General features: G+C 45.4%; 1 protein-coding gene across 1 annotated transcript; it reads right to left on the reverse strand.

The window, feature by feature from the left end:
* Window positions 1–22,325: 22,325 nt before the first annotated feature.
* LOC115096917 (annexin A1-like) lies at window positions 22,326–100,059 on the reverse strand. Its single transcript, XM_029612211.1, has 13 exons — window positions 99,899–100,059; window positions 87,951–88,032; window positions 85,857–85,947; window positions 68,157–68,251; window positions 66,112–66,225; window positions 60,040–60,130; window positions 50,543–50,622; window positions 46,692–46,748; window positions 41,967–42,060; window positions 34,623–34,718; window positions 29,572–29,630; window positions 24,136–24,258; window positions 22,326–22,477 (listed from the first exon to the last, which is right to left on the reverse strand). Exons 2-13 carry the CDS (start codon window positions 88,008–88,010, stop codon window positions 22,418–22,420), a joined length of 1,020 nt encoding a protein of 339 aa, XP_029468071.1. The 5' UTR covers window positions 88,011–88,032; window positions 99,899–100,059; the 3' UTR covers window positions 22,326–22,417.
* Between the last annotated feature and the right edge of the window lie 44,120 nt (window positions 100,060–144,179).

Genomic DNA, 144,179 nt, shown 5'->3' on the forward strand with positions numbered 1-144,179 from the left:
TCACCCACACACCATTCACTAGCTGGGACATGGGGGAAGTCAGGAGTGAGGGTCAGGCAGCTCCCCCCTGTCTGTGAAGCCAGCCTCTCACTAGTAATGCAGGGAGGGAGCTGTCTCAGACTTCACCATCCTCCCCCCCCCCCCTCACCCACACACCATTCACTAGCTGGGACATGGGGGAAGTCAGGAGTGAGGGTCAGGCAGCTCCCCCCTGTCTGCGAAGCCAGCCTCTCACTAGTAATGCAGGGAGGGAGCTGTCTCAGACTTCACCATCCTCCCCCCCCCCCTCACCCACACACCATTCACTAGCTGGGACATGGGGGAAGTCAGGAGTGAGGGTCAGGCAGCTCCCCCCTGTCTGTGAAGCCAGCCTCTCACTAGTAATGCAGGGAGGGAGCTGTCTCAGACTTCACCATCCTCCCCCCCCCCCCCTCACCCACACACCATTCACTAGCTGGGACATGGGGGAAGTCAGGAGTGAGGGTCAGGCAGCTCCCCCCTGTCTGTGAAGCCAGCCTCTCACTAGTAATGCAGGGAGGGAGCTGTCTCAGACTGGTATCAGGGTTAGGGCACTGTGTGCAGGAAGATCACAACACTCCTGGTATTAATAGGGATAGGGCACTGTAAGAGATGACTGTAGTAGATTGAATAAAGATCTGATGTTTCTGCTCTCCTCACACCAAACAAAAACAACACACAAGCAGAGAAGCCCTTCTTACAAAGCTGAGCTAGTGAGTTAAGTAGGAGGAAAAGTAAACATACTGGTGCCAGTGTGGCTACTTAAAAAATACACTTACCAACAATCAATTACATATATTTGAACTGTGTACAGTTCCAGCCAGGACCACCTTTCTAAAATGCACAGTGATTGGCAAATTCAACATGCACTAGCATTTCAGGTGCCTGCTAACAAAAATAATAAACAAACAAGTTCTAGTCACGTGAGTGCTGATCATTACATTACTTTTTTTGTCAAGCTTCCAACTGTTTCCATTTCACATCCCCCCAACCATATTGGTAACATCAATAGATAAGAGCACAGCCAGCCAATAGGAATACATACATACATATTCATTCCTAAGTGACCTTTACTGACCTGGGAAGTGTGAACACTTTGTTTCATTTTCTGTTGGTGTTCGTTAGTTTCCAGTTCCATTTCCCATCCCCCCAACCATCACCTCAGTGGTAACCTTGGTAATATCAATAGATAAGAGGGCAGCCAGCCAATAGGAACACATATTCATTCCTAACTGACCTTCAGTGACCTGGAAAGTGTTTATTTGTATCATTTTCAGTTAGTGCGCACTAAATCGAGTTAGTGCGCACTAACGGGGAGTTAGTGCGCACTAACTCGAGTTAGTGCGCACTAACACGATTTAACGATTTTTAACGATAAATCGTTAGAATTTGTATTGTATCGTGTTCTATAATGATTTAAGACGATATAAACATTATCGGACGATAATTTTAATCGTTGAAAAACGATTCACATCCCTAATGCTCTCTCTCACTCTCACACATGTTATCTCTCATATATACTCCTTTCCTTCCCTCTCATTCTTACATGCATGCTCTCTGTTTTGCACTCCCTCGCTCTCTCTCCTACTCTGTCCCCCTCCTACTCACACACATGCTCTCTCTTTCATGCATAGGGCTGCCAACTGGCTCCAGATTTTCAGAACAGGTTGATCTAATCCTGGTTTTTACCCCATTGCATGCTGGAACTTATTCTGATTTCCCTATTGCATTTCCTAAGAAAAACAAGGCTATAAGTATCTGCATGCAGGGGAGTAAAACCAGGACTGAATCAAACATGTCCTGAAAATCTGGAGCCAGTTGGCAATCCTACTCATGCACACCCTCCCCCTCCTACTCATATACATACTCTCTTATGCACGCCCTCCTATTCACATACATTCTCTCCCTCATGTGCCATCACCTCTCTCTCCTACATACATATACAGGCACTCTCTCACACACTCCCTCCCTCTCTCATACACACACACACACACACACACACACACACACACGCGCACACACACTCATACCTCCTCACTCATGCACATACTCACACCAGGGACTCTAGTCTCCACCACCTTCCTTTCTTCTGTTGCCAGCTGGATACATTTTATTTCTTCATCTACCACACTCTCTCTCCCCCTCCTTCTTTATTTTGGCCCCACCGGGTCCCTCCCTCCCTCTCTTCCACCACTGCTGCTATGTGCTCCTGGTAATGCTAGGCCTAATTCTGCCTTCCCTTCCCTAATTACCCAACTCTTTCCCTTTCCTTACCCTCCCACTCTCAACCTCCCACACATCTAATGTTCTTCCTCTTCCTACTGACAAATTAGGATACTGCAACTCTAGGTTGTCTTTCTGTTAGGGTGAGGAGAGAGCTCCACTGGCTGGCACACAGATCTCCTTTATGTTCTCTCCCTCCACTCACTCTTCATATTCCCTCCATCATATTCCCTCCCTTTCCAACTTTCCTCTCTCATTCTGTCCCTTCCTTTCATTTAGGCCCTCATATTCCATCCCTTCTCCCTTCTTTTTCCTTCCTCATTAACTCCACTCTTCTACATTCTCTCACCCCTCTCATTCACTCCCTTCATCTCGCTTCCTTCCTTTCTCTCTCATCCAGGCCCCTCCCTTCCTCCTTATCTGGGTCTTCTTTCACTGGTGGGGTTGGCCTGCTGCTTTTCTTTCATTGATGGAGCCTGGCCTTCCACCCTGTGGCTCTTCTCTGGGCTGGGCCCGATGCTTTTCTTTCTCTGGTAGAGCCTGGCTTCCCCAACAGTGGCTCTTCTTTGGAGAAGCCCTGATGTCTTCTTTCACTAGCGGTGCTTGACCTCCCCACCAGTGCTGAGCGTCGCTGGTGTGGGATGCACAATTTCTGTTGGTAGGAGGTGGGAACCCCACCAGTATGCCCTTAAATCACATCTCACTTCCTGCCTGAGGATTCTTGTTGGTCAAGGAAATGAAGTGATTGCTGCAGGGGTATTTTGGGGAGGAGGGGCATTTGCTGGTGTGAGTGAAGGTATTTTCTGTCATCACGGGGAGGGAGGGCAGTACCACAGCATATTGGTGATACTGCAAAAAAGAGAAAAAAAGCAAAAATGCAGGACCATATATGCACATGACTGCAGCAGCAGGGTAGAGGGCTGAATTAGAGAAGCAGAGGACATGGATCTATGGCTTCAACTGCAGGAGAAGCAATAGAAATGAGTGGAGAGTCTTGGGGGAGACTCCAGCTCTGTGGAATAGCTGCTGTTGGGCCGGGTGTTGATCACAGTGGCTCCTTGAACATGGGGGCTGCTGCAGTCAACATAAGACATGTGACTGTCCTGACCAGTCCACCGGGACATGCCTGAAGCCCCGATAGGCCAATCTGCCCCTGCACCCACCCATTCTTGCTGGGAAGGTGAAGGGCTGCTGCAACTGGATTAAGCTGGGGGAATGGATAGAGGAGGGAGCAGGGAGAGTAAGGGGACATAAGGCCTTCATTTTCATCACAACATTTATGGAGACTGAGGGTTTATCCAGGCATGCATGTCATTGTAACCTACTGTTTGCTTATCTGTTAAGTTCCAATAATGTTGACACAATTCACTTATGCATATGTATGGCTAGGGCAGCAACACACATGCTCTTATGGCAGCGTGAGGCCTCCTGTGCACCACTGAAGTGAGCAAGATGCATAATTTTAAATATTGGTGTTGCGCCCATTGGTCGGAGATGGCTGCGCCCTCTCTGTCTCACCTCTTTTCTTTCTCTTCCCTCTCCTCTGGCCAAAATGGCCGCCTCCGCCTCTCTCCGCCAACCTCTCCAGTGTCCCCAGACTGGCATGAGCGATTGCGTTTGCCATTCTTACACCAAGGACACTTAGGGCATACACGTGCCACCCTCTCTTTTGAATACATCTTGGCGGGAACCTCGAGGGCGTCCCCGCCGCATGATGTCACTACTTCTGGGTACTTAGCCTCCAATCTCCAATCCAGCTACGAGTTAACAAGGATTGTGCTTTAGCTAATTTTGACTTCCTTCAGAGACACCCGCTATGAGTTCTCGCTCCTACAAACCCTCCGGGGTTACGCTGGCTACACTAGGGCATTCTACGTACCCACTCCTCGGGGGCCTTATTCGCTCCTACCTACCCTCCGGGGTTTTGCTGTTTCAGCAAGGATGCTCAAGGCACCCGCTCCTCAGGGGTATTGCTTCACTCCTATCTACTCTCCAGGTTTCCCAGCTCATCAGGCTCCTAGGTACCTGCTCTCCGGGGCCTTGCACTCACCTGCCTTCCTCCTGGATTAACCTGCATCTATCGAGGATATCTTGGTTCCGGCGTTCCAGGCCTTGCATCATCTCTACCTCAGATCTGCGAAAAATGCCTTAACACATGCAATAAGCACCATAATGCATGGTGCGATGCAAATTTTTAAAAAGGGAGGGATTGGGGAGGAGTTGGGGGTAGGAATTCCGTAAAAGTGGACTGGCTTTGCAAAGCCATAACACACGATATCACATAGTTTTAACGTTGAAAGTAACTACACCTTTTTCAATTGTGTTAAGCTGTGTGATGTCATGCAATATGCCCATAACACAATTTATAATTTTTTTGCAAATTCCCTTTTGTGCATTTTTAGGCTGGGAAGGGCCTGAGAGGAGGTGGGGGAGAGAGAGATAGAGAGCCTCTGGGGGTGGTACCATAGGAAGCAGCTATTTATGCTACTATAGAAGGCCCACATAATAACTTGAGGTGAGGTTTAGGTAGTAGTGTAGGGGATAGGGGCCACTTTTACATGCAGAGTGAGACGTACGAACAGAACAGTGCACTCTTGTGAAGATTTGATGTCATTCGGAGTGAGGAAACTCACAGAAAGATGAGATTTGTACAATATTCTCTCAACCTAGCTTGTTGAGAGAACATTGTACAAATGTTATCATATTCCATAACTTGGGTGATTAGATACTTTTGTGCTCTTTACTATGAACCACACTCTACACTTTGGGGGTTTAGACACCTTTGTATAACTAAGCTGAGATTGTAAATAGACCAGTAAGGCCTGTAAGAAGTAAATCAGAGATATGGCTGGTAAGTAGAGCAATAGCAGCAAGATCCTCTAAGGTGGTACATCCAGGGCATAGCAGGTAGGCAGAGCAGTATCAGAAAAACACTTAAGGTGGTACATCTAGGCATGTTAGGTAGGCATGTGGCAACAAGACCTTTAAGGTACTCTCAGTCATCTTGTCATTCACATAGAAATTCTGGAAACCCCAGTAGATTTATTTTCAAAAAGACCATCTTTTCTATCAACTCTGGCACCAGCTTCAAGTGATGAGGGTTCATAATGTGCCCTGTCATTGAGAAGACATGTTCACTGGGCATGCTGGTTGGTGGGTAGAAAAGATAGCACTGAGGAATCTTGGCTAAGTCTGGCTATATTGCGGATCTGTGTGCCCAATAAGCCAGTGCATCTTTGTCCAAGTCCTTGATGGGTTCTGCAAGACAGCGTGTCATATAAATCTGTGCTGGTGATTCTTTTTTGGTATGGGTCAAGGAACTCTCTTGCCAGCTGCTTTAGTTATGGCCTGTGTCAGGAGAAATGGTTCTTTGTGACCATAGCATAATGAGGTGAGGGAAGAAGTAGTAGCTTACAGGGTGCTGCTTATGCTTGCTTTATGATCTGGCATGGCCACTTTCTCTGTGCCACATCCCCACTCTGGCTCCAGTGGTGATCCGGGTAACTATAGACCAATGAGCCTGACTTCAGTGCTGGGAAAAATAGTGGAAACTATTCTCAAGATCAAAATCGTAGAGCATATAGAAAGACATGGTTTAATGGAGCACAGTCAACATGGATTTACCCAAGGGAAGTCTTGCCTAACAAATCTGCTTCATTTTTTTGAAGGGGTTAATAAACATGTGGATAAAGGTGAACCAGTAGATGTAGTGTATTTGGATTTTCAGAAGGCCTTTGACAAAGTCCCTAATGAGAGGCTTCTACGAAAACTAAAAAGTCATGGGATAGGAGATGATGTCCTTTCGTGGATTACAAACTGGTTAAAAGACAGGAAACAGAGAGTAGGATTAAATGGTCAATATTCTCAGTGGAAAAGGGTAAATAGTGGAGTGCCTCAGGGATCTGTACTTGGACCGGTGCTTTTCAATATATATATAAATGATCTGGAAAGGAATACGACGAGTGAGGTTATCAAATTTAGGAATGATACAAAATTATTCAGAGTAGTTAAATCACAAGCAGATTGTGATACATTACAGGAGGACCTTGCAAGACAGGGCATCCAAATGGCAGATGAAATGTAATATGGACAAGTGCAAGGTGTTGCATATAGGAAAAAATAACTCTTGCTGTAGTTACATGATGTTAGGTTCCATATTAGGAGCTACCACCCAGGAAAATGTTCTAGGCATCATAGTGGATAATACTTTAAAATCGTCAGCTCAGTGTGCTGGAGCAGTCAAAAAAGCAAACAGAATGTTAGGAATTATTAGGAAGGGAATGGTTAATAAAACGGAAAATATCATAATGCCTCTATATCACTCCATGGTGAGACCGCACCTTGAATTCTATGTACAATTTTGGTTACCACATCTCAAAAATGATATAGTTGTGATGCAGAAGGTACAGAAAAGGGCAACCAAAACGATAAAGGTGATGGAACAGCTCCAACTATGAGGAAAGGCTGAAGAGGTTATGGCTGTTCAGCTTGGACAAGAGAAGGCTGAGGGGGTTATGATAGAGGTCTTTACGATCATGAGAACGAGTAGATGTGAATCGGTTATTTACACTTTCGAATAATAGAAGGACTAGGGGGCATTCCATGAAGTTAGCAAGTAGCACATTTAAGACTAATCGGAGAAAATTCTTTTTCACTCAATGCACAATAAAGCTCTGGAATTTGTTGCCAGAGGATGTGGTTAGTGCAGTTAGTGTAGCTGGGTTCAAAAAAGGTTTGGATAAGTTCTTGGAGGAGAAGTCCATTAACTGCTATTAATCAAGTTTACTTACGGACGGATTTTAAAAGCCCTGCTCGCGTAAATCTGCCTGGATTTACGCGAGCAGGGCCTTGCGCGCCGGCGCGCCTATTTTCCATAGGCCGCCGGCACGCGCAGAGCCCTGGGACGCGCGTAGGTCCCGGGGTTTTTGGAAGGGGGCGTGTCGGGGGTGTGTCGAGGGGGGCGGGACCCGATGGCGCGGCATTTCGGGGGCGGGGCGCAGCGTTTCGGGGGCGGGATCCGGGGCATGGTTTCGGCCCGCGGCATTTCAGGGGGCGTGGCCGCGCCTTCCGGAACCGCCCCCGGGTCGAGTCTCGGCGTGCCAGCAGCGCGCTGGCGTGTGTGGATTTAATGTCTCCCTCCGGGAGGCGTAAATCCGTGGATAAAGGTAGGGGGGGGTTTAGATAGGGCCGGGGGGGGTAGGTTAGGTAGGGGAAGGGAGGGGAAGGTGAGGCGAGGGCGAAAGAAAGTTCCCTCCGAGGCCGCTCCGATTTCGGAGCGGCCTCGGAGGGAACGGTGACAGGCTGCGCGCGCCGATCCAGGATTTTAGAAGATACGCGCGTATCTTATAAAATCCAGCATACTTTTGTTTGCGCCTGGTGCGCAAACAAAAGTATGCGAACGCGCTTTTTAAAAAAATCTACCCCTGTGCGCGCTGCCCCAAATTTTATAACATGCGCGCACCGGCGCATGCATGTTATAAAATTGGCGCGGCCGTGTGCACACGCCGGGTAGCACGCACACATGGACGCATGTGCGAATTTTTTAAAATCTGCTCTGCCCCATATGTATTGGCTCACCTTTTTTATATGTTTATTCGCACCTTTTTTAATGCATGGAATACATCTGGCCTGGGCTTCCAAAATGATGTTGTTAAACAATGTCCATGCTTAATGTAAACTTAACCTTTCCAGCTTCTTCTTTCAATTTTTGCTAATCATTTTCCTCATTTTATTATAGTCTCCCTTATAAAAGTTAAATGCTATCACAGTAGATTTCCTTAGTGTTCTCCCTCTGGTTAATAAGTCAAATTTAATCATGTTAGTGCTTGTAAAGCCCAGATTCTAATAAGGGTCTTTGAGTGAAGTCTAGGCAGTAAAACACTGGCACACCTTACTTCACCAATATCAGGTGGTATCTGTTAAGGAAGTGGAAGAGTTAGAGAAAGAAGTGAACTTGGAAAGAATTGTTTTTATTTGACTTGCCTAGGACAGGGCTGGTGGAACCATGGGGTAGCCAAGGGTACTGCCGAGCTACAATACATGTTCACAGTGGGGTAGATTTTCAAAGGGTTATGCACGTAGGTTACGCGCGTAACCCCCGAAAACCTACCCCAAAACCCCCCTGCGCACGCTGAACCTATCTTGCATAGGCTGCTGGCGCGCGCAAAGCCCCGAGACGCGCTTAAGTCCCGGGGCTTTCCTGGGGGGGGGGGGGCATGTTGGGGGCGTGTCGTGGCCTGCGCATCGTCAGGGGTGTTCCGGGGGCATGGCCGTGGCCTCCGGACCAGGCCCCGGACCGGATCATGGCGCGCTGGTGGCCGGCCCGGCACGCGCAAGTTACGCCTGCCTTGGGCAGGCGTAACTTGTGCAACAAAGGTGTGTGTGGGGGGGGGGGCTTTAGATAGGGCCGGGGGGGGGGGGGGTTAGGTATGGGAAGGGAGGGGAAGGTGCAGGGGGATGGAAGGAAAGTTCCCTCCGAGGCCGCTCTGATTTCGGAGCGGCCTCGGAGGGAACAGAGGCAGGCTACACGGCTCAGCGCATGCAGGCTGCCGATTTTGGGCAGCCTGCATGCGCCAACCCCTGATTTTAACGGCTACGCGTGTATCTATTGAAATCTGGCGTACTTTTATAAAATCTGCCCCAGTATGTACGGTCATATAATCTATTCTGACATGAGGAAGGAAGTAATAGTTTTTGAAAGCTAATCAAGAAATGTATTATGTTAATCTGTTCAAAAGCTATCACCTTATTTTTTTGTTAACCTTTATTTCAGTTGTACAATTTATAAAACCCAAGATGACATTCTGGGAACTGGACACTAGATGGCAGTAAAAAACAAACTTTCAGGTATCAACGCACAATGCATGCAATGAGCAGCCAAGAAACACAGCCAAAAAAATTACTGATAAAGAATACATTGATAAAGAAAAACAGACATCCAAAAGGAGAACAATACTCTACCCCATAGACTGCAAAAAAAATTATCGCAACTGTTCTTTCAAAAATAATCCCAACTGTTCTACACTCTCCTCTTTCCTGCTAATCTGGACAATTTATAATGAGACATGGACTTGGATTTATTTGAAAAAAGGAACCCCCATCCCTTTCCCTTTCCAACATAGTAGCCTAATATTCATGTCCATCTCCACCCCTCTCTTCAAAACAGCAGTTGGTATCAAAACTTTTAAAATAAGAGACCTGAGTACACCCCCAACTAGTCTCCAGGCATCAAAGAAATTTCTCCATTGCTGTTTTATATTAACCCAGATTGCTTCAAGATGGAGCCACTTCTTCTCATATCACAACTTCCGTTAGTGCGCACTAACAGAAAATGATACAAATTGACACTTTCCAGGTCAGTGAAGGTCAGTTAGGAATGAATATGTATTCCTATTGGCTGGCTGTGCTCTTATCTATTGATGTTACCAAGGTTCCCACTGAGGTAATGGTTGGGGGGATGTGAAATGGAAACAGTTGGAAGCTTGACAAAAAAAGTAATGTGATGATCATCACTCATGAGACTAGAACTTGTTTGTTTATTATTTTTGATAGCAGGCACGTGAAATGCTAGTGCATGTTTGTTGAATTTGCCAATCACTGTGCATTTTAGAAAGGTGGTCCTGGCTGGAACTACACAGTTCAAATATATGTGGTAATTGATTGTTGGTAAGTGTATTTTTTAAGTAGCCACACTGGCCACCAGTATGTTTACTTTTCCTCCTACTTAACTCACTAGCTCAGCTTTATAAGAAGGGCTTCTCTGCTTGTGTGTTGCTTTTGTTTGGTGTGAGGATAGCAGAAACATCAGATCTTTATTCAATCTACTACAGTCATCTATTATATTAACCTACTCAATTTTTTTTAAATGGTTTATTATATCACTGAATTAATAATTAATTATTATTAGGTGGTGGTGAATGTCTGACTGGGCTACTAGCCTAGTGTAACTGGTGAGGCTAGTGGCATTTTAGCAGAATTATAATTTATTTTTATTAGTACTGCAGCATTAATATATTCAAGCCTAGGTAGGCAGGCAGTGCACCACTCCAGCAGTCACATCATTGCTTCCTGTGCATTGCATTATGTGTGCACAGGTCTCCTTTACTGCACACACTGACTCCAGCTGTGGAAAAGGCAGGTCTCCTTTACTGCACACACTGACTCCAGCTGTGGAAAAGGCAGGTCTTAATAGGGATAGGGCACTGTGTGCAGGAAGATCACAACACCCCTGGTATCAGGGTTAGGGCACTGTGTGCAGGAAGATCACAACACTCCTGGTATTAATAGTGATAGGGCGCTGTGTGCAGGAAGATCACAACACCCCTGGTGTCAGGGTTAGGGCACTGTGTGCAGGAAGATCACAACACTCCTGGTATTAATAGGGTTAGGCACTGTGTGCAGGAAGATCACAACACTCCTGGTATTAATAGGGATAGGGCACTGTGTACATGAAGATCACAACACCCCTGGTGCCAGGGTTAGGGCACTGTGTGCAGGAAGATCACAACACCCCTGGTATCAGGGTTAGGGCACTGTGTGCAGGAAGATCACAACACTCCTGGTATTAATAGGGATAGGGCACTGTGTGCAGGAAGATCACAACACTCCTGGTGTCAGGGTTAGGGCACTGTGTGCAGGAAGATCACACCACTCCTGGTATTAATAGGGATAGGGCACTGTGTGCAGGAAGATCACAACACTCTTGGTATTAATAGGGATAGGGCACTGTGTGCAGGAAGATCACAACACCCCTGGTATCAGGGTTAGGGCACCGTGTGCAGGAAGATCACAACACTCCTGGTGTCAGGGTTAGGGCACTGTGTGCAGGAAGATCACACCACTCCTGGTATTAATAGGGATAGGGCACTGTGTGCAGGAAGATCACAACACTCCTGGTAATAATAGGGATAGGGCACTGTGTGCAGGAAGATCACAACACCCCTAGTGTCAGGGTTAGGGCACTGTGTGCAGGAATATCACAACACTCCTGGCATTAATAGGGATAGGGCACTGTGTGCAGGAAGATCACAACACTCCTGGTATTAATAGGAATAGGGCACTGTGTGCAGGAAGATCACAACACCCCTGGTGTCAGGGTTAGGGCACTGTGTGCAGGAAGATCACAACACCCCTGGTATCAGGGTTAGGGCACTGTGTGCAGGAAGATCACAACACTCCTGGTATTAATAGGGATAGGGCACTGTGTGCAGGAAGATCACAACACCCCTGGTATCAGGGTTAGGGCACTGTGTGCAGGAAGATCACAACACCCCTGGTATCAGGGTTAGGGCACAAGTTCTAGTCACATTGACTGATCACATTACTTGTTTTGTCAAGCTACCAACTGTTTCCATTTCCCATCCCCCATATACTGTCAGTGGGAACCTTGGTAACATGAATAAATAAGAGGGCAGCCAATAGGAATACATATTCATTCCTAAACTGACCTTAACTGACCTGAAAAGTGTCAAATTGTATCATTTTCAGTTAGTGCGCACTAATCGGAAAAAACGATTTTTAACGATTTTTTAACTAAAAAATCGTGCCAAACATGATTTTCTTCTCCTGCCAGACGATTTCAATCGTTAAGACGATAGGGCACACGATTCACATCCCTAGTAGTTACACGATGTTAGGTTCCATATTAGGAGCTACCACCCAGGAAAAACATCTAGGCATCATAGTGGATAATACTTTAAAATCGTCGGCTCAGTGTGCTGCGGCAGTCAAAAAAGCAAATAGAATGTTAGGAATTTTTAGGAAGGGAATGGTTAATAGAATGGAAAATGTCATAATGCCTCTGTATCGCTCCATGGTGAGACCGCACCTTGAATACTGTGTACAATTCTGGTCACCGCATCTCAAAAAAGATATAGTTGTGATGGAGAAGGTACAGAGAAGGGCTACCGACATGATAAAGGGGATGGAACAGCTCCCCTATGAGGAAAGGCTGAAGAGGTTAGGGCTGTTCAGCTTGGAGAAGAGACAGCTGAGGGGGATATGATAGAGGTCTTTAATAGGGATGTGAATCGTGTCCTCGATCGTCTTAACGATCGATTTCGGCTGGGAGGGGGAGGGAATCATATTGTTGCCGTTTGGGGGGGTAAAATATCGTGAAAAATCGTGAAAAATCGAAAAATCGAAAAATCGCAAAACCGGCACATTAAAACCCCCTAAAACCCACCCCCGACCCTTTAAATTAAATCCCCCACCCTCCCGAACCCCCCCCAAATGACTTAAATAACCTGCGGGTCCAGCGGCGGTCCGGAACGGCAGCGGTCCAGAACGGGCTCCTGCTCCTGAATCTTGTTGTCTTCAGCCGGCGCCATTTTCCAAAATGGCGCCGAAAAATGGCGGCGGCCATAGACGAACACGATTGGATGGCAGGAGGTCCTTCCGGACCCCCGCTGGACTTTTGGCAAGTCTCGTGGGGGTCAGGAGGCCCCCCACAAGCTGGCCAAAAGTTCCTGGATGTCCAGCGGGGGTCAGGGAGCGATTTCCCTCCGTGAATCGTTTTCGTACGGAAAATGGCGCCGGCAGGAGATCGACTGCAGGAGGTCGTTCAGCGAGGGTTCCGGCGCCTCGCTGAACAACCTCCTGCAGTCGATCTCCTGCCGGCGCCATTTTCCGTACAAAAACGATTCGCGGCGGGAAATCGCTCCCTGACCCCCGCTGGACCTCCAGGAACTTTTGGCCAGCTTGTGGGGGGCCTCCTGACCCCCACGAGACTTGCCAAAAGTCCAGCGGGGGTCCGGAAGGACCTCCTGCCATCCAATCGTGTTCGTCTATGGCCGCCGCCATTTTTCGGCGCCATTTTGGAAAATGGCGCCGGCTGAAGACAACAAGATTCAGGAGCAGGAGCCCGTTCCGGACCGCTGCCGTTCCGGACCGCCGCTGGACCCGCAGGTTATTTAAGTCATTTGGGGGGGGGTTCGGGAGGGTGGGGGATTTAATTTAAAGGGTCGGGGGTGGGTTTTAGGGGGTTTTAGTGTGCCGGCTCACGATTCTAATGATTTATAACGATAAATCGTTAGAATCTCTATTGTATTGTGTTCCATAACGGTTTAAGACGATATTAAAATTATCGGACGATAATTTTAATCGTCCTAAAACGATTCACATCCCTAGTCTTTAAGATCATGAGAGGTCTTGAACAAGTAGATGTGACTCGGTTATTTACACTTTCGAATAATAGAAGGACTAGGGGGCATTCCATGAAGTTAGCAAGTAGCACATTTAAGACTAATCGGAGAAAATTCTATTTCACTCAATGCACAATAAAGCTCTGGAATTTGTTGCCAGAGGGTGTGGTTAGTGCAGTTAGTGTACCTGGGTTCAAAAAAGGTTTGGATAGGTTCTTGGAGAAGTCCATTAACTGCTATTAATCAAGTTTACGTAGGGAATAGCCACTGCTATTAATTGCATCGGTAGCATGGGATCTTCTTAGTGTTTGGGTAATTGCCAGGTTCTTGTGGCCTGGTTTTGGCCTCTGTTGGAAAAAGGATGCTGGGCTTGATGGACCCTTGGTCTGACCCAGCATGGCAATTTCTTATGTTCTTATGTTCTTATAATGTAATATCAGGACATGCTAGGGAGGTAAAACTCCTGGATGGAATAAATGACTGCTTCATAGAGCAAATGGTTCAGCAACCAATGAGAGAAGAAGCTATTTTAGATTTAATTTTTAATGAAAAGCAGGATCTGGTGCAAGAAATAATGGTGGTGGGGCTATTTACCATAGTTATAACACGAACAGAATGCCTGGGGGTGGGGTGGGAGGGATTGAAGTGTTGAACTCCGATGAAGAAAAGCCGCCACAGGACCGTGGCGGCGAAGAGGAAAGCCGACCCCAACTGAGGCCACACGGGAGCCCATCCCCATGGTGGCAAAGAGGAAACCTGACCCCGACGAAGCAAGGCCGCCACAGCCCATGGCGGCGAAGAGGAAACCCGACCCCGACCGAGGCCACCACAGGAGCCCATTCCCGTGGTGGCGCAAAAAGAAGGTCCGCCAGAGTAAAGCCACGGCGGAACAGGAGCCCATCCCTGCAGTGAAGAAAGAATACGTTTTTGGTGGGAGCGTGTGTGTCTGTGTGTGAATGGGTGCCAGGGTGAGAGCTTGTGTGTTTGGGTGTGAATGGAAGCATGGGTGAGAGCTTGTGGGTGTGAATGGATACCTGGGTGAGAGCTGGTGTGTGTGTGTGCCAGGGTGAGAGCTGGTGTGAATGGGTGCTTGGGTGAGAGCTTGTGTGTGTGGGTGTGAATGGAAGCCTGGGTGAGAGCTGGTGTGAATGGGTGCTTGGGTGAGAGCTTGTGTGAATGGATACTTGGGTGAGAACTTGTGTGTGTGTGGGTGTGAATGGAAGCCTGGGTGAGAGTTGGTGTGAATGGGTGCGAGAGCATTTGTGTGTGATCGAGAGCTTGTATATAAGAGACCATGAGTGTGATTGAGAGAGAGACTGGACAGGAAGATGACTGGTGTGAGAGAGACCGAGACTGGTCGTGGGGTCTAATTGGGGGTGTGTGTGTGAGTGACTGGTTGTGGGCGCTAAGGAAGAGGACTGTGAGGACAGAGCTTCAGCACCCCTTGCTGCTTCTGGTGAGTGCTATTGGCCTGAAAGGGAAAGGAGAAGGAGAGTTGCTGGAGAAGGTAACTAAAGGTGGCTTTTTAATTTGTTTTTCTTGATTGACTGCCATTTTATTGGGTATTATGCGATATCTGCTGTTTTGAAATATTTTATTGATATTTGGACATGTTTTAATAATTTTTATGAGTTTTTATTGTTGGATATTATTCTGTTCAGCAGCTATTTTGTAACATTTTTAGTATAGCTTTACAATTATTTCTGTGTGGGGCTCTATAGCAGCTTGGCTTATTCTGTTTTCCCAATAGGAAATGTATTAATGTTTAGGGCCTGGTTTAATAGTTGTATTTCTTAGCTAGGATTGTCACTTTATTCATTCATTCATTCATGCATTTATTTATTTATTTATTTATTTATTGGGTGTTTTTTACCAACATTTGTAGGTACATCTGTTTTAGTGTGCTCCATAATACGGTGTAACTTTGTGCAGGTTAGTTTGTGTGTATTATTGCAAATCCTGAGAGTCTGTTAGGTGCTATATTTCTCTTTCCATTTCTCCAGGTTTGCACTGCATGCAGAGTAGCTTTTTTGGTTTTCCATTCCAGTTTCTGTCTCCAGATTTATAATTTTTGTTTTTTCTGTACTTGGTGAAGGGTGTGTGAGACCGAGGTGAGATATTTAACTAGCATGTAGGCATTTGTATCAATCTTATTTGTTATGTTTTCTCAATGTTATGTTTTTTCAATTTTGTAAAGCAAGTTGTATGTACTTAGTTAGTTAATCTGTTACACTGTATCATGACATTATAAGGCTTGCCTTTGACATCATGTTGTATGTAAACCGTTGTGATATGTCAAATCGAATGTCAGTATAGAAAAATAAATAAATAAATAAAATAAATAAATAGGATATGCATTAGTGGTAAATTACTGTCTTTTCATAAGGAAGGCTATTTTGCCTGGTAGTAAAAGAAGTTTGTTTTGCTTTTACTGGGATGTCATCAGGACCAGAATATCTTTTTTGCATGGCGAGTTGTAATGCCCTAGATCTGCTCTGCACTCATTGCTGGGGGTTGAGGGGATTCCTGTGGATGCAGAGTGCATATTTACATTTAGCCCCATGATGGTCACATGTTCAGTGTGTCCCGCATGTGAGAACCATCTGTCAGGTGTGTCCCAGCCAAAAAAAGGTTGAGAACCACTGCCCTAGGGGACTCTGCACACCTATGTCAATTTCCACAGAAAGGTCATGAACTGGTGTCTGCTGCTCCACTAACCTTTACAGCATCATATAGCTGGAATTCCACCGGGTGCCAATGTCTTGAATGAGACGCTTGTGAGGCATCCTCAAATCAGACTGCTTTTTACGGAGAACCTGCCCTGCCTTCACACTTCTGTGGAAGTGCGCTGCTATGTTCCTACACTTGTGTATTAACGTATGTAGGTATTCATTCTCTTGGTGTTTGGACTCCAACCCCAGAGCTGACTTCACTACCAGGTGCAGAGTGTGTGCAAAACATCGGATGTTCTGAAAGACCCCGTCAGATATTGCCTTTACCATGTTTGCACCATTGTCTGTGACAAAAAACCCTGCATGAAGATTGAGATTCCTGTCTCTCTGGTGTAGCTGCCAGTCTGCCAGCATCTGTTTGATACATGCTAGAATATTGGCTGAAGTATGGGCCTCATACATCAGGTGGATGTGCAGTAAAGCCCTTCTCCACTCTGATACTTGTCCACTAATAGAGCTGCTGCCTGCCCCTGCCTCAGTCAGGTCCCACCAGTGTGCTGTCAAGGAGAGGTAAGAGTGTGAAGCATTCATGGCAATCCAGATATTGCAGGTGAAATGCAAAGTCCCCTGTGCCTTAGCTAGCAGTGCTTGGATGCAATTTCAACACTGGTTGTACAGGCTGGGGATGACATCTCTGCTAAATGTGGTTCTGGAGGGGACTTTGTAATTTGGAGCTAAGACCTTCAGCAAACGCTTGAAACCTATTCTCCACTATCTGCAAGGGCTGGTCATCAAGGGCAATCATTTCCCCGATGCTCCTGGTTACAACTTTTGAGGCTGCCTGCCTCTTTCCCCGGGATAGCATTACCGAACATCACCCCATTTCCTCCATGGTGGGTTGTCACTTCTCACACATGGCAGGGGTTTGCTGGCCTGCTACCTGACTGCTAGAAGGGGATGAAGGCGTTGGATGACTGTTGCATCTGTCGTTCTTCAACGGCTTCGCCCCGCTTGCCTCACCTTATTCTCGGCTCCTCCCACTTACCTGGGTAAGATGGCTACCGCAGCGTCTACAAGCTGACCACTCTGGCATCCCCAGAATGGCTATGGTGCAGCCTCCCACCATTGTTCCTCCCAGGTACCTACTAGAGTGTGTGCGCACATGCAACCCACCATGCTGACGTCACACCATCCGGGTATATTAGCATCACTAGTTTGCTAGCTCTAACGTGTTAGCAGGGACTTGACTCCGGACTCGCATCCGTTCCTTTCTATGCTACTCTGCCACTTCCGTGCTGCCGCAGGAAGCTCTCTCTGCCCTTTGGGGTAATCACTAACCTGGGTAACCGCTCCTCGGGAACCCTCTGCTTTATTACAGGTGCCTTACAGGGAACAGGTACTTGCTCCTCGAGGGCCTGCTCTCCCTGTCTCAGTGCCTGTACCTTCTACAACATACTGGTGGAATTGTATATCTATAGCTAACACCGAGTGAGTACCCTAACTTCTCAGTCTATCTCATCCACAGTATCTCCTTGCTGGGAAACTGCTGCGTAACCTCCTGACGTCATCTAGGAGAGAAGGGCTCCCTCTGCCGAGGTCCCTGAGACTGCAACTACGGACTGCCTCACTACTGCCATCTGGTGGCTCTCTTCAAGCTGTCTAATAAAGAACTATCTGTGTCTCTGTGTAGTAAGAGTCTAGCCAAGTGCTGTGGCTCCTCACAGGGCTTCTCCCCGAGGGCGTGGTCATCTCCACAGCACGCAAGGATCCACCAAACACACATGATCATAACAGATTGCTAACTCCATGGAGCCGGCTCAGCTCACTGCATTGCAGGCCATTCCAGACCTGGCCCAGCGAATCTCCGAACAGCAGACTGCGCTGGAAGGACTCACCACTGCCTTTAATCTACTACACACACAGATGAACTTGCCTTCCACCTCAGGTAAAGAAGCTAAATCGTCAGAGGTGACGGTCAAGACCACTGTGCTTCTAGCAACTCCTACCCACTTCTTGGGTGAAGTTTGGAGATGCAGAGACTTCATTAATCAGTGCTGCATGCACTTTGCATTACAACCTGGCCACTTCCCCACAGCCTATGCCAAGACTACCTATATCCTGTCGTATCTAAACGGACGAGCCTTGTCTTGGGCTTCTCCGCTGTGGGAGCGCGAGGATCCGATTCTTCATGATATTGAAGGATTTCTTAAACTGTTTGTCAGTCTTCGATGACCCTGCCCAGTATACCATAGCAGGATGTTCTCTGGTTCACCTGAAGCAAGGGAACAAAACCCTAGCTGACTTCGCTATCGAATTCAAAACACTGGTGTCTGAATTATCCTGGGACCCGAGATCCTGAAGACCCTCTTTTTTGAAGGACTGAACTCCCGTCTGAAGGATGAACTCACCGCTCATGAGATGCCAGAGACCTTGGCTGAATTAGTGAAATTGGCAACAAGGATCGATCGCCAACTTCGCAATAAGGTTCAAGAGACCAAGGCTCCCAGGAGACCCTTTCTGGGTGAAGTTCGGGTCAAGCCTACACCCAGGCCTGTTCCTTCGGTCCCAGCAGCCGGCAAAAAGGAACCTATGCAACTAGGCCACAGTCACCTGTCTTCAAAAGAGAGAAGAAAGCAGAAGAAATTAGGACTGTGAATGTACTGTAGACAAGCTGGTCATGCTGTCCAAGCTTGCCCAATATGTCCTGGAAACTGGCAGACCTAAGTCCTGCGGGAGGACTCTTCTTTAGGGATGTGAATCGTGTGCCCGATCGTCTTAACGATCGGGTTCGGCTAGAGGGAGAAAAAAATCTGATCGGTGGTGATGTAAATCGGAATCGGTTCTGATTCACATCGTTAATTTTTTTTAGTGAGGCCCGACCCTTTAAAATTGACCCCTTACCTTCCCCCACCCTCCCAAACCCCCCCAAAACATTTTACGAGTACCTGGCGGTCCAGTGGGGGCATGGGGAACGATCTCCCGCTCTCGGGCCATCGGTGCCATTTTGGCTGCCACTCAAAAATGGCGCCGATGGCCCGATAAAAAAAAAAACCCACCCGACCCTTTAAAAATGACCCCTTAGCTTCCCCCCACCCTCCCGAGCCCCCCAAAACATTTTAAAATTACCTGGTGGTCTAGTGGTGGCCCCGGGACCAATCTCCCATTCTCGGGCCGTCGGCTACCACTCATAAAGATGGCGCCGATGGCCCTTTGCCCTTACCATGTGACAGGGTATCCGTGCCATTGGCCAGCCCCTGTCACATGGTAGGAGCACTGGATGGCCGGCGCCATCATTAAAGATGGCAGTGGCCATTTTTACGATGGCGGCGGCCATCTTTACGATGGTGGCGCCCATCTTTACGATGGAGGTGGCCATCTTTAAAGATGGCGCTGGCCAGCCAGTGCTCCTACCATGTGACAGGGGCCGGCTAATGGCATGGATACCCTGTCACATGGTAAGGGCAAAGGGCCATCGCCGCCATCTTTATGAGTGGCAGCCGACGGCCCGAGAACGGGAGATCGCTCCCGGGACCACCACTAGACCACCAGGTAATTTTAAAATGTTTTGGGGGGCTCGGGAGGGTGGGGGAAGCTAAGGGGTCATTTTTAAAGGGTCAGGTGGGTTGTTTTTTTTATCGGGCCATCGGCGCCATTTTTGAGTAGCAGCCACAATGGCGCCGATGGCCCGAGAGCAGGAGATCGGTCTCCGCGCCCCCACTGGACCACCAGATACTCGTAAAAAGTTTTGAGGGGGTTCGGGAGGGTGGGGGAAGGTAAGGGATTAGTTTTATAGGGTTGGGGTGGGTTTAGGGGTTGTTTTGGTGTGCCGGTTTTCCCGCCCTCCCCCAATTTATGATTTTTCACGATAAATCGGGGGGATTTCTATTGTATCGCGACTCGACGATTTAAAAAATATCTGACGATTTTTTTAAATTGTCAAAAAACAATTCACATCCCTACTCTTCTTAGGTCTCACCACTCCTTCTCCTCTGCTCTCTCTTCCTGTATCCTTGATCTCCGGACCCTTAGAGTATCAGACCCTTGCCCTTGTGGACTCCGGGGCAGGAGGCAATTTTATTCTACAACGTTTATTGAAGCACTTACGGATTCCCACTTCCAATTTGAAGTCTCCAATACTTCTTTCGTCCATCCATGGAGAGCCCTTACTGGGTGATGTTACATTACTCACTGAACCAGTGCGTCTACTGTACTCTACAACTGAGACTGCTCTGTGTGCACAAAAAATGAAACTGCAGATAAAACACTAGGAGTCTGAGAAAGCTCAAATCTTACAGTGATGCTGCTTGTTGTTTGAAAATACCAACTCCCAGGCAGCCACTGGAACTCTCACACTATCTCCCATCCATGCCACACAAACCCTGCCTGCAACCTACCCCAGGGGGGTAAGATCAACAGCAAAATGCCATTGCTGACAGCTTATCTCAGTGGGAGAGACAGAAAGACAGTCTGAGTTCAATAAAAAAAAAAAGTGCAGTAAAAAAAAGCCTGGCTGCCTGGCAGGCACAGCAGCAAAAAAGAACAAATATCTTTTTAGCAATGGAAAATTAATTGTAGCAAACTAGCAAAGTAGCAATAGCAATTGAATAAAGATTTGAGACACTCGGAGAGAGCTCAAAGAGCAACAACCTTCTCAACTAGAAGCCAAGAAGAAAGTGCACTGCATGCTATGTTTGCTTAAGGTAGAAATACAGCAGGAACTGCATCTCAGAGCACTGAGAGCAGCGATTGGCTGAATTAGGAAAATGCTTTGCTCTGATACGTTGTCATTCTGGTCTCCTTGTCAACCTGACTGACCCACTGTATGACAGGGCTATGAGGTCACTTATGACTCACAGGAAAGGGCTGGTTGTTGCTACGGATACTCCCACATGGCCTTCTCCTATTTCAAAAGGCTGCTATGAAAGCATTGTGAACCAAACGAATGAAACTAATATGATATGTTTCATTCATGGGGGATCGCCATGCATTTCGCAGATCCCCCAAATCAAACAAATAGGGACCTATTCATTGCGGATGACACATTCGTTGAAAACGAATGCACATCCCTAGTAGAGTCTGTCCTCAAAATTTTCACAGAGGTACGATTGCCTAAGTATAAAGGAATCATGTGTGGCTCCCAGATGCCATGAAACGCACAACAGTTTGCTGAGGCCCAGTACAGCTTGGGACCTTTCCGTGACTGGATCCAGATCCCATCAGATTTCTTCATTTAATTCCAGGATAGCCTGGGAGCTAACAACATAATCCTCTGGCATGCCCAGCAATGAGGCTTGTGGAGGAAAGCTGTGCTCCCTGTATCTCCTTTGCCATGCCCGCCTGCGTGCCAAGTGCTGCCATGGGCCATGACCCTCTCCCAGCAGGGCCAGTGACTCGGGCCCCAATGCAGAGACTTCCCTAGGAGGGATTAGAACTTCCCTTGCCTGTTCTTGTGGTTGCTGTTGTTGCTATTGTTGATGTTGTCTGCAACAAGCATCCTGAAGCAGCCAGTATCCCCCAACCAGTAAACTTGCCACAAACATAATAGCTTTAGGCAGACAGGCCAGGTAATAAAAGGTATTTTTATTGGCCTGGGAGGGCGTGGTAGGTGTATCTGATATAAGACCTCATTTTACCACGTGGGATAATAGCCACGATCTGTGATAACCACGGTCACGCAATAAATTTTTTTCCCCTCTAATGCAAAAAAAAAAGATGTAGTTATTTCTGATGCTAAATCCCGTGTTAGTATGCAGAATGCAGTAGGAGCCCCTAATTTGCATTTACTCCTCTCACTTGCATACTCAAAAATAAAATTTATATGCTAACTTGTGTTGCGATATTTATCTCGCTCGCAACGCACTTTAGACCCCATTTAACACGCATTAGGGCTCTAACGCATTTTGATAAATGACCCTGTCAGCTTGATAATATTTAGGGAACTGTTTACTCTGTTGTACTGTGATTATAAAATAAAATTCTTTTGATCTTAAAATGCACTGCAGTTCTTTTACGAATGACTGAAGGGAAGTGCTTGAGTTTAGATAAAGAATGCTCTCAAACAACCCCTATTGCATGGAAACTGTAATAGTGTAGCAAAGAACAGCGAATCAGTGGCAGTGTTAGTTCTGACCTGACCAGACCACCACCTGCCTCCCCTAATTGTCTCTGGTGAAACAACTTGGCACTGATGCTCTCAAACTGTGAATCGGTTCTGCATTATTTGCTTTCTGACACTCTAATTTTTTAGTGATTAACCTTGCTTATATGGGACTTAAGAGATAAACGTGTTTTTATTTCAAACAGCCAAAGCAAATACATTTTCAAAATGTTGAAGCTGTGCATGCTTAAAGAATGTGAAGAATCCTAATTGTCAGGACCGCACAGAGCCAGGAGGATGGTCTCATAATCTCCTTTAGTTTCATCCTGCAAAGTAAAGGACAGAACAGGGAAATGAATGTGATTTGAAACTGTTAGGACTAACTAAAGCACACTTTTCCAGTCAGTGCTAATATTACATTTTTCACAGAATTGTTTTTCTTACATTACTGAAAAAATGTCTTTCTTTAGAAGCTATTTAATGTCTCTCTCTGAGATCCATATAAAAAAAAACCCCAGCATGCCTTTCACTTCACCCAGATATTCAGTGGAACTTATTAGGGATGTGCAGAGGGACGCCATACGTTGCATTCGTGATTCGGATTCGTCGGGGTGCAAATACGTTGCAACCCCCCACCCTCCTGACCCCCCCAAGACTTACCAAAACTCCCTGGTGGTCCAGCGGAGGGTTCGGAAGACATCCCCTGCACTCACACCCTCGGTGCCGATTTCATCATGGCGCCGATAGCCTTTGTCACAGGGGCTACCGGTGCCATTGGTCAGCCCCTGTCACATGGCCATCGGCGCCATCTTGTGCTTCTACCATGTGACAGGGGCTGACCAATGGCACCGGTAGCCCCTATGACATAGTATGGGCAAAGGCTATCGGCGCCATTTTGAGTATTGGCATCGGACAGCCGGAGTGCAGGAGGTCGCTCCGGGACCCCCGTTGGACCCCCCAGGGACTTTTGGCCAGCTTGGGGGGGGCCTCCTGACCCCCACAAGACTTGCCAAAAGTCCAGCGGGGGTCCGGGAGTGGCCTCCTGCACGCCGGCCGCCCAATGCCAGTACTCAAAATGGCGCCAATCGCCTTTGCCCTCACTATGTCACAGGTACCGACGGTCGGCCCCTGTGACATAGTGAGGGCAAAGGCGATCGACGCCATTTTGAATACTGTGTGGAGGAATACTGCACGTATCTTATAAAATCCAGCGTACTTTTGTTCGCGCCTGGTGCACGAACAAAAGTACGCCCGTGCGTACATTTATAAAATCTACCCCAAAGAGAGCATGTTATTTGTGGATTTGCGAGAGAGATAGATGGGTAATATGTGTTATGTTTTGGTTTTGACAGTGATCTTTTGGGAGACAGATGACAGTTTTGGGAGACAGTTTGGGACAGTTTTGGGAGACATGACAGTTCTCTTCCACCTGAATATAAGTTACAGAATCCAAACGAAGGAATAATATTGTGTATAGCAAGCAGTCAGTTAAAAATAGGAGAGACTTGAATTTTCAGCTCTTGTTGATTTTTAATAAATTATTGTATGGGAGATGACAAATTATAATTCCCCTGGTGAAGCATGATTAAGGTGAAACAAGGTTTCCTTGTATATCATCGATTCTTTATAATGTAGGCACATTTATCTGGTGGGATATATGTGATAGGAGTGATTTTACATGGAAGTCTTGTAAAATGTGATATTCATGGTGTTTTAAAAGTGGCTTTAATGGGTGATAATAAACATGCAAATCGAGTATATAATAAACATGCAAATGGATATGAATATTCATTATATAATATGATTTGATCCTTTATGATTTAGTTATCAAAACTGAAACCAGCCAGCTAAGCTGAAAGTCTTAAACCCCTACTTAGGAAAATAGAGTGAATTCATGAGCAATTACACAAAATTAATAATTAACTACAAGGGAGTGATCTTCTTTCGAAGGGCAGTTAATGTTAAACTACAAAGAAGGACATACCAGAATAGCCTGGCGGAGGGATTTGCCATACAGCTTCTTGTATTGAGCCTTAATATCATTCATGTCAATCTCGGCACGAGAAACCATAGTTCTGATCAATGCTTTATCATGAGTCCCAGAACCCTGTTGGAAATAAAGCAAATTACTCTGAGCAAAGTTTTGAAAGTGAGTAATAGTTTTACTTTCAAATTGTTATAATGGAAATTCTTTAAGCAATGCCTCTGCTGTTCTGCTTCACCCGTGCAAAGAGCCGCTTCTTTCCCCGATGGTATCAGGAGCTACATCATGTAAAGCAGTGCAAGATATTTTATTTATTTAAACATTCATGTGCTTTAGACCTCAACCGGCGCCCCACACCACTAATCATTTACAAGCAGAATGAATCCCTGTCCCAAACAGCTTGCAGTCTCATTGGATACCTGAAGCAAGAGGAGACTATGAGACTGGTCCAGGGATACAGACAGGGCTGATGCAAGGGTCTGTAGCGCCCTAGGTGAACCAAGGTAACACCACCCCCACCACACCCCCACAAAGCCACCCTGAGTTGAATGTGCCCTCTGACAATGATAAATATCTAGAGTTATGGCAACCCTCTTACAGTGTTCTCTCTCTATCTCTCTCTCTCTCTCTCTCCCCCCCCCCCAACCCTAGCGCGTGCTCTGTGACTGCTGTTGCCCCTTTGTCCACATTTTGAAAATGGCGCCCTCGTGTACCCCAGCAGCTTGCCACCCTAGGAGATCATCTAGTCCCGCCTAATGGTCGCAGACTGTGAGAATGGGAGAAACAGACCTCGAACTCAAATCTTTTGGATCCCTGGATATTGTTCTAGGGGGGACAGTTTCCAAGCAGACGCACATAGCTGTAAGGTCCACAGGTAATTTCATCTTAGCAATTTTTACCAGGTTTCAAAGGGCAAGGACACGATTACTTTCCCCTTACAAAACTGCCTAGGGACAAAAGTACCCTCACAGATTTGCGCCTTCTTTATTCTGCTGATATTTTTCCCCCATTGAAACTATTGCATGATTTTGCCTCTCCTGACCTTAGCCCTGCCTCTGAGCCCACCTACTTTTTCCAGGGGTAAAATTAGGTATGTTGTTGATTCCCGCATATACATTTACCGGGGCAATGTTCAGGCAGCCTATTTACCCCGGGAAATCGTAATTTACCCAGTTCAATGGCTTCTGAAAATTGCTCTTCCAATGACTGAGCCACTCCCCCTCATTTTCTGTTATATTGTGTGTCTTGTCATTTACAATATCATAGCCAATGGGGTCCAGTTAAATCTACTGTGCATTCAAATGTGCCAAACCATCAAAACACCCACAAGCAAACCATCTTTGCCATAGTGAAGCACCTACACAAAGACCAAAATGCCCTGATCCTGGCATTAAATTTCCTGCATTAAAAAGCATGCATTAAAATGTCTCCCTCCTAACGCAGCTCTTGTGCTGCCTTGCCATAGCTAATAGTTTTGTTTACAAGTGATTTACATGCGCTTCAATGAGTATACGACAAGTTTTTTTCAGTTCAAAAAACCCATATTGCATAGAAGAGTTATATAGCACCAAAAACCCCGCACTAAAACCAGAGTAAAAATCTGCAGTAGGCTCAGCATGGCTTATTACATCGGCCCCATAGAGATACTGGATATGGTCCATAGCAGTATTTCCAGGCCCTGCTCTGGACCATACTGGAGGCACACCTGGCCAGTCTGGTTTTTATGATGCTCATAATGGGTATACATGAGAGATTTGCATACACTGGAGACTCGATGTGTTTGGGTCAGTCTCATGCATGTTCACAAGGTAGTCCTGAGGGCCTGATTAGCTGGGTGTGCCTGCAGATAACACTGGTCCAGAAAAAGGCAACCAGAATGGTGTGGTGTTTGTATCATAAGCCCTATAAGATGAGACTAAAGGAACTTAATATGATACAGACCTTTAAATACCAGAAAGGTATTAATGCACAGAAAGCCAAGCTTTTTCACGGAAAGGAAACTGTAGACCTAAGGTTCACAGTATTAAACGTCAGGGGGATAGACTCAGGAGCAATGTCTGGAGATATTTTTGCACGAAGAGAGTGGTGGATGCCTGGAATGTCCTCCCGGAGGAGGTGAAGTTGATAGGGACAGTGGCAAAAATAAAAGAAAGCAAGAGAACAGTAATAAAGACACAGGGCAACCTTCACTGAGTGACAGTTGCAGCCCATGACAGCAGTGATATGGCTGCATTGTGTTTCTTGGATAGCATGGGGCAGCCTGCACGGAGCAGCAGTTGCAATCTTAAAGAGGACACAGCATGATCGGAGGTTAGGCTTCATGTGGGGATTTTATCTACTTTGGGTAAATGTACATAAAATTGCAACTGGACAGACTGGATGGGCCTTTTTTGGTCTTTATCTGCCATCATTTACTATGTTACAATGTAAATTTTTTTACATTATTTTGTGTTCTTTGTAGTTGTGGTCCATTTTACTGGGACAACATAAACATAAACCAAAGTTGATGTAGTCCATGAACATTAGTGAGCAGATATATTTATGGTTCTTATGTGATCCATGTGATCTCAAAAGCTCATGTAGTACAGCAATACCATATTTTTGGATTATGCTGGTCCAATAGGAGATATCAAAAACCACATATAATCCCATTTTCTCTTGAACCAATACAGCTCTTTAGGACACAACACTGTCAAGATCTTGAAAATGGGTTGCTTTGAAACTTTAAGGAGTTTCAGGGCAGCAGCTTAAAGAATTTCAAAAAAGCTATTGAGAAGATAAAATATTTTGATCAGTGAGGTAGGTGGAATACTACTACTACTCATCATGTGTAATACTGAAGCTGCTTGCTATGTGCACTTTGTCAAAAGGATAGGGAATTAGTTTTATTTAAAAATGTCTGAAAAGTTGTTAAATGTACTTTGGGAAAATGCCACTCTTGTTTGGCATGCATACCTCCTGCGTTATTCACTTTACATTTGTTTAGTTTTCATTTTTTAATGTAAAACCTGTTTTGAGATCAAACTGAGCAGTTGCACATAGTGGGGCAGATTTTAAAAGCTCTACGTGCGTAAATCCAGAAGGATTTACACGCGTATGAGGGGTTACGTGCACCAGGCTTATTTTCAAAAGGCCCGGCGGCACGCGTAAAGCCCCGGGACGCGTGATATCCCGTGGCTTGAAAAAAATGGGTGGTCCAGGGGCAGGGCGGGGGTGTGGCCAGAGAGCTCTCCATGACTGCTGGGCTGGAGGATCATGCGCCGGCAGTCGGCTGGCGCGTGCAAGTTATGCCTGCCTCTGGCAGGCATAACTTGTGAAATAAAGGTACAGGGAAGGATTCGGGCTGGGGGCGGGACAGGTAGGGGAGGGGAGGGGAATGTGGGGGGGAAAGGAAAGTTCCCTCCGAGGCCGCTCTGATTTTGGAGCGGCCTCGGAGGGAACTGGGAAAGCCAGCTGGTCTCCCCGAGGGCTCGGTGCGCGCAAGGTGCACTATGTGCACCCCCTTGCGTGTGACGACCCCTGATTTTATAACGTGTGCGGCTGCGCGCGCATGTTATAAAATCGGGCGAACATTTGTGCGCACCAGGTAGCGTGCACAAATGTAGGACGCGCGCATAACTTTTAAAATCTGCCCCAGTATGTGCTCATACAGAGCCCAGTTTTATATCATAGTATTTAGAGTGACAAGCGGAATAATGCGTGTAAGTCTGCTTTGAAAATTAACAGGTATGTGCAAACTACTCCACGGCATACAGGTGCACATATATGCCTGCTTGGAAGCAAGTATACAGTAAATGTTCATATGTCTATTTAAATACATGCATTCAGTTTTAGAAAGTACTTGTGTAAAAGGTTTCTCTGCCCTAATTCCACCCACAGGAATGCCTCTTTCAAGTTTGCGTGAAATTGCTTCTGCATGTGCCTTTACAAATACAACCGCTGGGGTCATTTCAAAGAGCCTATATATCCATGCAAAATGGCATTTTCTGCACATATATGCTTTTGGAAATTCGCAGTATACAACTGTACATTACACATATTCAAAATGGGCCTGATTTTAAAAAGTATTTACTCAAGTAAATGCACTTTACGTGAGTAAGCGGGCTTTTGAAAATTGCTACAATACATGCCATTGAGTTGTCATAGGATTTGCTCGCGTAAGTGCACTTTACTTGAGTAAATGTCTTTTGAAAATTGTTACAATAGTAGTTACATTTACACGCTTAAGTGCTTTTGAAAATTCACCTGATACTTTATTGTCTGGATCATGTTTTTTACAGAAATTGAGAATGCTAAGAAACAGAAACAAAGGTTATGTCAGGGGAATCAGTGGAGGTTTGAAGAATAGATTAGACCAACATTGACTGGGACAGAGAGACAGAACAGATGGCATGTTGTCTCTTCAAGCCCTATCTTCCTATAACTCCTTGATCTGTTTGTTATCTCATATCAGGATCAGAAGGTGCACATTCATTTTACATTCTCTTTATTCCATGCTTGGGGGAAGAGTAGTCACAGCTGACGTGTTCCATCTTGTACAAAGAGGTACAAAGCCTGTGAAAGCTGTGATGCTGACATGATATTGCAATTACTTCATGTAATTTAACACCTCTTATTTATGTTATTCAGATCCCACGCAACAGGCACCCAGTTTCTGGCATAGGACAGTGGTGGGTGGCCTTCTTCTCTACTGCAAGGAGGGAGGGATTGTGGAGGTCCCAGTGGCTGGAGGAGAAATCAGTTGAGCTCCTCAGCCCAGGAGGACAGCTGCAGTAGCTGGAACCACTTCCTATTGTTGCTATTTTGCAGGCTCCTTTCATGATATGTGTCCGTGAATGGCATGAAGTGTGATATCATGTGCTGTCAGTTCTTGTTGTGTGTAATCGTGGGACAGCATGGCTGTTGCCTCTGTGTGTAAGTGCGGTCGAGTTGTCGCTTGTTCACACAGCATGTCCATTGCTGTGCTGTCCATGTTGCATACTTGTAATGTGAGGTTGCCATAGCTCCTGTGTGTAAGGCTCCTGTGTTTTACCATTGGATTCATGTTTTCCTTGCTTTCTCTCTTTCTGCAAATATTCCCGTCCTTCACTCCACCACCATCATAACTGACCCTACATTTAAAAATCCCATCTCAAAATCGACAGCTTCTACAGTCATTGACTTGAAACCTCAGAACATGGCTCCCTTTACTTTCTCAACGTTGCTACCATCCTGCACACTTTTCTTTTCTGCCTCCGTTGTCTGTTCCTACTAAAGTTCATCTGGATTGTGAAGGCAATGTCTCAAAGCCATTTACCCGAGAAAAAGAAAGAGCTTAGCGGCATAAATCGGCCATCTGAAAACTGCTCTCCCTCAAAGCGCCTAAAAGTGGGCACATTTTAGAGAAAGAGTTTCCCCGCACAACACATAAATACGTTTAGACCCGTAGTACTATACCTTCATTGCCAAGTAGAGCTTTTCAGCAAAGTAAGCTGGTTTGCTTACTGCACATTTCACTGCAAAAGAAAAAGTTAGGAGTTATATGACATAATCTGGAAAAGACATTTTAAAACTTTCCTACTCCTGTAGATTTATGAGGCAAAATCATAATGGGGGCAATTATAAAATGAAACAGGGGGCATGCTGTCCCACGGGACTACAGGCACATTTTCAAAGGGAAACCCCACATGGACTTTCCCTTTGAAAATTGGTACCACAGCCAAAGCAGGTGCACATGTATACACAGAAAATATGCATGGTGCTTTGAAACTGAAAACCCTGTGTGCACTCTATCTCCCCTGACCTAACCCCATTCCCTTCTGACACAGGTAAAAACACTTTTACTCAGAATAAGCTTAGTAGGCAGTTTTCAGCAGGGCTTTTTATGTGTAAAAAGAATACAACTTGCTAGCGTAAAACCCCAAGTCAAGTGTGTAAGTTGGTATCCTTTAAAATTTGCGCACCGAAAGGTGAAGTTTAAAAGCTCAATGCATGCATCAATTAGGGGATGTGAACATAAGAAGAACATAAGATCATGTCATACTGGGTCAGACCAAGGGTCCATCAAGCCCAGCATCCTGTTTCCAACAGTGGCCAATCCAGGTCATAAGAACCTGGCAAGTACCCAAAAACTGTTTATTCCATGTTACTGTTGCTAGTAATAGCAGTGGCTATTTTCTAAGACAACTTAATTAATAGCAGGTAATGGACTTCTCCTCCAAGAACTTATCCAATCTTTTTTTAAACACAGCTAACCTAACTGCACTAACCACATCCTCTGGCAACAAATTCCAGAGTTTAATTGTGCGTTGAGTAAAAAATAACTTTCTCCGATTAGTTTTAAATGTGCCACATGCTAACTTCATGGAGTGCCCCCTAGTCTTTCTATTATCCGAAAGAGTAAATAACCGATTCACATCTACCCATTCTAGACCTCTCATGATTTTAAACACCTCTATCATATCCCCCCTCAGCGGTCTCTTCTCCAAGCTGAACAGGCCTAACCTCTTTAGTCTTTCCTCATAGGGGAGCTGTTCCATTCCCTTTATCATTTTGGTTGCCCTTCTCTGTACCTTCTCCATCTCAATTATATATTTTTTGAAATGCGGTGACCAGAATTGTACACAGTATTCAAGGTGTGGTCTCACCATGGAGTGATACTGATGCATTATTTGGGCAAACATGCGCCAGATGGGTTTTTAAAGCCACCCGGATACACCTGGACATGTCGCTACACACACAACTGAAAAGTTTCCAGCAAGGGCCAAGACATAGGCTTGGTCTCGGCGGGACATGGGCATTCTGGAATTTCAACATGAAATTTACGCATAAATACTTACACCGGTGCGCGCCGGAGTCTCCTGCTGCATAACTTTACTTCTGCTATACATGATGTGTAACTTATAAAGCAAAAAGATCTAGGCACCTCTGCAGGGTTTTAAAAGTCAGGTCTAATAGGGAGAAAGGGAGGCTATTAACCTAGGGGTATTTGGAAGACCTATCCCTTCATTGGGTGAACTGAGAAAACTGGCAATGGCGTCAGCGTGTGTTCCTTTTAGAATCCCCCCACTTATGTGGTAGAAGTGGCATTTGTGCACACAGGCGCATGCCCACTTAAAATTGAGTGCACATGTGCGCGTGATCATACGCCTTTATGTTATATAATAGTTGAGTCCCTGGGTGCGCCAATAAACACGTGCACATGTATGCCCTCGTGCCGCTTGGAAAATTGCCATCAAAATTCAAATTGTCAGTCTTCCGATTCCTCCACCAGTTCACCCAGCCTTTCTCCAGTTCATCGGGGCCCTCCTAGTTTTTCAACTTCAGCTCTCCCACATTCACCCAGACCTTTCACCCTAGCAATAAATGACAACAGAGCCATCTGATCTTAATTGCACCAGATAATTAGCAATGCAAAATTGCATGAGTAAGTTACCACACATGCTCAGGTAAGTCTCATAAAATAGCAATTTGTGCACGCATCTCTTGGCCCACCCTGAAACTCCCCTAGAGCACTCCTTTTTTATGCATTTAAATGTATGCACAAAAGCAAAAAATACACATGTATACTCAATATTTATAAAATAACATTTATGCAAGTACAAGCTATTTACACACATATGCTAATTTTTACATGCATACCTCTTTGAAAATGCAACGCTATATATTTATTTATTATAATTTAATGCATACCTTTTTCATTGGTAGTTCAAGGCGAGTAAAATTCAGGGATAGTATTTTTTCTTTTCCTGGAGGACTTATAATCTAAGGGGGGTCATTTACTAAAGGTCTTCTCCCATTCTATGTCTATGGCTAAAATGCTTAGTAAAATAATAGGGCCCTAGATTTGTACCTGAGGCAATGGATGGTGGATTGAAGCATCAGCAGAAGATGAACTCCAGCTTCCCTGGTTCTCAGCCTGCTGCTATTACTACTGGCAACTCATTGGTTAATTTCCATAAGGACACCTCAAGCCATACTTTCAAAATTTCTCAAATATCCATTTTTTTCCTAATTGATATAATGATATGTAGATGTAACGTGTTTTGTTTTGTGAATAATTTTGTGAGAAATCATCACTTTTTCCTTGTTCATAATAACTTCCATAATAGGATTTGCTGACAGATCTATTGTGTGAACTGCCATAGTGAAATCTGGCCACAAGAAAGCAAAAAGTGGTGAATTTGAGTGAAAACAGTGCAAACTGAATGGATCGCTGATAATATGATATGGCTGCAGCTAGGCTGGTGGGGAGCCCATAGCATGTGAAGTGTCACTATCCTCAGGTGCACAGCATGTGCAACGTTTGAAAGCTGGACAGGCAGCGAATTCCAGGCAATGTGATATTCTGCTTCTACATTGTATCACTGAATGGGAGAGAGACAAGTTGCATGTTAATGAGGGAGGAGGAATAGCCTAGTGGTTAGAGCAGTGGGCTACAAACCAGGAAACCAGCATTCAAATCCCACTGTCACTTCTTGTGACCTTGGGCAAGTCACTTTACTCTCCATTGTAAGCCTTCTGGGGATAGGAAAATACCTATAGTACCTGAATGTAAACCAATGTGATATGTCAAATCAAATGTCAGTATATAAAAATAAATAAATGTTAAGTCTTCAGCTTTGATGGCCAGTATTGGCCTATGCACCACACTAAAATTATGATGGCATGCTAAATGAGTGACTCATGCCCTTTTAATGGACCAAGGCCTCATTGCACTAAAGAGAACGTCTTCAGTCATCAAGTATCAAGGTGCAGATGCAGGATAACCTGAGGGGCAAGGCTTCCATAGCATTGCTTCCCCAACGGCGCTACACTGCTGTAGCATGAAACTCTGGAGTATTTGGAAAATTGAAATTTAGCTGGCGAGAGTGTGATCACACTAGAGATTGAGTAATTGATGTTTTGTAATTGAATGGTTGTATGCAATTGAATTGTATGTATTGACCTATGCTGCGGCCATATGCATCCAATAAAAGTCTTCTTTCCAAACATTGGTGTAGCAGAGTTGTCTCTTACGAATGCTGTAGGAGAAGCTGGGAATGGGAAGGGGATGAGAGTGATGGTAAATATGGGGCAGGCCAGAGGAGGCAGTCATCCACACCTGAGTCAGTTGTGGAGCCTTAAAGTGAATGAGTCAATTACAATTATTTTTACATTGAAAATTAACAGTATGAAAGCTGAGTTACAGATAGATTAGCTGGTTTCTGAAAACCCACTCATAAACGATACCCAAGCACAGAGCTCATCTCACTGAATAAATGAACAATCAAAGATTCAGTCAATCAAATTTATAGGCAGTCATCTGTGGATGAGCCATTGAGAAGTATGTGTTCCCACGTGAAAAGTTAAAGCTTTATGTTCTTTTAAGCTACATATTGGATGATCCAGTTTTTGAAATGCCTATACTTTGAAGCCCTTCCTCTATGGTTTGATAGTTTTCAAAGCCATTTGTCTAGGTAAATTGGCTCATCTGAAATTTGCTCTCCTTGGCCCGGCTAAAAGAAGTCATGGGCCTTCCCAATACATGTGCCTTTAGATGGATCACAAGGAGACGTTCCTGAGGGCATGTTTTGTTCAGGGAAGGATAACAGCGTGCACAGATCAGAATTTTACATCCACGTGTCTTTTGCCTCCATTCTGAAGCAAAAGCAAACAAGCAAAAATAAATAAATAAATAAACAAAACTGGTGCAATTATATGTAGGTACTTTTAACTTGCATGCCTTGTAGGCAGTTTTCAAAGGGGACTCTATGCTGACAGTCGTACCCTGAGAAGGATTGCAAGTCAGGCCACAGAACTGGTTCTCTAATCACTATTGTATCAAATGGGTCTAATAAAACGGTTAAATCTCATGCTCATGCACACACTCACAATTTTTCTATTTCTTATATTATCAGGCTATTTAGATTAAAACTAGAGCAAGAGAGGGTAGGCATATAAACCTTATCGGTCTTTGAAAAGATATAGAGTTATGTATCCCATAATCCCCACTATGGCACTGTTGATGACAAATGAGCCCCACAGGAAATCACAAAGTACAGCCTAGATAGTGCTGAAACTTTATTTATTGGACAGGAAGAAAGTATTTCTATAGCCAATCCATGCTCTTTATATTGCGTCAGGTACTATATTTGAAAACCTTTTAAAGGGAGAATTGCTGACTGTTGAAATAGGAAACATATTGGTAGGGAGACATTAGAGAAAACATTTCTTCCCAAATAAAACAGAGAATTCTCCCCCTTAAGCAAGAGCTGCAACTCTGCACTTCCACTGGCAAATATGGTTTTGCTCATTTCCATCTCTTTCTATTGCTGAGTCTTTCAGCTTTCTCAATCAAGATTCTGTCATCTTCACCATACAAAATCAAACTAAGCAGACATAACCAAAACTCTCCCAGTTTTTTGAGATATAACAATAGCTAACCTAGTTTTTTCTTTATATTTTTTGACATACTGATTTTTTGAAAGTAGAAGCACAGTTTTTCTTGGATAGAGAGCGTTACATACCGATGGATATCAGGCAATTTTCAATGTCACCCTTCAGTTCCAGATCCAGTGCCTTATTCAGATCGTGCTTGCTGTACTTGCCATACATCTGGAAAACTAGACAAATATCAGGGTATTACTACAATAAAATTTGCCAAACTTAGGGTAACCAATGATATAAATTTGGAGACAACCTATACTAATTAAACTCCTCCATTTTTCTTTATGGTTGGATGGTTCTGCACCACAGGCTAATCTTTGATATTCTATTCCTTTAAGTAAATGTGTGGAGCTATTTGACCTCTAGAGGGGATATAGCCCTTTGTGTTGTGTGCATGTAGATATAGATATAGATATAGATGTAAGTCTGAATTACTGAGTGAGAAGGAGGTCTCTTAAGAATCAAAACAGGATTCCAAAGGAGAAGGAGCCATCCTGGGTTCTGGAAATATCCCTGCTGGTTCCGACAGTCCAGCAATGTCCCTTTCTTGGATACTGCTGTAACTGATAATTACTCCTAGGTATAGAAGCCTATTCTCTTATCACAAGCCCTAGGGGAACGTATGGATACAGTTATCTACAAGACCAGTTTCCTGCCAGGAAGAATCCTATGCTGATGGACTCAGGAGTTCATCATTAGCAAGGTGAGGCAGTTGCTTCAGGCAGTAAACGTTTTGGGTGGCAAAAACTACCTCTAAAATATCCTTGCAGAAATCGCCTCCCTTCCTACCAAACAAAAGTCCCAACACAACACAAGAAAAAAGAGTCCCAATTGGCCGTGCAATCTACTGATGTGCCCGTGGAGATACCACTCCCACCAGCAGGAAGATAAAGTTCTTGTGTCAGCCCCACCAGAGAGGACAAGAGCTATTGGGGGAGTTTGCACCCCACTCAGAAAGGCAGCAACTGATAGTGAAGCTGGGTCTTGCCACCAAAAGAAGACCCAGCCGGCCCCAGTGGGGAGGACAGGCTCCAACTGCTGAAAAAGAGCTGGAGCCCACCAAGTAAGGAAAAGGGAAGAGGGGCAAGTGAATACTGGAGATTGAGCAAGATGAAAGGGTGGTAAAACCATGGGGTGAGTGGAGAACAGGGGCTGTCAGAGGGAAGGTGAAGATTGTAATGAGAGGTGAGTGGCTGAAATGGAAGGGAGTTAATGGAGAAGGAGAAGGAGGAGGAGGGTAAGGGAAAGGGTGGAATGAAGAGTGAGTGGAGGGGATAGAATGGGAGGGATTGTGAGTAAGAATGAGGCAGGGAGGATATGAAAGAGAACATCTGGGTGAGTTGGAGGGGGATGGAGGGAGGAGCGTGTGTGAGTAGGAGGAGGAGAGGAGAATGTTTTTGTGTCCCATTCCATCCCACTTCATCCCAACCCCCAAGTCCATCTTAATCTATGAGGTTAATTTTAAGACCTGCATGCAGGCACACATGTGCGTGTGTTTGCCGGTGCTTGTACATGGCCACGGCAATTTTATAACATATGCAGGTATATGCGCATGTACCAATATGTGTTATAAAACTGATTATATGCGCGTATATGTGGGCATGATTTTATACTGATGAGCACAAATGCTGCCTCGCGCGTGTAACACCTACGCAATAGCCCTTTTTCCCAGTTCGCCCTAGTAAAAGAGAGGACTTCCTAATCCACCTAACTAACTTACTTCCCCTTTACCCGATTACCCCTGACTCTTTTTTGTTACTTGACTTATACACCGTCCATAGCAGAAGTAAAGTTAGGCAGTAGGGGATCCCAGCATGTGCTTGAGCACATAACTACTTACGTGCTAGATTCATGCTACAGATCCAGTCCAGCCATTGCCCACCCAGACCACACACACACCCCACCCCTTTTTTGGCAAAAAGATTTTTGTACACATAACGGCAGATATGTGTGTGGCCGCGGGCCTTTTAAAATTCATGCAGCACATCTTCCAGTTTTGGACGTACAAGGCTTTTAAACTTGACCACTATAGGTGCGTGGAAATCAAAAGTTCCTAGGTATGGAGAGCTGGAAAAAAAAATTCCTTATTAGTTTTAATAATAGTGTGTTATTTATTGTGTCTGCTGTTCTGCAATATTTTATTAGTTTGGGAAATATTTAAACATTTTTATATGATTTTTTAAATTATTTGATGTTCTATTTATCACCTGTTTTAAAATATGTATTCTTTTTATTAGCATGGTTTTACTATTATGATTAATGTTTTATATTTCTTGATTTTGTTTGATATGAAGAATGATATTTCTGTTTTTCTACTGTCACACTGCATACAGGGTCTGACTTGTGGTTTCCAGTTCAGTTTTTGTCTGTATGTTTGCATTTCTACTTTATGATCTCTTTGGTATTTGGTGAGGGTCCATCTGTAGTCTTCATGTGTGACTGATCTGAAGTATTCTGCTAGCTTGCAGTTTCTGTGTATGGGTCTATAGCAGAATGACTTGTTCTGTTTTCCTAATAGAAGGAGCATTAGTGCTTTAAGGCCTGATGTAATATTTGCACTGTTGCCTTAATGCCTTTTCATAGGTAGGGAGACTGAGTGCTATTTTGGCATGGGAGGTTTACTATATTTAATTGTAGTTCGGTTTACTCATGAATTTCTGTGGGCGAAGCAAAGTGTTACATTAACCTAATATCATATGGCTTCCAATTCTTTTTTGCAGGGTTTTCTAGTTGGTACTTCAGCAATATATGTAAATATAATTAACATGTTGTAAGTGATATTTTTACCTCAGAAGACTGTACTTAGTAGGAAATACCAACTGCTTCATAGGCAAGAGGTAATGGGAAATTGGACTCAGACAGCAACCAACAAGGGCCTTGACTCTGACAATTTGGGAAACTAAGTACGAGGGTGACTTGTATGGTGCAGCAGATGCTACCATTATGGGGGAGACCTGTATGGCATGGCTTATGCTACTATAAGCTTGCTGAGCAGAATGGATGGACCGTTTGCTCCTTTTCTGCTGTCATTTGTATATTTCTATGGGGTAGATTTAAAAATCCACATGCAGGGTGGGGGGGGGGATGAATTTTAGTAAAGTATGCGGGAGATGCAATCGGGCCTCCCCCCAGTTTCCTCCCAGTCTGCTCCTTGATTGGAGTGGACTAGGAAGGAACTTTCCTATCCCTAACCCTACCCTTCCTATCTCTTCCCATCTCCTCCCCGACCCCTAACCTTCCCTAATTATCCCCATTTTTTTGTTTTTTTACTTACTGCTCAATCAACCCACAACCTGAGGGCTCAACCTAAGGGGAATGGGGCTGGGAAAGCTGAAGCCATAGACCAGTCTTGTACCAACCCGGTCCCTTCAGCTGTCGGGGAGGACCTACAGGGCCTTCTCTTTAGGTTGAGTCAAACTCCCCACAGCAACAAAGACCCACAATCTTTACACCCAGGTAGTGGTTTTGAGAAAGAAGAGTTATTCTGGAGATGGTCTGGAAAAAGAGAATTTAATTTCCACTTTGGGGAGGCAGTAAGATAGTCACAGAGGGGGAAAGTGTTTTTATTTCCTTTTTTTTTTTGTCCTGCAAGAAATCTTCATTCCCTTATTCCCTCTTTTTATATTTCTTGATAAATAAGTGCACACTATTTACTGACATAATATGAAAATGTTGTGGGTTTTCAGGGGTACCAGGAATTCATTTCATTTGAAACAAGCCAAACTAAAAATGGGCTTTTTTGGTGTGGATTCCCATTCAGTTCAAATGAATGCACATCCATATTAACTACCTCACTGAGTTTTTCTTATATAAACTCTTAAGAAGCCTCATTCCTTGCATCTGTACTCTGTCTTTCCTCAGTTATTTCCAACTATAATCCACCTACTTTATTTTTTTCCCAATCATGACCTCCCTTCTAACTTAAAGCCTCTTATTTGTTTATTGTCAATGTGTCTTGTCTTTCTTAAGTAGACTATAAGCTCCAAGGAGTAGGAGCTCTTTCTTATGTGTTCTCTGTAATTCACTACATACATCTGGAATGCGCTGTACAAATGATGATATGCTAAAATCCCTTGCCTACACTTAACAATTTTAATATGTTTGAAAACATTTAAGCGCTGTGATGGAGCCATGGATGGGCATGGGTGTGCAATGGCCCATCCACTTTGAATTCCAGCCTTCCTAATCAGAGCTACCCAACACTGGAAGACCTGCAGAATGGCCACAGTGGACCTCATCCCACTGCACCATAAAGGGCTACTGTAGACCATATCCTATGGTGGCTGAAGAGGCCCGTACCATGGCCACTATGGATCCCATCTTGCAGCAGAAAAGAAGAGACAATATGTTTGTGTATATGTGTGTGTGTGTGTGTGTGTGTGTGTGTGTAAGAGAGATTGAGAGCCATCAGTGTGTGTTTATGAGCCTGACAGAGAACCTATGGGGTAGATTTTAAAACCCTGCATGCATAAATCCTCCCGGATTTACGCGCGCAGGGCACTCGCGCACCGGCGCGCCTATTTTGCATAGGCTGCCGGGGCGTAAGTCCCGGGGCTTCGTAAAAGAGGTGGGAGGGGGCGTGCCTGGGGCATGTCCGGAGGCAGGGGGCAGTCCAGGGGCATGGTGACGGTTCGGGGGCGGGCCGGGAGGGCGGTCCCGAGTCCCCCAGCACTGCGGCCTGTGCCGGGGGATGCCAGGGCGGCGCACGCAAGTTACGCCTGCTTCAAGCAGGCGTAACTTGCCCAACAAAGGTAGGGGGGATTTAGGTAGGACTGGGAGGTGGGGTAGATAGGGGAAGGGAGGGGAAGGTGGGGGGACGTGGAAGGAAAGTTCCCTCCGAGGCCGCTCCGATTTCGGAGCGGCCTCGGAGGGAATGGAGGCAGGCTGCGCAGCTCGGCGCACACAGGCTGCTGATTTTGCGCAGCCTTGCGCGCGCCGACCCTGGATTTTATAAGATGCGCGCGGCTACGCGTGAATCTTATAAAATCTGGTGTACTTTTGTTCGCACCGGTGGCGTGAACATTGTACGCGCGCATGTATGTTTTGAAGATCTACCTCTATGTGTGTATGTGTGTGTGTGTGTGTATATGTGAGCTCGAGAGAAGTGAGATCCTGTGTGTGTATGCATGAGCATGCAAAATTCTATGTGTATGTGTGTGTAAGAGAGAGCCTGTGAAAGCCTCTATGTGAGTGTGTATGAGGGAGTCTGTGAGGAAAGTCTATAAGAGTTAGAGCTTGAGTGTGTGTGAGCTTGTGTTGTGTGTGGGGGGAATCTGAGAGAGTGAGAGCATTTGTAAATGTATATGTATGTGGAGGCTAGCCTGAGGAATTGAGATTTGCAGGCTCCCCCAACAGTGTGTGTGTGTGTGTGTGTGTGTATAAGAGAGAGTGAGAGTGAGAACTTGTATGTGTGTAAAACAGAACCTGTGAGAGAAAACATGAAGTTGTATGTTTGTGAGAGAACCTATGAGAGAATGCATGTGTGTGTGAGAGGAAGGGAAGATGAGAGGAGAAAAGAAGAAACGGAAAGATAAAAAAGATACTCTGAAAAAGGAATTAGGAAAATATCAACAAGGGGAAAATGGTAAAAAGAGACCAGGACCTACCAATTAGAAAAATAAAAAGATCAGACAGCAAAGATTTAAAAAAGAAAAATATTGAATTTTTATCGAATGGAATATGCCATCTTTGGGAACGAGCATTTCTTATATTTTTTGTATTTTGCTCTGTTCAGAGTCTTGGTTCTCAAGTTTTCTATTTCACTTTTGTCAAGCATTTCTGTTTCTAATTTTAGTCCCTTATTCTCTATTAGATAAGGGTCTGTGTTAGTGCTGGTTATAAAATCCCCTCAGTTACACAGCTGAAACCCAACTTATGCTGCTGAGTGTGCATAAGCTTTAAATTAGGAGAACATATAAGTACACCTGGACTATTTTATATCATGTGCGCATATGTGTGTGCATGTTATAAAATGACTGTGTATCTGGGCATGTGCAGACCTTCATGTGTCTATGAGCACCCGCATGTCCATTTGAAAGCTACCAAGGATAACTTTCAAACAACTTTCCAACAACTATGCGTGGAGGTATATACCCGCATGTATGGCTGTGCATAGTTTTACCATAGTATTTTATAACCCACACATATCACATACACACGTTTTATAACATAGGCATATTTTTACCCCTCACCATATGTGCAAATGTATGCTTACGCGAGAATGCATCCAGTGTATTGAAACCACATATATCAATGCAGTGACATGAATATGTTTCCTACCTATTTTAAAAATATATAGATACATATTTTACTTGTAAAAAAAATTAGGACTTACATAAGTCCCAATTTAAGCACATAAGTCAGCCAATTATAAAACATGCGCGCATTAAGGAACTTAACTATTTTACCAATTAATCTACCAGCTAACCCACTCATAGAGTCCTTCTTGGATCTTCAGCCTGAACTCCCCCCAGTTCATCCAGACCTCTCACCCTACCAATGCTACACAATAATCACTGTTTATTATCACTTACCCCAGATAATTAGCAAGTATAAAAATGTGTAAGTTGCCAAATGTAGGTAAGTGTCTTTTAAAATAGCTACTCGTGCACATAAGTATTGACCCCACCCTAGAACGCACCTAGAACACTCTGTTTTAATGTGCAAAACTTTCCACACGAAAGTGAAAATATGTGCTTATTTGCAACTTTTATAAAATATGGAATTCATAAGTAGAGGCTATTTATATGCGTATATGCTAACTTTTACACACGCAAGATTTTGAAAACTCATCTTTATGGCATTATTTACCAATGAGAATATAATTAGTAGGGTTCAGACCTGTATACCTAGTGCTCATTCAAGATAACCTTAGCTTCAACCAAAAAATCAGTTCTGGCTACATCACTGTTTGAGCATTCCTGGCTGATAGGAACCAATATGGGGACAGGGGAGAAGGTAAAATGGACAGAAAATCAGTTCATCAGAAATTGAACACCTATGCTTTTGGAAGGCACAAACCAAAGAGTAATCTAGTAATGCAAGACTAACCAGAGGCAAATAGGGAAGGAAGTGGGGTAAGCAGCTAAAATTCTCCAGTTATACAATAAGGTAAAAATCAGTATCATTAGAGAGCTCGGAACTTCACTTATATATTGTGAAATGGCAGTCAGTTTTCTGCTGCTATATCATTTCTCTTGTCTCCATTGCCAGTATTGTACAGTCTGCACTATGGTGCACTGGTAATGGCAAACACTGAAAATTATTTTGGTTGCATGTCCTCTTTTCCAGCTTTGATGATTTGGGGGTCATGGCCATTTATTTGCTGCAGTATGTCAAGTAACTTAATTCCCAAAAAAACTTATACCAAATTGGTTTTAGTTCCTCTGTAAGAAAAATCTTTTAAAATATCAGCTTTTGCCTACCCTTTCGAAGGTGTGGGAAGCTTCTTGTTGTAAGGATGTCAGTGAATGTAGCAACATCTGTTCCTTTTCTCTTCTCTCCAGCTTCATACAAAGCCTGTTTTAGGCACAAGAATAAAGTAATGTGATTTCCATGTTAACTCATTTAAATTATTTAGGAATAAAGGTCAACAAATAATTTGTAGGTGATACTTTTTGTTTGAACTAACCTATTTTGTTAATTTATGTATCTGATTTCTATTCTGCCTTTCAGGCATTTCAAAGCACGCACAGGGGGTCCAATTTTATAAGATTGAGTGTGGCAATGCAATCGGGCCTCCCCGAGTTCCAATTAAGGAGCAGACCGGGAGGGAATTTCCCTACTCCCCTACCCATACTCCCTCCCTCTTCCCCTCTCCTCTCCTCTCCTCCCCACCCCTAAACCCTTTCTCCTACCTTTCCTTTTCATTTATTTTGTTGCTTACTGCTACGCATGCTTCCTTGGCACAGTGGCAAATGGCCACTGTACTGGCCACCTCCAGCCCCACCCCTCTCCACCCCCGGACCGCCCCTCCTCGCCTTCCAGACCGCCCCTTTCTCTGGGCCCAGCACTTCTGCGCGTAATGGGGGTTACGCGCGGGGCGGGCCCTTTTGAAAATGCATGCGGTACATGCAAGGCCCTATCACATGCGTAACCCCCGTTTTTATGCGCGTGGCCAATTTAAAATTTGGCCGATACTGCGTTAATCCAATAAAATGTTATCACCTACAACTTACTTGTTGACCTATATTTCTAGGCATGAATCTCTTTAAAAAATATATTTTAATAAAATTACCTTAAAAGTACAAAAAGTAAATCATTAAATACAGCAATGATGTGTTTGCAACATGAATGCCGGTATATAAAAATTTTAAATAAATAAATAAATAAATAAATAATCCAATGCAGCAAAATATTATTGTCAGACCATTTAATACAATTTTAATGAAGTGTTACGAAAAACAACCAATCAAAAGCAAGAAAAATGAAATAAAAAAAAAAAGAAAACTACAAAACAAAATTTAAAAAAACCCATACATGCAGCAAGGTAGTTCTTAAATGTTATCATAATGAATCATTGCAGTCAGTCTTAGTATTAAGATTCATGAAGCATCCCCCATGAAATATAAATTGATTTTTCATAGAGATGTGAATCGTGTGCCCGATTGTCTTAACGATCGGGTTCGGCTGGAGGGAGAAAAAAATCTGATCGCTGGAGATGTGAATCGGAATCGGTTCCGATTCAAATCGTTAATTTTCTTTTAGTGAGGCCCGACCCTTTAAAATTGACCCCTTACCTTCCCCCAGCCCCCCAACCCCCCCCCCCCAAAAACCTTTTATGAGTACCTGGTGGTTCAGTGGGGGCGCGGGGACTAATCTCCCGCTCTCGGGCCATCGGCGCCATTTTGACTGCCACTCAAAAATGGCGCCGATGGCCCGATTAAAAAAAAACCCACCCGACCCTTTAAAGATGACCCCTTAGCTTCTCCCACCCTCCCTATCCCCCCAAAACATTTTAAAATTACCTGGTGATCTAGTGGTGGTCCCGGGAGCGATCTCCCATTCTTGGGCCGTCGGCTGCCACTCATAAAGATGGCGCCGATGGCCCTTTGCCCTTACCATGTGACAGGGTATCCATGCCATTGGCCAGCCCCTGTCACATGGTAGGAGCACTGGATGGCCGGCGCCATCTTTATGATGGCGGCAGCAATCTTTAAAGATGGCGCCGGCCAGCCAGTGCTTTGCCAGGGGCCATCGGCGCCCTTTTGTTTTGGCTCTGATGGCCCTTTGTTCTTACCATGTGACAGGGTATCTGTGCCATTGGCTGGCCCCTGTCACATGGTAGGAGCACTGGATGGCCGGCGCCATCTTTAAAGATGGCGCCGGCCATCTTTATGATGGCGATGGCCATCTTTAAAGATGGCTCCGGCCAGCCAGTGCTCCTACCATGTGACAAGGGCCAGCCAATGCCACGGATACATTGTCACATGGTAAGGGCAAAGGGCCATCGGTGCCATCTTTATGATTGGCATTCCGACGGCACGAGTGCAGGAGATCGCTCCCGGACCCCCGCTGGACCCCCAGGGACTTTTGGCCAGCTTGGGGGGGCCTCCTGACCCCCACAAGACTTGCAGGCGATCGGCGCCATTTTGAGTATTGGCAGGACGGCGATTTTGAGTCTGTCACATGGTAGGAGCACTGAATGGCCCGTGCCATTTGTAAAGATGGCCCCGGCCATCCAGTGCTCCCTGGGGGTTATTTTTGTGTGCCGTTTTTCCCACCCTCCCCCAAAACGATAAGAGAAACCCCACAAACAATATCGTGGGGTTTTCCTATCGTTTTGGGGGAGCCCCCGATTTCTGACAATTTTGAAAATATCGTATGATATTTTCAATCGTCTGAAGCCCGATTCACATTCCTACTATTTTAGCCAAAAAAACATCCTTCAAAAATTGGAAGAAGGATCCATCTGAAGAAAATAGGATAAAACATAAGCATTGTCAAGTTAAGTATAAAACATTGATAAGACAGGCGAAGAGAGAAATTGAAATGAAGTTGACCATAGAGGCAAAAACTCATAATAAAAACCTTTTTAAATATATCCGAAGCAGAGGATGTGGTTAGTGCCATTAGGGTAGCTGGGTTCAAAAAAGGTTTGGATAAGTTCTTGGAGGAGAAGTCCATTAACTGCTATTAACCAAGTTTACTCAGGGAATAGCCACTGATATTAATTGCATCAATAGCATGGGATCATATTGGTATTTAGATAATTGCCAGGTTCTTGTGGCCTGGTTTGGCCTCTGTTGGAAACAGTTTGCTGGGCTTGATGGACCCTTGGTCTGACCCAGCAAGAAAATTTCTTATATTCTTATAAAATACTGATTACATGAGTACAGGATGCTTATATGCATATATACAAAACTGTATATGCGTAACTGAAAATTCACCCCATATGTGCAAGTATACTGGGGATTTTACTCTCAGTCCCCAATGCAGCACCCAGCTATTTTTAATGTGCTTTTCGTCATGGCACCCACACTTCCTTCCCACCCTGGACAATTACATCCCATTACCAACCTGTTTCCCTATTGAAATTTAAATTTCCTAAGGAAATGCCCACAGGTCCCCACTGTCGGGAAGCAAGGTTAAACGGGAAGCAGAAGCCAGCAGGAACTTCACCAATACTAGCCCAAGTTCCCCGAGGTTGAGCCCTTGGGTGCCGGGGCCAGCTGGTCTTAAGTGGGCCTCTGCGTGGATGATCCTGCAGGTACAGCCAGATGAGGAAAGTGGCAATCTCATAGTCTGGTCCGGTCTAGAGGTCAGAGGCAGGTGGCAATCTTGTATTTAGGACCGGTCCAAAAGTCAGAGGCAGGCGGCAATCTCATAGTCAGATCCGGTCCAGACGTCAAGAGCCTAGGTCAGACCGAAGGGCGAGAAGTAGGAACGGGAGCTGGAACATGTACTGAAACTCAGGAGCAGGAACATAAACTGGAATGGATACTGGAACTCAGGAGCAGGAACAGCAACACAAGAACAACGCCAGCAACAAGCGAGGAGACCTGTTGCCAAGGCAAGCTTGCCTTAAATACCCAGAGCAGTTGATGTCATCACTAGGGGCCGTGGGAGCATTTCCGGCGCAGGCCCTTTAAATTTCAGCCAGTGGCATGCATGCGTGCCTCAGGGTAAGGGGGGGGGAGGAAGATGGAGGCAGTTGCTGCGGCTGCAGGAGAGAGAGAGAGGAAGCACGGGTTAGCAGGGGGAAAACCCCTACCGTGCCTGGAGACCCGGGAGGATCGGCAGTGGCATGACCATGATGGTGGCTGCCAGCTGCCACCAAAGAGAGAGGGGCTGAGGTTGGAGCCCGGCATCAGAGGGTACAACTGTGTTACAATGTTTTATACAAAACTAGAACTTAATAGTGTTGCATACCGCTATGCAGGATAAACATAATTTCATCGGGATACATATGGTGAATGATTAAAGCAAATCATACAAGCTCAATAGGTAAGGTAAGCAATATGAGGATGGGAACATGTTTTATTGGAGATAACAGAGGAGGTGATAGGATTTGTGGTGGCCAGTGGAATGCACCCTGAGGAAGTCCCTTGAGTAGAGGGAGGGATCTCAATGTATTGAAGGGGGTCATACCCTCCAGAGAATAGGACATCTGGAGATAAGAAAGTAAAAGCAAGTTGAGCTGTTGGGGGTGAGGGTGTGTGTGTGTGAGAAGAAAGAGGCATTTGTTGAGCACAAGGTATTGGAAGTTGTGTAATAGGAAAAGAGGGCTGAGAAGCAGAGGAGGAAAAAATAAGGCATGATCCTGAAAAATCAAAGGGAAAGCTTTTGTTTAATACAGAAACAGGAGGGGAGACATGTATGGATGCAGAGTTGGAGAAACTTAAGACATGTAAGAAGGCCTTGGGATGTACAGCATGCATTAGTAAAGATATTCTTCTCAGAATGATTAGCTTTGCTCTGATTTTGCATCCATCCACTAATATTGCATAATCTTGCACTCTTGACAGAAGGGCTTGAACCAGCTTCTTACATGTGGTTGAGACAGTGAGGCTGGGCTTGGTGTAAGTGGACTGAGAAGGGAATTAGCTTTATCCTTTCAACTAACTCAAAGGCATGGGAATTGGGATCCAAGATGCTGGGGTAAACAAAAGCTGGCTGCAGTGTCCACAAAATATTTACCGTTTCCTTACCCTTGCATCTCTATCAGCAAGCTCTTCATTCACAGAAGGATCTTCAGACCGTTCACCCTAAATGGACATCTTTCATTAAATAGTAATTCATTTTCTAAATTAATTTGAAATTTTCCTAAATTATACATGAAGGTTTGAAAGCAACGTATGAGTTAAAAATGGTTTATGGTTTATTGTTTGTATATACCGTCACATCGGCATGGCCTTCACAACGGTTCACATTTAGTAACATAAAGAAAATACAAAAGATTTATCAAATATAGTGGCATCTAAAATCTGTTAAAAAGTACATAAAATTATATTTTAGATGCTAAAACAATAAATAAATCTTGAAAGCCGAGATACATAACAGTCTACATGTTATAGCATAACATACCTAGCAACGGATAAAATAATAAAACTCATAAACAACTTAAAAATACCTAACAACATATAATAATAAACATTTTAAAACAATTTTGGCTAAAAATTAAATAGAGACTAAAAACTAAAAGAAGACGATAAGCACAGGAGCTCAAGTAGCTGCAAATAGAAATGGATGTTAGAGAGGGAAAAGAACGCATAGCTGGGTTGCTAAAAGTTATTCTTCATTGATTTTTACATTAAAAACCAAAATATCAACCTATGTCATGAAAGAAAGAGGAAAACAAAAAATCTGAGATGTTAGGGGAATATTAATATTATTTTGTCCCAGCAGTTTCCTCCTGCATCCTAGGCTTCCAGCTCAATTGAAACCAGTCTCCTTTGGTCTAAACATCATGAGCCTTCGCTGGCAAGTGGCAACTACCCAGGGATTTCCCCCCTATTTTCCATGCCCCTTCTAACTCATTTAGCAGCAGTCCTTGACCACAGAGCCACACATCAAGGCTCCCTTCTGAACCCCAGAATCGTGGTCTCCAAGTCTGGTCACTAGGTATTGCTATAATACAGGGGTCGGGAACCCATGGCTCGCGAGCCAGATATGGCTCTTTTGAGGGCTGCATCTGGCTCGCAGACAAGTGTCGCCATACTTCGCGGTTCCCCGCTGACCCAGCTGCTCCCCGGTCCTCCGCCGCCCGGGCTTAAAATGCTGTCAGCCCGGGCGGAACGCGGCAGGACAGCTGGAGTCAGCGGCACCGGCGTGCTCTCTTCTCCTCCCCCCCCGCGGCCCGGAAGAGGAAGTGGAAAGCATCGGGTGCCTGCGCGGGAAGAAGAGACCACACTAGCGTGGTCTCTTCTTCCGCGCAGGCACCCGATGCTCACCACTTCCTCTTCCGGGCCGCGGGGGGGGGGGGGAGGAGAAGAGAGCACGCCGACTGGAGTCATCCGGGTGCCTGCGCGGGAGTCATCAGGTGTCAGCCGGGTGCCAGCGCTGGAGTCATCGCGCAGGCACCCGATGCTCTCCACTTCCTCTTCCGGGCCGCGGGAAGAAGAGAGCACGCCGGTGCTCTCTTCTTCCCGCGGCCCGGAAGAGGAAGTGGAGAGCATCGGGTGCCTGCGCGGGAAGAAGACTGCAGCGCGGCTCGGAGGAAAATGAAAATCTTCAACCGCGGCCGATGGGACTCCGCCTTCGCCTCCGCGAGGGCTGAAAATGAAGGAGGTTAGCGTTGGGAGGTGGCTGCTGCTGCCGCGAGTTCCCGGGGGGAGAGTGAATGAGCGAGCAAGCATGTGTGTTTGAGATCCTGTGTGTGTGAGTGAGAGATTGCATGTATGTGAATGATTGAGAGCCTGTATATGTGAAAGAGAGTATGTCTGTGATTGAGATCCTGCCGGTGAGAGAGAGAGCATGAATGTAAGTTTACCGTTGGGAACCTGTATGTGTAAGTTTGTAATTGAAAACCTGTTTGTTTGAAAGAGTATGTGTGTATGATTGAGATCCTTTGTGTGTGAGAGAGATCATGTGTATGTATGATTAAGAGCCTGTGTGTATAAGTAAGAGAGAGATCATGTGTGTCTGTGTCTGATTGACAGCTGGTTTAGGTGATGGAGCATGTGAGTATGTGATTGAGAGCCTGTGTTTAAATGAGAGAGAGAGAGCATGTGTGTCTGTGTGTGATTGAGAGCTGATTTAGGTGAGGGAGCATGTGAGTATGTGATTGAGAGCCTGTGTGTAAATGAGAGAAAGAGAGGACATGTTTGTAAGCATGTGAATGAGAGTCTGTGTGTGAGAGAAAAAGACAGCATGTATTTATGTGATTGAAAGCCTGTGTGTGTGTAAGCGTGAAAAGATAGACAGCATGTGTGTAAATGTGTAATTAAGAGCCTATATAAGTGAGAGAGAAAAAACATTTGTATATGTGAGTGACTGAGAGCATGTGTGTATAGGTGTGTCATTGAGAGCCAGTGTGAGAGAGAGCGCTGGTATGTGACTGAGAGAGGAGAAAGTTCCAAGCAAACCACCCCACCTCCTGCTAATTCAGAACAATCTCAGGACACCTGGATATCAAACGTTCCCAGGTATGCAGAGCAAAAAAATTGTTGTATCCTTATTATTTTTCATTACTGGATCTTTGTGTCTGCTATTTTGAAATATTTTGTTGGTATCTGGAAATGTTTTATATGAGTTTTTAATTATTGGATATTCCACTCATCAGCTGTTTCGAAATATGTTCTTTTTGTTAGTACAGTTTTACTGCTGATGATTTTATATTTCTTGATTTGTTTTATAAGGATGTGTGATGTTTCTTTTTTCCTTTGTTACACTGCATACAGAGACTCTGGCTTGTTGCAGTTTCCAATTCAGTTTTTGTCTGCATGCTTCTTGTTATGCGTTTTGGTCTCTTTATTCTATGTTAGGTGAGGGACAGCACGTGATTCAGGTGAGGTTTTCTGCTGGCGTGTAGTTTCTGTGTAGGACTCTATAGCAGCCTGACTTGGTCCGTTTTCCTAATAGGAGATGTATTGGTGTCTTAAGGCCTGGTGTAATATTTTCAGAGACTTATTGTACTTTAAAAGTGTGATCTTACATAAAATGCACACATTTACTTGTATTTAGTTTTAAACATATTGTACGGCTCTCATGGAATTACATTTTAAAATATGTGGCGTTTATGGCTCTCTCAGCCAAAAAGGTTCCTGACCCCTGCTATAATACAATGACAGGCACTTAGGTTTGCCTACTGAGTCTGAATTTTCAGGACAGGTTGATTCGGTCCTGTTTTTATAGTACTATCTGCACAGATGTGTAGCCTTTGCACTTCTATTGATTTCCCTGAGAAAAGTTCATGTAGACAGCGGGGTAAAATCAGGACAGGATCAGTCTGCTTCCTTCTCATGGGTTGTGAATGCTGTCTCCATGATACTCCTAACCTTAGCTGGCCTAGGAGATCAAGTCCAGGTTCTCTGTATGACAGAAGCCAGCGCTTGCACAGAGCCAGCAAGTCAGCCCCATCAAGTACTCTATTTTTAAGAATTAACATTAGTAAAGTACAAGGTCCAAGCAGCACTTCATGTGCAAGGTGGCTAATGTAAAGCCTTAAGCCATTATTTAAAGGAGGCCAAAGTATAGGTTGACAGACAAAGTTCAGATAGATCAATTAAGAAGGAAATCACATGCCTTGCTGGGATTATTGCCTAAGGGAAAGATACAGTGAAACTGGAAATGTATTTTAAGAGAATTAAAGATTTTCTTAATAGACAAGAACTGTGTATCTTATATTTTTGTGTTGACAAACATGAATGGAATCAACTGCAGATGAATTGCTTGTTTAATATTATTCTGATCAGAGATACTGTAGGAAAAATAACAGCACTGCTTTAGTCAACTATGTCTGAAAGCTACATTATTTAAACTTTACATTAACTTTGACCCTCCAGAGTTTTGGGAATATGAAAGATGTTTATGAAGGAGTTGAATGTGACCATTACCCTACCTTGGCTAGTATAAGTAAAGCCTTCTGAAAATCTCCTGCCGTATCACCGCTAATGTTTTTGGCTATATCCTCCTTAAATGCTGCAATAAATAAAAAAAACAAAACATTAAGGCCCAGAGTTCATGCACAACACACTGGGGGTCAATTTTCAGAGGCATTTATGCTCATATAACCTATTTTTTCACACTTACTTAAAAAGGTTTTCCAAAATTGCCCCAGAGTTTGTACTTGTAAAAGTACGTGTGAAAGAGTTTCTGCATGTACCGTATATACTCGCGTATAAGTCGAGAAATGTATGCCAGAAAAAAGGCACAAAAAAGCTTGCTCAACTTATACATAAGTATTGGGGCGGATTTTAAAAGGCGCGCAAATAGCCTACTTTTGTTTGCGCTCCAGGCGCAAACAAAAGTACGCTGGATTTTAGTAGATACGCGCGGAGCCGCGCGTATCTGCTAAAAACCTGGATCGGCGCGCGCAAGGCTATCGATTTTGTATAGCCGGCGCGCGCCGAGCCGCGCAGCCTACCCCCGTTCCCTCCGAGGCCGCTCCGAAATCAGAGCGGCCTCGGAGGGAACTTTCCTTTGCCCTCCCCTCACCTTCCCCTCCCTTCCCCTACCTACCCCCCCCGCCCGGCCCTGTCTAAACCCCCCCCTTACCTTTGTCGGGGGATTTACGCCTCCCGGAGGGAGGCGTAAATCCCCGCGCGCCAGCGGGCCTCCTGCGCGCCGAGCCACGACCTGGGGGCGGGTACGGAGGGCGCGGCCACGCCCCCGGACCGCCCAGGGCCGTAGCCACGCCCCCGTACCCGCCCCCAAAACGCTGCCGACACGCCCCCGAAACGCCGCGACGACCGGGCCCGCCCCCCGACACGCCCCCGACACGCCCCCCCCTCGGAGAACCCCGGGACTTACGCGAGTCCCGGGGCTCTTCGCGCGCCGGGAGGCCTATGTAAAATAGGCTTCCTGGCGCGCAGGGCCCTGCTCGCGTAAATCCGCCCGGTTTTGGGCGGATTTACGCGAGCAGGGCTCTGAAAATCCGCCCCATTATGAATAGCCCCCCCCCCCACCCTCCTGACCCCTCCCCAAAACTCACCGCTAGTTCGTGGTGGTCCAGCAGGGGGCCCGGGAGCGATTTCCCACTCTCGGGACATCGGCTGCCAGTGAATCCCTCCCCCCTCCCCCCATAGCTGCCCTCCTTCTGCAATCCCTCCCTCCCTTCCTCCTGACCTCCCCCCCCCCCCCCAAGATGCACTGAAAGTCCTTGGTGGTCAGTGGGAGTCATCTCCTGCTCCCGGGCTGTCTGCTGCAAATAATCGAAATGGTATCGGTGGCCCTTTGCCTTTACCATGTGACAGGGACTAATGGTGCCATTGGCCATTTCCTTTCACATGCTAAGAGGCCCCAACATGGTAAGGGCAAAGGGCTGCTGGCACCATTTTGATTAGTGGCAGCTGACGGCCTGGGAGTAGAAGATCACTCCTGGGCCCCCCCCCCCGTTGGATCACCAAGGACTTTTGGAGCATCTTGGGGAGAGTCAGGAAGGAGGGATTGAACAGGGTGGGCAGCCATGGGGGCAGGAAGGGAGGGAGGGATTGACTAGCAGTGCATCAATGGAAAATGAGAAACATTACATTATCATTCCTTATAAAGTATCAATAAATATAAATCAGCATAATAAAGCCAAACAAATAAAAAGGATAAATATTACAAAGCAATTGATCATCCAATAATTAAACTCATATAAACCTTTTAAAAATTTCCCAAAAACTATTAAAATATTTTAAAAGAGAGGACACATCAGGTTAATAACAATAAGAGGAAGGGAGGGATTGAACAGCAATTTTTTTGTTACTGGTTTGTTTCTGAGTGTTATTTCACCATTTCATAAGCCCCCTAAGTTTTACCCTTGATTTATCCATTGGTGACAGATAAATCTTGATTTGGGGGCCGAAAAAATACCCTCGACTTACACATGAGATTGACTTATATACAAGTATATATGGTATCTTTACACTCACTGCAAAGAGGTGGAGCAGAGTTGGGGGTGGAGAAATCATTTACTCGCTCACTTCGTTTTTTAAAAGTATGAGGATAAATGTATATGTTGGCATTTACACCCGCTATGTGTGCCTATGCCTAGCTGTGGTAGGCCAGTCCCGCTAATTTTCAAAGCAGACTTAAATGCACAAGGCCACTTTGAAAATCTGGGCAGAAATCCACATGCACTCTGTATACACGGATCTCAGCCCTAAGCCGGCAGTTATGAAATGACCCTCATTATGAATGCTCACTTACAACTTCTTGTTTGTGTTGAAGTCTGCAAAGGGGTATGAAATGTGCAGATTTTCAATTTGTAAGAAATCGACAAGGCCAGCGACATTCGTGAAATTTTCACTATAGATTGTAATAGGGGAAATGTGCAGAACAGCAACCCCATTAACTTTCTACAGAGTTATGCCAGTTTCTGCTGGGATCCACCAGTTTCTGCAGAGTATTTTGGAATTTGGCTGAAAATAGATAACTGGCACTTTTAGATGTTCCTGCGCATTATAGATGAGATTTTTGGCAAAACAGGGAGAAATCCAAAGAACCAAACTAGCAAAGCTTTGCTCCTTTCTTTTAGACCATGGAAAAATTCACAGGGGAGGAGAAATGGGGTTGGGGGAGATCTGATAAAGACATTTATATACATCAAAGGTATAAACAAGACACAAGATTCCATAGAAAAGAATACTTTAGAACAAGAGATCACAGTCTAAGGTTTTAAAGAGGAAGACTCAGAAGCAACAGCTGAAAATAGTTCTTCATGGTACGGCTTCCCGATGAAGTTAGTGCACAGAAACAGTAACATAATTCAAGAAAGCCTGAGATAAGCTCATAGGATTCCTAGTTGTGAAGATGTGAAGGAAAAGTCAGAGATCAATTGGGGTCTATATGGTACTGCACTTACAATAAAATTGGGCCAATGGGATGGGCTTCATGACGCATAACAGCCATCATATTCTATGGTTCTGGTTCTGTTTCTAGATATCTGGTCTTCTGTTTCACAGAAGACTGACAGAGCCTGAGTTGTGGAAGAGTGTGTGAACCAGACAAATATTGTTTTTTTTTTTCTCATAAGGTCTGTTGTTTTGCTAACTATGCTAAACTACATTAAATATGGCTCTTGGAGAATTAATAATTTTGCCCATGCTTTCATAAGAGTTTCTTGAAGTAAATTCTGTTACTACTAAAAACTGTTATTTTACAATGCATTGTTCAATATCAGTCCCTGCATACATTGGGGATAATATTCAGTAAGCGGGTGAGTGGACAGATATTCAGTGGGATAAATGTCCCCACTGAATATCCCGGACTACAGTTATCTATCTATTCATAGCCATTTAACTTTAAACCTAACTGGATATTTTAGGTCACAGGCCATGTGACCCTATCTCTGCCCATCCCTACCCACCTGAGCTAGAAATACAGGTACCTGCTAGGCTGAATTTACAAACTCCCCCAAGAAACCTCCTCCAACTCCTAAAATGTTAAATTAAAGGGCCAGTATTGGCCTCCCCTTCCCCCATCTGCTTCCCAGTCCTGCCAAATTTAAACCATAAGGTGGTCTCCATGGCCTCCCTTTCTCCCCTCTTCCACCTTCCCTCCCCAATCCTAAACTTCCCATGCTCCTGCTGTCTTAAAACAGTTAAATCTACAGCCTGGATTGCAGTTGCAGCTTCTTTTGGGCTCCCAAATTGAAATGTTCTAATCATTTTCAATGAAACTTGTGGGTAGATGTCATCAGGAAGATGAAGGCACGCCAACACATCAAGACTATGTCAAAGTGGCACCAAAAGTAACATGAAGAGCCCAAGAATATGCAGTGTAGCAAAATGGTACTAGCAGTGACAGTAGTTCTTCAAGGCACCATCAGAGAATCAAACAGCCCCAAGTGTGAACAGAACAGCCAAAAGTTTCAAAATTGGAGCAAAGGGCACCAACAGTGGCATGAATCCCCCAAGGCTGCACAAGATGGGCAAAGTAGCACCAAGTATGGCATGAACAGCACAAGGTACCATGAAGAGGGAACAAAGCACCAAAAGAGGAAGGAAAACCCCCAAGGCAGTGATAGGAGATGAAAGCAACAAAAAGAGTGACATGAAGAACCCAAAGTATCATAAGAGGCGCAAAGAAGCCACTCGGAGTGGCAAAGATATCTCAAGGCTCCAAATTCTAGGCAAAGGGCAACAACCAAATTAGTGTAAAGCCTTAGGCATGAAGAAGCCAGGGGAAATCCCTGGAGGAGGCCTGAAGTTGTTTCTATATGGCATTACTAAGTGAAGGAGCTGGCTGTTCATATTTAGGGTTGGTCTTCCCTTTTCCTGTGTAAAATCTGATTCTCAGCTTTGTCAGTATCTCCTCCATCTCCTCACTGGAGGCTAAAAAATGCTTCTGACTGGTGGCACCAAATGCTCTTCAGCTACTAGCTGTTTAATATTCTGTGATTCAGGGAATCCTGGACATGTGTCTTCTTCTGAATCAGTTTTGTAAATATTGCCTCCATTACCTGAGAAGCAGTAATAATGGTGGACTGCAGTCCTGGTTTTGGGTGCTGCACTTCTGCTGCCTCTACCTATTGTTGTGGTATAATCCATTGAAGGCTAAATACTGGATGAAACCAATAGTCATAAGAACCGTAAGGGAAGGGAGTTTGAAGACAAAGTCTAAGAGGGCATGAAACCATTAAAGATAACTTGTTAAAATCTGTGTAAAGCATCAAACTGACAAGGCAAGACAAAGAGTTAGCAATTATTGTAGGGGAATGGGATTATGAAAGAACCTCAAAGATAGCCAGAGCAGAGGAGGAAGCACCCTTAGGTACCAAGAGTGGCTTGGAGAGGAAGCAATAGCAGTAGCACTGATGATTAAAATCAGAAATAGTATGAGCAGAACAATGCGGCAGTAAGAGTAGCAGCAAGACTCCAGGATGTGCCATGAGTGCTAAGGTAGGAGGAAGAATGGCATCTAAAGCTCAAAGCACCAAAGGGGTAAACCAGTACCAGGAGTGTCATGAAGAGCCAGAGATTCTATGAGTAGTGCAGAAAGTGTGCAAAGTATCAGATTGCCAAGGGAAGTTGGCAAGTACTGTAGGGGAAGGGGATTTGGAAATAACCTCAAAGACATCCAGAGCAGAGGAGGAAGCACCCTAAGATACCAAGAGTAGGTTGGAGTGGCAGCATGGATGATTAAAATCAGAAGTAGATTAATGCAGCAAGAAGAGTGACAGAAAGGCCACACGATATACTGGGAGGGCCGAGCATTTGCCAAGAATATTTTCATTAATCAAGAATGATAATCAGAGTACTGAAGATGATTAGATACCATCATAGTTCTGACCTCCTTGGTCCCATATGTTGCTCCTCCATAATGAAGAATGATGTAAGATGCTGTTCTAGTTTATCCACTTAAATTATGTATGTTCATATTGTACCTCGATCTGACCCTATCCGCTTGATTTATGTATTTTCATATTGTACCCCACTCTGAACATAAAAATGGTGGATAATAAATGCTTTTTAAATAAATGATGTTTAATAGCGATCTGGCAGTGTTATTCCCATAACCCTCTCAGGAGCTTCTGGGAAAATCTTTGGTTTCCAGGGGCAGTATGGTTGTAAAGCTGTCACTTAAAGGAATTGATGGAATGTCAACACCAGGAGTGGATGCTGTGGCTTAACTTGACTCAACACAGGAAACCTCTACCAGCCTGTGTACAGAAAAGATTGACAGACTGACAGCTCTTTCTCAATTCTGTTGGTGGTGGTGCATAGACATTCTTGGTGGAGCAATTTGTCTGGTTAATTCTGATAATAAACAAAACTCCTTCATGCTAACTACTTACTCGAGACCCAGTAGTCAGTTTCCAACTTCCTAGAAGAACAAGTGGTGTTCAGTCACAAGAGATAAAGCAATAACTAGTTTGTGTTTGTGGTACCATTAGCTGTCTGGGGTTGCACACGCGTTACACTGAATGGATCTGCATGTGTCTACCCTTCAACAACAGGTGTGGGTAACCCTCTGAATCCTATTCATAAGAGGGCTTGGTGATTACATTATTTCCCATGAACAAGAATTTTTCAGTAAGTACGAGTCATAAGCATGTGTTGATTTAAATCCCTACCCTTTATAAACACCTCCTGTTGCTACTACCAATTGGATGGTTTAGTGAGGTCTTCGCATCGGCCCCATTGGGGACAACAATGGCCCTGACAGAGAACCAAGAAGTCAATCAAATGACTATCTAGAGGAAGTAAAAGTCATAACAAGGTTTCTGAGGTCAGGGGTGGCCAACTACAGGCTAGGTTTTCAGGATATCCACAATAAATATGCATGAGATAGATTTGCATACAATGGAGGCAGTGTATGCAAACCTATTTCATGCATATTCATTATGGATATCCTGAAATTCAGGCCTGCTTGGGGCTCTCAAGGACTGGAGCTGGACACCCCTGCTGTAGGCGAACCTGCAGAAGGATCATTACCAGAAGGGGAAGCAGCATGAAGCATGCCATCCTCCCCCTCCTTCTCGCACAAGCTAAAGTGCTCTTTTAGCCTTGGAACCTCATGTGCAGTCCAGGTGGATTGGTCCACCTGCCACAGCATGGGAGAGTAGGCTTGGGCACAATGACCCTCCCATCTCTGACCTGATACTGCCTACTGGTTGGCTTTGCCTTTATAGTATACTACAAGGAATCTATCACCCTCTTAATAAAGAAATGTTTTCTCATGCTTCGTCTGACACTTTGTTCCTCCAGCTTCATATCATAAACCCTTGTCCTTGAATTCCTTTTCTATGGAAAATTGTACCTTCCTTTAATTTTTGAAACCTTTTTCTTCTTTCCTCCAGCAATTACATTTTTTTATGTTAAACCTCTCTTTGTAGGATTTGCACTGCAGATTCTGTATCATTTTAGTGGCCTCATTGTGAATCTATGTCCATCGTCTCAATGTTCTTGCAAAAATGTATAGCCTCTAAAACTGTACATAGAAGTTAAGCTGAGGATTCACTAGTGATCTATGCAAAGGCAATATTATCTCCTTTGTCCTGCTGATAGTACCTCTACTTATGCAGCTAGGCATAGTTTCTTTATTTAATTGACTGGTTGACCATAAATTCTGAACCAGAGAAAAACAGCCTACCTAAGTAAAAAAGTAGTCATTAATTATTGTATGCCCCTGTGAACTGTGATTACGATTTCCTTTGCAATTTGTTTAGTAAATACCTTCTAATACTTAACCCATTTTTCCTCATTTGCAGTTTTGCTTGGATAGTTAGCTAGCTTTTGGTCTTTAATATCTGTGTTTCCAACCACTTTCCATTTTGTGGATTATGGGACTCACTCCTTACAAAGAACTTTTATTTAAGCTTTTCAGGTGTTGAGTACTGAATTACCTTTGACATTTTACTTAAAAGGTGCTTTCTCAAAAGGTTCTATAGTCTGTGAATCACTATCCCCTTGTATCATCTTTGATCATAATATGTATTCATTTTGTGTCCCCTTCCCGCCCAGGCCACTAGAAGGGGTATGGTGTAAAGACATGGATAAATTCTATACTAACTATCTGATTTTCCTTCAGGGAGAGGTTCCTGTTGGAATAGTGGTTTACTTTTAATAGGAAGGTTCCAGAGAAGGAATTTCAACCAGGGGACAAGGGTTGTTGGAGTTAGCAATGTGATTGACAAGTGGCACTGTCCCTCTTGGGCATGTGCTTAAGGAGGAGTATTAACAGAGTGGGCTTCCCACCAGGGTGACTGTGTGGAGTGAAGATGTAGCTGTCACCCCTTCCCGGAGTATACAGCAGGGGAAGAGAGGTCCTTTCCCAAGCCCTCAGGAAGCCTGAGAAAACTAAGGAAAGAAGAGCCCAGTTTGGAATGTTACATAGTAAAAAAAGGAACTGTAAGAAGGGCCAACATGATCACCTTCTGGAGTCCCTGAGCAGGGCTAGGGAAGCGCATCTGTCTGCAGATGACAGGATAAGATTTCTTCTTGCAGCCATCCAAAAGTTCATGTGAGTACTGAGTAGTGAACTTTGAGAAAAGTGATTGGGAAAAGAGAATGAGTGTGTCTGGGGTGTAGATCCAAACCGGGCACAGAGTGAGAGAAGAAGACGATCACGTAGGAGATAATTGTGGGGAAAAGTGAACTTTCATTTTTTGACGTTTTACGTTTCTGAAGTGTTTTGCTGAAACTTTCCTCGCTGTACTAAGAGCTGTGATTTGTGTTTTCTGGACTTTTGCACTGAGTTGACAAATTACTTTCTTTATTTTAGAGCACAAAATTCTGATCTAGACTGCGCTTTTATTGTGTGTGTCCTTGGCCCAGTTTGGCCCTGCAGGGAAACCTGCCCCCAGCCTATGGCCCACTGTTCTCCACCTTGGTAGAGCCAGACAATTGCTCCCCAGGGCTGGGAAACTGACTTTCAGGGAAAGAAGGTTTAAAATGTCTTTTTTATAAGTACTATATTTCTTATTTAAAAAAATTATTGCTCACTTTTTCTAATGATAAGTGAGATACAATAAAAAAAACTTAAATCTATCAGAATAAAACAAAGACAGAAACAAGAAAAAACAGATGGAAAATTATGGCTCTACATATCTGGCGGGAATTATGTTAAATAATCCAGGCTCAGATGGTTAATTTAAGTGCATTGCTTAAAAGGGGGTGAAAAACATCATTCTGTATGTCTGCCCACCTGGAGTTAAGATAAAAATCAACTAAATTTAATTAGGTGCCTGATCCCTATTGTTTTATAGAGAAGGGTGTCACAAAATGTAGACAGCAGCAGCAGATAGTTCAAGAGCAGACTAAGTCAGTTCTCTGCTTATATCCCAGCAAGCACACTAAATGTAGAGATCTACAGTCATCCACGATTTAGAAAAATCATGCAGGGTTTCAGTTTCATAGTTTAATAGCATACATGTTTTGTTTTTTTTATGACAAAACTGACTGAACTGATTCTCGATGACTTGGCGTCATCTAACAATTTTAAGCTGCAAGGTAAAAGATAATGCCATGCCTAGGGGCATGTTCTGTCTCCCTAGTGTTGAGTTGTACTTTGCTTTACATTTATATAGATATAAACATGTTACTTGCCTAGCATATTAGATAGCACAGGATACAACATTTTTAAAATAAATAAATAGTCTTATCTTACAACATGACTGTAACTGATGAACTCTTCTGTAACATTTGACACTTTCTATAGATTCCATAGCTTTTTTTTAAAGGACTCATTTCCTATCTATTGATCACTGTAATGCCTTATGCCATTTTAGCATGTAAGTCTTGATAGTTAACCAAAGGTCTGCTCAACATGAAACCATGGTTTACTTTTGGGAATGCATACTTATTCTCTGCTATTAGACAACTAAATAGCCCTCTTTTAGGGTACTTGAACCCAAATTCTTCTCTTTGGTGATCATATCCAATGTATACTACTATATAAATATATTACCCTCCGTGTAGGCCCGCTTCATTTCTTTAATTTCTTTATTGGATTTTGGCACCAACATTTGCACCAGGCAATCTTCATCAGTTCCAAGGCCCTGAAAAAAATTGGACAGTAAACCAACTGGCACTTAAAGAAACTCAATGCCTAGAGATATAAGTAACAAATAAAAAGCACGCTGCTAATTGGAGGGATTACAACTTAGCTTGCATCCTTCGACACATTTATGACTGGTTGAACTCCACCAGCATATACACTCCATATTTGTTTCTTGTGGATTGGTGTCAGCCTTTTTGGCCTGGGAATCTCCTCCAGAGCAGGGGTTCGGATCTGCCAGGACCCATAAAGGATAGCCTACTCTTTAAATCTTGCAGAGCGGCCTGGCGGTTTTTATGCGTAAACAAATTAGGGATGAGGAGGATTTCCTCCCCATTTTTAACCTTAAGGGGTAACCCCCAATTCCCGGGGGGTATGACTTCCTCTGTGTTTATCTTGTGGGAGGAAAGGGGACTCAACAGCTTGTACCACTTTCTCGATCCAAGCACGCTGGGAGTTAAAGTCTTTCAGGAGCTTCAAGACCAATATGGCTTAGACCCCAGGGACTTCTATGGGTACCTGCAAGTGCGCCATTATATTCAAAAGTTGTGGCCTAAAGGATCTGATCCTTACCAACCAGCCATATTAAAGGATTTCTTCTGGGCAAGTGGGCTGAAAAAGATTAACTCTAGCGCTACACACATGAAGCTTATTAATTCTATCCCTCATGATTCTATTTTCCACAACATTAAAGCTAAATGGCTCAGGCAGGCCAATCTAGTGCTGACGGTAGAAGAAATTCGGTGCATATTAAACGGATGGAATTTGTTCTCTGAAAATTCGAATATGCGAGAAGTAGGCTATACAGTATTACACTGTATGTATATGTCCCAGACACGAATGTTTGCTGCAAAAATGTGTGACTCAGATATATGTATAAAATGTGGACGGGAAAGGGGTACTTTTTTCTATTGTATATGGGAGTGTGCTGTGATAGTTGACTTCTGGAAAGATCTCTTAAGGGAGCTTACTAGGATTTTGGGTCAGCATGTTCCATGAGATCCGAAATTTTGTTTGTTCCGCTTGTTCCCTGATCAGCTGACCTCACTTACCGAATATCAAGCTATCTTTTTGGGCAAAGTCTTGCTTATTGGATTACAAACTATCATGTCTACTTGGATATCCTCAGACGGTCCGCAAGTGGCTCAATGGAGGACTCGAACAAGCAAGCAATTGCAATTTGAATATCTGACGGCGGGAGCCAGGTCCCCAGGGCTTATGCCACATGTCAGGCTGTCTGGAGAGACTACTGGGGTTGTCTTCCACTATCCACTAGAGACTCTATTACCCAATTCACTCATCTGCTTTATCAACCATCGTCTACATCCTGAACACCGGCGAGAGAATCCATCGACCAGGCTGATCTGTGTAGTTGGGGGGGGGGGGGGAGGGCTCTCACTGTGTTGTTTAGTTAAGACTGTTATGTTCCTTTTCAATCAGTTATTGGGATAGGTCTGGGAGATTCATAGGAGCAGATATGCTTTTCCTACTGCTGTGATGTATACATTCTCCTGTGATATGTCCACTGTGCTGAAAATGTTAATAAAGAAATTATACAAAAAAAAAAAAAAAGCACGCTGCTAACTAAATGTCATTTAGGTTTGACACTAGTATAGTACATTTCATATGCTTTGCTAAAACTCTCTTGTATCACTTCTTACCAAGAAACAGATATTCAAATCACAACGTTCAGGGCAGGCTCAATGCTGTGCACCACAATGCAGGGGACCTAGTGACCATGTAACAGTGACAGCTATTGCTGACCAAAAGTGTAATTGTACCCAGGGGCAGACTGGCCTTTTGGGGAACAGGCATGCCCTGTGGGCTGGTCTAGCTGGTCCCGTGGTCTCCCATAGCTCCTGCCTAGCCTAATTTTACAAACGCCGGACTCCAGGCACCACAGAGCTGTTTATGGGCTGCGGGAGCCGGGGACACTTTCTGCTGGTGCTGCCTTACAATTTTGCACTATGCCCACTCCCTGCCTAATAGTAGAACTGTGGGCCAGGCATGGTGCAAAATTGTAAGGCAGCGCCAGCAAAAAGTGTCCCCGGCTCCTGCAGACTGCATAAGTAATAGAAGAAGAGGCCTAGAAAGGCTGTCACTGATGGTCAGTACCACTCCTTCCACCTGTGGATGAAAAAAAGGCCCCAGTGGGGCCTCCAATACTTCTTCTCCTGCCAGCGGCCAATGAAAAACCCCAATGGGGCTGCTGGCAAAAACCTTCCCACACGCTGTAAAGGTAAAGGAACCAGTGGGGGCTGAAGAGGAGGCTTAGCAAGTGGGGCCGGGACACCCCTCCCACAGGATTCTAACTACAAAGGACTGCGGGGCCACTGACACTGTCACTTCTGCTTGCAGTTACAGAAAAGGCCTACCGGAGCTGGCACACCCCTCTCAGCAGTTGCTTAATACAAAGGCCACACACATCCTCTGGCAGCAGAAGAGGAGGCCTGGTATGTGAGAGAGCCAGTGAATGAGTGTGTGTATGAGGGGGGAAAGAACAAGTAAGAAAGTGTGTGTATATATATGAGAGGAAGAGAGCCAGTGAGTGTGTGTGTGTGTATGTATATGAGAGGAAGAGAGCCAGTGAGTGTGTGTGTGTGTATGAGGGGGGGGAAAGAACAAGTAAGAAAGTGTGTGTATATATATATATGAGAGGAAGAGAGCCAGTGAGTGTGTGTGTGTGTGTGTGTATGAGGGGGGGGGGGAGCCAGTGAGTGTGTGTGTGTGTATGTATATGAGAGGAAGAGAGCCAGTGAGTGTGTATGTGTGTATGAGGGGGGAAAGAACAAGTAAGAAAGTGTGTGTATATATATATGAGAGGAAGAGAGCCAGTGAGTGTATGTGTGTATGAGGGGGGGGGGGAGCCAGTGAGTGTGTGTGTGTATGTATATGAGAGGAAGAGAGCCAATGAGTGTGTGTGTGTATGAGGGGGGAAAGAACAAGTAAGAAAGTGTGTGTGTATATATATATATATATATATATATATATATATATATATATATATATATATGAGAGGAAGAGAGCCAGTGAGTGTGTGTGTGTGTATGAGGGGGAGAGAGCCAGTGAATGTGTGTGTGTATGTATATGAGAGGAAGAGAGCCAGTGAGTGTGTGTGTGTATGAGGGGGAGAGAGCCAGTGAGTATGGTGTGTATGTATATGAGAGGAAGAGAGCCAGTGAGTGTGTGTGTGTGTATGAGGGGGAGAGAGCCAGTGAATGTGTGTGTGTATGTATATGAGAGGAAGAGAACCAGTGAGTGTGTGTGTGTATGAGGGGAGAGAGCCAGTGAGTATGGTGTGTATGTATATGAGAGGAAGAGAGCCAGTGAGTGTGTGTGTGTGTATGAGGGGGAGAGAGCCAGTGAGTGTGTGTGTGTATGAGGGGGAGAGAGCCAGTGAGTGTGTGTGCATGTGTATGAGGGGGAGAGAGCCAGTGAGTGTTTGTATGTATGTATATGAGAGGAAGAGTGAGTGAGTGTGTGTGTGTGTGTGTGTACGCGCATGTGTGTCTGTGTATGAGGGGGAGAGAGGCAGGGAGTGAATGTGACTGTATGAGGGGGAAAGTCAGTGAGTATATGTAGATTATATGAGAGGGAGAAGCCTATATGTGTGAGTGTGTGTATATGAGAGAGATTGAGAGTGAACATGTACAGTATGATTGAGAGAATGAGAGTGAGCGAGTGTATGTGTGTGTGTGTGTGTGTGTTTGTGAGAGAAGATAGTGTGTTCATCCTCCTCCTCCCCTACTAATCCATGACAATTTCAAGGTGACTGAAAATGTAAAAGTTCTCAGGTATGGATGGCAGAGGATTTTTTCATCCTTATTAATTTTAATTATTGGGTAGTATTTGATGTCAGCTGTTTTGAAATATTTTGTTATTTTTGGTAAATTTTTAAACATTTTAATGAGCTTTTTATATTATTGGATGTTCTAAATATCAGCTATTTTGAAATATGTATTCTTTTTATTAGTATGCTTGACTTTTTTAATTCTGCATGTATGACCAAGGTGAGGTATTCTGACAACATTTAGTTTCTGTGTATTAATCTATAGCAGCCTGGCTTATTCTATTTTCCTAATAGGAGGTGTATTGGTGTTTTAGGGTCTAATGTTATATTTCCAGTTTTGCCTTTTTATAGGTAGGGCTGTTACTATTTTTGAGTCTGGCAGATAGTATGTTATCGTATGGCAGGAGTACGTTTTTTGCAGGATTTTGGAATATACAGTGTTCCTGGTAGTGAAGGAAAGTGTTGCTGCTGTTACTGAGGTGACATCAGCATTTGAATATTTATTTTTCTATGGTGAGTGGTAAGGGGAAATGTCCTTCTTCAGCAGCTTTTTCTAACTCTGAGATTAAGCAACTCAAGCTGCCAGTGACTGTGGAACACTGCATTGTAGCATTGTACCTGCTCTTCCACAGAAAATAGAAAATTTACTCAAACTAGTAGATTTCTTGTTGATTGAAAGTGCTTACTGAAATATTTTATAAATGATATATTAATTATTTAGAATTTGCACTATATTACGATGTTCAAAATTTCTATACTTTTGTCTTTTATTCAGTAATTTTGTTATACTTAAGTGGTCAAGAAATGTGTTTATGTATGTGTGTGTGTGTGTGTGTGTGTATGCAATTGTATATCCATGGGCCAGTATGGATAAAAAAATCCCCTGGGCCAATATCTTCCCATAATCCGCCCCTGATTGTACCATATTCCAGAGTGAAGTATAGTCTGAGCCCCTCAGACCAAAAGACTCTTGCTCCAAAAACTAGTTTGTATTTATTTATTTAAAATATTTGGAGGCTAAATTCCCAGCCCCAACATTAGGGACTGCCCAAAGCAGTGTACAATAATTAAAAGAAAATATAACATATCAAACAGCATAGGAACATTGCAAGTTCCAAAACAACAAATATTCAACAAAATAAAAGTCTGACTACCCTCAGGGCTAATAAGGTTGTACAATAACACTAGGGTCATCGTGCATCAAAATCAAAACTCAAAGTCCTATCATCCAAACAATAAAATATGCTCTCAACAATAACAGCATCACATCAGAATTTAATTACCCACAGAAACATTCACCCATCAGGTATCTGAAATCAGCGTAGAGGGAAGAGCCAACTTCACTTTTTTTTTCTAAAAGCAGGGTCATTCCATATTAAAGGTGCCACCATGGAAAAAGCTTTATCTCTAAAAAAGAGTTCCACGTTTTTCTGACTAGCGACACCAGTAAAAATTGCAGCTGCCATAATGGAATATATCACTTCAACTTAATCTTCAAGTACATATGGGTGGAGTACATAGGGAGGCGCGCATGTTATAAAATCCAGGGTTGGCACGCGCAAGGGGGTGCACACTAGTGCACCTTGCTCGCCAAGCCCTAGGGGAGCCCTGAATGCTTTCCCTGTTCCCTCCAAGGCCAAAATCGGAGAGGCCTCGGAGGGAACTTTCCTTCGGCCCCCCCCCCCCACCTTCCCCTCCCTTCCTCTATCTAACCCGCCTCCCAGCCCTACCTAACTCTCCCCCATTACCTTTATTTTATTAGTTGCGCCTGCCTCCAGGCCGGCGTAGGTTGCACGCGCCGGCCAACAGTCAGCCCGCGATCCCGGGCACAGCCGCAAATGGCCGCTATTCCTGGAGGTTCTGGCCACGCCCCCTCCCCGCCCCACCCCCTCCCCGCCCCACCCTTTTTTCGAGCCCCGGGACATACGCGTGTCCCGGGGCTTTACGCGCTGCCGGGCCTTTTGAAAATAGGCCCGGCATGCAGATTTTCAAAGCGAGTAGGCTTTGAAAATCTGCCCCTATGTCTGTAGCATCCCCAGTCCCAGCCAGCCTGGGGAACAGGAGAATTCTCCTGGGAATTCAGCCCAGTTCCTTCCACAGTATCACTCAGCTATTGGGCTGCTCCTTAAAGTGATCTTAAAACCATTCGATATTGCTGTATGCAGAGATGTCTGTCCATGTGTATTTCATACCTTTGTAGCCCACTTGAGCTCTTGAGCATCAAACTGAGCTGGCGTTTTCATCAAAGATAAGACAACTTCTTCAAGATGACCGGAAAGGGCTTTTTTCAGAGCTTCTTCAAGGGGCTGCAAGAAAGCAAACTCTCTATAAGTTTAAGCAAGCCTTTTATTTTAGCAGGCCATCCCTTTGGATTTGTAAAGGTATTAAGGGGCGGATTTTAAAAGCCCTGCTCGCGTAAATCCGCCCGGATTTATGCGAGCAGGGTCTTGCGCGCCGGCGTGCCGGCGCGCCTATTTTCCATAGGCCTGCCGGCGCACGCAGAGCCCCAGGACTCGCGTAAATCCCGGGGTTTTTTGTTGGGGGCGGGGCCGATCGACACGGCGTTTTGGGGGCGGAACGCGGCATTTCGGGGGCGGGCCCGGGGGCATGGTTTCGGCCCAGGGCAGTCCGGGAGGCGGTTCTGGAGGCGTCCGGGAGGCGTAAATCCGTGGACAAAGGTAGGGGGGTTTAGATAGGGCCGGGGGGCTGGGTTAGGTAGAGGAAGGGAGGGGAAGGTGAGGGGAGGGCGAAAGAGAGTTCCCTTCAAGGCTGCTCCGATTTCGGAGCGGCCTTGGAGGGAATGGAGGCAGGCTGCGCGGCTCGGCGCGCGCGGGCTGCCCAAAATCGGCAGCCTTGCGCGCGCCGATCCTGGATTTTAGAAGATACGCGCGGCTACGCACGTATCTACTAAAATCCAGCGTACTTTTGTTTGCGCCTGGAGCAAAAGTACGCGAACGCACAAAAGTACGCGAATGCGCCGTTTTTAAAAATCTACCCCAATGGGGTAGATTTTATAAAACACTGAAAAACATTGAAAAGTTCAGGCACAACCTCCAGTTCTGTTCTAGTTGTAATGTGTCCATTCGTTAAATGGGATAAGGCTGATATTTACTAGGGATGTGAATCGTTTTAGGACGATTAAAATTATCGTCCGATAATTTTAATATCATCTTAAACGGTTATGGAACACAATACAATAGAGATTCTAACGATTTATCGTTATAAATCGTTAGAATCGTGAGCCGGCACACTAAAACCCCCTAAAACCCACCCCCGACCCTTTAAATTAAATCCCCCACCCTCCCGAACCCCCCCCAAATGAGTTAAATAACCTGCGGGTCCAGCGGCGGTCCGGAACGGCAGCGGTCCGGAACAGGCTCCTGCTCCTGAATCTTGTTGTCTTCAGCCGGCGCCATTTTCCAAAATGGCGCCGAAAAATGGCGGCGGCCATAGACGAACACGATTGGACGGCAGGAGGTCCTTCCGGACCCCGCTGGACTTTTGGCAAGTCTCGTGGGGGTCAGGAGGCCCCCACAAGCTGGCCAAAAGTTCCTGGAGGTCCAGCGGGGGTCAGGGAGCGATTTCCCGCCGCGAATCGTTTTCGTACGGAAAATGGCGCCGGCAGGAGATCGACTGCAGGAGGTTGTTCAGCGAGGCGCCGGAACCCTCGCTGAACGACCTCCTGCAGTCGATCTCCTGCCGGCGCCATTTTCCGTACGAAAACGATTCGCGGCGGGAAATCGCTCCCTGACCCCCGCTGGACCTCCAGGAACTGTTGGCCAGCTTGTGGGGGGCCTCCTGACCCCCACGAGACTTGCCAAAAGTCCAGCGGGGGTCCGGAAGGACCTCCTGCCGTCCAATCGTGTTCGTCTATGGCCGCCGCCATTTTTCGGCGCCATTTTGGAAAATGGCGCCGGCTGAAGACAACAAGATTCAGGAGCAGGAGCCCGTTCCGGACCGCTGCCGTTCCGGACCGCCGCTGGACCCGCAGGTTATTTAAGTCATTTGGGGGGGGTTCGGGAGGGTGGGGGATTTAATTTAAAGGGTCGGGGGTGGGTTTTAGGGGGTTTTAATGTGCCGGTTTTGCGATTTTTAGATTTTTAGATTTTTCACGATTTTTCATGATTTTTCACAATATTTTACCCCCCCAAACGGCAACAATACGATTCCCTCCCCCTCCCAGCCGAAATCGATCGTTAAGACGATCGAGGACACGATTCACATCCCTAATATTTACCTTCCCAGTGGTTTGCTGGTACGCTGGCTTGAGTTGCTGACGTTGCGAATTGTCTATTTTTGTCAAGAGATCTATGATGGTGGCTTCATCCACACCTGGAAATAAACAAACTCTTTAAGTTGTAAATTTGTTGCAACTGTATTAAAATAGATTCAGTACCAGTAAGACGGAAAGAGAAAAGATGTCAGGAGGTAAGGATTACATGGTCTGCTCAGGCCAACCACCCACTTGATTCTTCATCTTTCTGCCACAAAGGTCCAAGAAAGGGAGGGAGAAGACCACAGATTGAGTACTATTCTGTAAAACAAGATGACATTCTTCTGAATGTAACACTACCACCACCACCACCCGCCGTTTAAGAAGGGGATCATACTTCCAATCCCTGCTGAGAACTGACCCACTTGTTGTAGAATTGGGGACACGCAGATTCTGTGATGAGGACAAGATAAAGGGCCCGAAAGGGAATCATGTTCCAATAAATAAATTAAAATTAAAATTAAGTCTGCACCAAAGTGTCTTGTTCAAATAGAAAGAAAGATTTTATTAATACAAATTAGACATTCAACAGGTAGAAAAACAAGACAGTCCCGATTTCAAAAATTAAACACAGAAGATAGTTCTTTAAGTTGCAAAACTCACCATAAGGCATATAAGTTCCTTATGCAGCTCAAGTATAATTCGAGACAGTGAAAACTCTTGGTATTCTCCCAGAGGCCTCTGACTTTTCAGATCCCAAGAATGTTAGAGACTCTCTCTTGTTTCAAAAAGCTAATCACAGAAAGCACTGCTTAACCAGAACAAATCTTCTCCCTATTGTCTAAGGGTGGATCCTCTGGGTTGGCACTTTCCCTTTGCCAGCCAATATGTTCATCCACTGTGGCGGCCATGATAAAAATTGACTAGTAAAAGACTGACTTGCTGTATGGAGGGAGCCTGGGTTTAGTAAGGATGTATATTTTACTCAGACCAAGATAACTGAATAAGTTTACTCAAATCTGCAGCATGGATGATGTGAGGAAGATCACAAAAAGGGGCCATGTTAATATATGTTCATACAGAGCATAGTATGAGTGGTCTGAGGAAGGCCACAAAAAGCAGGCTACGTTATCTAATATGTTTACTCAGGGGCCATATTAGCTAAAATGCATTTAGTGAAACCAACTATAATAGGGGCAGTCTGGGGAAGGCCATGAGAAGGGCTCACTTGGGAATTTGAGCCACATGTTTCTATTCTCGCACTGATCTAGTGAGACTTAGGCCTAGATTTTCTAACCTACCGCGGTGTCGTGAATTGCACGATACAGGGGGAGTGAAGCGGGAGGCGGGGCTGCGATAGCCGGAAGCGATCGCACCTCCGTGGTGCGATCGCTGCCGGCTTTCGCACCCAATAGCTCCATCGTAAAAGGTGGTGCTATTGGGTGTGAAATTGGAAGCAAAAAGGCTCCTTACCTTTTCATTGTCCACGCTGTCTTCGCGGCGTCCGCCCCGGTGCCGCCCTGACTCCTCCCCTTCCGGTGGCTACTCCTCCCCGATCTAGCTATCGCGTGCGCTAGCTTTAGAAAATAACCCCCTTAGACTGCAAGATTAGGGATAGAGTAGAGGTACTTGTGCAGCTCAAACTTGCAGAGAACTCTGCAGAACCAGAATTTGCCATTGTAGGGATCATCAGAAAAGACTGACGAGATGCAGACAGTAAGCCAGCAAAGTATGAGGGAGGGGAAACAGGCAGGCTTGTTGAGTGGAGGGAAAATCTTGCTGGGAGGTGGTGTGGAAGCAGGAGGAAGGCTGGCTGGTTGGGGGTTGGAAGCAGGAGGGAAGAAGGCAAGCTGGCTGGAGCAGGATTGGGGGAAGGAGGTAGGGATGTGCAGACCAAAAGTTTAAGTTCATAAGTCCATAAGTCGAAAGGGGGTCCCATTTGCGGTCAATATGGACATATGGAGAATTCCATAAGTTGAGTCTATGTCCATATGTGCAAATAAAAATTTAAAACCCCTCACCCGCCTTAATCCCCCCCCCCCCCCCCCCCCAAGACACAACTCCCTGGTGGTCCAGCGGGGTCAGGACGCCATTCCTGAACTCCTTTGCAAGGAGCACGTGACGTCGGCGTCACGTCGGAGTGACGCGGCGTCACGTGATTCCCCTCGGGTTCGCTCCCGGACCCCTCGTTGGGCTCAAAAGGCACTTTTGGCCAGCTTGGGGGGGTCAGGAGGCCCCCCCAAGCTGGCCAAAAGTTCCTTTTGAGCCCAACATTCTCCCAGGTCTATTTTGTTTTTTTTTGGGGGGGGAGGGGATTGGGGGAAGACTATGCATGGATATCTTAAAAGATAGGTCCTCTGCAGTTGTAGTTTCCAGTTCTTGGCAGCTTGTTCAAATTTAAGAATTTTAGAGATGTACAGAGAGGTTTGCATCCCTCTAGTAGGGATTATGCTTTGACATGGCTCACATAGTCATACTGATTATTTTTTATGCTCATCAAAAGTTATGGCCTACTTAAGCAATTGAGATATATTATCTTGTTGTATCTCAGCTCACCATTCTATTTCTAGAGAGTTCATTGGTGATGGTTCTCCCAAGTGATGGCTACTTAATTTACCTCTGCACTTTTACCTCTGCACTTTTGGCCAGCTTGGGGGGGGGGCCTCCTGACCCCCCCCAAGCTGGCCAAAAGTGCCTTTTGGGCCCAACGAGGGTTCCGGGAGCGAACCCGAGGGAATCACGTGACGTCGGCGTCACGTCGGAGTGACGCTCCCGGAACCCTCGTTGGGCTCAAAGTTCCTTTTGAGCCCAACGAGGGTTCCGGGAGCGAACCCGAGGGGAATCACGTGACGCCGCGTCACTCCGACGTGACGCGGACGTCACGTGATTCCCCACGCGTCCGCTCCCGGACCCTCATGGAACTTTTGGCCAGCTTTGGTAAGTCTTGGGGGGGGGGATTAAGGAGGGTGAGGGGTTTAAATTTTTATTTAGATCAACAATCGAGATTTCCAACGTATTCAACATAGCTATGTTGAATAAGTTGGAAATCCGATCGTTTAAGCCTCATCTTTTTTTTAAGTTAAAAAAAAAAATAAGTTGCGTTTTCCATTTAAGTTCAAAACGAATGCACACCCCTAGAAGGAGGCAGGCTGGTTGGTTGGTTGGGGAGCTGGGGGCAGGAGATAGGCACGTTGGCTGGCTTGATTTCTCCTCTTGCTTCTTGATGATCTTCTCCCTTACAATTAGTAATGCTGTTTTTGCCATTTTTTCCATTACTGCTATGTCTGATTTTCTAGCATCAAGCTTTCTGTTGGTTGGTTTGGGATAAACAATTATTACTCTATGATTTATATGAAGAATGTATGTAAGAAAGAATGACTCACTGTAAACAGAAGGTAAGAAATTTGCTGGGGGAAGAGATAAGGGCTACACTTGGCTGCTTTGTTTGCCCCGCCCCACCCGCAGCCCAACCAATACGCCGTTCCACTATCTTTGCATTTTCTTATTTATCATGATTTGTATAGCTCATGCCAGATGTACGCAGTGCTGTACGGAGACATATTTATTTATTTTATTTATTTATTTATTTATAGGTTTTTATATATCGATAACCGTTTGCACATCGTATCGGTTTACAGATAACTAAAACTTTTTGACAGTGTCATTATACAGAACATATAATTGACAGTTCTTATTCCTTGGAGCTTACAATCTAGTTGTTCAACCATGCGTGTTGATTTGGGGGTCCATGTAATAAGTCATGTGTTAAAAACCTGTGTGCTGAATGTTAGCACACTGTCTTCATGCACGTGCTAAACTTTTTTAAAAATCTAATCCTGTTGCATAAGCAAATGGTATGCTAATGCATTGGAAGCTTAAAATGTGTGCAAACCCAATAAAGTGTGCAGAAATCCAAGTTAAAATGTCTGTTCAGCCCAGGCTAATCGCTCATTTTAATTCGGGGGTGGGGAGGGGAATCTGTCTGACAATGATCTATGTCTTTAAAAATGTTTTGAGTACTTAAAAGACTTATGCAAACGTAACATGATTTGTATTTGTTTTGTTTATAGAAAATGTAATTTATGAGCACAAAAATGCTTTCAACAAAGTGTTTGTTCACATAAATCATAATTATGCACTAAAACAGAATTCAGCAAATAACCACGTTACATCTGAAATTTTTAAATTGATGGTTATAGGTGATTTTAACCTTCACATGGACAATGCTTAATCACTATGTACAGAGGAATTGTCTATGTTAATGGCTTTTGGGTTATGTACACGAGCTTACCACCCTTACACATTCAACAGGTTATATTTTAGAATTGGTATTTTATCAAAAATTGGAAAGATTGTACTTTTCGGCTGCAGGTTACTAATGTTATTTGGTCTGATCACTCAGTTACACGTGAAATGCAGGACATTAAAATAGAAAAAAATGCTGTGAGAGTAAAAATAAACAAAATTAGGCCCAGATTCCAAATGGAGACATTTTCTTCTGAATGGAACTCTATGGAACTGATTGATACAGCCACTAAAACAGCCGTAGATAATGTAGGTGAGTTATGAGATAGCTCTCTGCATAGTGTCTATGATAAGCAGCGCCCAAAAGAAACATTTTCTCTTGATGTAGCTATAGAAGAGTAGAATGGTAGTCACATGATTTATTACTTCACAAATGGTCTTGTGGAAATCAGAAAGAAAATGTAGAAAAATGATTTTTCAAAAGCACAATATTTATTATCATTACAGTTTTATAGAATGAAATGTCAGGAAGGAAAGCAGGAGTCTGTGCATAATGCTATTGAAAATTCCCTGAATCGTCCTCAAGAACTCTTTGAGATAATGAAAAGGCTTACTATTAAAAAAGATTCTAATTGGGAGAGTTTCCCAGATTGTGATACCATTGCCAATTTTTTTTCAGAAAAAAATTGCAAAAAATCCAACAATTTAATTCAGTGGCTACACAAAGGGTTCCACCAATCCTGGAGCAGGTGGAAGATGAAAAATGGTTGGAATTCAGAATGGGGTCATCCCATGAATTGTCAACAGCGATTGGTAGTTTTAAATCAGTACATTCAATCTTGGATCCTTGTCCGTTCATTGTAATTAATTGACTTAAGGAGATCAAACATAATATTATACTTGTTAAAGTGAATAGGAGTTTAGGGGCAAGCAAAGTGCCAGAAGCACAGAAAAGGGTCACCATACAACCAATGCAGAAGGAATTACCCGGGTCTTCCAATGAAGTTTCAGATTTGCATCCCATATTCATTTTTACCAATTAAGGGAAAAATAATAGAGAAGTGAGTGCTTCTACAACCAGCAACATTTTTTTTTTTCAGAAAAATCATGGTATGGAGTTCTTACTACTAGAATTAATGGACACTAGATGTGACCACTGCTTTTGAATTGATCAACCATGCCCAACTACCGTATTTCCACGCATATAACCCGCGGGTAATGTGCGTTTTTACCTACCCCGCATGCCCCCCGCGGGGTATAAACGTGGGCGGGTTATCCAGAAAAAATTTTACAACCAATAAAGTTTCCCGACTCTGAATAGGCTGCAGCTGAGAGGAGTCCGTCCTATCCCTGCGCCCGGCCGCTTCCTGATTGGTCGCGTGTTAAATCTAGGCCGCAGGCGGGTGGGCGCTTGTTCCAGGCGGCGGCGGGTGGACGCGCGTTAGTTCGAGACGGCCGGCGGGTGGTCGCGTGTTAAATCTAGGCCGGGTCGCACAGGCGCGCATTCATTCACTGCCGGTGGGGGGCAGCCCCCACCGGCAGTGAATGAATGCGCGCCGAAAGCAGCTTGTTCCAGGCGGCGGTGGCGGGTGGACGCGCGTTAGTTCGAGGCGGGTGGTCGCGTGTTAAATCTAGGCCGGGTCGCTCAAGGCAATCTAGGCCGGGTCGCTCAAGGCAGTCACATGCCGTGACGTCACGGCATGTGACTGCCTTGAGCATCGAATCGCAGGGGTCGCATTCATTCACTGCCGGTGGGGGCTGGGGCAGCCCCCACCGGCAGTGAATGAATTCATTCATCCAGGCGGAGGAGCCGGCTGCTTTCAGCTGCCGCTGCCGGCTGCTTTCGGCGCTCAAGGCAGTAGCGGCGAAAGCAGCCGGCTCCTCCGCCTGGATGAATGAATGCGACCCCTGCGATTCGATGCTCAAGGCAGTCACATGCCGTGACGTCACGGCATGTGACTGCCTTGAGCGACCCGGCCTAGATTGCCTTGAGCGACCCGGCCTAGATTTAACACGCGACCACCCGCCTCGAACTAACGCGCGTCCACCCGCCACCGCCGCCTGGAACAAGCTGCTTTCGGCGCGCATTCATTCACTGCCGGTGGGGGCTGCCCCCACCGGCAGTGAATGAATGCGCGCCTGTGCGACCCGGCCTAGATTTAACACGCGACCACCCGCCGGCCGTCTCGAACTAACGCGCGTCCACCCGCCCCCGCCTGGAACAAGCGCCCACCCGCCCGCGGCCTAGATTTAACACGCGACCACCCGGCTCCCGCCGCCCGCCTGGACCCACGCGGCCCTCCGACAGGTATTTAAAAATTTATTTTTTTTTTGAATTGCGGGTTATATGAGGAGGCGGGGTATATTAAAACTTTTTTTCATAAATCTTGAAAACCTGCGGGTTATGTGTGTGGGCGGGTTATATACGTGGGCGGGTTATTGTCGTGGAAATACGGTACTTACAGACTTACTCAGCTAGGACTTAGAGGTCAGGTATTAGCATGGTTTGAATCATTTTTAAGTAATAGGCAAGAGCATGTTCAAACTGGTGAAAGAGCCTCCATTTGGCGACCTATAGCTACAGGGGTAGCACAGGGTTCAGCATTGTCATCAGTGCTCTTTAATATTATTTATCTGTGCCTGCTGTGTGATGTCCTTAAGGGTAGATTTTAAAACATGCGTGCGTGCACATGGACACGGTGCACATGTTATAAAATACAATATCTGCGTGCACATGCACGCCTGATTTTTATATTGGCACGCACATGTGCGGGCGGGTCGCAACTCACGCACGCAAGGGTAGATTTTAGTAAAAAAACACATGGCGACACGATCGGGCCTATCCCAGTTCCCTCCCAGTCCACTCCAATTAAGGAGTGGACTGGGAGGGAATTTTCCTATCCCCCTACCTATTCCTCCTCCCTTTTCCCCTCTCCTCCCTGACTCCTAAACCTACCTACCATTGAGCAGTAGTAAGTTCCGCACGCTGGCCAGCTGCCGGCATGTGCTTCCCTGAGACAGGGCCTAATGGCCACTGTTCTGGCCGGTCTCCACCCTGCCCTGCCCTGGCTCTGCCCAGACCCCTCCCCCCTTTTACCGAGCCAGGCACTTCCGCCTGTGGCCGGACAGTTTTTAAAATGTGTTCGGTGCGTGCACAACCTGGCTACGCTCATATACCCTGGTTTTTGTGCGTGCCAGGCTTTTAAAATTTGGCCTTTAGTGTTTTAGGAGTAAAATACTTTCTCTATGACAATGATTTACAATTTTACATCCCATGTTTGGATGATATATTCCCAGCAACTAGATTTAATTATTGTATGGATGTTAACTGCTCATGGATGAAGAATAATTTTCTGTCTCTGAATGTAGACCACTTTTGTGGATAAGGGAAAAAGATACACACAGTGTCCCTGTTGGTCTAAACTATGATGGGATTTCCTTATGTATAGTTAATGAGACTAGAAAACTAGGGATTTTAATAGATTCAAGATTGAAATTAAAAGGAGGGTGTAAATACGTTTTTTTTTAGCTCAAGCAACTGATAGGCAGTGGCTGTCAAAGGAGCCATTTTGCAAGCTGTGAACGTTTGACAAACAGACTATTGTAATAGTCTGCTGGTTGGTTTGCCCCAGAAGCATATTAGAGCTTTGCAATTATTGCAAAATACTACTGCTAGGGTTTCATTTGGTGACAAGCATACTGAGCATGTAACACTTATCCTACGTGATCCCCACTGGCTTCCTGTGAGGTGCAGGGCTCAATTTAAAATTTTAGTAATTATACTTAAGTACTTAAATACTGAAAATCCATCCTTAGGGGCCAATGCAATAAAGTGTGCCCAGCTAGCACACAGTTTAATGAGCAGTTGGACACACGTTTTGGAGGCACTAGACATGCACCCGATACAATATGAGTATTATTGTGTCCAAAACACATGCCCAAACAACTGCATAGCTGATAGCGCTCATCTCATGTAAATTTCATGTAGATGAAGCTATTTGCTATTACCCACTAATGCAGTAAATTTCCAGATGCACAATGCATACTTTTCAACATGGCAAATTTAAGTCCAGTCCCGGAGCTGGCATTAAGTCATTCCACCAGTCAAGGGCTCCTGAGAAATGCAAAAATACTGTGCTGTGTGGTTCCTCCTTCCAAGTATCATTGTGATACTTAGATGTACTGCTTGCAGTGTTCAAGATTAATGGAATAATGTGATCTATAAAAAAAAAATTCTGGATGCACAATTGAATATACATGTTCCATTGTGTGTGTATACTGGGCAAAAATCAACTGAGGTAGGATAAAACAGACGCTTGTATTGAGTGCCTGTTGCAATTGTGGGCGCACAGCCATGTCTCCTGGGTGCCCAATGCACTGGAGCACCAGGGATGCTCAAATCTTCCCAAGCACATCCTTTTTAATGCAGTGACTCATTTAAATATCGCATCAGGCACCCAGGAGATGTGGCTGTATGTGTATTAAAAAAATATTTTCCTGTATGTATGTTGAGGTCCTGTATGTATGCTAAGGTCATCAGATGCTAATTTCTTAATCATATCATCTTTACAAGAGTTTAGATTCCATTAAATGAACAAGAGCATTCTCTTGTATTGCACTGACTTTACGGAACAACTTACTGATGGAACTCTGGGTAGAAAAAGATATTAAAATGTTTAGAAAACAGCTGAAAACATTGTATTTTAAGGAAGTATTTAATGGCCAGGTATGAGTTTGAAGGTTATGTTTTAAACTTTTAATCTGTATTTTATACTGTATTTTATTTTGTATATTTGTTGTATTTTTTGTATCAGTGTATTTTATTATGAATGTCTTCTGTTCTCTGCATTGAACTAATTTTTGGAAATTTGCAGAAGATAGGCATGATTGAATAAATAAATAACATAAAATAAACCATGATTTATGTACATCAAATCCCAACTACAGGTCCTGGTGTTGGAACTCCTGCTTCTGTCCATAGACTAACACTAGTGCTGGAAACTTTACTTCATCTCTAACCAGGAGTAAAATTTCCAGTGCTAAGGAATTCTGAGTTAAACTTGCACATTTCTCTGCATTGGGAAGGGGTAGGGCTGTCAACTAGCTCCAGATTTTCAGGACAAGCTAATCCAGTTCAGGTTTTTCCCCCCTAGAGAGAGGCTGTGTTCACATCGAGCTCCTGACCAGAGATTTAGAAATCTTTATTTTCATATATTTTTATTTCCTTAGCTTTCTAATTTTGATCTATTTTAGTCGTGTTGAGGCAGCAGTCTTCACTTTTATTTGGAGTTTATTTCATTGGACTTGTATTTGATTTGTTTGTTTTAGAGGAAGACAGCTCATCTGCCTTCTGCTGTATACTGACTGCAGACTTTCTTCCCTTCACACACATTTTACTTAGTTTCAGGGTTTAATTTTATTTAGGCAGGGTCAGTTTTTGAGAGCTTTGGTTTTAGAGAGAGTTTTGTATTAGGCAGGGTTAATTTCAAAGCTCACTTATTTTATTTGCTTTACAGTTTTTAATTCTGTCATGCTCTTTCCTCCAGCCTCCCATTGGAGCTGAAGGGAGAGTTTTATTTCAACTGTTTTGTTCAATTTAGTTATTTAATTTCAACCCTTCCCCTATAATTGCCTTTTTAATGTTATTGTAGTTTTATAAGTTAAAAGAGCAGCAGCTCTTTATTTCCTTTATCTGAATTCTTGGGTTCCTGAAGCTGCAGGAGGGGGAATACCTCAGCTGATCAGACGAGCCACAAGCTCAGAAGCTCGACTGAGCTAATCAGACACCTGCTGCAACAACCCTCCCGCTAGAGCAAGGAGCCAAGCACTTTTTTTTCCCCAAGTAAGTTTCAGCTTCAGTTTTCCTTTTTAACACTCAATTCCCTGTGCACTCCCTCTTTAATTTTTCAGAGCACAGATTATTTTTGAATTAGATTTTCACATGTATTTAATTTACAGTTTTATATATATATAATTAAAAAAAAAGAAAAAAATTCACATTTAAATAGATTCCCTCACTTCCTTTTTTTTTTTTTTTAATAGAGTCTGCTGTAAACCAAGTCCTCATTGCCTATACCTAAATAGAAAGAACAGCCTGGGCAATAGGAAAGAAGCAGCTTCAAGCAGGATCCAAGAAAGCTGGGGAGAAAAGGGTGCCAGTTGGAAGTAAATACCAAAGAAGAACATTCATGACTTTCTGGCTGGCACCCCAAAAGCTGCAGCTGCCCCCTCCCCCCAGTACCTCCTCAAAATGCAGCATCTAATCTAGCAACAGCTAATAATGACATCTCTGCTATTGCTGGACACAATACTCCTGTCTCAGCGCAGTTATTTTCTAGGGCAGAAACCCCTATTTGGGGAGACCCTTTAGTATTTGGTACTACTAAGCCAGCCACTACAAACACCATTCCTGCCTCACCTCCATCCAACTCTGAGACAGCCACTCTGGCCAACAGACCCTTCCTTCCGCCTCAGAGGTGGCTGTGTCACCGACCAGAGAGACAAGCTGTGCCCTCCTGCTGTGGATATTACTAAAACACCTCAGGCAGCAGCAGGGCATAATAAGAATAAAGCTTAGAACCCAAGTTCCTCTCCAGGCATTGCATTCACATCTGCTGCAATCAAACTGCCACAAACAAGATCCTAATCCGCGGTGGTATCAAGTGCAGTAGCTGGTGGCTCTGCCAGGAGGAATGGAGGACGAACACAATAAAATGATTCCCAAAAGAGAAAATTGTGCAAATTAAAATAAAATATTGTTTACAAAATATATTTTAAATGTTATTATCAAATACAATCTATACAATGTTTCCTAAGAGTTTGCAAAGAATTTTTCCAAAAGCCTTAAATAGCACAACAACAAATAGGCTAAAAAAATCACACCAACTACAAGAGGTGTACACCTCAACCAACTCACACATAATCCAATCACACTACATACTCATACAAAACACTCATCCCATACAAAATATATATCAAATATCCTTTCACCCCACACAAGAAGCAGCCGACAAAGTAAAGTTCAACTTATTAGTTTCCAAGATCTTCTTTAACCTAATTGTCCCAAAACAATGGGTTCAGGATTCCCAATTCACCTAATAATTCTTAGTATAGTTTTCCATAGTGTTCTTCATATTTTTCAATGAATACTCCAATGAGGTCTCTTGAAGAGTAACTTGCACAGAAGCGTGAAGTTTTAAATATAGCAATATTATTTTGTAGTTAGGGATGTGAATCGTTTTTTGATGATTTAAAACAATCGTCAGATATTTTTTAAATCCTCAAAAATCGTTAGAGTCGCGATACAATAGAAATTCCCCCGATTTATCGTGAAAAATCGTAAATCGGGGGAGGGGGGAGGGCGGGAAAACCGGCACACCAAAACAACCCTAAAACCCACCCCAACCCTTTAAAACAAATCCCCCACCCTCCTGAACCCCCCCAAAATGTTTTAAATTACCTGGTGGTCCAGTGGGGGGGTCCCGCCGCGATCTCCCGCTCTCGGGCCATCGGCTGCATTAATAAAAATGGCGCCGATGGCCCTTTGCCCTTACCATGTGACAGGGCAAAGGTAGCGCCGGTGCCATTTTGACCCCCACTGGACTTTGGCAAGTCTTGTGGGGGTCAGGAGGCCCCCCCAAGCTGGCCAAAAGTCCCTGGGGGTCCAGCCGACCGTCGGCCCCTATGACATAGTGAGGGCAAAGGTAGTGCCGGCGCCATTTTGAATACTGGCAATACGGCCCGAGTGCAGGAGGTCGCTCCCGGACCCCCGCTGGACTTTTGGCAAGTCTTGGGGGGGTCAGGAGGCCCCCCCCAAGCTGGCCAAAAGTCCCTGGGGGTCCGGGAGCGATCTCCTGCACTTGGGCCTTATTGCCAATATTCAAAATGGCGCCGGCGCTACCTTTGCCCTGTCAGATGGTAAGGGCAAAGGGCCATCGGCGCCATTTTTATTAACGCAGTCGATGGCCTGAGAGCGGGAGATCACTCCCTGCATTCCCGCTGGACCACCAGGTAATTTTAAAACCTTTTTTGGGGGTTTGGGAGGGTGTTTTGATTATCAGATCGGGCGCAGCCGATAATCAGAACTCAAATCGGGCTGGGCGATAAAAATTTTAAGATTTGGATCGGAACCGGAACCGATCAGATTCCGGTTCCGATTCACATCTCTAGTTGCTATCCTGTGCACCCTGGGGGAGGTTCGCTCTCCCATCACCGTGATACCCCTGAGGTGCTGGCACAGGAATAGACACGTCCTGTCCTATAGAGTGCAGGTGATAATGAAGCTGCCTCAGGGAAGGGAGGAGATGGAGGGCTCTTTTATTATCCACATGAGGGGGCCCCACACACAGCACAGATTAGGTAAGGTGTTCCTGTGTCGGGAGGTGGGGCATAGCTGAAAGTATGCCCCAAGGCAAAGAAAGCAAATAAGTCTGCCACCCTCGAGCTGCCCCCCTCATCTATAGCTGCTACTACCACCTTGGCAGCTGCAAAGCCTCCATCCCAAACTCCACCTGCGCCTCTTGGGGCCATGGCCCTGGCATCCCTACCGCCCAATTGACACCACTCGGGCTTCCCCCTCCACCGCCAAAATTGAAGATGCCCATCACCCCGACATAACTGCAAGTGCTGAGTAGCATCAGACCTCAGAAAAGACGGCCCCTAATTCCATCTCAAAAGACCCCAGGAACATTAATGCTAGAACCCCCTACTGCCCAACCTGGCAATGAAATAAAAAAAAAGCCACAGCAAAAAATAACAGGGCATGCCAGAGTGACTGTGAGGATGAGGTCTCTCCCCTCACCATCCCAATGAGACCTGCCCCTCACCCCAGTATTGTTGAGGCAGCTACTCCTGCAAATAACACCTCGCAGCGGACTGCCTGGATGAGAATGAGGCAGTGACCCCTGAAGAATCCACCTGAAAGGGGACTTCCCCCTATGAGTTTGTGGCTGTCACCCCTGCAATTTCTAACTTGCAGGGGACTGCATCTAATGAGAATGTGGCTGCCACCACAATGTTACCGCTAACAGCAGAGGCCTTAACCACCCCTTCCCCCACCACCGGGCCCCCAATTTCAGAAGGGGGGATAGCCTCTGGAGATTCAGCTGCTGCCGAAAAGATAATGGAGCGACTTAAGGAAGGAGAAAAACTGCCTTCCCTGTCACTATCCACACCTGAGTCCACCCCCATGGAGGAAGCATCGAAACCTTCCGACCCCTTCCATGTCATCTCTCCCCTTGACAAAACCTCTGCTGAAGGAAAAGGAGAAATAAAGGCTGGACAGAGGGAAAGGGAGGAGCCAGGGGTGGACTGAGTGTGGGATAAGTGCACAGGGGAGGAAAAGCCTGCTCCCAAAGTCAGGGGGAATATACTGGTCCTTTATGAGACAGGGCACTCGGGATTGGACTCAGAAGATCCAGGCCCAGTTACCAGCAAGAGCCTGGAGCAGAGGCCTGAAACATCAGACCCTAAATCAGTTACATCATCAGAGGTCCGATCCTGTTCCGGGCATTGGTGCGCTCCCGCCTTTGAGCAGAGCTTTATGTCGCTGTGTCTACTGGTTCAGTGTACGCCTTTGCCAGCCAGTGGGCACTAAATAATGCGCTCTGCTCACCCCCTGTCCCCCTGGATTATGTTTTACACTTCAACATTTTCCCTGTGCACTATATTTCATTTTTGAGTTACAGACACATTAACTGGTTTATATTGAACTTTATTTTAGATTGGCCTTTTTTCTTGGCTCTCCTCAAAGGGATCCAAGGTTGTATGTACTGCTCTGGTACCACCACCAGGTGGCATCATACTGTGGCTGAGTGCATGCTGGATTTATTCTGATTTCCCTGTTGCGTTCCCTAACAAAAGTAAGACTATAAGTACCTTCATGCTGGTGAGTAAAAACAGGACTGGATCGACCTGTCCTGAAAATCTGGAGCCAGTTGGCAACCCTAGGGCGAGGTAATAGATAATGTGTTTATTAGCATGGGATTTCAATGTGTATCCCCTCTTCAAGGACCTCCCAGAATGCAGGGGCTCACTGTTGTCCACGGGGTCCCTTCTACTCCCAAATCTCCCTCGTCTCACACAAACATAGTCCACTTGCCCCAGGGTGCCGGAGTTCTTTCTGACAGGGAAGGAGGATTTAACCTCTAGGATCCCAGGGGTCACTACCAGCTTACAATCTCTCAGTTTTTCTTTGGTTGCTCTCTCATGTGTATTCACTATTATTTTGATGTCCTTGCTTTAGGGAGTCTTTGACTCTAAATAAAGACTCTGGACACTCTGGTGGCGTGTTCCAAAATAAATTTACTGCAACCAAAAATACTTCAAGTCATATCAGCAACCAAATCTTCAATCAATGTTCAAAAAGACAAATCAAAAAAATCTGCATTGCTGAGCCAGCATCCTTTTTGGTGGCAAGCACTTGGGAAAATGACCCGGGCCTCCAGATGAGGAAAAGTGGGCTCCTAGCGTGGGCTGGGATCTCCTACCTCTGTCCCTGATATTACTGGAAACCTCGAAGGAAGAGAGTCCCAAAACCAGCAAAATACAAATGGCCTTCTCATGGGCAAGAACTGGTGGCAAAAATCTCTTCTCAAAACAATAGGAACAAAACTCTGCAAAAATACTCTCTTCTTCTCTGCCAGGACACTGCTGTCCTTCCTTAGCTGAGCGGCAGAGAATTACAGCACCGTATCCTGACCTTCCAAGGCAGAGGGAAAAATCTCCTTAGGTAGGACCAGGCTCCACACCAAATACAACACCTCTGTTAAAAAAAAAAAAAAAAAAAAAATCCTCTCCTAAATTCTTCTCCACTCACCTCCTGCCACTTCCAGTAACTCTCCTGCTTTCTCAAAACTCTAACTCAAAAGCCACCCTTCTCCTCGAGCACAGTCTGCTTTTATAATGCATTGCTGACCAATTCAGAGAAAGCCCTTGTGGTGCGTGCAAACACAAAACCCTAACCTAGGACTTAAGCTAAGGACACTTTAGTTAGTGGAAACCTAAAAGGTCCCTACACCTGTGAGGGCGCTATGCACTAGGCATAAGTTTTGCACACACACTTTTTGTGTATGTGGCCTCTGCTTGGCCACTAGATGATGGCAGAGATGAGAACAGTTTTATGTGCTAATACTGGGAATCGTATCACAGTGGACGGTTCACTGAGGGAGCAGAGGCTTTGTAAAGTGTGTTCTGTTCCTTAACATGGGGGATCTTCTAGCTCAGGAGGTTCAGAGTGAAATCCAGGGTGTATATATATATATAGATTCATTAGGGATGTGATTCGGCCGAACCTTTCGGTGCAGCCTTCGTTATTGGCCTGCCGCAGGAAATTTCAGTTTCCTGCGGTTAGGGCCAATTTTTTCTCGGCCGCCCCAAATTTCGGGGTTGGTGCTCACTTACCCCGAAAAATGAATTTTCCCTAAATTTCGGGAAAATTCCCTTCATTTTTTGGGGTGGCCGAACGAGGACAAATTAGGCAATTTTGTTGAAATTGCCTAATTCGTCCTCGATGAATGCACACCCCTAATATTCATTAACTAGAGGGACAAGGTGGTTCATTTTCTACAAGGTTGTATAAACCTGGTGGTACAAAGTGCTTCCCCACGAGGCACAGGGGGAGTTTTTGCAAGAGATTAGTGGAGCTTTGTGATTTTTGTGGAGTTGGTCGGGTTTTGAGATTTGAAGAATTTGGAGTTTGCCGCTGATGCTGTCATGATCATTCAGTGAAGTCTGGAAGAAGTGTGGATCTGGAGTTGTGCTGAGGGCCAGAATGATAGTAAGAGCCTAGAGGCTGTGTCCTCTCATGGAGCTCCAGTGCAAGCACTGGAAAACTACAACCACCTGAAGGAAGAAGAAGAAGAAGTTGTTTTGAGACCATTCTGCAACAATTGTGTCTTGGGAGTTTTTTTTCAAGAGAGACTCTGTAATTTGTTACCTGGACCACAGAGGCCTGGGAAAAAGAAATAATATTCTACCTTTGAGATCGTACAAGATCTGAATTGTGGAAGACTAAGTGAAGAGTTTTAGAACTGTGAATTTTTGCATCTGAACTACTGAGTTTTTCTGCTGTTTCTGACTGTTTCGCTATGGACTTTGGTCTTTTTGCTGAAGTGGTAATTTTTTAAGTAAACTGTTTTCTTGTTTTGATCACCAACTTTTGTGTGAATGTTGATTTATTTGGAGGTAACCAGCTGGCCTTGCAGGTGAGCCCTACGCCCCCCATCCACAAGACACAGAGATGCTATTGACCCACCGTGGCTGAGTGAATCCAGTGCTCTCCAGGGCTAGGAAGTGATCCCTGGTTGGGGGATGATTTATGCACAAAACTCCTTACTGCACCAGGCCCTCAGTAACTCTCTCGCTTAGCGGTTCTGTTGTATCCCTCACTCTGCTGCTACTGTTGTTCTAAGTGTAATTAAATGTGATATCCTGCAAAATATTTTGCATCATATCATAATAAAATAATTTTAAGTTACCTGTTATCCATATATTATGACCTAATCTTGTCTATGGAACTCCTTCACACCATGCAGGTGGCGCAATGCGCAAGCTTTCATCTACATTGAAGGTGGACAATTTTCAAAAGCCCACTTCCACAATGTGCAAATGGCTTTGAAAATTGCCTTGCCTAAATATTAGATCAGGGATGGCCAGCTGGCATCTTGCAAGCTGCATGTGGTTCGCTGAAAGGAAAAATGCAGCTCCTGCTGCTGAGAACAGCAGGCAAGAGGAGTGGAGCTAATGACCTGAGCAGGCTGAATGGAGGAAGAGGTCGCATCATCACTCTCCAACCCCCTCCCCCAGAGCACATGACCTTCTGCTACAGCATGCGTCTTTGGTGTCCAGAGCTCACGCTGTCCAATTCCCAGGCCTATTAAGAGGACGGCCCATGCACTGGCTTCAGAGCTTTCCCACAACTAAAGCTGCCGACTCTACATATTGCACTTACAGCACAGAGCGAAGGAGGAGGTCAGCATGAGCCAGGGAGCGCAGCAGCATCGCTTCAGCACACTTTACTCCTCCTCCCTCCACCAGAGGATTGCAGCGGCAGACCGATCTGGGCTGGGCCCCCACAAGAGGGAGGCTGAGGCACTGGCGTCCCTAGCGCCTCCTTTTGACCCGGAGCGGTGGCTGTCAGCGGGTTTGACAGCCGACGCTCAATTTTGCCAGCGTCAGTTCTCGAGCCCGCTGACAGCCATCGGAGCGCACTGTACTGTATCGGCCTGAAAGGCAGGGAGACTTAAGACTGTGAGAGAGAGAGTGGGGACAGAGTGGGATGAGGGTTTGAGAGGGAGAGAGACTGGTGAGCACATTGTGGAGCATTGAGAGTTGAGAGAGTTGGCCCTTTCTTTTGGATGAAGAGGACCCCTCCCCTCTCCCGCTCTTCAAAGGTGTGCATTTTGGTCTCATGGCTCTTGCATGTGAAATGTTGGCAGTCCTGTATTAGAACATAGCATGCCTTTACTTTTATTACAGTACCTTTAGCTTTGATAGCTTTGTCCAGGTTGGCGGCATAAGAAGAAGCATTGAAGCTTGGGCATGCTTTAATTGACGGTCCCAATTGTGATGCCTATAAAACAAAAAATACAGGAGTAAATTTTTGGCCACTGGCCATCCAGCAAAGGTACTTGGATAAATTGATTTGGGAAACTTAGCTAGGATACTCAACGGTGTGTCTCTATGCTGAATATACCTAGCTTTGTTAAAGTCAGTCAGCTAAGTTTAGCTAGGTAACTTTAGAGCTCCTGTAAGACAGTAATAAATATATGTAACACTGAAATGCCTCTGCCCTGCCCCGACGTGGCCAGATATGTTTATATCTAGATAAGAACTTATCTTGCTTTGTCGGGGGCAGGCAGCACAGCAACAGGATTCTTAAATCCCAAAGTTTGTCTGGCTAAGTCCAAATTTATCTGGACAAAACCTCTTTAAATATTGACCTGGTAATTTATATATCGGTATTAGGAGCAGATGTGAATCAGGATGCCCATATGAAAGGGATCGATTCCATTAATATGAGACATTTTGATCAACTACCATTAGTGGAACTGAAGTCATTGTTGGGACAGGTGAAAGAGTCCAATTTTTTGCTGGATCCTTGTCCCTCCTTTTTGATACACAGGTTGGGTGGTGGGGTAACAATTGGTACCAAGCGAGGGAGTAAAGTTGTTAGGAGTAAAATTGTATTCTATTTTTATTATTAGAGAAGCATATCACAAGTTGCTAAAATGCTTCTTGGAGACTGAAGCTGATTAGACAATGGAAATCCTTCTTAGACTTTAATGTATGTATTAAGGTTTTTTTATGTTTTGGTTATGTTACAGATTGATTATTTGAATGCTCTGTATTTGGGGCTGCCAAGAAAAGTGACTAGAAAATTACAGATAATTCAGAACTTATTTATTTCTTTAAAATTGCTTATTAATCACTTTCCTGATCAAATCTCCCAACACAACTTAAAATACCATCCTAAAAATTACAACTACCTAAAATCATAAACTCTAAAGACATTGGCAGAAGTTGAAAATATTTACAAGTATTGCCATTTAGTCATTAAAAGCCACTGGCATGAGCCGTGTCTGGTTTCTTGGGGAACCTCAATAAATCCCGTTCTTTCTACAGATCCAGAGGGAAGTCATTCCACAATATGGAATGTGACGGCATGTCTTAGTACAGGTTGTTCACTACATACTTTGGCCGGCCATAGTTGCATTGGTTACCTACTGCCTTAGGGCCGGATTTTCAAAGGCTTACATGTGCCAGGCCTAAAGCCCCGGGGCTTTACTAAGGGGGCAGGGCGGGGCGGGGGAAGAGGCCTCGGTGCGCGCAAGTTATAAAATCCGGCGTACATGTGTGCGTGCCGGGTAGCGGGTGCACATGGACGCCCGCACGCTGCTTTGAAAATCTACCCCTTACAGTGCAAGTTTAAGTCCTTGGTTTTGGCTTCTACAGTATTGAAGGGATTGTGCCCTCCACATTTTAAACGATCATTTAAGGTGAGCAGTCGGTTCACATAAACTGTGTTGTTTTCCCACACATAAAATATGATTTATGCATGCAAAAATATTTTTCACTGCAGAAAGCATTTTTTTGTGTACATAAATCATATTTACGGATGAACCAGAGGTACAAGCTTCAACTTCCAGCAGTAACAGCATTTAGGCATGGATGGTTAATTAGGCTTTTTCTGCAGCTATACCACAACTTTGGAATTAGCTGCCCAATTATGTTGAAAGAAGATTTCGAAAAGGATTAAAATCATGGATAATAGGTGTTATGAAGGGTGGACATTTTAGAAATAAGTAGCGGCATTGTTGATGTCTGTTTTGTTATGTGAGTATTTAGTTTTGTTTTATTGTACTGTGAAATGACTGTACTTTCTAATTTTATTTGTGTTTTTGTATATCACTTTGTGCAATTTTAAATCTGGAAAGAGATACCTAAATGCTATTAAATAAATGTATTTCAAACGACACTTTAAAGAAAAGCAGTAATGTATTTTAGACTCACAAAGACAACCTTATATTTGATTTCTGCTTTGTTTCATGCAGTGACATGTGGTATAGCACTTACAACACAGCTTTGTTGGTTTTCAAGTTGCAGGGACTGCAGAATTTGTTGAATAAGTGACATTGTTCTTTGTCACTCCAAATTTCTAAATGAAAATACAAATGAATGATATTAGAAAAGAATATCATCAAATACATATGTTCCAAATCACAACCACAATTTTGAAAGCCAGAATGAATATCTAAAGCTTTGCTGCTGATTTCTGTACATACACAAAACACATACACATGCATATATAATGCCATATATTGACTGAAATCTGCAACAAAGAGCTTGAACTGTGTGATAGAAAACAGTGCTGTGGCATGGGTTTTGCCCGAGAGTTGCCTTAAATTATAGTAGGAGAAGGCATTCTGGTCCATAAAGGCACCCTAAATGCTTGGATATTCCTAATGAATATGCATGAATATGCATGAACATCAATCTCATGCATATTTATTAGGGATAGCCTGAAACCCCAACCAGTTAGGGGGCCCTCAAGAACTGGAGGGACTACCTCTGAACTATAGAACACCAATAGGTATACTGATTTTCTAATTAAGGGTTCAGGAAACAACCCGGGAAAATGTGCAGTGACCAGTATGCATGGATACCATATGGATTCAATGCTGTAAAATACTAAAAGGCAGCTCTATTGATTACTATGAAGTGACTTAAAGTTTACCTACCTCCACCCCCATAATGCCTCTGGATTCAAACAGAAGCTTTATATCAGCATGCACCTTATAATACAATTATAAAGTAACTAGTCTTAGAAATTGCCATGGGAAAATATTGGTCCTATTAACGTATAAAGCTATCAAATAAAACAGCATCATTTCATAATGATTCTGTTTATTATTGTAGGGCCCTTCTAGGATCTCTTACCAAGGAGTGTGGCCTAGTAGCTAGGTCATTTAGTATAGAACAGAAAAATATACCATCTTTGCCACAACACCACCATTGGAAGTTGCTGCATTAGTTTATTCTACCAATCATCGGGGCCAGTGCAAAAAGCTGAGTATTAAAACTGCGTGTTGACATTCAGCATACAGTTTCCTAGCGCACAAGTTCATTTTTTGGTTAACTTCCGAAACAATAAGCTAATGGTAAGCTAATGCACGGGGCGTTAAAAAGTGCATACAAATCAGAAAACGTGTGCACAGGAAAGGCTTAGCACACAGAAAAACAGATTTATGTGTAGAAGACATGATTTATGTGCGTAAATCACTTTTTCCATGCATAAAATAAGATATATGCACATAAAAATGCTTTCTAGACTAAGTTTACAATTTTGAAACGCTGACAGCACTGAAAAACATTTGTGTCAAAAACATAAGTAAATCAAGAGCATATTTTAGGTGATCTAGGAAATACAGAGGAATTATGGACAGCAGAGGAACCATTGACAGCAATTAAGAGGAGGCTGAAAGAGCAAAAAATCTTTGTAAAAGGCATGCTAGCAAAGGGAAGAGAATGAAGACACCACTATGTTTCACTAAAGATGTAGAAGAGCAAGAGCAAAAAGAATAGCATTCAGAAAATACAAATAGACATAGAAGGAAAACAGACAAATTAACTAGGGGACACCAGGGAGAGAGGAAGGGCAATTAGCAATTACAGCTCAAACAGAGTAGTAGATGAACTAATTAGTAAAGGCAGGATATTTATAAAACCTACATTAGCTATAAATGGAGTGAAGAGTAGCCTAATCATTAGCGCGGCAGGCTGAAAATCAGGGAAACCAGGGTTCATATGCCACTGCCACTCCTTCTGACTTTTGACATCACTTCACTCTAAGACACGGCTAGGTACAAGGTCAGGGCAGTTGGCTGAAGACGAGATCAGATTCAAGCAGGAGTCAGGGCAGGCGGCTGAAGACAAGGTCAGGTCTGAGCTGAGGTCAGGGCAGGCGGCTAGAGACAAAGTCAGGTCCGAGCAAGGATCAAAGCCAAGGAAATCCGTCTGAAGGGTAGCTGGAACAGGAAGCTGGAACTGGAACAGGTACTGGAACTGGAACAGGAACAGGTACTAGAACTAGTGGTGTGCATACATTATTTTTTCATTGCTGTATCATTTTTGGGTCTGGGGTGGTCCATTTCGGTCCACTCCATGAATCAGAAAACTTTTTTCATCCCAATTTCATGTAAAAAAACCAAAACAAAGCAAACTCCCCCCTGCTCCAACCCTTTAAATTTAATTAAATACAACCCCCCCACCCCACCCAAGACTTGCCAAAAGTCCCTGGTGGTCCAGCGGTAGAGGGTATCTGTTTCCAAGAAGACTTGTGAGAGTACTGGAGCCTTATGGGATGGCTAAGAAAGTACTAGAGGCTTGAGCAGCGAGACGTGGAATGAATTCTGCACTTCCAGTGTAGGAGGCAGACGAAACTGGTAGGTCACTGGGCCAATACGTCAATCACCTGGGAAGGACCCAATACACCTGGGAGCGAACCGCTGGGAGGAAAGCTTCAAGTGAATATGGCAGGTGCTCAGCCATATTCTATCACCAGGTTGGAACTCAGGAGCAGGTCTACAAAGGGGATCTGAGGTTTTCTTGGCACATGCAGCTGCTTGGCACAATCGTTGATTAGTGTGTGTCCATAAGGGCTGAAGGGCATCCACTGTTGCCTGAGCTGCTAGAGAAGGAACTGTAAGAGGAATCAGCAAAGGAGGCCGTGGCTGTATACTGTACACCAGAGAAAATGGGGAGGTTCCTGAGACTGCAGCAATGTGGGAATTATGAGAAAATTCAGCCCACGGGAGCAGTTGAACCCAGTTGACTTGCTGGTCATTGGAGTAAGCACGAAGAAAGCACTTGAGAGAGCGATTCATCCGCTCGGCTTGGCCATTGGCCTGGGGATGATAAGCAGTAGTTAGACTGATGGAGATTCCAAACGTTTTGCATAGCGAGCGCCAGTAGTGGGCGACAAACTGAGGACCTTTGTCTGAGGCAATGTCTTCAGGCAATCCATGGAGATGGAAGATATGGAGGAAGAACAGATGTGCGAGTTCAGGCACAGAGGGCAATCTAGGAAGCGGAACAAAATGAGCCATCTTGAAGAACCTGTCCATGACTACCCAGATGACAGTATTCCCCTTAAACATTGGCAGGTCCACTATAAAATTGGTGGACAAGTGAATCCAGGGATCTTTGGGGACAGACAGTGAATGCAGTAGGCTCCAAGGTCAGCCCACAGGTGGTTTCTGCTGAGCACATGTAGGGCAAGAATCTACATAGGCACGTGTGTCAGAGGACATGGTGGGCCACCAGTAGTAGTGATGCAGGAGAAACATAGTCCATGCGCATCCAGGATGGCCAGCTACTCAAGAGTCGTGTGCCCATTGTATCACTTTTTTACGAAGCCTGCACCATTTTCCCGGCAGGCACGTTCATGGTGGCAGACAGAGAGATGCAGGCTGGATCAATGATGTGCCGAGGCTCTTTTTGGGAATCCTCAGGTTTGAACAAATGAGACAAAGCGTCAGCATGAAGATTTTCCTCAGCTGGACGATAACGGAAGTCAAAATCAAACCAGGTAAAGAACAATGCCCAGCAGGCCTGGCAAGAGTTCAAGCGCTGGGCATGTCGGAGATGCTCCAGGTTCTTATGATCTGTGAATATCGTGAACTGATGTTGAGCACCCTCCAGTCAGGGACACCATTTTTCAAGGGCACTGCAGAACCGTGAAGACATCCAAACAATTGGTAGCAAGATCCTTTGAAAAAATAAGGATGTCATCTAGATAGGCGACAACCTTCACATAGAGCAGGTCGCGGAAGATTTTGTTGATCATGCGTTGGAACACCGCAGGGGCATTACAAAGGCCGAATGGCATCACGAGGTATTCGTAATGCCCATCCCTGGTATTGAAGGCTGTCTTCCAGACATCTTCAGCTCAGATACGAACCAGGTTATAGGCTCCTTGTAGGCCCAGCTTGGTAAAAATAGTCACCCCTTAGAGGTGGTCAAATAGCTCATTAATCAAAGTCAGAGGGTACTTGTCCTTGCGGGTGATGGCATTCAAGCTGCAGTAGTCTATGCATGGTCGTAGCAACCCATGCTTCTTGGTGACGAAGAAAAAGCCTGCACGAGCAGGCGACATGGAAGGAAGAATAAATCCTTCAGCCAAATTTTCACGGATATAATCCAACATAGCTTGGGTCTCAGTGCAGACAGAGGGTAAGTCCTGCCCCTAGGGGATGTAGTATCTGTTATGAGGTCAATTGGACAGTCAAACTCATGGTGTGGCAGGAGTATGTTGGCCTTCTGCTTCGAGAACACATCTCCAAAGTTAGCGTATGGTGCGGGAAGGCCCAAAACAGTGACTGCCAGCAGGATCACAGAAGGTCATTCCCCTTTCCTGAGACAAGTATGATGACAAGCAGGACTTCATTCAGCGAGTTGCAGGGTCTCCCAATCAAAATGGGGTGAATGGCTCTGAAGCCATGGTAACCCTAGTACCACTGGATGGATGGACTTATCCAGGTTGAAGAATTCTACCTCCTCCTCATGCAGAGTTCCAGTAAGGAGGTGGACAGGAACAATGACTTGAGAGATCCTTCCAGGTAGAGAGTTGCCGTGGATGGAGTCGATGAGTAGTGGTTTCTCGATGGTATGGGTAGGAATGCCCAGGAGTTGGGCCAAATCCTTCACAAGGAAGTTCCTGCCAGCTCCTGAATCGACCAAAGCCAAGGTGGGGAAGGAACAGGACTTCCAGGTCAGGGTAGCTGGTATCATTAGCTGGGGGGCCGGAGAGGTAGCGCCTAAGTTCAGAACCCCTACTGAACTCAGGTCAGTGAGTTTCCCAGACAGATGGGTCATGAAGACAGGTGGTGTCTTGCAGCTCTGCAGTATAAGCATAGACCCGAATGCCTCTGCCTAAGGTGCTCCTTGGGGGTGAGGTGCCCACGTCCCAGCTGCATAGGTTCCACAAGCTTAGTAGATGGCAAGACTCTGCTGGCCGTGGGGCCCTCCACAATTGGAGAGTGAGAACGTTCTGCAGCGGGGCGCCAGGGTACCTGAGCTTCCCGATGGTGCTGCTGGAGACGATGGTCTATGCGACCTGCAAAGTCGATGAGATCCTTGAGAGAGGAGGGTTATTCACGGGCTGCAAGCTCGTCTTTGTGCTGGGGTGACAGGTCATCCAGGTAAATGGCTCGGAGGCAATCCTCCTGCCAGCTCAACTCTGTTGCTAGGGTACGGATTTCTATAGTATATTCGTTGAGAGCTCGATGACCTTGCTGCAGGTGCTGAAGATTCGAACTAGCCGTGCCTGCCTTCCAGGATCATTGAAGGTCTAACAAAAGTTAGTCCCAAAGCGTGATAGTTCTTGGAGAAGAGAGTCCGCACACTGCCATAAGGGAGATGCCCATGCTAAAGCCTTGTCCTCTAGGCGTGAAAGAATGAAGGTCTCCTTCATGAGATCGTACGGGAAGACGGAGGGTTGCATAGAAAACTGCATATAGCATTGATTTATGAAGCTCCTGCAGAGCTTCGGGTCCCCATTGAATCAGGGTGGAGCGGGGAGTGCAAGCAGAGCTCTGGTCGAAGTAGCCAGTGCCTGAGAACTGAGTGGTGTGTTCGTGGAGGCCACAGAGCCAGAATGAGAGTCCAGACGGGCACTGAAGCGTTTGATCGAGGTAGCCAGTTCCTCCAAGAACCGCTGCTGTTCCTGGATCTTCAAGGCCAGGCCCAGAATGGCCTGGAGAGCGGAAGGCTCCACCGGGACCATAGCCTTGGCAATCTCTTGTGGAGGTGAACCCTTGGTCCGAAGTGGTGTTGGCACCACCCATGGGAGAAACTCCTACGGGTCCCCACCATCGGGAGGCAGGGCCACTGGAGCTTCACCAATACCAATACCTGGTACCCAAGGTTGAGCCCTTGCGTACCAGGGCCAGCTGGTCTTAGGCAGGCCTCCGAGTGGTCGATCCCGGAGAGGGTGTGCAAGAGAGGGTGCCAGGTAACAGTGGAGGTGCAGAGTTTGAAGGAAGAGGCTGGATCCAAAGTTCGGACAGACTGATGCAAGCAGAGCTAATAGGGATAAGGTTAAGTCCGGACTGCGTTAGGTCCAAGGTCAGGGCAAGTCGGCTGAAGACGAGATCTGATTCAAGCAGGAGTCAGGTCCGAGCAGAGGTCAAGGCAGGCAGCTAGAGACATGATCAGGTCCAAGCTGAAGACAGGGTAGGCGGCTAGAGACATGATCAGGTCCAAGCAAGGGTCAAAGTCAAGGAAATCATCCGAAGAGTAGTCAGGTTCAAGCGAAGCACAAAGGCAAGGAGATCCGTCTGAAGGGTAGCGGGAACAGGAAGCTGGAATGCAATAGGTAACTTGAACAGGAACAGGTGCTAGAACAGGAACATGAACAAGCAGCAACTAAGCACATGATAGGAAGCATGGAGACCTGTTGCCAAGGCCAAGACTGAATGGCTGGTCCTGCTTATATACAGAGGCTGAGAGATGTCATCATCTGGGGCCGTGGGAGGCTTTCCCACTGCGTTCCCTTTAAAGCCAGAGAAGGCGCACAGGCCAGAACTACGAGGTGGCAACATCTCCCCATGATGCACTTGGGGATACCTGACTGGGACCAGAGGAGACCACGGCATTGCCGGAGGGGCCTGGGAGCACAGCAGGAGTGCAAGTGCATAGTCGACTGCCTACCACTGCCAGAGAGGAAGGGCCGGGTATGGGCCTCGGGCATCAGGGGTGAGTGGAGCCGGCTTCGGGCCTGCTGCAGCTGGGAAACGTAACACAAAGAAAACTAAAAAGTCATGGGATAGGAGGAGATGTCCGTTTGTGGATGGTAAACCGGTTAAAAGACCTGAAATAGAGAGTAGAATTAAATGGTCTGTTTTCACAGTGAAAAAAGATAATCAGTGGAGTGCCTCAGGGATCTGTACTTGGCTGGTGCTTTTTCATATATTTATAAATGATCTAGAAGGGAGTACAGCGAATGAGGTGAGACTGAAATATTAGGCATCCATATGGCAGATGAAATATAATGTGGACAAGTGCAAAGTGATGCATATAGGGAAAAATAACCCTTTCCTGGGTGGTAGCTACCCTTTTTCCTGGGTAGCTACCACCCAGGAAAAAGATCTGGGCATCATAGTTCATTTTACATTGAAATCGGCTCATTGTGCTGTGGCAGTCAGTAAAGCAAACAGAATATTACAAATTATTAAGAAGGGAATGCCATATAAAATGGAAGATGTCATAACGCCTCCATGGTGAGAACACCTTGAATACTGTGTGCAGTTCTGGTCGCAGCATCTCAAAAAAGATATATTTGCACTGGAGAAAGTACAAAGAAGGATGACCAAAATGATAAAGGGTATGGCAGGACTCCCTATGAGAAAAGGCTAAAGAGGTTAGGACTGTTACAGCTTGGAAAAAATACAGCTGAGGGGGGATATCATAGAATTCTAAAAAATTATGGAAGGGCTTGAACGGGTAAATGTGAATCGGTCATTTACTCTTTCGGATAACACAAGGAGTAGGGGGCACTCCATAAAGTTAGCAAGTAGCACATTTAAAACAAATCAGAAAACTTTCTTTTTCACTCAACCCACAATTAAGATCTGGAATTCATCGCCAGAGAATGTGGTTAAGTCAGTTATTGTACTGGGTTTAAAAATGGTTTGAATAAGTTCCTGGAGGAGAAGTCCATAAACTGCTATTAATCAATAGGGAATAGATACCGCTTGTTGCCAGTATTAGTAGCATGGGATCTGATTCATGTTTGGGTACTTGCCAGGTACTTGTGTCTTGGATTGGCCACTGTTGGAAACAGGATACTGGGTTTGATGGACCCTTGATCTCATCTAGTACGGCATATTTTAGATTCTTTTGTTCTTATGATGACTGGAGGCTCAATAAGTTCACATTTAAGGATTGTCGCTATGAACTATTTGATAGTCTTCAGGGTTCCTAGATTTTTCCAAGGTGAACTTGAGGTATGGGCCCTAAAACCTCATATAGATCCACCAGGGTGATGTATGGAAGACTGCATTCAATGCTTGGGAAAGCTACTATGAGTATATGGTCGTGCCTTTTGAACTTAAGTAAGGCTCCAGCCACATTAAAAGTCTTTGTCAATGATATCTTCCTAGATATCTTCTCTCAGTATGTAGTAGGGATGTGAATCGTTTTCCATATCGTCTTAACGATAGAAATCGTGTGGCAGGGCAAGAAAATCGTGTTAGGCACGATTTTTTAGTTAAAAAATCGTTAAAAATCGTTTTTTCCGATTAATGCGCACTAACTGAAAATGATACAATTTGACACTTTTCAGGTCAGTTAAGGTCAGTTTAGGAATGAATATGTATTCCTATTGGCTGCCCTCTTATTTATTCATGTTACCAAAGTTCCCACTGACAGTATATGGGGGATGGGAAATGGAAACAGTTGGTAGCTTGACAAAACAAGTAATGTGATCAGTCAATGTGACTAGAACTTGTGCCCTAACCCTGATACCAGGGGTATTGTGATCTTCCTGCACACAGTGCCCTATCCCTATTAATACCAGGAGTGTTGTGATCTTCCTGCACACAGTGCCCTAACCCTGGCACCAGGGGTGTTGTGATCTTCCTGCACACAGTGCCCTATCCCTATTAATACCAGGAGTGTTGTGATCTTCCTGCACACAGTGCCCTAACCCTGACACCAGGGGTGTTGTGATCTTCCTGCACACAGTGCCCTATCCCTGGCACCAGGGGTGTTGTAATCTTCATGTACACAGTGCCCTATCCCTATTAATACCAGGAGTGTTGTGATCTTCCTGCACACAGTGCCCTATCCCTAATACCAGGGGTGTTGTGATCTTCCTGCACACAGTGCCCTATTCCTGATACCGGGGGTGTTGTGATCTTCCTGCACACAGTGCCCTATTCCTGATACCGGGGGTGTTCTGATCTTCTTGCACACATCCCGGTATCAGGGATAGGGCACTGCATGCAGAAAGATCACAACACTCCTGGTATCAGGAATAGGGCACTGTGTGCAGGAAGATCACAACACCCCTGGTATTAGGGATAGGGCACTGCGTGCAGGAAGATCACAACACTCCTGGTATTAATAGGGATAGGGCACTGCATGCAGGAAGATCACAACACCCCTGGTATCAGGGATAGGGCACTGTGTGCAGGAAGATCACAATACCCCAGAGGAGTGAGGGTCAGGCAGCTCCCCCCTGTCTGTGAAGCCAGCCTCTCACTAGTAATGCAGGGAGGGAGCTGTCTCAGACTTCACCATCCTCCCCCCCCCTCACCCACACACCATTCACTAGCTGGGACATGGGGGAGGGGAGGAGTGAGGGTCAGGCAGCTCCCCCCTGTCTGTGAAGCCAGTCTCTCACTAGTAATGCAGGGAGGGAGCTGTCTCAGACTTCACCATCCTCCCCCCCCCTCACCCACACACCATTCACTAGCTGGGACATGGGGGAAGTCAGGAGTGAGGGTCAGGCAGCTCCCCCCTGTCTGTGAAGCCAGCCTCTCACTAGTAATGCAGGGAGGGAGCTCTCTCAGACTTCACCATCCCCCCCCCCCCTCACCCACACACCATTCACTAGCTGGGACATGGGGGAAGTCAGGAGTGAGGGTCAGGCAGCTCCCCCCTGTCTGTGAAGCCAGCCTCTCACTAGTAATGCAGGGAGGGAGCTGTCTCAGACTTCACCATCCTCCCCCCCCCCCCTCACCCACACACCATTCACTAGCTGGGACATGGGGGAAGTCAGGAGTGAGGGTCAGGCAGCTCCCCCCTGTCTGTGAAGCCAGCCTCTCACTAGTAATGCAGGGAGGGGGCTGTCTCAGACTTCACCATCCTCCCCCCCCCTCACCCACACACCATTCACTAGCTGAGACATGGGGGAGGGGAGGAGTGAGGGTCAGGCAACTCCCCCCTGTCTGTGAAGCCAGCCTCTCACTAGTAATGCAGGGAGGGAGCTGTCTCAGACTTCACCATCCTAGGGCACAAGTTCTAGTCATATTGACTGATCACATTACTTTTTTTGTCAACTACCAACAGTTTCCATTTCCCATCCCCCCAACCATCACCTCAGTTGGAACCTTGGTAACATCAATAGATAAGAGGGCAGCCAGCCAATAGGAATACATATTCATTCCTAACTGACCTTTACTGACCTGGAAAGTGTTAATAATTTGTATCATTTTCTGTTAGTGTTCCTGAGTTTCCATTTCCATTTCCCATCCCCCCAACCATCTCCTCAGTGGGAACCGTGGTAACATCAATAGATAAGAGGGCAGCCAGCCAATAGGAATACATATTCATTCCTAACTGACCTTTACTGACCTGGAAAGTGTCAATTTGTATCATTTTCTGTTAGTGCGCACTAACTCGAGTTAGTGCGCACTAACTGGGCGTTAGTGCGCACTAACTCCTGTTAGTGCGCACTAACACGATTTAACGATTTTTAACAATAAATCGTTAGAATTTCTATTGTATTGTGTTCTATAACGATTTAAGACGATATTAAAATTATCGGACGATAATTTTAATCGTTAAAAAACGATTCACATCCCTAGTATGTAGTGATGTAGTGCTCTACCTTGATGACATAGTGATCTCCCCATACCTGGTTACCCATGTAGCGGAGGTCCTTTCTCTTCTTCACAAACACCAGCTTTTCACCAAGTTTGAGAAAAGTGTGTTTTTGAATAGAATCGTGTCCATTTCCTGAGATATGTAATTTTAGCTTGAGGGTTTGAGATGGACCCAGAACATGAGCAATTTTTATAACCTCTCTCTTAAATCATGGGTATTGTTTGGGGGTTTTTTTCTTGCAAACTAGGGTCACATGAACATTTCAGAGATACAATAATCCATTTCACTAAGTTTAACAACCTCTAAAAAGCATACAACCCTAATTTTTCTAAAGCCACTCTAAGTTTATTTTAGCCTTACAGCTGCCTTTAGACAACACAGAGTATTGTATTAGCCCTGATGAATAAAGAATGCCGTTTTCAGATAAGAAGAATTTCCAATGACTCATCGTAAAGGATAGGCACAAATCCATCCCTGAAATCTGAGTCTCTTCAGGTCTTAACAGCTCACGTGCATATTTTCGTTGGGTGTAGCAACTGTCTAAAGAAACCATGGTGTTCACTGGACAAACTTCTTAAACAAATCCTGCACTTCTCTCTTTTCTATTTTATTCTATTTCGTGTTTGCAGTGAGCAGTAATATAGGTTATAAAAAGAAGGGAAAAGGAAAACCCATCTGTTGTATTTACAGTTTTGATCCCAGATTTATATTTAAAAAAATGCTATTACATCTCTGAAACATCAATCTAAGAAAATGTAATATGTGTAAGATCTTGTAAAAATTTGCCTTGCGGGAAACCATATGCAACCTTTCCTTTCTGCTACGTGGTGGCATGAATTTCTCTGCAAGACAAAGTTTTGTTAGAGTTTGTTTTGCAGGAGGCTTAATCTTTCAGGTTTGAAAATGTTTGCAACCACCCTCCCTGCCCTTCACCCCCATTATACAGGTTTCAGTCTCAGTCAAAAAGGCCAAGAAAGAACCACCCCATCTCATGGATCTGGCCCTACACATGGCTCCTGGCCTAAAGGAGGCTGAGAGGAATACTGCAGCTTGTTAGATCCGAAGAGAAACCCGAAGAGCAGATGGGGAGGTTGCTGTTTCAGACGTGAAAGTCAGCACTGTGGTGCAGTGCAGTTATAAAGCTACAGTACTAATCCCCAGGAGTGATCTGTAACAAATCACAGGCAACTGTGGGTAACTTCATTAGATGAGAGCTGCCTAAGTTCTTGCTGCTTTCTAGTGGCCTGCACAGACAGTTTCCATGAAAGAGTCACACCTTCATCTTCCCGGACTCACAAATAGCCTCCTAGAGGACTACAGACAGACTTTCATATGCACATAGTTTGTGTAGATAAAAAAAACAAAAACATTCCTGCAATAAAAAGAAAAAACAAAATCAGAAAATAACTTACCTCTTGTCTAAGACAACTTAGAATATCCCAGCCTTCAAGAGAAACTGTAAACTAGCAAAATGAGCTTTAGGCTTCCACTTTTATAAAGGGGCAGAAAAGCCACACCTAGCAACAAAAGACTTTTTCTGCAGCTCCGGTAATTGGTTGCTCCTTCCATCAAAAGATTCAGTCAGTGACCCATGACAGGGAAGAAAGCCAGCATAGTTTTGTTTTTAAGGAGGTTGTTTGTTGCTATTAAAAAAATATATATATGCACACGTACCCATGAAAGGAGAGATTTTGCCAATTTTTGTTTCCTGAGCAACACTACACAAAACACTGAAGCTTTGACCTCATCTGCAGTAACATTTCTTCTTACATGAGGTGCAACATGCAAACAGCAACAAAATAAGCACCAAAACCTGTACAGAGGAAAAATAATGCTGCAGCCATGAGGGGAACAAATTGCCGCGTGACTGCTTTGACTAAACTGAAGCCCTGCTCATCTGAAGCATGAAAAGTTGTAGAAAGTTTTTTTTTTTTTGTTTGGGTTTTTTTTTAACTAGGACTTTAATTCACAACTTCCTAAGAAATAAGCTAATTCTGAGCACAAATACCCAGATCAGAATAGCTGCATTCCTCAATAGTTTATATTTCATGCTATGGGTGCTTTCTCAGGGGATTATATTGTTTACCTAAAAGGGAGGATAACTTTTAAAGAACTGCATACGGCGGCATATACACATGTAGGTGGCCGCACATAGATTCACCATATTATTGTATAACCTGTGCATATCACAACTTATGCGCCAACATGAAAAGATATGCAATGCATTGAAATCATATATCTCAATGTATTGAACACAAAAACTTTACCCACCTATTTTAAAAGCATGAGCGTGTATATTTTACGTGTGAAAATGAACTAGGACTTATTTACGTAAATCCCAATTTACACACGCAAGTCAGCCAATTTTAAAGCACACACGTGTCAAGGATAGTATCTTTGTGAGACAACGGGCTTACATTAAAAATAGCAGACTGTCTTATTAAGTCAGCGGTGGTTACTGTATCGCAATGTAATTGATCTACATATTTAAAAAGTACTGGATTGTAATAGCTACTAGTGAAGAGAAGCGGGTGTTTTGTAATCAAAATGAATGTTGCCGCAAGTCCTTTTAAATTAAAGAATGGCTATATTCGGGGTAAATGTATTTCAGATGAATTCGGGATTACATCCCCCAATGTATCAGTTTGCATAAAGATATTTAATTAAATATTTTGCAAGATATAGTTTAAGTCATGAATTAGGTTGCGTATATATATTGATGTCATGTATGAATGGGCTTATATATATATATGTATATATATATATATATAAAATATTATTAAATGTCTTTTAGTGGCAAAGATTTTAAAATACATCAGTGATTTAAAGGATAAAATTTAACCAAGTGTGATTAAATAACTTTTTGCATAGAAGCGCAATGCTTTCATCATGGAATGAATAATTTCTATAATGTTATCATGAGTTATCAGGCTAATATCTAGAACAGAAATGTTTTTAACATTTAAGAATTAGTTAATAAATTAGCAGTCAATTTATTTCTAAAAAAAAGTTTTTTTGCAATTGATTTAAAAAAAGGTGCACTTATTTTGTAATTTAGAATTTGAATTTTTGATGTGATATGAATGAAATTGAGTTTTTGAAATAGTATTCTACCGAGTGTTGCATCCGTCGAACTCAGACGGCTTCGGCCCACTTGCCTCACCTCTTTATTCGCTTTCTCCACCAGCCTCGGGAAGATGGCAACCGCTGCGTCTGCTAGCCGCACCCTCCAGCATCCCCGGAATGACTATGGCAAGGCATTCCGCCATGATGCACCTGAGGGCCTCCCAGGGTGCGCGCGCTACCCACGTCCTTATTCCGGCATTGGCACGAACCTCAGGGGCGTCCCCCTCAACTGACATCACACCATCCGGGTATTTAGCCTGCCCTATTTGCTGACTGACTTTGAGTTAGCAAGGATTCGATTTGTCCGGTCTAAGCTGCTCTGCCGCTTCCTGCTGCTGCTGGAAGCCTTCTCTACCCTCCGGGGTTCTGCTAACTTGGGTACCCGCTCCTCGGGGGCCCTAGGCTTATTTCCAGGTACCTATCCAGAAGGGATGTGAATCGTTTATCTGATGATTGAAAATATCGTCCGATATTTTCAATCTCATCAGATATCAAGGGTCTCCGATAGCGATAGGAAACCCCACGATTAATTTAGTGGGTTTTCTTATCGTTATGGGGGGGGCGCGGGAAGAAAGGGCACTTAAAAGTAACCCAAAACACAACCTGACCCTTTAAAATTAGTTCTTTAGTATCCCCCCAACCCCCCCCAAAAAATTTTTTAAGTACCTAGTGGTCCAGTGGGGGTCCTGGGAGTGTTCTCCCACACTCGGGCCATCGGCAGCCACTAATCAAAATGGCGCCGATGGTCCTTTGCCCTTACCATGTGACAGGGGCTATCGGTGCCATTGGTCGGCCCCTGTCACATGGTAGGAGAACTGAATGGCCTGCGCCATTTTTAAAGATGGCACCAGCAGTCCATTGCTCCTACCATGTGACAGGGGCCGGCCAATGGCACGGATACCCTGTCACATGCTAAGGGCAAAGGGCCATCAGCGCCATTTTGTTTACTGGCAGCAGATGGCCCGAGCATGGGAGAACGCTCCCGGGACCCCCCTGAACCACCAGGTACTTAAAAATATTTGGGGGGGTTGGGGGGGTCCAGAGGGTGGGGGGATACTAATGAACTAATTTTAAAGAGTCAGCTGTATTTTTGGGTTATCGGCTCGGCGCAGCCAATAAAAAATAAAACGATTGGACCACGGAAAAAATAATTTCCCGATGGTCCATGAATCCGATACTGGAACCGATTCTGGTTCCAATTCACATCTCTACTATCCAGTATCCAGGTACTCTCTCCTCGAGGGCCTGTGTCATCTACCTTGGTGCCTGCTTACCATTTACGTCTACCTACTGGGAACACTACTATTGCAGCTACAAGACTTGTGAGTAATCTATTCTGCCAGACTGTCTCCTATAGCTTCGGATTGGAACCCACTCCTCGGGGTCCTATGCATATCTCCAGGTGCCTATTCAATATCCAGATACTCGCTCCTCGAGGGCCTGTGTCATCTACCTTGCTGCCTGCTAACCATTATCTAATATCTACCAGTCTGTCTTATCTACAGCTCCTCATTGGAAACCTGCATCGGAGTTCCTACACAACCATTTAGGAATGGGTCTTCACAGCCGAGGATCCCAGACTGCTGCTGCAAGGATCTACTCACTACTGCCACCTCTGCTGGCTACTACAAGCAGCATAATAAAACTCATTTCTGTGTTTGTGCATTTAGGGGAGGATTTTAAAAGGCGCACAAATAGCCTACTTTTGTTTGCGCTCCAGGCGCAAACAAAAGTATGCTGGATTTTAGTAGATACGCGCGGAGCCGCGCGTATCTGCTAAAAACCTGGATTGGCGCGCGCAAGGCTATGGATTTTGTATAGCCGGCGCGCGCCGAGCCGCGCAGCCTACCCCCATTCCCTCCAAGGCCGCTCCGAAATCGGAGCGGCCTCGGAGGGAACTTTCCTTTGCCCTCCCCTCACCTTCCCCTTTGCCCTCCCCTCACCTTCCCCTCCCTTCCCCTACCTAACCCACCCACCCGGCCCTGTCTAAAACCCCCCCTTACCTTTGTCGGGGGATTTACGCCTCCCGGAGGGAGACGTAAATCCCCGCGCGCGAGCGGGCCTCCGCGCCGGGCCGCGACCTGGGGGCGGGTACGGAGGGCGCGGCCACGCCCCCGGACCGCCCCGGGCCGTAGCCACGCCCCCGTACCCGCCCCCAAAACGCTGCCGACATGCCCCCGAAACACCGCGACGACCGGGCCCGCCCCCGACACGCCCCCGACACGCCCCCCTCAGAGAACCCCGGGACTTACGCAAGTCCCGGGGCTCTGCACGCACCAGGAGGCCTATGTAAAATAGGCTTCCCGGCGCGCAGGGCCCTGCTCGCGTAAATCCGCCCGGTTTTGGGCGGATTTACGCGAGCAGGGCTCTGAAAATCCGCCCCTTAGAGTCTAGCCTGGTACTACAGTTCCTCATGGGGCTCCTCCCCATGGGAGTAGCCATAACTGTAGCACCCAAGAATCCATCCAAACACCTCAAAACCATAACACTGAGTACAAGTAGGTAATCTTTTATTGCTGATTATATTATACGTTGCTATGAAAATTTGCAATACAACCATTGAATATTGTGCTATTATAGAAACAAACAGTTGAGCATCAAAACAAAAATATACGTTAAGGGCCAGATTTTAAGATTTAGGCATGGGCGTAGATTTGTGTGCACCGGGTTGTGTGCACAAATCTATGCCCGATTTTATAACAAGCACATGCAGTTGCGCGCTTGTTATAAAATCCGGGGTAGGTGCGCACAAGAGGGTGCACACGCCGAGCCGCGCAACCTTCCTCCGTTCCCTCTGAGGCCACTCCAAAATCGGAGTGGCCTCAGAGGGAACTTTCCTTCCTCCCCCCCCCCCACCTTCCCCTCCCTTCCCCTACCTAACCCGCCCCCCAGCCCTACCTAACCCCCCCCTTACCTTTAACTTAGAAGTTGCGCCTGCCTCTGGGCAGGCGTAGGTTGCGCGCACCATCCAACGGCCGGCCCGCAATCCCGGGCACCGCGGCAAATGGCCGCTGTGCCTGGAGCCTCCAGCCCCACCCCACCCCGGACCTCCCCATCCACGCCCCGCCCCTTTTTCAAGCCCCGGGACATAAGAGTATTCTAACAATTGATTGTATAATACTCGTTTTTTATTATCCAAAAGTGTAAATTATGTAGCTATATACAATTTTGGGGAATACATTTTTAATATGTATTAGAATGTATTCATCAAAAACATTTATACAGTGAAGTCAGTGTTGCGCCCATCGGTCGCAGACGGCTGCGCCCTCTCTGCCTTACCTCTTTTCTACCTCTTTCCTCTCCTCTAGGAAAGATGGCTGCCTCCGCTTCAGTTTGCTGACCTCTCTGGGGTCCCCGGACCAGCAAGGGTGATTGCATTTGCCATGTTCTTTGAGGCCTCCTAGGGCACGCTCGTGTGCACGTCGCCCTTCCTTATAAATATGTCATGGTGGGAACCTCGGGAGTGTTCCCACTGCATGGCGTTACTACCTCCGGGTACTTAGCCTCCGATCTCCAACACTGCTATGACTTAGCAAGGATTCTGGTCCATCTAATTTCGACCGCTTCTGAGATGCCTGCTCAGAACTCCTTCTCCTACAGCCCTCCGGGGTTCGCTGATTCCAGGATGCTCCAGGTACCCACTCCTCGGGGGCCCTGTGGCTCCTATTTACTCTTCGGGGTTATCTCGCTCACAACAGATTCAGGTCACCTGCTCCTCGGGGGTCTTGCTTCCTTCTATTCTCTCCAGGTACCCTGCCTAGAAGGACACCTTGGTACTCGCTCCTCGAGGGCCTTGCCCACTCCTGCCTCTTCCTGGGTTACCTGCATTTCACGGACCACGGCATCAGCGTTCGGCCAGCCTCACTACCTTACTACTGCAGAAGCTATAACCTTCACAGCATTTAACCAGCCTCAAGAGTACCTCATTCTTCAGTCTCTCTACCTTGTCTCACCATTGACCAGATTCTCGGCATACTCCGCCCTGCGGACCACTACCAGATCTGTCTTCACTGCCTACGTTCTCTGGAACTGGGTTCTTGGCCTACCCTGCTCCGCGGACCACTACCGGACCCTCCGCTTCCCAGCCTTGGGTGATATTAACTCAGCACTTGTGTCACCAGTGTCTGGACTGAACATTATCATCAGAGACTACTCTGGGATGAAGAGAGCTGCCTGCTCCTCGGGCAGTGCTACATTGCTGTACAATAAAGCTTCCTTCCCTTGTGTTTGCTTACTCAAGAGTTTAGCCTATTGCTGTGGTTCCCCACAGGGCCCCTCCCCATGGGAGGAGTCATCGCCACAATAACCAGGGGTCCATAACCATGCCACAGATACAACAGTCAGTTGTTTCATCATGCAACAATTAAATTTTTTGTTCAATAAAAATATTTTTATGATCAAAAATTTTTTTTAAGATTTTTGAATTTTGTTTTAGATCAAGATAATTAATTATGCTCCATATGTCTTACAAATTAATTTTTTCATTTGATTGTTTGTCCTATTCTTAGCAGAAATGTACATCCTTATACAAATGTGGAAGTAAAATACATTTGTATAATCTGGATGATTGAGGTAACTGTTGATTAAACAATTTTATATCTGATTTGACCTGTTGCCATTCTTTTTCTAGTTTTGATCTCAGTAATTATAGGTGTTATGCATTTTCTCTGTTCTTATTTACTATGTGATATGTTGCATATATATTTCCTTAAAAAATACCTTAAACAATTTTTTATTTATTTTATTTTTAATTTGTAATGTTTTTAAGAATCAGTATCTCATTTTTATGTAATTTAATTCTTTTACTGTTTTTCTGATATATTAATATTCATTAAATACCAAATTGTTATTTTTACAGCCCCTGATGCTGCTGAAAAGGCAAAACACGGCCGGAGTCGGGCATTCTTATTTTTAACCTGGATTAATTATAATAAACTTTACTTTTCACGGCATTGGTCTTGTTCTGTTTTGTTTTTTCACATCTGTGGCTACGCTCGACCGACTTCCGTTTTGTTTTTTGTGTAAGAGTTTTGGCATTACCTTGATTTTCATATCCGCAAAGTAAAAGACAAACAGAAAGGGTCAATCAAATTCTTAAAAGTTTTCTATGGGCCTATATCAATGAGCACCAAGACAATTGGACTTCCCTTCTCCCATTCTAGCCACAATAACCATGTAGTGAGTTCTAAGGAGCCTCTCTCTTTCAGATTGCCTTTGGGCTTCCAGTACCTCTCTCCATTGTTACGATTCCCACTCGTGGAGCCCAGCCCACTTGCAGGCCTCTCCACCTACTCACCACCTTGTCGCCGCCGACTGTCTTCGCAGCTTAGTGGCACTGCCAGAACACCTCCCATGGCTGGGAAGCCGCCGCCGAATCACCTGCTCTTCGCAGCCTAGCCGCGGCTGCCAACCACCCAAGTGGCCTGGAGGCTGCTGCTGCCACTGCGCCATCATGATCTGGACCGCCATGCTCTGGACCATCACTAGTGCAGGGAGTCGTGAGTTAGTCTGCCTTTGAGCGGCAAGGGAAGCCGCTGCCACTCTGATGTCTTCTTGCAGCCTGGAGGCCGCTCCTGAAGCCTGCCTGCTCCTCTGCTCTGCATAGCAGGTTGCCCCTGTCTGTGGTGCTGTTCGTTCCTGTTTCCTGTCCCTGGGCCTTGCTAGGCGCTGGCACGTGCCTTTTCACCTCATTTAAAGGGCCTGTGGCTGGATATGCCCTGGGCCCCACCTGATGACGTCATCCAGGGCGTCTTCCTGCCAGCCCTATAAAAGGGCTTCTCATCAGTTCCTCCAGGCCTTCGGATTGGGTTCCACAGTTGTCTGTGCTCCGTGACCAGTCCAGGTCCTCCATGATCTTCATCTGTGTAGATGGCTTCGTGTTCAGTGTTCTTCATGTTCCTGGTCTCCTCGTCCTGATATCCCTGGTCTCATCCTCCATCGGAGCTCCTTTGTTGCCTGTTCCATGTCATGATGTTCCACATCCTGATGTTCTGAGGTTCTGCTCCTCATTGCCTGTTCCAAGTCCAGATGTCCTGATGTTCCCTGTCCTGATGTTCCGAGGTTCCGCTCCTCCATTGCTTGTTCCAAGTCCAGATGTCTCAATGTCTTGATGTTCCACATCCTGATGTTCTGAGGTTCCATTCCTCCTTGCCTGTTCCAAGTCCTCATCTGAGTCTCCCTAGCACTCAGAATTCCTCCTCGTCCTGAGTTCCAAGTCCTCATCCGAGTCTTCCTAGTGCTTAGAGTTCTTCCTTGTCCTGAGTTCCAAGTCCTTGTCTGAGTCTTCCTAGCACTCAGAGGTCCTCTAAGTCCTTTGACCTTCCAGCTTCTTGAGTCCTCCAGATGGCCACCCTGAGGGTAAATCCATTCCGTCCAGTTCCTGTTTCCACTCATTGGAGCCTCGTTGTGGCTGGGTTCCCTTCCTGCGCTTGTCCCGCTCTCTGCGTGGTCCGTGACCAGCTTTCACAGACTGTGTAGGTGTGCAGTGGGACAGGGTGGTCCATGACCAGCCCCGTTGGTCCGCCCTGTGGTGGGCTGTGTAGGATGCCCTGAGAGACAGTGTCTCTTTGAACCTTCCAAGTTCCAAGTCTTTATCGAGTCTTCCAAGTTCCAAATCTACATCTGAGTCTTCCATGTTCCAAGGCCTCCGTCTGCCCTCATCCTCTGTCCAGCCTGCCGCCAATTGCCATTACCCAGCGGCAGGTCCGAAAGGGCTTGGAATGGTCGGGGACAATTCAATGACCACCATTGCGTTGTTGGTTTTCCTGAGGCATGCAGGTCCAGTAGAGGGTCAGACCTTCAGTCTCCTTGTCTCGTTCAGCCTTGATCTGCTCTGCCTGTGCTTGCATCAGCTCACCTCTCGCTGTGTTCTCAGGGCTCCTCCTTGAGCGGTCTGGCGATCCAAGGGCTCACAACTCCTATCAGAAGCAACTGCGCCTCTGCACTTGCAACACGTTTCCTGTCCCAGTGGTTACCAATACCATGATCATCAGTCTCAAATAACTGGCATAGAGCACATCAATGCTCACTGCTGCCGCAGAACGATTTTAAAAATAAGCTGATAAGAGATGCCGGCCTGCACCACAGTTGAAACCAAGCGAACTGATGTGGCTACGCACCCTAAATCTTCATCTCAAAATGCATTCAATCAAGTTCTCACCAAGGCTTATTGGGTTGTTCCCTACCCTGCAACAGATAGGAACAGTCGCCTACCAGCTGAAATTTCCATCCACACTGAAGATCCATAATACGTTCCATGTGTCTCCTTTAAAACCCCTGCTGTTCTCATGGCCTTCTCATCACCCTCCAAGCCCAACAGATGCTATCTCTGAAACTGATAGGGGTAGATTTTAAAAGAAGCACGTGGACACGCTACCCAGCGCGCACACATGGACGCCCGATTTTATAACATGCACGCACCGACGCCCACGGCCTTCACCCATTCCCTTCCCCCTAATCTAACCTTCCCACCTGCTCCCCTAACCTATTCCCCCCCTAGCCCTATCCTAACCCCCCCTCGACTTTTGTTTTACCTTCTGCGCCTGCCTCCCAGCATGTGATCCCTTGGCACAGCGGCAAATGGCCGTGAAAATTATTGCATTCACCCCATAGTGAGCTCACATATATAGTATAGTACTATATCATTCTTTGATTTTTCTGTGTGTTGTGTACATCAGCATGCACTGAAGTCACTAGCAGAGCAAAATACTAAAATTGTTGTTCTACTGTAGTGTATTCTCTCTGTGTGTTGTTCAACCTTACATACAGAAGGATCACTGTAGTAGTTAGTCACACTAGTATCATCAGTGTGACTACCCACCAAATTTTCAGAAATAAAGATTAATTGACCACACCTTTTGTCCTTTACCTTTTGACAGGTAAAGGACATAGGAAGCCCACAGTTGTTGGCAGAGGATTTGCTAGACAGACAACAGTGAGTCCTCCAGCAAAAATAAAGAGGGATTTTTTTCAAATTTCAAACATCAGCAGGAGAGACAGGCATGTCAAGCCACAAGAAATTGCGATTTGGGGAGGATATGCCATTTGTTCCATCAGTGTCTCAGCCAGACAGGTGAAGTCAGTGGAGTCATGCCTCAGTGGTATATGGCAAACACCACCCCTGAGACCTGATTCCACTTTACTTCTCCTTCTTGTCTGCTTCCTCTCCAAACAGTTGTTGAGGCAAAGCAGACAGGGGAGGTCAGTGGAATCAGGTCTCAGGGGTGGTGTTTGCCATATACTAGAGGCATGACTACACTGAGATCCTTTGCCTCCTTTTAACAAATACTACCTCAGAGGCATAATTCTGCTGAGGTCCTCTCCCTCCTTTCCCCAGATACCACCACTGAGGCATGACCACTGATTACACCTTTCTGTCTGTTTCGTCTCCAAACAGTTGTTGATGTGAAGCAGGCAGGAGAGGTCAGAGGAATCAGACTTCAATGTAGTATTTGACAAACACTACAGGGGCATGACTCCACTGAGATCCTCTTATTCTTGTACTAAAAACCAACATTTAAGAATAAACTATCCTTTATCATCCTGGCTTCCTCCACTGAGACCTGTCACTTACAGCTACGGCATGCCATGTTCCAACCATTAACTCTGAGGCCTGTCATTTACAGCTATGGCATTCCATTTTCTAATCATTAACTCTGAGGCCTGTCAATTACAACTTCGGTATGCCATGATCTAAACATTAACACAGAGGCCTGTCACTTACAGTTACAGTATGCTATGTTCCAAACGTTACCAATGAGGCCTGTCATTTACAGTTATGCCGTTCTATTTTCCAATCATTAACACTGAGGCCTGTCACTTACAACTTCGGTATGCTATGATCTAAACATTAGGGATGTGAATCGTTTTTTGACGATTTAAAATATCGTCCGATATATTTTAAATCGTCAAAAATCGTTAGAGCCGTGATACAATAACAATTCCCCCGATTTATCATCAAAAAATCGTAAATCGGGGGGAGGGGAAGGGGGAGGGCGGGAAAACCGGCACACTAAAACAACCCTAAAACCCACCCCGACCCTTTAAAATAAATCCCCCACCCTCCCGAACCCCCCCAAAATGCCTTAAATTACCTGGGGTCCAGAGGAAGGGTCCCGGTGTGATATTTTACTCTCGGACCTCCAGTGCATTGTAGAAATGGCACCGGCGCTACGTTTGCCTTGTCATATGACAGGTCAAAGGTAGCGCCGGCGCCATTTTGGTTTTTGTCCCCCGACGTCAGGAGCGTAGGAGATCGCTCCCGGACCCCCGCTGGACACCCAGGGACTTTTGGCCAGCTTGGGGGGGGGCCTCCTGACCCCCACAAGACTTGCCAAAAGTCCAGCGGGGGTCCGGGAACGACTTCCTGCACGCAAATCGTTTTTCCGTACAGAAAAACGATTTGCGGTAGGAGATTGCTCCCGGACCCCCGCTGGACCCCCAGGGACTTTTGGCCAGCTTGGGAGGGCCTCCTGACCCCCACAAGACTTGCCAAAAGTCCATCAAGCCCAGCATCCTGTTTCCAACAGTGGCCAATCCAGGCCATAAGAACCTGGCAAGTACCCAAAAACTAAGTCTATTCTATGTTACCATTGCTAATGGCAGTGGCTTTTCTCTAAGTGAACTTAATAGCAGGTAATGGACTTCTCCTCCGAGAACTTATCCAATCCTTTTTTAAACACAGCTATACTAACTGCACTAAACACATCCTATGGCAACAAATTCCAGAGCTTAATTGTACGTTGAGTAAAAAAGAACTTTCTCCGATTAGTTTTAAATGTGCCCCATGCTAACTTCATGGAGTGCCCCCTAGTCTTTCTATTATCCGAAAGAGTAAATAACCGATTCACTTCTATCCGTTCTAGACCTCTCATGATTTTAAACACCTCTATCATATCCCCCCTCAGCTGTCTCTTCTCCTAGCTGAACAGACCTTACCTCTTTAGCCTTTCCTCATAGGGGAGTTGTTCCATTCCCCTTATCATTTTGGTAGCCCTTCTCTGTACCTTCTCCATCGCAATTATATCTTTTTTGAGATGCGGCGACCAGAATTGTACACAGTATTCAAGGTGCGGTCTCACCATGGAGCGATACAGAGGCATTATGACATTTTCTGTTTTATTCACCATTCCTTTTCTAATAATTCCCAACATTCTGTTTGCTTTTTTGACTGCCACAGCACGCTGAACTGACGATTTCAATGTGTTATCCACTATGACACCTAGATCTCTTTCTTGGGTTGTAGCACCTAATATGGAACCCAACATTGTGTAATTATAGCATGGGTTATTTTTCCCTATATGCATCACCTTGCACTTATCCACTTTAAATTTCATCTGCCATTTGGATGCTCAATTTTCCAGTCTCACAAGGTCTTCCTGCAATTTATCACAATCTGCTTGTGATTTAACTACTCTGAACAATTTTGTGTCATCTGCAAATTTGATCATCTCACTCGTCGTATAGCTTTCCAGATCATTTATAAATATATTGAAAAGTAAGGGTCCCAATACACATCCCTGAGGCACTCCACTGTCCATTCCCTTCCACTGAGAAAATTGTCCATTTAATCCTACTCTCTGTTTCCTGTCTTTTAGCCAGTTTGCAATCCACGAAAGGACATCTCCACCTATCCCATGACTTTTTACTTTTCCTAGAAGCCTCTCATGAGGAACTTTGTCAAATGCCTTCTGAAAATCCAAATTTACTACATCTACCAGTTCACCTTTATCCACATGTTTATTAACTCCTTCAAAAAAGTGAAGCAGATTTGTGAGGCAAGACTTGCCTTGGGTAAAGCCATGCTGACTTTGTTCCATTAAACCATGTCTTTCTATATGTTCTGTGATTTTGATATTTAGAACACTTTCCACTATTTTTCCTGGCACTGAAATCAGGCTAACTGGTCTGTAGTTTCCCGGATCGTCCCTGGCGCTCTTTTTAAATACTGGGGTTACATTTGCTATCCTCCAGTCTTCAGGTACAATGGATGATTTTAATGATAGGTTACAAAGTTTTACTAATAGGTCTGAAATTTCATTTTTTAGTTCCTTCAGAACTCTGGGATGTATACCATCCAGTCCAGGTGATTTACTACTCTTCAGTTTGTCAATCAGGTCTACCACATCTTCTAGGTTCACCGTGATTTGATTCAGTCCATCTGAATCATTACCCATGAAAACATTCTCCATTACGGGTACCTCCCCAACATCCTCTTCAGTAAACACCGAAGCAAAGAAATCATTTAATCTTTCTGCGATGGCCTTATCTTCTCTAAGTGCCCCTTTAACCCCTCGATCATCTAATGGTCCAACTGACTCCCTCACAGGCTTTCTGCTTCGAATATATTTTTAAAAGTTTTTACTGTTGGGGGAGGGAGTTAGGGTTGAATCGTATATTTGTACATGACTATTGCGGTTGTATCGCATACAAAATGTTAATAAAGAAATGAATGAAAAAAAAAAAAGTTTTTACTGTGAGTTTTTGCCTCTACAGCCAACTTCTTTTCAAATTCTCTCTTAGCCTGTCTTATCAATGTCTTACATTTAACTTGCCAACGTTTATGCTTTATCCTATTTTCTTCTGTTGGATCCTTCTTCCAATTTTTGAATGAAGATCTTTTGGCTAAAATAGCTTCTTTCACCTCCCCTTTTAACCATGCCGGTAATCGTTTGGCCTTCTTTCCACCTTTCTTAATGTGTGGAATACATCTGGACTGCCCTTCTAGAATGGTATTTTTTAACACTGACCATGCCTCTTGGACATTTTTTACTTTTGTAGCTGCTCCTTTCAGTTTTTTTCTAACAATTTTTCTCATTTTATCAAAGTTTCCCTTTTGAAAGTTTAGCACGAGAGCTATGGATTTGCACACTGTTCCTCTTCCAGTCATTAAATCAAATTTGATCATATTATGATCCCTACTGCCAAGCGGCCCCACCACCGTTACCTCTCTCACCAAGTCCTGTGCTCCTTTGAGAATTAGATCTAAAATTGCTCCCTCTCTCGTTGGTTCCTGAACTAATTGCTCCATAAAGCTATCATTTATTCCATCCAGGAACGTTATCTCCCTAGCATGTCCCGATGATACATTTACCCAGTCAATATTGGGGTAATTGAAGTCTCCCATTATTTCTGCACTACCAATTTGGTTAGCTTCCCTAATTTCTTTTAGCATTTCACTGTCCGCCTCACCATCTGACTAGGTGGACAGTAGTATACGCCTATCACTATAGTCTTCCCCGACATACAAGGGATTTCTACCCATAAAGATTCAATTTTGTATTTAGTCTCATGCAGGATGTTTATCCTGTTGGACTCTATGCCATCCCGGACATAAAGCGCCACACCTCCTCCCAGGTGCTCCTCTCTGTCATTGTGATATAATTTGTACCCCGGTATAGCACTGTCCCATTGGTTATCCTCTTCCACCATGTCTCTGAGATGCCAATTAAGTCTATATCATCATTCACTGCTATGCATTCTAATTCTCCCATCTTACTTCTTAGACTTCTGCCATTAGCATACAAACATTTGAAAGTTTGTTTTTTGTTTGTATTTTCATTCTGCTTTTTAATAGATAGGGATAAGTTAGAATTTTTTAGCTCAGGTGAGTTTTTAGTTACAGGCACTTGGACTATTTTTCACTGTTGGGATGCCCTAATTCTAATGCATCATTAGTATCCTTTGAAGATACCTCTCTCCGAACCATGTGCTGCTGAGCGACTGTCGGCTTTCCCCTTTGTTCTAGTTTAAAAGCTGCTCTATCTCCTTAATAAGATTTTAATATTGTATTCAAACCGGGAGGAGCTAGTTCATTAATAGCCTTAAACACTAGCACGATGACTTTAAATATAATCTTCCACTTTATTGGCAGAAAATGTAAACTAATCAGCGATGGAGTTATATGTTTCCTAAATCTTACCCCTGTTATAACCCTAGCCAAGAGGTGTTGTATCAGCTGTAGAGCTTTCAGCAATTTTTGTGGTAACCCTAAATACAGTGAGTTGCAATAATCAAGAGGAGATAAAACTATGGCCTATATAGTTGTTCTTTGATCTGCCTAAAGAATGGTTGACGTCATGTATGGACCATTAATAAGCAGGTCTCTCACAGCTACAGCGTGCTATGTTACAAACATTACCAGTGAGGCCTGTCATTTAAAAAGTACGGCATACCATCTTCCAACCCTTAACTCTGTCGGCTTGTCACTTACAGCTATGGCGTGCCATGTTCCAAACATTACCAATGAGGCATGTCATTAAAATCTACAGCATGCCATCTTCAAACCATTAACACTGTAGGCCTTTCACTTACAGTTATGGTATGCCATTTCAAACCCTAACCACTGAGGCCTGTCACAGCTATGACATGCCATGTTCCAACCATTACCAATGAGGCCTGTCACAGCTATGGCAAGCCATGTTCCAAACATTACCAATGAGGTCTGTCACTTACAATTATGGCATGCCATTTAAAACCCTAACCACTGAGGCCCGTCCTTATAGCTATGCATGCCATGTTCAAATCATTACCACTGAGGCCCTAGCCATAGATTACATTACAAACTTACTGAAACACTCCTCAGGATTTTAAAACCTTCTTCATCTATGATATTCACCTTCTTGCCATGGCTATCCATTCTTTTGAACACTTTTGGCACAGCTTCTTGAACCTTAACTGATTTCTTGAACCATTAGCAGTTCCTCTGTACTGTACATTTGGGTACCTACCTACTACCTAGCTATGATGTGTGTGGCTTTCTCCATGACATAAACATATCCTACTGGACTGGTGGATCATCCAGGTGCAGCCATATTTTGACAGGAAGAGTCTATGATTGTCTGTGTGCTCCAACGGAATGACTGGAATCTCCCATGCCACTCTGCCTTATTGCTAAGCCCCTCATCCTACACCTCAGATCTTTGTGCCACTCAGCTTTGCTGTCATCACAGATTTAACACCTTTATTTTCTTTATTTATTTCTGCCTCTTTCTTCCTGGCATACTCCAGCTCTTAACACTTTGAGGACTTCTCACAAATCTGGGGTGCTGCTGTGCACCTCTCCCATGCTTTTGGATTCTTTATATTGATACCACTCTTTCGGATTCTTGGTCCCTTTATCTGTGCCTTGGGGTTTTTTCTGCCATATTTTCTGCTTCATTCCCCCTTTTCCGCCTTAGGGTCCTGATGCCACTTTTGGTGCCACTTTGCTTCTCGTGATGCCATCAATTGTTCATGACATTATTGCTGGGCAGCCATCCTCTTTCTAAACCTTGACGTGTTCTTCCTCCTCTTACTGCTTCTTTGCTTCACTTACATTGCATTAGAAAATTCCTGCCAGTCCCTTAAGCCCTGTACCCCTTTGCGGAGCCTTAGGTTACTTTATGCCACTTTTTTTAATGCCTCTTTGCCATTTTCTAAAGTACCATGTGACCCTTTCCCCCTTTTGATGATTTCTTCTCCCAGGTTTCATTACAATTGATAAAAAATTCACTATTCTAGAGCCTATTATAGACTGTAATAATTCTCCCATATGTTTTAATGGAAAACAAATGAAACGAATAAACAATTTTTTTTTCATTTTGAAATTAATGAAACAAATATGGATCCCAATGAAACAAATGAATCAACCGAATTGATTTTTTTTGGTTTGCACATGCCTAGAGGCTATTGGAAAGAGCAGGATGTATTAGCTATGTGCGGGCCATTCTATGGGTGTGTGAGTGAGTAGGGATGTGAATCGTTTTTCAACGATTAAAATTATCGTCCGATAATGTTTATATCGTCTTAAATCGTTATAGAACACGATACAATAGAAATTCTAACGATTTATCGTTAAAAATCGTTAAATCGTGTTAGTGCGCACTAACTCGAGTTAGTGCGCACTAACTCCCCGTTAGTGCGCACTAACTCGATTTAGTGCGCACTAACTGAAAATGATACAAATAAACACTTTCCAGGTCACTGAAGGTCAGTTAGGAATGAATATGTGTTCCTATTGGCTGGCTGCCCTCTTATCTATTGATATTACCAAGGTTACCACTGAGGTGATGGTTGGGGGGATGGGAAATGGAACTGGAAACTAACGAACACCAACAGAAAATGAAACAAAGTGTTCACACTTCCCAGGTCAGTAAAGGTCACTTAGGAATGAATATGTATGTATGTATTCCTATTGGCTGGCTGTGCTCTTATCTATTGATGTTACCAATATGGTTGGGGGGATGTGAAATGGAAACAGTTGGAAGCTTGACAAAAAAAGTAATGTAATGATCAGCACTCACGTGACTAGAACTTGTTTGTTTATTATTTTTGTTAGCAGGCACCTGAAATGCTAGTGCATGTTGAATTTGCCAATCACTGTGCATTTTAGAAAGGTGGTCCTGGCTGGAACTGTACACAGTTCAAATATATGTAATTGATTGTTGGTAAGTGTATTTTTTAAGTAGCCACACTGGCACCAGTATGTTTACTTTTCCTCCTACTTAACTCACTAGCTCAGCTTTGTAAGAAGGGCTTCTCTGCTTGTGTGTTGTTTTTGTTTGGTGTGAGGAGAGCAGAAACATCAGATCTTTATTCAATCTACTACAGTCATCTCTTACAGTGCCCTATCCCTATTAATACCAGGAGTGTTGTGATCTTCCTGCACACAGTGCCCTAACCCTGATACCAGTCTGAGACAGCTCCCTCCCTGCATTACTAGTGAGAGGCTGGCTTCACAGACAGGGGGGAGCTGCCTGACCTTCACTCCTGACTTCCCCCATGTCCCAGCTAGTGAATGGTGTGTGGGTGAGGGGGGGGGGAGGATGGTGAAGTCTGAGACAGCTCCCTCCCTGCATTACTAGTGAGAGGCTGGCTTCGCAGACAGGGGGGAGCTGCCTGACCCTCACTCCTGACTTCCCCCATGTCCCAGCTAGTGAATGGTGTGTGGGTGAGGGGGGGGGGGGAGGATGGTGAAGTCTGAGACAGCTCCCTCCCTGCATTACTAGTGAGAGGCTGGCTTCACAGACAGGGGGGAGCTGCCTGACCCTCACTCCTGACTTCCCCCATGTCCCAGCTAGTGAATGGTGTGTGGGTGAGGGGGGGGGGGAGGATGGTGAAGTCTGAGACAGCTCCCTCCCTGCATTACTAGTGAGAGGCTGGCTTCACAGACAGGGGGGAGCTGCCTGACCCTCACTCCTGACTTCCCCCATGTCCCAGCTAGTGAATGGTGTGTGGGTGAGGGGGGGGGGAGGATGGTGAAGTCTGAGACAGCTCCCTCCCTGCATTACTAGTGAGAGGCTGGCTTCACAGACAGGGGGGAGCTGCCTGACCCTCACTCCTGACTTCCCCCATGTCCCAGCTAGTGAATGGTGTGTGGGTGAGGGGGGGGGGGGAGGATGGTGAAGTCTGAGACAGCTCCCTCCCTGCATTACTAGTGAGAGGCTGGCTTCACAGACAGGGGGGAGCTGCCTGACCCTCACTCCTGACTTCCCCCATGTCCCAGCTAGTGAATGGTGTGTGGGTGAGGGGGGGGGGAGGATGGTGAAGTCTGAGACAGCTCCCTCCCTGCATTACTAGTGAGAGGCTGGCTTCACAGACAGGGGGGAGCTGCCTGACCCTCACTCCTGACTTCCCCCATGTCCCAGCTAGTGAATGGTGTGTGGGTGAGGGGGGGGAGGATGGTGAAGTCTGAGACAGCTCCCTCCCTGCATTACTAGTGAGAGGCTGGCTTCACAGACAGGGGGGAGCTGCCTGTCCCTCACTCCTGACTTCCCCCATGTCCCAGCTAGTGAATGGTGTGTGGGTGAGGGGGGGGTGGATGGTGAAGTCTGAGACAGCTCCCTCCCTGCATTACTAGTGAGAGGCTGGCTTCACAGACAGGGGGGAGCTGCCTGACCCTCACTCCTGACTTCCCCCATGTCCCAGCTAGTGAATGGTGTGTGGGTAAGGGGGGGGGGGGAGGATGGTGAAGTCTGAGACAGCTCCCTCCCTGCATTACTAGTGAGAGGCTGGCTTCACAGACAGGGGGGAGCTGCCTGACCCTCACTCCTCCGGGGTATTGTGATCTTCCTGCACACAGTGCCCTATCCCTGATACCAGGGGTGTTGTGATCTTCCTGCATGCAGTGCCCTATCCCTATTAATACCAGGAGTGTTGTGATCTTCCTGCATGCAGTGCCCTATCCCTATTAATACCAGGAGTGTTGTGATCTTCCTGCATGCAGTGCCCTATCCCTGATATCGGGATGTGTGCAAGAAGATCACAACACCCCCGGTATCAGGAATAGGGCACTGTGTGCAGGAAGATCACAACACCCCCAGTATCAGGAATAGGGCACTGTGTGCAGGAAGATCACAACACCCCTGGTATTAGGGATAGGGCACTGTGTGCAGGAAGATCACAACACTCCTGGTATTAATAGGGATAGGGCACTGTGTGCAGGAAGATCACAATACCCCTGGTATCAGGGTTAGGGCACAAGTTCTAGTCACATTGACTGATCACATTACTTGTTTTGTCAAGCTACCAACTGTTTCCATTTCCCATCCCCCATATACTGTCAGTAGGAAACTTGGTAACATGAATAAATAAGAGGGCAGCCAATAGGAATACATATTCATTCCTAAACTGACCTTAACTGACCTGAAAAGTGTCAAATTGTATCATTTTCAGTTAGTGCGCACTAACTCCCAGTTAGTGCGCACTAACTCCCGTTAGTGCGCACTAACTCGAGTTAGTGCGCACTAATCGGAAAAAAACGATTTTTAACGATTTTTTAACTAAAAAATCGTGCCTAAGACGATTTTCTTGCCCTGCCACACGATTTCTATCGTTAAGACGATATGGAAAACGATTCACATCCCTATGAGTGAGTGTAGATGGCTGAGCTAACAGGGGCTTGATTCTGAGATGATGTGGTATCCAGTGTGCAAAAGAATAAACTAAATTCAAAAGCAACAATTGTGAGGTCCTCTTGAGCATGGACAAGGTGCTCCACCTCCACCACCTGAGATCGACTCTGATGTGGTCAACTGCTTCCCCATTCTCTGAACAGCAGTGCTCATAGCAGCAAAGGACAGGGCCTCTGCCCAGGAGCAGGTGCTCTTGCCACAGATCCTGCCTCCATAGCCACAGGGTGCGCCAGAATTTGAAGGCAAGCTGTCTCCCTATCATGCTCATCTCCCTCCCTAGGCAATAACAGGGCACCCTGAGGACCAGAGTCTTGAGGTTTTGAGTGAAAACAGGAAGGAGGCCCTCTGGGGGGGGGGGGGGGGAGGACAGGAAGGGAAGGCTGGAGGTCAGAAGCAGATCCTGGAGAGGCATAGCCCCAAGAGTCCCAGAGCTGCCAATGTTGGGGGAGAAGGGGCTGACTTTGCTGATGCTGCAGGTGGTGCTAGTGGTGGCAGATGGCCACTTGCAGCCTGCACTGCAGCTGCATTGCCAAGATGGACCTCTTGCAACTCCTTGACCTCATCTCCTCAGAGGAGAAGGAGCTGATGTTGGCTTTGAAAAGAGAGAAAGGTGTGTGACAAGCCATCAGAAGGTGTGCACAAGGGTGTGATGTGGAGCATCACAAAAACTGTAAGTGTGCATTCCATTTTTGGGAGGGATGGAGGCAAAGGAATGTGAAATTAGATTTGGGACACCCATTCACTATAAGGTGCTGCAAGGCCAAATATAGGTTCTGACAGAAATTGAGTTTTCTGTACAGCTAACCTGTACCCACTTACAGGCCGATACAGTAAGGACGCGTAAGAAAGAGTGCGGCAGTGCCGGGCGCACCCTCGTTTGCCGTGCGCACAATTTGGTTCACATACCACTCGATACAGTATTCAAATGAGACACAAATGCAAGCGGCGTCCAAAGCGCGTCCATGAAGCGGTAGGCGTGCGCAATCCATTTTACTGTATAGAGCGGTATACAGCGCCTATACAGTATCCTGGGTGCGCTGGTACCTGTCATTTCAAATGTCATTTGAAATGTCATTCCACCAGGAAAGTGGATGGTTCTCCTACAGACCCGCTACCTTGAGCTCCCGGCTGGACGTCCAAGCCAGACATCTGAGGTTGCAGCTTGGACGTCCAGCCTGGGCGCTCAAGGCAGGGGGAAGGCCCATAAACATCTGTCGGCATTGAAGCAAGTACCACACACTAGTTACTCACCAAAATACTCTTTCTTCATGTGCAGCACCATCTCCTCCTCCAGTTCCAGGGACTGACTGCACAGGCTGGAGTGTGGACTGGCCTGCGGCGGGCTGGCGCCGTCAGCCTCAGGGTCGCCTGGGGCCCCGTAGCGTGAGTCCGAGTACCTGGAGCGAGGGCTGACGTGCCGCTGGTCGAAGCCCATGCCGATGCCGCTGTACTGGTTGCTGCTGGGCTTGCTGCCGTTGTCGTAGCTGGTCAGGGCGCGGCGTGCGTTCATGCATCTTCCCGCTGCCTTGAGCGCCCGCCTGGACATTTAAGTCCAGGCTGGAAGGCGCATGAGAGCGGCAGCAAGTCGGGCACTCGGGTCACGGCACTCAGTTCACGGCGTGCGTTCATGTGCCTTCCCGCTGCCTTGAGCGCTCACCTTGATGTCCAAGTTGGACGCTCAAGGCAGCGGTGGAAACCTGTTGTGCAGTCCCAAAAATAAACGGTTCGCCAGCGCTTCCCTTTCTCGACGTCCCGGCGAGAAATCAGGGTTACAGATGGCAACGAAACCACTGAGAAAGGATAAAGTTAAAAGTGTAGAACTGGAATCCAAAATGGCCTACACACGAGGAAGCCCTGAGAAGGGGGACCTGGACGACCGTACAGTGGCGCGCCTCACGGAGGCAGTGATCGCAGGGCTCAAACCTAAATTTGCCAGCCTCGCAGAAAGCTTTCAAGCTTTCAAAGAAACCCTGAGCGACATCGGGCGCCGGATTGATATAGCAGAGGGGCGGATATCAGCCGCAGAAGAAGATAACTTAGCGATTACAGCACGGGTTTCTGCGCTTCAGCGAGCAATGTCAGCTGCTGACTCTAAGCTAGAAGACCTGGAAAATCGCTTGAGGTGCAATAATTTAAAATTTCTTGGATTTCCAGAAAGCATCGGAGAGGGAGAGCTCAAAGCGCTGCTTGAAGCCTGACTACCACAGGCACTACAACTTGCGGATCTGGCAGTTAAAGTGACTATAGAAAGGGCTCATCACCTAGGCCCAAGGAGAGAGTCTGATCGCAGGCCGCGGCTAGTTATAGCTCGTTTCTTGGACTGGACACAAAAATCCTTGATTGTCACAGCTTTCTGAAAAATCAAAGAGCTTAAATATCAAGACCATAAAATTATAATCTTCCAAGATTTTTCAGCAGCGGTGGCAGCTAAAAGGAAACTTTTCTCGCATACCTGTAACGATCTGTTCAACAAAAATATTCGCTTTGCACTCCAATTTCCAGCTACTTTGAAAATTTGGAAGGACGGCAAGGTTTTCCTCTTTGATGTGCCTGAAAAAGCTGCAGAATGGATCTCCAAACAGGCAGAGCATAACTAAAGTGGGGCACAATGGAGAGCACATATCACTACAGCGTGGGCTGGCCGGATTGCCGGATTCTTGGAACTATTTATGGTTGATGGTGATGGCGGCCAAACATTTAACTAAGTTATGTTGTTTGATGGTTCTATGTATATGCACTTAGTTTACCTACGTATGTTGCACCTAAAGGCACTGCACTACAGTCCTTTCAGTTTATGGGGGTCAGCGCCTGAGCGCATCTTTCACGGACCTCTCACCCCCTTTGTAGAGGGGCCTTAGTTTACTTATGGAATGGGAGGGAATAATGTTAACGGAGTGGGGGGGACAGGGGAAAAGGGGAGGGGGGAAGAAAACATAGAAACTTTAGGATAAGGACAGGTTGTGGGGTCTGGTACCTTTGTAGGGTGTGGATAATTTCATTCAGGCTGACAAAAGCTGTTAGCAGGTTTCAGGTTAAAGGAGACCGAGAGCTGGGGGTCCTGGCTGGGAGGGCTACCAGTGGGAGCACTGCTCGAGTGTTGAATATAGATGCTTCCTATCTGTCAGACGGATAGGTCGTATAAGAGTCAGCTCTTGGAATGTGGGAGGACTAGGTACTCCTATTAAGAGACAGAAGATATTGAGTGCACTTCATAGACAGCAAGCGGAGATCATAGGCATTCAAGAGACACACTTAAATGAGAGTGAAAGCCGAAAACTCAAACGGGGTTGGGTGGTAGGAGCACTGGATGGCCCGTGCCATTTTTAAAGATGGCGCCGGCCATCCAGTGCTCCCTCCATGTGACAGGGGCCGGCCAATGGCACGGATACCCTGTCACATGGTAAGGGCAAAGGCCATCGGCGCTATTTTCATTAGTGGCAGCCGACGGCCCGAGAGCGGGAGATCGCTCCTGGGACTCCCACTGGACCACCAGGTACCTGTAAAATGTTTTTTGGAGGGTCGGGAGGGTGGGGGAAGCAAAGGGATTAGTTTTAAAGGGTATGGGTGGGTTTTTTGTTTATCAGCTCAGGCGCAGCCGATAAACAAAACCGCGATCGGGCCCGATGGAAAAAACCCCACATGTGAATCGGAACCAGAATCCGAACCGATTCCGGTTCCGATTCACATCTCTAGGGTTCAATAGCTTTATACTTCATTACAGTTTATCTGTTTGCTATATATTGCAAACTTAATAAAGAAATGATAAAAAAAAAATGATAAAAAAAACCACATCTGCATTCCAGTGAAAGCATAAGGCTGCTGTCCCAGAAAGCCTGAGTCTCCTACAAACCTTTGTCTGCAGAAAAAAATGCCATCTCCATAATAGCAACAAGCCCCTCTGCAATCCACCCCAAAGCAACAAAGGGAGCAAGGGAGATATTCTTATTTAAATAAATTAAATGTATTATTGCTTTTACCCTATTTTCATAAGCATACTAGTATAAATCCTCCAGGGATGGCTTTGCACAAATATCTACAGACTTCCATACATGCATATATGGGGGCTGTGCAGACAGGTTTGAAAGTTAGGCTCCGTGCATGCATTTCATCACGAGACTAAATCAACACTGTATTCTCAAAACCGTTAAGAGCTTAATCAGATCTACTACTAGATCTAAATATGGTGGTAATAATCTAAATTGCCTAAGATGGTAAAAATAGGCATATACCTCCTATTTTTTAAATTCAATTGTTTGAAGTTTGAGTTAAAATGAACTCCCTCCTCTAACCATTAAAGCTAAAAGGGAAATAAAGTTAATTTTACTTCTTTTTTAGCACATTTTTTAAAAATGTATTTTGAATTTCAACACATTTTTAACTATTGTATGCTCTGCATCAGAAATATCTTATTACATTAGAAGCAAATATTTACTGTGGTAAAAAATTCACTCTGATTTTTACCACAGTCTATTATATTAGTCCCTACCTGTCTTTGATCTCCCTTTCCTAATGCTTCCTTCTACAATAGTGCTCCCCCAGCTCCTTCTCACCTTCCTCTGCCCTTCCTATCTTAGGTCTTCTCCCACCTAATCCTGTTATTCCACACACTTGGACCCTTCCTCCCCATTCCTTCAAACTCAGTTGTGTTTTGTTTACCATCTTCTCATTGGTCCAGTCATATGTTTCATCTTTATTTGCCCATCAGGTTGTACTCAGCACTTATTGTTTCCTTCTTTCTGTCCTAATATTGATATTTATTTTTTCTCCCTCTCCATAGACCCTCTTTTGATGTCCTGATTCCTAATTGACCCTCCTTGTCTGTCACTATACTTCCGTAAAGACATGTACCTTCACAACTCCTTTATAAACCCAGCCTCCCTCTCCTATACACACACACATATACACACATGCTGTCTACCTCTAACATATACATGGTTTACTTTCTCCTTTAACCTTTCTAGGATTCAAACTACAAGCTTCCACAATGAAACATTTATATTCGAACATTCCACAGATATTATATATAATTTATTTAGTTATTTATTTATTTGTTTAAAGAGTCTTCTATACCGATGTTAGTTGAAACATCACCTCGGTTTACATGGAACAAAAGCAACGGAAATTACAAGTAACAGGGGAAGGGAAAGGGTAAGGGGTACAAAAAACCAATAGGAGAGCAGAGAAGCATATGAACAAACAACAAGTGAACTATAATGTCATAAGAACAGGTCATAGTCAAATTCAGGTCATGATCCATCACAATTAATATTCATCAAGGGTGTTGGGGAAAGGCTTGTTTGAATAGCCAGGTTTTGAGCTGGGCTCTGAATTTGGTGATGCAAGGTTCAAGTCTGAGGTGGGTTGGGAGTGAGTTCCAGTGCATACGTCCAGCAATGGAGAGCGCCCGATCCCTTGTAGCTGTGAGGTGTGCTTTCTTTAGAGATGGCACATGGAGGGACCCTTTGTTAGTGGTCCTTGTCGGTCGATTCGAGCAGGCAAATTGGAGGGGATCTACCAGCCAGTTGGAGTGATGGGAATATAAGGCTTTATGTATAATGGTCAGGGATTTAAAGAGGATATGGGAGGGAATAGGAAGCCAGTGTAGGTCCTTCAGTATAGGGGAAATATGGTCGTATTTGTGAGCGTTGGAGAGGGTTCTGGCTACAGTGTTGTGTAGCATTTGGAGGGGCTTTAAGGAGGAGTAGGGTAGGCCAAGAAAGAGGGAGTTACAGTAATCCATCTTGGATGCCAGTGTAGCTTGGACGACAGTGCAGAAGTCACTAGCGTGAAGGAGAGGTTTCAGGTTTTTTAAGACTTTAAGTTTGAAGAAACCCTCTTTGAGTATGGCACTGATATGTTTTTTGAAGTTCAGTTGTTGGTCAATTAGGACCCCCAGGTTCCTTGCGCAGGGCTGTGCATGAGGAATCTTGATAGCAGAGTCAATTGTGAGTGCTGGATTGGTAGGGGGGTGATGGGATATGAGGAGGAGCTCAGTTTTGGCAGTGTTTAGAGCAAGGTGGAGGTTGGTAAGTAAGGAGTTGATGGCAGCGAGATGGTTTCCCCAGGATTCAAGGGTGTCAAATAGGGAGCCTTGAATGGGTATGATGATTTGCACATCATCAGCGTAGAGAAAGAATTTGAGGCCAAGTTCTGATAAGAGTTTGCACAAGGGGGTGAGGTAAATGTTAAAGAGAGTAGAAGAGAGGCAGGAGTCTTGGGGGACTCCTTGGGTGAGGGCGTAGTGGGAGGACTCAGCATTGCCTATTTTCACGGTGAATTTCCTATTGTCGAGGTAGGATGAGAACCACTTAAGGGCTGTGCCGGAAAGGCCAATGTCGGTTAGGCGGGCAAGGAGGTGGGAGTGATTTATGGTGTCAAAAGCTGCTGAAATGTCCAGTAGAGTAAGAAGGTAGCTGTGACCTTGATCCATTCCCCTGAGTAAGTAGTCTGTCAAGGAAAGTAAGAGGGTCTCAGTGTTGAGGTGTTTACGGAAGCCAAATTGAGAGGGGTGGAGAAGGTTGTGAGTTTCAAGGAATTCTGTAAGTTACGAGTTGATGACCTTCTCCATGATTTTTGAGATGAAAGGGAGATTGGAGATAGGGCAAAAGTTGGCAGGGTCCTTGGGGTCAAGTGCGAGTTTTTTGAGCAGTGGTTTGACCACAGCATGCTTGAGTGGGTCAGGAACAATGCCTGAAGAGAGGGAGCAATTGATAACATCTGCAATGGGTTTGGAAATGATTTCAGGTATGGTGAGGAAGGCTTTGGTGGGGATAGTGTCTGATGGATGAGTCGCAGGTTTCATCTTTTTGAGGATAGATGTGATTTCAGTGGATGAGACGAGTTCAAGGAGGACAAGGAGGACAAGGAGGTGATTTCAGTGGATGAGACGAGTTAAAGGAGGACAAGGGTGGGACAGTGCCTGTGTCAGCTGGGAGCGAGGAGGGAGTAGAGGGAAATCGGAGGATAGTTGCGATTTTGTCATGAAAGTAGCGTCCCAGTTCTTCACATTTGCTGCTGGCTTCGCTGTCAGGAATGGGGGGGGGGGGGGTTGTGTGTTTGGTAAAGGAAGAAACATAGGTGAAGAGGGCTTTGGGGTTATATTTGTAATCGTGGATTCTTAGGGCGTAGTAGTCTCCTGTCACATGGGAGATCTAGAATCTAGAACTTGTATCAAGAACTGTACCCAGAAACTGAAAAATTCAAGAAATTATTTCTTTATCAAATATTTTTTAAAGTCTCTGAAGTTTTTTTTCAGAAGGGGGAAGTGGGGATTTAATAGGGGAGAGAAATTGTGTCATGCATTTGCTGCTGCTGTATCTGTTCCAGCCCTCACTACTTTTGGAGAAGGGGAGATCACTACTTATCCTCCAAGGCTCTTGCGAAGATGCAAATTAATGGAAGAGAAAGAGAGAGAATGAGAAAGTGGTATAGATGGACTGAAGAAAAGAATATACATCACTCTCTCTCCCTTCCCTCTCTGTCTTCCTACATGTTCCCTTTACTTTTATTCTTTTTCATCTTTTTTGTTTCACTCTTTCGCTGCAGCAGGGCCGGAGGAACCACTAGGCAAGCTAGGCCTGTGCCTAGGGCGCCAAGATTTAGGGGGTGCCGCGGCAGGCGGCAGAAATTTGAAAGGGCAAAAAGTGCCCTTTCAAAATTCTGCCAGCCCCCGCCTCACCCTGCCTCTCCCCCAGTGCCACCCTCCCGACTTCCCCCTGGTGGTCCAGCGGAGGGCCTGGGAGTGATCTGCCACTCTTGGGGCCTCGGTTGCCACTAACCAAAATGTCGCCAATGGCCTTTAGCTCCTACCATGTGACAGGGGCCAACCAATGGCACTGGTAGCCCCTGTCATATGGTAGGGGCTGAAGGCCATGGGCGCCATTTTTATTAGTGGCAGCCGACGACCCCGGGGGTGGCAGATGGCTCCCGGGCCCCCCCAGGTGATTTGTCAGTTTTCTTTTGGGAGGGGGAGAGTTGGGAGGGTGGGAGAGGAGTTGGGGCTGTGAATGGGGCTGGGGGCAGCACATGGCTGAAGGTGCCTAGGGCGCCCAATCCCCTTGCACCGGCCCTGCCCTGCAGCATTTCCTAAATCCTTCTCACAGCACCATACTCTCTACCCTTGCATGTTCCTGTATCCTCGAGTTGGGCCCACTGTTCCCTTTAAGCTGTGTGTGTGCATGCACACACAGGTTATGAACTCTGTGCACATACCAAAACATAGCGGGCACAAGAAATCCCAATATTGTGTGCATTATATTGGCTTGTAGTACACAAATTTGAACTTGGCTTATAAAACATTGCACAAACAGAAAATGTTTGCACACTCAGTAAAGCTGAGGAAACACAGGTCGGGCCCTGTCCTTGTGATCATAGGCACTCTCTCTTTTCTATCCAGAACAGTACACCTACAGACACACCCTACCCCCAAGCCATCAACCAAATTCTTTCTATGCCTCTCAGCACTCTCCCTTTATCCTCTCCAGGACAGATTCATTTTTGCTCCTTCTCTTCCAGACTCATCCTATCCCAACATCTGCCCTTGCTGGATGTCAGAGCTCTAAAGTCTGGGTTTATCCAGGTCTGGTGCATGCAGCAGGATTCAGGTTGGTTCAAATTTGGGGCAGTCTGCCTGCAGAGCCTTAGGTATAGTTCTGAGGAAGATAAACCAGTTTACCTCAAGGACTTCAATGCAAGTCTAGACAATGCACTGGGAAGTGAAAGTTGTTTCTGATTGTAGTAGGGCAAGTAGCAGAATAATGTAGGTTTCATCCAATGGGTAGTCACTTTATATGTGAATACCCATGAGAAGTCAGGGCAAAGAGAACAAGTCAACAAGAAGAAAATAATGAGGTTGACAAAGAGGAGGACCTTTATTATGAAATCAGTTATCTGTATTGCATAGGAAATAACTATACCTAAAGAGATTTAATTAGACTCTGAAAACTCTTCTGTCTGTATTAGCATTCAGTAGAGTTTCTTAGAGATCCATATTCAGAGGCATTTAGATGGATAACTTAGAAGTTATCCAGGTAAATGAATATTTGAACACTTATCCAGCTAAATTATAGATGGCAATCTTATTATCTGGCTAATTTTAGCTGGATAACTTAGGAGCATTCCAGGGGTGTTTCAGTGAGGCATTACATTAGCTTAAGTTATCCAGCTAACTACAATATTCAGAGTTTGCAAGATAACTTATCTGGCTAAGGGGCCGATGCAATACAGTGCTCTCAGCCAAGCGCACTGTTTAACCCGCTGTCAGACGCGGGTTAAATAGGCGCTTATCTACCCCCTAATGCAAAAGGGGGATTCGCGCCTATTTAACGTGAGTCCGACGTGGAGTAAATGGGTTAGCGCTCATCACATGCAAATGCATGTGAATGAGGCTATTACTCATTCACTCCAAATGCAAAAAGATAAATGTGCGTCTCAGACATTAACGCCTGCCTGGAGCAGGCATTAATAGCTGAGCGCATTGAAAAGAAGTACTGAAAAGCAGAAAAAACTGCTTTTCTGTACTTCTTTTTTAAAGTAAAAAAAAAAAATAATAACTTGGCAGACAGCCAAGTTATGAAGACCGACACTGGTAAACTCGGTCTCGGTTTTCATAACCGGCCGACTGCCAGTTATGAAAATGGCCGCCAATAAACTCAGTGGCCATTTTCATTACTGGCCGACAGGCTGGTTATGAAAACCGAGGCCGAGTTTACTGGCATCGGTCTTCATAACCGGCAGCCGCAGCGGGTCACGTTAGCAAGGAAGTGCTAAGGTCCCGCAAGCGACCCTAGCGCCTCCTTCCTAACACGACCCCCTAATTTACATATTGCATGGCACCCCCCTTGCGGGCGCCATGTGTGCATTAAGAGAGCAGGTGCTGAAAAATCAGCGCCCGTTTTCCGCGAAGATTCTTGCATCGGCCCCTTTGTCTGATCACCCAAAAGAGTTGTCCTAAAGTTAGCCAGATAATTTTGTTATCCAGACAGTGTCTGAATATGGACTTCTACATGGATTATAGCAATGAAATTTAAGCGACACTGTGTCTATGGGAAAAATGCTTAGTAAATGAGACCCGTAGTTTGTTATTTTACAAGAGCTTAGTGATGTATTAGCATCAAATAGCCCCTTTGCAGTGGTTTACTATTGATTAGCAGAAGGAGATCTTATGTATATTTTATAATGTGGATTGTCATTTTGATATTATGTTTGTGTTGTTTTATCTGTTCTGTTCATACTTTTGATGTAAACCCCTTAGAATGTAGGATAATGTGGTATATACATTTTTAAATAAATAACTTACAGAAAGACATTATGTAGTGTAAAAGTTTATTTTTGTGTGCAAGGAGAGTAAATGTAAGGTAAATGTAAGGTTTAAGGATAGGTAAGATGTAAGTCTGATGTAATGTGGTAATTCTAGAAAATCAAGTTTGAGTAAGGGTGTGTGAGACAGGTAAGAGAGGATTCATTAGACTGAGATTCTGTATTTTCAGGCTACACCTGGAGGCTTAAGTAATCACTGATGTGCTGCACTGTGAAACTGAGTGCAAGCTGTGGCAAAAGAGGAAAACTCTCTCTCTGGATCATAGGAGTCTAACCAGGAAGCCATTCTAAACAGCACATGGAATCCTGAGACGATGAGAACAGTTAGGTTGAGCTAAAAGGCAGAAGTTAGCCCCATGTTCAATAGGAATCAGTTATTTGGGAATAGCACATTTTATCTTGTTCATTTGCATAATATTTGAAGGAACTGTTCATGAAAGGATGATAAATTCTGCAGATACCTTGGAGAAGCAAGTTATAAATAGTTAATAAATGAATACAAAATCCCTGTCTTGATGTGAAACATATATTTGAATATGTCCCCTTAATAAAAGCCATTTTTTCTGTTGTGATGCGGCCGTAGCCGTAGCCACGAGCTGCCTCTTATCTCTCGTGGCCAGGAGGCTGCAGAAGCCGAGACCTTCCCGCGACCTGTAGCCGCCCCTGGACTGCCCATGCTGCTCCTCTTCCCGCGGCCGGAGCCGCGGACTTCGGCGTCCTCTTCGCAGCCCAGAGCCTCCCAAGGACTCCTTGTCTCCAACTCCTGCCTGGCATCTCTGATCTTCATGCATGGATCTTCTTGTATGTTAAGTTCCAGTTCCGTGATGTCTCAAGTTCCAGTTCCGTGATGTCTCAAGTTCCAGTTCCATGATGTCTCAAGTTCCAGTTCCGTGATGTCTCAAGTTCCAGTTCCGTGATATTTCAAGGTTCCTGATGTCTTGTCCTGATGTCTGTGACTCCCGATGTCTCCAGTATCTCCGAGGCTTGCTTGTTCCGCCCCTTTCGGGTCCATGACCAGCCATCCTGCTGTGTAGGGCGCGTAAGGGAACAGTGTGGTCCGTGACCAGCCCCGTGGGTCCGCCCAGTGGTGGGCTGTGTAGAGTGCCTGAGGGACATTGCTTGCCTGTCCGTCCTTTCTCTCCTGCAGCCTACGCCTCCTGAGGACACTTGCTTTTCAAGTTCCAAGTTTCAAGTTCTGAGTTCTTGTCCAGAGTCCTGTATCCTGTCCCGGCCTCAGAGGGCCGTGGGGATTCTTCCTTCCTAAACTGTGTCCTGAGTCCTTTCTTTGGTTCAGCCGCTCACCCTGGACCTTGTCTCTAGTCAACCATATCCTGGGAGTAAATTCGTGGTGGCTGGAGCCGTTTTCTGGTGGATCATCGTCGAGTACTGCCTGGACTCTTCCCTGTTCCTGAAGTTCCAAGACCTTGTCTCAACTATGTCCATGATCCAGTTCAGATGTTCGCCTTCCATTCCTGACGTCCGTGATCTAGTCAAGATGTCCGTCCTCCGTTCCTGATGTTCCATGATCCTGAAGTTTGTGATCCAGTCCAGATGTCCGTCCTCTGTTCCTGATGTCAGTGTTCCACTCCTGATGTTCCTGACGTCCATAATCCAGTCCTGATGTTCCATGATCCGTCTAGATGTCCTGAACCCCAAGTTCCTCGTTGCCACCTTTCTTGGCATGACATGTCATGGTCCGCGACCAGCTCCATGGGCGGGCTGAGTAGGGCGCCTCATGCTACAAGGCCTTCCTCACTGCTACAGCGCAAGGCTCCGGGAGACTTCCATCTTGAAGCCTTGTCCCTGGTCTACAGAGTTCCTTGTGTCTGCTCTGTCCATGTTTCAGTCTCTGCTTGAACCTGTGCTGCTCCAGCGTGGTCCGCGACCAGCCAGGCGGCTGTGAGGGCATGCCTCGGTGCATGCCTCTACAATCTCTGGGACATGTTCCTCTCACTCGCTCCATTACCTCGTCTGGAGTCAGCTTTGAGTCCAGCGTGGTCCGCGACCAGCCCCGCGGTTGGGCTGTGTAGAGCGTGCTGCGTCGCAGTCTCAACCCATCTCCTTGTTCCTGACTCCTCCTCTTCAGTAGCTCGTTCCTGACTCCTCGTCTTCAGTACCTCGTTCCTCATCTTTGTACAAGTATTCTTGCTTGAAACTATTAAGTAGCCTGAGTCTTCGTCTGTGCATCCTAGTCCTCGCCTGAGTCTTCATCTGTGCATCCAAATATCCACATCTTCACCTGAGTCTTCATCCAAGTATCCACGTCTTTGCCTGAGTCTTCATCTCAGTGTTCATGTTCCGGTCCTCAGCCTCCGTCTGGCCTCACGCATTCATCGTTCCCAAGCGGTGGGTCTGAAAAGCTGTTGAGTAGTCGGAGGACCACTCTCGAGATCAGCATTGCGTTGTTGGATCTCATCGGTGCGTGCAGGTCCAATGGAGGCCGAGCCCAGCCTTGCTCCTGCTCCGGAGCAAGGCTGGGCTCCGGAGCAGGAGCAAGGCTGGGATCGTCCTGCTCCAGAGCAAGGCTGGGCTCCGGAGCAGGAGCAAGGCTGGGATCGTCCTGCTCCTGCTCCGGAGCCTTGCTCCAGAGCAGGAGCAAGACAATCATCATTGTCTTCAATCCAGCCTTGCTCCTGCCCAGCCCATGCTTGTGCATGCCTCGTCTGCCTCGGCACTTCTTTGGAGTTCCTCTGTGGTCGAGCCATGGTCCAAGAACACACAATCCCCTGAAAAGTGGAACCGCTCTCCTAGCGCTTCCTAATATTTTGTGCACCCAGAATTTATCCAGATAAAAAGGAGCATCGATGAAGGCTTTCCAGGGATGAGGCTGAACTTTAGCTAGAGTGCACACATATTAAGCGCTCTCCAGCTTACAATTACACAGGTTAGTCTGACAGGGAAAACTGTTGTCCTAAAGTTACCCGGGAAACTTTATCCTGGGTGACTCTCGCCAGGCATATTCAGTGGCAGACTTATCCGGCTAAGTGCTGCCGAATAGCCGGGCCCCCTGAACGTTGATCTGTTAAGATTTTTATTCAAATAAATTAAATAATTAAGAAAGAATGCTAAAATATCAAATATGAAAAATGTAAATAAAAAAGTGAAATCTGTGGACCGACAACAGAGTCCTTAAGTGGAAACTGGTTCCAAATTGCCCCTTATTAGTGTAAGTGGCAGTGATGCCCCTCCTTAGTGTAAGAGGCAGTGATGTCAGAGCAGGCCTGGTTATTAGCTGGCACTCCCTATGGGAGATGTCAACATTTTAACAAAACTCCTGCGCCCATGTGAGAACAGGGGAGTTGGGAAGTGCCTCTTTGCACAGAGTGGTGCTGCTGTGCGTCTTTCCCTCTAAGGGGAGAAGTCATTGGTATAGGGCGCTTCTCTCAACAGAGAGGTACTGAAGATGTATGCTGTCCTAGGAGGGTGGCCAAGGCTGAAGAATCCAAGATAAGACACATTTTGCTGAGGACTCCAAGGAGGATTCTTATGTTTCCTGAAGATACTTGTCAGAAGGATTGCTTCAGTGGTCGTACAAAAGGGATTTGCCTTTGTGAAAGTTCAGAGGAAAAGCTGCCTGACAAGAGCTACTGACTCACAAAAGGATTCAGTCAATCTCATCTACTGGTGAGAGTGAGAGAATTTCAAGAAAGAAGGAGAGGTACATACATTCAGAGAAGTCTGTGCTAGGGATGTTCCCAGAAGGAGATGTTACTGCTCCACAGAACTTACCTGCAAGAATTTGCAGTCTGTTTCTGTGTGAGAGAGTGAGTTTATTTTCTTGACAATAAACCTTTTTTTCCTGTGCTTTTGGATGCACTACTGTACTACTGTGCATTTTTACTTGTGATCAGTGACCAATAGAGGATTTTGTTTTTGGACAACATTTATTGTGTGGCTTGTACTATATATGGTACATTGCTGGACTATTTGTTATGGCAGAAGAATTCCAGGAAAGAACAAAACTTCTACAGTCCCTGAAAGATTGACTCTTTACCCCCTGTGCAGGAAGTATGGTTACTGTTGTTGCCCATGATTTTCCGAGTGAGCCCCTGTACCAAGCCAGAAATCAGGACTAGGGATACATTAGTTTTCCAGTGGGACAATAAAAGATTGATTGGACCTTTAACATCAGTCTGGAGATGGCATTAATTCATTTGATAGGTGTCTTTCTCAGCTTATCACAGTTTATTGAATTGAATGAATTGAATACTCAATGAGGAAAACTATGAAACCTATTCGCATTACTAGATTTGTGTGCTTAACTGGACACTAGGGATGTGCATTTGTTTAAAATGAATGCACAAAACGTGACAAATAAGGGCAATTTGTTTCATTCAGGGGCTCCAAAATGAACCGAGGGCCTCCAAATGAAACAAACCTAATTCGTTGCATTAGTTTTAAATGAATGCATCGGGCCTCATCCGAGCATGATGCATCCTGGAGTGGAAACTCTGTTGAGGGTCTCCAGCTGTCTTCTTCCTCTTCTTTCCCTTGACCTTCTTTCCAAACTCGGCTATCAGGGGATCAGCTGGGAAGAAAGGTCTAAACTGGAAGCTTGTCTTAGTTTCCATTTCTGGGCAAGGAAGGGAGCTGAAAAATACTTCCTTCCCACTTAGATGAAAAAGCTAGAAGAAAAAACTACTGGCACCTCACTGTTGTCTCTCGGCACCACTAGGTGTGCAAACTGTGAAATTGTATGTGGCGGCACACCCAGTGGGGCAGCGTCGGGAGCAGGGAGAGGCCTGTGTTGCCACCGATAGACCTGTTCTCACCGGTGGCACCACAGGCCTCTACTTCTTTCATCGCCAGTGAGAACAGATCCACCGGCAGCAGAAGAAAATGTCACACCCAAGTGCTCCTCATCTTTCCTGCCTGCACGGCCCCAGAAGAAAAACATTGCCAGAGCCACGCAGGCAGGAAGGAGGAGGAGCATCGGCCATTGCAGAAGAGGAGCAGTGTTTGTGTCAGGGCTGCTCTGAGGTGGGATCCCACATTGTGATTGCCCGACAAGAGAAAAACCCGGCAACGGGGCTGCCATGGATCCCACCTCGTGGTGACCCGAGGAGGCCCTGTAGCAGGGCCACTGTGGATCCCACCTCTCAGCGGCTCAAGAAGATCAGGGCTGCTGCAGAGCATCTTGTGATGACCCCCGAAGTGGAGGCCCAGAGGTGAGAGAGAGGCTGAGGCCCTGTAGATGTGTATGTGTGTGTGATTGAGAGTGAGTTGAGAGATTTAGTTTGTGAGAGAGTGAGGTGAGAAACTGTGTGTGTGGGAGTGAGAGCTTGTATGATTGGAGACAGCATGTGAGAGCCTGTGTGTGTGTGTGAAACTGCATGTGAGAGCCTCTGTGTGTGTGAGACTGGGTGTGAGAGCCTGTGCCTGTGTATGTGTGAGAGAGAGAGAGGCAGTGTGTGAGATTGAGAACCTGAGTATGTGTTTGAGGGAAGGAGGGAAGAAAGAAAGAAAACAAGTGGATAGAGAAGAAACAGAAAAAAAGAGACCCTGTAAGGAATTGGCAAATGACCAAGAAAGGGAAGGTGGAAAAAAGAGCCTGTAAGCAACCAATTAGAAAACTAAGATTAGACAGCAAAGGTAAAAAAAAAATCATTTTTGAATTTTTGGTGATTGGCATACGTTACCTTTGGGAATGTGGAAGAGTAGCACTTTCTCTATGCAGATCTCACAATGTACAAGATCAGCATGGAGGAACTGGAAGCCCCGCAAATGTTTAATACCGCGGGGCCTGCACAGAGGAGGCAGCAGAATGGGCTTCAGTGGCAGTAGCAGCGATCGCAGCTCCCCAATAGCCACTTGGCAGCAGTGACAGTGGCAGCTTAGGAATGCGAGAGGCTCCGAGGTTGCTGGCAAAAGAAAGAGAGGGGGTCTCTGCCTTTTGTGTGTGCATGTGTATGAATGGGTGCCTGCCTGAGCGTGTGTCTATGTATGAGAATGAATGGGTGACTTCCTGGATACTGTTTGTGTGAGAATGGGTTCCTGCCTGGGGTGTGTGGGTGTGGGTATAATTGGAAGCCTATCTGGAGTGGGTATGTGTGTGTGTGTGAGAGAGAGAGAATGGGAGCCTGCCTGGGTTATGAATGTGTGAGAGAGAGAATGGGAGCTGCCAGGGTTTTGTGTGTGTGTGTCTGAGAGAGAGAGAGAGAGAGAGAGGGAGAATGGGTGCTGCAAGTGGATTCCAACTTGCCAGCAGCTGAAATGAAGGTTAGGGCCTGTCACTGCTGGTAGATCCCAACCAAAGAAGAACTGGAGATGCCTGTGGGTTTGTCTGAGAGGGAGCGTATGTGTGTATGAGCTTGTGTGTGTGTGTGTGTGTGTACATATAAGAAAGAGAGGAGAAAGATTGTGCATCCCTTTCCCACTAATCCATGACAATCTCAGGGGGTCTGGAAATCAAAGTTCCCAGGTATGGAGAGCGTGAATTTTGAAAATGCTTTTTAGTTTTATTTTTCAGGTGTTATTTGATGTGTCTGCTGTTTTGAAATATTTTATTGGTGTTTGGGACATTTAAAAAAACTTGTATATGAGTTTATAATTATTTGATCTTTTATTCATCAGCTTTTTTTGAAATATTATTAGTATGTTTTTAACATTATGATCATGTATTTATTTTATTTCTTGATTTTATTGTTTGATGTTTGAGGAATGGTAATGGTTCTGATTTTTCATTGTTTCACTGCATACATTGTCCGGCTTCTTGCAGCTTCCAATTCAGTTTTTGCCTGCGCATTTGTATTTCTACTATATGGTTGCTGCTCTATTCTATATTTGGTGAGGTTCTGTTTATGTTCTGCATTGTGACTGAGGTGAGGCATTCTCCTAAGGAAGTGTATTAGTGTTTTAGGGCTTTCGGAGGTTCAAGCCCACACCCAACACACATCAAGTTCCAAGTGTCTTTTTTGCAGGGATTTCTGGTTGGCTTCACAGCAATGTATCTAAATATAATGTAAGTGATATTTTTATCTCAGAATATTGTACTTTGATATTTGTCATGCAAAATATAAATGCATAACTCTTAATTGTGTGTGTGGAATGGGGCGGGGGCAATGTGTAAGTCTATAAGGTTCACCTAGGGCACCTAATAGCTTTGCACCATCCATGGGTTCTGGAGTAGGTGTGGGAATGCTTTCAGTTTTTAAAGTTTGTATCACTAAAGGGAGATGGGCATTTTTTTGGTGGGCTTGGGACAGAGAATGAATGAATGAATGCCCCGGGGTGGGGAAGCACAGTAACTGTTTGCACAGGGTAGCAAAAAAGCTAGCATCGGCCCTGCTCTCTGCAGCCTTCTTGCTTCATTCTATCTGTTAATATTTCGCCAATGCCCAGGACTGATCACTTTCTAATTAAGATCACAGGAAATACCAAACATCACCCTCAAATCAACTCCAAATCGAGCTACAATAACAAATTGTGGCTAAAACAGAAAAGAGTAAACCCAGACTTATTTATATAATCCATATTGCCAACCATCAGTTCAAACTTCTTACAAAGACCCTGATTCCATGCTAATCTACTGGAACTCTACTATAGAAAATAGTCTAAATACACTAGCTCCTTTGACATCTTACCAGAATTCACCCTGGTATACTGATTCTTTATATCAAATGAAACATAAGTTACAAAACTTAGAATGCCATTGGTGCAAGAATCCATTACCTATACATAAACATAAGAACATGCCATACTGGGTCAGACCAAGAGTCCATCAAGCCCAGCATCCTGTTTCCAACAGTGGCCAATCCAGGCCATAAGAACCTGGCAAGTATCCAAAAACTAAGTCTATCCCATGCTACTGTTGCTAAAACACTCTTTTCCTACGTCTCTGGCCTCACGACTCCTATCCCTCCCACTACACCTGAATTTGATGACTCCGCCAAATGCAAGGAACTAGCCAAGTTCTTCTTCAACAAAATTGCAACGCTCCTAAAGAGATTCCCCCCTTCTTCGAACAGTCTCACACCTACCCTGACCATTCCCTCTTCCCCCTTCCAACCCCCTTCCCCCTCCCAACCCTTAATGCCTACTCTCAACTTTACCTCCACCATAGAAACTCAACCCTCAATGCCCACCCTTGACTTCACCTCCACCATAGAAATCCAAACCATTTTCAAAAAACTCAAACCCTCTTACCACCCTGAAGACCTTATACCCTCCAAAGCACTTCTAACCATACCCAATACAATAGCTAAAGCCGTAGCAGATATTATCAACTGCTCAATTGCACATGGATCTGTTCCAGATGCACTCAAACACGCAGTGGTCAAACCCCTCCTTAAGAAACCTTCGCTCGACCCCAAAGACCCTGCTAACTTCCGCCCAATATCCAACCTCCCCTTCATTGCCAAGCTTTTGGAAAGAGTGGTTAACTTCCAACTCATGAACGATCTAGAAGACCACCAGATCCTCCACCCAGCACAATTTGGTTTTAGGAAACACTTCAACACTGAATCCCTTCTGCTCTCCCTTTCCGACCACCTCCTCAGAGGCATGGGTCAAGGCCATAGCTACCTCCTTGCCCTCCTCGACATTTCATCAGCCTTCGACACTATCAGCCACCACCATCTAATAACTCGCCTGGAACTCATTGGCATCTCAGACCTAGCCCTCTCCTGGTTTAAATCCTTCCTCTCAAACAGAAAGTTCTCAGTCAAAATCAGGAACTCCACATCCACACCACAACCCCTCCAACAGGAAGTCCCCCAAGGCTCATCTCTCTCATCCACCCTTTTCAATATTTACATCACCCCCCTCTGCCAACTCCTCTCTGATCTCCATCTCAAGTTTTACCTCTACGCTGATGACGTTCAGATCATCATCCCCATCCAGAACTCCATCTCTGACGCACTAGAACATTGGGAGAAATGCCTTACAGCCATCAACTCCCTGCTCACCAACCTACACCTCGCCCTCAACACGAACAAAACGGAACTTCTACTCATCTCACCTCACGCTGCCCCTGCACCTACGCCATCTGGTACCTCCAAACTCCACCTCCTCTCAACACAACCAGCTGTGAGAGACCTTGGAGTTCTCCTTGACCACCAACTAAGCATGAAGAACTACATAAACTCCATTCTCAAAGCCTGTTTCTTCAAACTCAACGTACTTAAAAAACTCAGACCCCTTCTTCACACCCAAGACTTTCGTACAGTCATACAGGCCACCATATCATCCAAATTAGACTACTGTAATGCTCTTCTTCTAGGACTCCCTTACTCTTCCATCAAACCTCTACAAATGTTACAACATGCCACAGCGAGACTCATTGCAAACTCTCGTAAATACGACCACATCACCCCTATACTCAGAGACCTACACTGGCTCCCCATAGCCTCTCGTATTATCTACAAAACACTCACCATAATGCATAAAGCAATTTACACTCACAACTCCAACTGGCTAGACCTACCCTTCACAACCACACAGTCCAATCGTCCGACTAGAACGACCAATAAAGGCACCCTAGTTGTGCCCTCCCTTAAAGCAGCCCATCTCACCTCTACACGTGACCGTGCTCTTTCCATAGCAGGTCCTACTCACTGGAACACACTGCCGCCTGACCTACACCTTGAACCATGTATGAACAACTTCAAAAAGAAATTGAAAACATGGTTGTTCAAACATGCCTACCCAGAATAAAAACTCACACCTCCTCCAATAAAAAATAGACCACATTGCGTCTGTTCCATCTTCCTCATACTGAGGAACCATATGTTGTTATCCTCTCTCCTCGCTCACACCGAGGAACCATGTTAATGTTAATGTTACTGTTATTTCTCATCTATCCTATTTAATTATTTACCCTCCTCCCAGTTTTCTAATTCCCTGTTAAAATGTAACTTCCATACTTTACCAGTTTTGATGTAAACCGGCATGATGTCCACAACTAATGCCGGTATATAAAAATGTTTAAATAAATAAATAAATAAATAAATAAATAAATAATAACAGTGGCTATTTTCTAAGTCAACTTAATTAATAGCAGGTAATGGACTTCTCCTCCAAGAACCTATCCAATCCTTTTTTAAACACAGCTACACTAACTGCATTAACCACATCCTCTGGCAACAAATTCCAGAGTTTAATTGTGCACTGAGTGAAAAAGAACTTTCTCCGATTAGTTTTAAATGTGCCACATGCTAACTTCAAGTAGTGCCCCCTAGTCTTTCTATTATCGGAAAGAGTAAATAACTGATTCATATTAACCCGTTCTAGACCTCTCATGATTTTAAACACCTCTATCATATTCCCCCTCAGCCATCTCTTCTCCAAAATGAAAAGTCCTAACCTCTTTAGAGTTTCCTCATAGGGGAGCTGTTCTATTCCCTTTATCATTTTGGTCGTCCTTCTCTGTACCTTCTCCATCACAACTATATCTTTTTTGAGATGCGGCAACCAGAATTGTCCACAGTATTCAAGGTCTCACCAAGGAGCGATACAGAGGCATTATGACTTTTTCCGTTTTATTCACCATTCCCTTTCTAATAATTCCCAACATTCTGTTGCTTTTTTGACTGCCGCAGCACACTAAACCGACAATTTCAATGTGTTATTGTTGTGACCATTGCTGCCCGACGTCTCCACTATGCCCACCTTACCTCTTTGGGGACTCCCTCTTTGCTTGATGGAAGTTTGGCCACCGGGGCGTCACCTTGCCGACCTCCTCTGGTGACCCCAAACCGGCTAGATGCTGCTATCCGCCATGTTTCCAAGAAGCCTAAGGGCGTTCCCGGAGCTGCCCGACTCAAGTACCAGCAGTGGCGCGAACCTCAGGCATGTCCCCCTCAGATGACGTCATCCTCACCGGATACTTAAGGTCTCTGAATTCGCTAACTAATCGAGTTAGCAAAGGAAAGGTTTACCTAGCTTCCTCAAGGTATCGCTGTGGATGGGATTCATTCTCCACATACCTTGCTACTCTGCCTCCTCTGACTTTACCAGAGGTACCCGCTCCTCGGGGGCCTCGCTCTCTTTTTTGTTTTTCAGGTCGCAGTCTGGAACCGGTACTCGCTCCTCGAGGGCCCACGTTAACATAAGAACATAAGAACATAAGAAAATGCCATACTGGGTCAGACCAAGGGTCCATCAAGCCCAGCATCCTGCTTCCAACAGTGGCCAATCCAGGCCACAAGAACCTGGCAAGTACCCAAAAACTAAGTCTATTCCATGTTACCATTGCTAATGGCAGTGGCTATTCTCTACGTGAACTTAATAGCAGGTAATGGACTTCTCCTCCAAGAACTTATCCAATCCTTTTTTAAACACAGCTATACTAACTGCACTAACCACATCCTCTGGCAACAAATTCCAGAGTTTAATTGTGCGATGAGTAAAAAAGAACTTTCTCCGATTAGTTTTAAATGTGCCCCATGCTAACTTCATGGAGTGCCCCCTAGTCTTTCTACTATCCGAAAGAGTAAATAACCGATTCACATCTACCCGTTCTAGACCTCTCATGATTTTAAACACCTCTATCATATCCCCCCTCAGTCGTCTCTTCTTCAAGCTGAAAAGTCCTAACCTCTTTAGTCTTTCCTCATAGGGGAGTTGTTCCATTCCCCTTATCATTTTGGTAGCCCTTCTCTGTACCTTCTCCATCGCAATTATATCTTTTTTGAGATGCGGCGACCAGAATTGTACACAGTATTCAAGGTGCGGTCTCACCATGGAGCGATACAGAGGCATTATGACGTTCCCGACTTGCTACTGAATACCACTTCTGCCAGGAATACCACTTCTGCCAGGAATTATTCGCTGCCTACAACACCAGTGAGTTACCATCTCTCTCAGAGCGTTCCCTGGAACCAGGTACTCGCTCCTCGAGGGCCTAATACATTTCCAGCTCCTGGGCTGCTTCTAAGAGACTATTATGTGAGTGATACCATCAAGGTTCTGTTCCTGAACTCTGCATACTCTGATTACTCACTATATTCAGTTTCTCTACAGCTCAGTTATCCAGGATCGCTGTTCCAGTATCTGAGGAACTACAGCCCAACCGGGCGCTTCCAGCTCACTACTGCTACCTCTGGTGGTTCAATATACTGTTTAATAAAAGAACTAGTGTGTGCCTGTCTCCAAACTCTGAGCCTGGATGGTGGTCCCTCTCGGGATCTTCCCCAGGGCGCATAGTCATCTGCCACCGGCCCAAGGATCCACCCACAACTATCTCAAACACTAACAGATTGCTAACTGCATGGATCCGGCACAACTCAATGCCTTGCAGGTCACACCGGGCCTGCCCCTGCGCATTGTGGAGCAGCAAGACACCTTGGAGAAACTTACTTCAGCGTTTCATCAGCTACACACACAGAAGGTTCAAGGCACATCTTCCAACCATGAAGGTCAGTTACAGGAGGTAACTTTAAAGACTGATGTACCACTGGCGGCTCCAATCCGCTTTTCCGGAGAAATCTAGAAGACCCGGGGCTTCTTAAACCAGTGCTGCATGCATTTTGTCTTACAGCCATCTTTATTTCCTACGGCTCTCTCCAAGACTACCTACATCCTTTACTACTTGGATGGTAGGGCCTTGTCTTGGGCATATACTTTGTGGGAATGCAAGGACCCCATTCGTGAAAAATAAACAAAAACATTCCATGGACCGAAATTTTGTGGTTAAAAAAACCTCCTTAAAACAAACTGAAAACCATCTCCTGGCTCGGCAACAGCAGTCCGCCCCGGTCCTTCCTGGCTCGGCCAAATTGTGAAGCGGTTTGCGGCTTGCAGCGTCCCCCCGCGCAGGTCCCGGTTCTCCTGGCTCGTCAACAGCAGTGCGACGGCTGGGGCTCCGTCCACCCCGGTCCTTCCTGGCTCGGCCAAATTGTGAAGGCTTGCGGCTTGCAGCGTCCCCCCGCGCAGGTCCCGGTTCTCCTGGCTCGGCAACAGCAGTGCGACGGCTGGGGCTCCATCCGCCCCGGTCCTTCCTGGCTCGGCCGAATTGTGAAGCGGCTTGCGGCTTGCAGCGTCCCCCTGCGCAGGTCCCGGTTCTCCTGGCTCGGCGTGAGGTGAGAGCCCACTGTTCTGTGCCCTCTCTGGCATGAGCGAAGATTCTTTCGTTAGCCGGAGCGCCTGTTGATTTGGGCACTCCGGCCAATGAAAGCACAAGACGGGCGCGCGTGACACACGCCGTGACGTCTCGCGCGCCCGTCTATGTGCTTTCATTGGCCGGAGCGCCCAAATTGACGGGCGCTCCGGCCAATGAAAGTACGCCCATCTTGTGCTTTCATTGGCCGGAGCGCCCAAATCGACGGGCGCTCCGGCCAATGAAAGAACCCTTCGCTCGTGCCGGGGAGGATACAGAACAGTGGGCTCTCACCTCACGCCGAGCCAGGAGAACCGGGTCCTGCGCGGGGGGATGCTGCAAGCCGCTTCACAATTTGGCCGAGCCAGGAAGGACCGGGGTGGACGGAGCCCCAGCCGTCGCACTGCTGTTGCCGAGCCAGGAGAACCGGGACCTGCGCGGGGGACGCTGCAAGCCGCAAGCCGCTTCACAATTTGGCCGAGCCAGGAAGGACCGGGGCGGACTGCTGTTGCCGAGCCAGGAGATGGTTTTCAGTTTGTTTTAAGGAGGTTTTTTTACCCATAAAATTTCGGTCCATGGAATGTTTTTGTTTATTTTTCACGAATCAAACATTTAAAAATGAAAAACCAAAAAAGAACATAAAAACAAAAATGAAGCCTTCCAAGGCCTCTCATACCGTCCCCACCACCCAGGCCTCCCACACAAAAAAAAATGCCGGGGCCAGGATCCCCCTGGCTCCTATTTAACTGGTCCTGTGGGGATCTACCACTAATGAGGACTAGGCCCATGCTGAAATCTCAGCCTTGCATAGGCTGAGACCGCAGTAGGTCACTGTGACCTAAGGTATCGAATGCCTTGGCTGGGGTCCAGGTCCAAGCTTGAATCTGGCCCCAACACCGGGGCCTTGGCCTAGGCAAGAGTCTGGGTCCAGGCCTGATGCTGCAGTCCAGCACAGAGGCTGGGGGTCTGGCCCAGAGGCTAGGTCCCAATGCCTGGGCTTCACACCTAGGCCAGAGGCCTGGCTCAGGCCAGATGCAGTGGTACAGCCTGGAGGTCCAGTCCTGATGCCAGGGCCTCGGCCCGGACCCAGGCTGGAGACCATGTCCCGATGTAGAGGGAATTAATTTATAATAATTCACCAGATCAAATTGTAATATGTCTTTTATTGAAATGCTATAAAATTGCTTGTTATATTTCCTTTAAACGCTAGATGGCGCTCGTCTCACAGCAAACTCATTAAAATAGACTGAGAACACGTTTTACCTCTACAATGTTTTAATTAATATTTATTTTCTAATAACCTATATAATGCAATAGAACAAT

Source organism: Rhinatrema bivittatum, chromosome 1 (assembly GCF_901001135.1).
Source record: "Rhinatrema bivittatum chromosome 1, aRhiBiv1.1, whole genome shotgun sequence".
NCBI lineage: Eukaryota > Metazoa > Chordata > Amphibia > Gymnophiona > Rhinatrematidae > Rhinatrema > Rhinatrema bivittatum.

Coding starts and splice junctions, on each gene's coding strand:
- LOC115096917 (XM_029612211.1), bottom strand. CDS start 88,010: ATGTCACTTATTCAACAAATTCTGCAGTCCCTGCAACTTGAAAACCAA. Junction 85,948..87,950: donor AAAACCAACAAAGCTGTGTT/GTAAGTGCTATA, acceptor TTTGTTTTATAG/GCATCACAATTGGGACCGTC. Junction 50,623..60,039: donor GAAGCGGGCCTACACGGAGG/GTAATATATTTA, acceptor TATTTATTGCAG/CATTTAAGGAGGATATAGCC.